Below are 121,896 nucleotides of genomic sequence, written 5' to 3'. Positions count from 1 at the left end.
GGGATCCATCCCATTAAGAGAACTGAGGTAAGTTACTGTGTGAGTTTATAGGACAAAGAAACGTGGTCTACCACCTTTGGTACAAGAAAAGGCACTCTATCACTCTAAAGATCATGTTCTCTTTCTCTCTCTCCTCTCTCTCTCTTTGTCTCTGTCTGTCTGTCTGTCTCTCTGGGGGGAGCAATGGAAAGAGCAAGGTATGGGGGGTCTTGGGAAGGAAGAAAGTTGGCTACAACATCTATGGGTCATGGGGGGGGACATAACCATCTAGGAATGGTTATGGAGGTCGCATGGGAACGAGGATAAGGAAGGTTGGGGGAGTTTGGGGGTGGGGGTGTTTAGATTCCACCACAAACCAGGCAAGGGGAACAAATCTTTGGTATCAGTTGTGATTCTCAAATCACGAAAAACTCGAAAACTCAAGTGAGGTAGCCTATATTTTTTTGGGTCTCACTACAAACGTCTTTTTTTTTTTTCACGCTTGGGGGCCAGTCGCTCGTTGACAGCTTCCTTGTCCTTAGGGTGCTCTCTTTATTTTTTTTAGCCAAGGTCAGGCCCCCCGTTTATTACCTTTCTTCTATTATTTTCTGGCGTGGCTTCTCAGCCCTTTAAATACTCCACAAAATCAGGTACGGAAATCCACTGTCTTCGCCCTCCATCGTCCGTTAGTGTCGACACATCACGACAAAGACAAGACAGGATTGGGGGGAATAGGGGGCGCTTGGAGAGAGGGGGGTGGACACTGGGCGGAGAGGGAAATATATATATATTTGCTTCCCTTATCCTTTCGCACCCTATCTTCCTCCTTTGGCAAAACACAGCTCTGCATTTGCTACTTTCCCCTCCTTCCGTCGTCTGTTTAGGTTGGTTCAACCATCTCTCCCCTTCTCACACCCTGATGGTCACACCCACTCAATAGATTGGGGCATAATTTTGGGGGTGGGTGGGTGGGTCTCTGGTTAAAGTTTCTTCTCTTTTCTTTTCAAAGTTCATCCTCCTTTCGAATCAAATAATATTATCCGATGGCGTGGCTTTCCTCCTTCTCCTCCTCGTCGTTCCAGAAGTCGCCTAACCGTGGATTCAACACTTCGCCTTCAACGTAAAGTGAACAGGGGGGGGGGAAAGACCTCCACACAGACCGTGCTATTTGTACCCGCATCAATTTGGTATTGTCCCATTAAAAAACCAAAAACAAGAAGACACACAGACACACGGACGCACAGACACACAAAGAAACCCCACGTTTACTGGGGAGGTGGCGAGGGGGAGATTCTCTTGCTCCCTGGGCTTTCTCGACGTCGTCTCCTCTTTGGCCCTTTGGGTTCAAACGTTGGGGAGGCTTGGCTCGCGAAAGCGTCCTTCGTCCTCTTTTGACCCCGCCATTGTCTCGTTTTATTTCGCCTTTGCAAGTCACTCGTGATTCGTGTTGCCGGCCCCTGTTGAGGACAACGCTCCTTCCAGAAATGAAGAAGAGAATCGTGGTGTATCTATCTTGTAATTATTATTATTTTTAAGGCAGGCTGTTAATTGGCACACATTCACCCATGCACACACTCAAATAGTCAGTTATCTTTCATACGTTGCCAGAGATCCATTTTTATTTTTTTTTTGAGCTTGTTGTAGAGTTTTTCTTTTTCCAGGAGCAGAGGGGTGGAATGGGGACAGGGGGTGGTTGAGAAGGAGGTTTGCATTTCTCGCCACCCACAATGTCGATCCGTACTTAAATATATCTCTATCTCTGTTCTGCAAGCAGATTCGCAATTGGGGCCTCCGTCCACCAATCCAGTTCTTATCATATCGGTCATTTCCCCACCTCTCTGTGTTGATAGCAGGATAAACGAGGCGGGGGCCTTGTGGGTACGCTGCGAGGAGATGGACAGAATCGGTCCAATCTGGGGCTCTCTTCTGGAATGAAACCAAGGTCAAGACAGAAGGCGAGACGGCGGTCCAGCGTCCGGAAAAAAGAACGGAAATCCTGTCATCTCCTTTCCTTTGGTTTCATTAAAGCTTTTCGTTTCTCTCTCTCTCTTTTTAAATACCCGAATTATGTACCTAAAATGTGCTTCGTGACCCGCTTATATTTTCTCTCTCTCGAGGTGACACAGTGCAACTTAGCTTTAGACCCCCCGCACGACTGATTCCGGGGGGGGGAGGAAGGGGGTATTTTTTCGTGTGAGTTGCTACTCTCCCTCTTCCTTTCCACACTTTGGCTTCGAATTCCTTTGAGAGGAACCATTGATAGAACAAGAACAACAAGTCTTCTCTTCGGCTGATTCTCCTACACTTTTTGGTTGCTCTATTTTTTTTCTTTTGGTAGACGTGAATCATGTTGTTGTGCAGTTGACCATTAGTTTTAGGGTGTATATTCATGGAGGGGTTGGTTTGGAGAGTAACGCCTTCTGTTCATGAGCTGCGTAGACGATGGGATGCAAGGAAGGGTGTTGAGCAGGTGAGTGGGGAACAAATGTGCGTGAGGACAGCATGGTAATGTTTTGGTGATGCTTGCAAAGATGGTTCTCCATGCTTTCCCCTTGTTGGTCCTACGAATGCCATACTCATTACTGGTTTTATTATTATTATTATTTTTAAAAACTTTCTCAGCCCCCTTAAGCATTTTTGGTTTGCAATCTGAGGAACACCCCATAAACGCCATTCATGCAGGCCGCCATTGATTCCACTCGCCCTTGCCTAGGATGCAACAGCTTGTCCCCAAACGAATTGCAAACCGTTCCCACGCGACACGGTCGTTTGCCTTTTCCCCGTCCCACATCCAAAAGGGCTGTTATCAGCTTCGCGACAGTGACCCTCATTTGAAATGGAGCTGTGGGGGCAGGGGCAGGGGTCTGGAAACTTGGGGGCTCAGCTGTGTCCTAGAATGCAAGACCATTGCTGGTGCCAAGGTAGCCATGACAGGAAAATAGACAGCTACCTAATACTGAGACAGACCATAGGTCCATTTCACTCAGCACTGTATACACTGACTGGCAACAGCTCTCTGGGGATTTCAGGCTGGGAATTTCCCCCAGCCATGCCTGCAGATGCCTGGTATTTATTTATTTTTTTGCATGCAAAGCTGATGCTTTACTATTGAAAGGTGAATGGTCTAGGGGTTGAAACCCAGGGACAGGGAAAGGGCAGAAGGAAGGTGTACCAGTTTGACATGGTTACTTGCCCTCCCAACAATTGCCCAGTGCTGGCCTGTGTTTAAGGCATCCAGCACACACTCAGTTGGCCAAGGCACCCACCGCCCCTCAGTGATATGGCTTTCTCCTCCCGCATAACGGGGACTTCAAAACAGACTTCCTTGAAAACGTCTGCAATTAAACCAGCCCCTTAATCCCCTTGCCCAGCCATCAGAATGGCACAACACCCTCTGGGGTGGGTGTTTGTTTGTTTGTTTGTTTGTTTGTTTGTTTATGGGGCAAGTGGCGTCTCTCACCTAAGCCAAAGATTTTGGGGGCTACTTGTGAGATGGTGCCAAGCAAGTGACCCTCTGCAAATCAGGCACCAGCTTTTAGATGGCGGGCGGAGGCAAGGGCTCTTGTGCATCTCAGACGCATGGCAGTTGTGCTTCTAAGATGCATGGATGCTCCCAGAGCTCTAGCAGCATCCCAATTGCACCTGGTGCGGATGGCTGTGCTTGAGTGGCTGGTTGCTCAAGGCGTGCGCATGGCGGTGAGGAGAAGGAAAGCCAGCATGGTGAAGGCGATGAGTTTTTTGGCTGCTGTGTGGTGTTGGACAAGAGGGGGGGAGATGTAGGGAGAGGGTGAGAAGAAGGAGGAGGAGATCATGCTTTGGAAAAAGTGCTTGTAGATGAAGAAGGAACCCCGGGGTTGGCGCCCGGGTCTTCCTGCCAACGGTTCATGCACCTCCGGCGAGCGTTCATGAAGAAGTTGCTAACGGTGTTGAGTTCCAGGCCCAGCTGCTGCGAGATGGTCATCTGCATCTCCTTAGAAGGCCGCTTGTTCTCCTTGAAGATGGCGATCAGGGTGCGGCGCTGGAGGTCCGTGAAGACGAGGCGCTGCTTCTTCGGCTGTAGGTTCCTGTCCTTCTGCTGCTCCTGCTCTTTACGTTTGCATGCTATATGTCATCGGAGGAGGAGGAAGGGGCCGGGAAGGAGGGAGGGGCAGGAAGAGGAAACAAAAGAACACAGCCATCAAACAAGATGCAGAACAATGCTTCTTCCAACTTTTCAGGGCGCCCTCCCCCATACAGAGGACAAAAAATCTGCTCTGACCTTTCCCCTGGCAAGAGAGCCCACCCCATAGATTGGTACTTCTGTGGTCTTTCATTAAGGCTACAGAGGAACCTCGGTTTCTGAACGTCTCGGAAGTCAAACACTTCGGCTTTCGGACACCGAAAACCCGGAAGCGACTGCGGTTTCCGAACGCTTTTCCGAAGCCGAACGTGACACGCGGCTCCCGTTTTGAGTTTTCCGTCAGCAAACGCTTCCGGAATCGACTGCTTCGGTTTTTGAACGTTTCGGAAGTCGGACGGCCAGTTGGTACGGGTTACATCCGAAAACCGAGGTTCCAATATATCTGTGTTCTGTATTCTTTTTTTTTAAGAATAAAAGATTCACCCAGTTTCCCCCATTTCTGCACCCTTGCCTACAGATGGTGCAAATCTTACATTTGGACAAAACCTCCTGCTTCTTTTGCAAACGGAGGACTAGGTGCCAACCTCTGAACAGTTATCAAACCCCTTGCTCAGCAGCCCATACGGTTTAACAATCCATCCCTCTTCTCAGAGATCTCTGGGAATTGGAGTTCTGCGAAGGGAATGGGGAGGGTTTCTTGATAAACTCTCAGCACCCTTAAACAAACTACCTCTCCCAGGATTCGTTGGAGGAGGAGGAGTACATGGCTGCTAAAGTGATATTATACAGTACTTTAAACAACCTTCAAGAGTTATCAATTCCAACCCCCGTGCAATGTAGGAACCACATCTAAAGATTCCCTGACAGATGGCCAACCAACCTCTGTCTTAAGACCTCCAAGGATGGAGAGTCTATCAACTTCCTAGAGAGTCCATTCCTAATGTTTAGCTGGAATATCCTTGCTCATCATTTGAACCCACTGGTTGTGGTCCCACCCCCTGGGGCAGCAGAAAACGAGCTTGCTCCATCTTCCAAATCTTCCCCTTCAGATACAGTGGTACCTCGGGTTACATACGCTTCAGGTTACAGACTCCGCTAACCCAGAAATAGTACCTCAGGTTGCTTCAGGATGAGAACAGAAATCGTGCTCTGGGGGTGCGGCGGCAGCAGGAGGCCCCATTAGCTGAAGTGGTGCTTCAGGTTAAGAACAGTTTCAGGTTAAGAACGGACCTCCGGAACGAATTAAGTACGTAACCAGAGGTACCACTGTATTGGAAGAGGGCTATCAAATCAGTCTTCTCTTCGCCAGGCTAAACATACCCACCTCCCTCAACTGTTCCTTATGACTTGGTTTCCAGACCTTTCTGGTGTGTAGTGCTGATGCGTCCTCTGTCTCCAAACATCATTAATAATTAGTATTAGTATGGATTTTAATTATTAGTATTTTTCTCTCTCTCTCTTCCTTTTTTTTTAAGGTTGGGCGACTCTCTCTCTCTCTCTCTCTCTCTCTCTCTCTCTCTCTCTCTCTCTCTCTTCTTTTTTTTTATTTTTTAAAGATTGGGCGAAGCTTTGGGTGTTTCTCAATCCAAAAACCCCCAGCAGAGGAATTAAAAAACCTACCCTATGACCATCAGATGCTTGCAAGGAAAACAAATAAAAGATATAAACCTTTTTGGCACATCAACAGGTAATATTTACTTATTATTTAAAAGTCATCTTTTTAAAAGTCATTTTTTTTATTAAAACACACACACACGAAAATTTCAGAAAGCTTAAAAAGGAAAGGGGTGAGGGGGGAAAACACACAAGATTCTCAAAATTAGAAGTTGGGTCAAAGCATTTGCGACAGGCAAACCACCCGCCACCAATTCCTTCATCCCTTCTCCCCAGCCCACAACCTCCCCCCCCCAGCAGCTTCCCATCAACTCCCAACAGACAAAATTGATTTGGTCATTGGTTTTCCATGTATGCATTGGTGTCACCAGTGTTCCCCAACCTGGGGCTGGGTGCCCCCAGGATATTCCAAGGGGGCCACAGGTGAAAATGTGTAATGGGTGAAACCAGAGGCATTTCTCCTGGGCATAGTCGGCCAACTGGTGCCTAAGAAGGACAGGGCGTTTTTTATGTATTCCACCACAGCAGCAAGGATTCCTTTAGCAAAGTATTGGAAGACACAAGATCTACCCACATTGGAAGAATGGCAGACGAAGGTGATTGACTATATGGGACTTGCGGAGATGACCGGCAGAATCCGTGACCAAGAAAAAGAGACAGTGGAAGAAGATTGGAAGAAATTTAAAGTATATCTTAAGAATTGTTGTAAAATTGATGAGTGCTAAAATGTCAAGGGAAAAGAAAATATTGAATTATAGCTGTAATTGATTAAGTATGAGAAGAAGCTAAAAAAGAAAATAAGTAATTAGACAATTGGTGTGAGGAGTTGTTGAAAAAATTTCAAAACAGGGATGCAGAAAAGGGGAGGTAAGGGGAAGTCTGAGAAGCAAGGTTTATGAAAAAGAGGTTTGAAATTATACATGTTTATGTGTTTTGTTTGTTTATGTTTTGTGTGTTGTTTTGTTTTTAAATCTGTGTTGAAAAAACCAATAAAAATTTATATAGATGATAGATAGATAGATAGATAGATAGATAGATAGATAGATAGATAGATAGATAGATATAGATATAAAAAAGAAAGAAAATGTGTAATGGGTTGGGCACAGCATGCTAGGGGGCCGCAGAAGGAAGTGAGAAATGCAGGGGGGAAGCATTTTTTTTTTAAAAAAAATCCTCATTGGCTGGTTATCCCCTTGGCCAGTCATAAGCGGGTAAGGGGATACTTCCTTGCAGATCCTTGGAGCAGTCCTGGTTTGTCGCTGGCACGAAAGGGCGATCACCGAGGCTCCCGTTTTGACCAGTAGACCCCACGATCCAGAACCACCAGTTCAGGTAAGTGCAGTTGGTTGCCAATGGGTAAGGCTGGGTGAGCCATAACTGCTTGTTGCTGCTGTCAGTACTGGGCCCGGGGGCAGCCTGGGCCTGACTCTGCAATCCACCCCAGCGCCTACTGGATCACGGCCTTCGGATGGTGCCAAGGGGCACAGGGCCCGCCGGCAGCGTCAGCCCAGCTCTACGAGGCACAGGGTGAAACCCACCCCAGTGCTCCTCCCAGTGGGGTTGTCTGCTGTCAGAGACTGGGCAGGCTGCCCACTGAACCAGCAAAAACAAATACAGTGGTGCCTCAGGTTACATACGCTTCAGGTTACATACGCTTCAGGTTACAGACTCCGCTAACCCAGAAATAGTGCTTCAGGTTAAGAACTTTGCTTCAGGATAAGAACAAAAATCGTGCTCCGGCAGCACAGCAGCAGCAGCAGCGGGAGGCCCCATTAGCTAAAGTGGTGCTTCAGGTTAAGAACAGTTTCAAGTTAAGTACAGACCTCTGGAATGAATTAAGTACTTAAACTGAGGTACCACTGCACTCCTTGTTGCCTTGGAGCTGTCCATGATGTCGCCTCAGGAGCAAGCGGCTCACTTGGAGCTCTCCGTGGTCCTGAAACACCAGACCTGCCTTGGAGCTCTCTGTGGTGCTGCCTCAGGAGCAAGCGGCTCACTTGGAGCTCTCCGTGGTCCTGAAACGCCCAACTTGTCTTGCTGCATGAGCTTCTTCATGGGACCAGAACAGGAGATGCCAGTCCTCCAAGATGTATGCTTCCTGAGATGTTTCTTACTGATCATGCCGAAGATCAGACTTAGAACATTCTGCATGCAAAGCTTGTATTCTGCCACTGAGCTATGGGTGCTGCGGGTGAACAAGGGGTACGTGGCTATGGGGGCGTGGATCCGGTGGCCTGTCGTGAGGAGGCCCTGCACTTTAAATTTTTACCACCGCCTGTGCTCAAGAGCCCTTTTCATGCTTTAGCCTTGCCTAGATGCCAGAATAAAGTCCCAGCCCAGGCAAACCATTTCAGCCTTTTCATTTTAGTATTTACTGAATTAATATACCATCCTTCGTTGAAAGATCTCAGGGCAGTTCACGGAATAAAATACATGCTAAAGCACAAGTAATACAACAAACCCACCCCCTTCCCACAGACATGTTTAAAAGGCTGTGGGAATATTGATTAGCTGGATGAAGAGTAACATTTTTGCCCGGCACCTAAAATATACCAGAAACTTGCCCAGGAAAGGGAGATTCTAGAAAAATGCAACCTGTGTTGCTGATGGAAGTAGTCCGACTCATGTAACACTTTGGTGACTAATCTACACACAATAATTGCTGTATTTTTTGCTCTATAAGACTCACTTTTTCCCTCCTAAAAAGTAAGGGGAGATGTGTGTGCGTCTTACGGAGCGAATGCAGGCTGCGCAGCTATCCCAGAAGCCAGAACAGCAAGAGGGATTGCTGCTTTCACTGCGCAGGGATCCCTCTTGCTGTTCTGGCTTCCGAGATTCAGAATATTTTTTTTTCTTGTTTTCCTCCTCCAAAAACTAGGTGCGTCTTGTGGTCTGGTGCGTCTTATAGAGCGAAAAATACGGTATGTGATGAAGGCACCAGGCGAACCTTCTGAACATGTGCAGAGTGTGTCCCCTGTTACAGCTGACGAAACCACCACCCTTCTTCGCGGGGTTACTCTCTGGACAGAGTGAATCCCAACATCTCTCATCTGAAGCACAGATACCAGTAAATCTCAGATAAATTCTTCCCTTCCTTTTGGAGGGGGGTTGGGACGGGATCTCTCCCTCCCTCCCTCCCTCCCTCCCTCCCTCCCTCCCTCCAAGAAGAGGCTTAACACTTAACATGTCCCTTTGCAATTCAATATAATTACAGCTCAGCAGAGCAGGAATCAATAGCTGCTGTAGTCGGATCTATACACAAGAGCACCACCAAAGCCTCTCTTCATATTTCTCATTCTTTGTGTATGACGGTCTAGGCAGCCTTGGTCTAGCTGTTCACAGGCTCCAGGGGGCATTTGTGTTGAAGGCCACTATGTTCCTCTGCTCAACAGACTCGCCGGGGTCTTCCCTCTTTGGCAAAAAGGTAGGATTAAATAACACGGTGAAGCTTCGCTTACAGCTCCAGCTGCAGGTGATTCTACTTAGAGTAGACTGGTTGAAAACAATGGTGACCAGGGCCAAGTCAATTCAGTGGGTCTGCTGCTGCAAATAGGACTTAGTTGGCCACAGCCTAATATCTATCTATCATCTATCTATCTATCATCTATCTATCATCTATCTATCTATCTATCATCTATCTATCTCAGAAAAACTCTTCACAAAGTTCAAGAGGTCAAGACACAAAGACTTTAGCAACTAATCCACACCTAATGACCCACCTAAGTGGTACTCAGGATATCACTCAAGAAATCACTCAAGATATCCCTCAAGTAATTAAGGAACAAAAGAAGAAAAGGCACACTAGCCTGGGAACTTCCTCTCTGCCCAGAACATTGGAGGCTATACACCACACCCCCTCAACAATATTTATAGGAACTCAAACACTGAGATCCTGCTCTGTTCCAGTAACAAGAAGCCGAAAGCACCAGCCTGAAGATGACGAGTGAGACCTCGTCGAAACGTCGCCTAGACACCCCAACTTTTACACGGGAAGACACCCGAGGACACCAAAACCTGCATCATCTATCTATCTATCTATCTATCTATCTATCTATCTATCTGTCACGGCCACCCAGGACTGGTCCCAGCTCACAAGAGACCTCACTCCGTTGCAGCTTATTTACAGGAAAAGTTTATTGAAGATTTCTGCTTCTCATACAGTTCAGCATTGTGGCCGTACGTCTGCCACGTTAGACCGCTGAAGTCCCCTCTGACTCCTCCCCTCTTCCGCACCAACTTAATAGCCTGGCTCTAGACCACCTCTTCCTCTCCTTTCTTTTCCGCAGGGTCTTCCTGCCCCCCTGGGTTCCCTCTCTCCGTGACTCGCCTGAGGCTGAATCCTCTGCCGCCTCTTCCCCCCTCTTTCTGGCTTTAGGGCCGGGCTCCTCCCCTGAGCTCTCTCCACTTCCGCGCGCCTCTACGTTTGAACTTGGCGCGCGTACGTTGCTGCTGACCTTTCTTTCGACCGCTACACCACCCCCTGCTCTGCTCTCCACCCTTTCCGGCTGAACACCCTGCTCCAACCCCCTCTCTCTGTTCTCTCCTAATCCTGCTCCCTCCGAGAGGCTGACGACTCCACCCCCTTTACTCCGTTCCGGCTGAGACGTCTCTTGCTTCCTCTGTCTTCCACTGGGCTCCTCTCCGCTTCTCCCTTCTCCTCCCCTTTGCTTGATTAAGGTAACCCCCTTTTGAGAATCCTCTGACTCGCTGCTCAGACTCGTGGATTCCCTCAGAATTCCGTCATCTTCTTCCTCATCCTTCTGCCCCTCCTCCCACTCGCTCTCCGTCTCCTCTGTCATCTCCTCCTCTCTCCCAGAAACCCTGACATCCATCCCCCCCTCGAAGCCCCCCCTTCCCCCCTCCCGCTCGCCGGGGACCGGTTGTGGAAACTGCGGCTCTTCGGGGGTAGGCTCAGGATACAGGTCGTCTACGTCAATGTTCTCCGCTGGCAGTTCTGTGTAAGCGTATTCGAAGTCGGGTTCTTCCCCCAAATGCTTCTCAGTCTCTGCTTCCATCGCTACTTCCTCCGGTGCTGCCCGCCAAGGACCTATCAGCCACCTCTTACGCCATTCCTCCTCTGGCTGCTCCTCCCACCAATAAGGGGTTTCCGTGTCCACCCCCGAGCACGATCCCCTGGGCGGGCTTGATTCTGGTGTTCTTTCCTCGGGGGAAGAGAAACCCCTGAACGTGCTATCTGACAATGTGGGTGTGAAAAGCCAGTCATCAAAGTACTCAGCTGGCATGGGTCTATGTGGGAAAAGTGCATGGAACTCTTCTTTCAAAAGGGGTTCGTCTAACTCGTAGCCTGGCACCCAACTATTAGCAGCGGCTGGTGTGCCCTCCCTGGCGAGAAAATATTCAACTCCCTCCTCCCCCCATCTCGAGTCCAGTATCTCTGTGACCTCGTTAAGAGGTCCTGGTCTTGGCGATTCCCCCCTCTCAGGCGCCCTCCTACGTGGCTCTGGGGGTGCTCCTGACTCTTGAAACCTGTGTGGGGTTTTGTAGGGAGTGAGCACCGACCTATGAAAGACCGGGTGCACCCTGGAACCTTCCGGAAGGGCTAGACGAAAAGCCACCGGATTGATCTTAGCCTCAACTTGATATGGCCCTAGCTGCCTGTGTCCTAACTTCTTCTTGGCCAATGACCTGGCCGGCATCGCGTGGGCTGCTAACCACACCCAGTCCCCAACCTGGATGTCCTCTCCCGCCCTCCTGTGCTTATCGGCCTGCACCTTATACGCCTGTTTTGCCAGCTCCAAATGTCTCCGCAGCTCCTCGTGCACCTCTTGCAACTCCGCTGCAAACTGGTCGGCATCTTGAGGCCCCCCCCCTCCTGGTGCCGCAAATCTCGGGAAGGTTCTGGGATGACGGCCATTGTTCGCGAAGAAAGGCGTCACCCCGGTGGAAGCGTGTTTCGTGTTGTTGTAGGCGAATTCAGCCATCGGCAGATAGTCCACCCACGCCGCAGGTCGCTGGTTGGCGTAGCACCGCAGGTACTGCTGCATGATCGCGTTGACCCTCTCCGCTTGACCGTTGGTTTGTGGATGCCTCGCCGATGTCAGGTTGATTTTGACGTGCAAGATGCCCAGAAGCTTTCGCCAGAAAGTGGAAACAAACTGGCGCCCCCTGTCGGACAAGACGGACTGCGGAAGTCCATGCACTCTGAAGACGTGATCGATGAAGAGCTTTGCGGTCTGTTCTGCCGTCGCCACCTTGGCACAAGGGATGAAGTGCGCCATCTTGGTGAACAAGTCCACCACCACTAACACCGCCGTCTTACCTCTGGAGCTGGGCAGGTCTGTAACAAAGTCCAACGCTACCCTCTCCCATGGTTGCTGCGGTGTCTCCAGCGGTTCTAGCAATCCCGCCTGCTTCTGGTGCACCGGTTTGGACCTCTGGCAGATATCACACCTGGCGACGTAGTCCGCCACCTCTCCTCTCATCTGGGGCCACCAAAAGTCTCTAGCCACCAACTCCATCGTCTTCTCTTTGCCGAAATGGCCTGCACTAGGGGCGTCATGCAACTGTTGCAGAACCTTGGCTCGAAGATCGTCGGTGGGCACGTAAAGGGCACCCTTACGAGTCAAAAGTCCATCTTGTAATTGAAACTCATCGGTGTGTCGCGACCCTCCGCGTAGCTCCTCCATCTTAGACTGTGCAAACTGATCCCTTTGCAACGCGCGTCGCACCGCGTCCAGGTCGACTGCGATGGTAGCGCACGTCCACGCCTGCGGTGCGAAAATGTGCTTTGCTGCGATTGGAGCTGCTTCCTCCAAGTATTGCGGCTTTCGGGACAGCGCGTCTGCAATAACATTGGAGTCTCCTGGGATGTATTCTATTTTGAAGTCGAAATCCGCAAAGAACTCCGCCCAGCGCATGTGTCGCTGGGTCTGCAACTTAGCCGTCCGCCAATACTCTAAGTTCTTGTGATCCGTGCGGACCTGCACCGTGTGCTTGGCTCCTATCAAGAAGTGTCGCCACGCTTTGAAAGCTGCATGAATGGCCAACAACTCCCTGTCCCATATGGTATAATTGCGCTCCGCCTTGCTGAGCTTCCGGGAGTAGAACGCACCCGGTCGCCAGTTGCCTTGTGAATCCTCTTGCAAAAGAACGGCCCCAACCGCTCTATCTGACGCATCGGTCTCTACCCGCATGGGTCTGCCGGGATTCACGTGGAGCAGCTGCTCTTCGGAGGCGAAAAGACCTTTAAGCGTCCGGAAGGACCGCTCCGCTTGTTCGGTCCAGACGAACTTCTTCTTCTTGGAACTGAGGGTGTCAGTGATCGCCGCCGTCGCGTTCGCAAAACCTTTAATAAACTTGCGGTAAAAATTGGCAAAGCCGATGAACCTCTGGACCTCTTTCCGATTTCGAGGGCTTTTCCAGTCCAACAGCGCTTGAACCTTAGCCCTGTCCATGGCCAGTCCCTCGTCGGACAACTTGTAGCCAAGGAAATCAACCTCTCTGACATCAAACTGGCACTTTTCCAACTTGGCGTACAGCCTGTGTTCCTTCAGCCTCTGCAGGACCTCCCTCACGTCCTTATCGTGATCCTCCGGCGATTCCGAGAAAATCAGGATATCGTCGAGAAAGCAGACACACTTCTTGTAGAGGAGACCTGCTAGCACGTGGTGCATAAATGCTTGAAAAACGTGGCTGCCATTTTGGAGGCCGAAAGGCATGACTCTGTATTCGTATGTGCCCAGAGGGGTGAACATGGCGGTCTTCCACTCATCCCCTTTCCGGATGCGGATGAGATTGTAAGCTCCACGTAGGTCCAGCTTGGTGAAAATCTTGCCCCTCCTGACGGTCGCTAAAAGGTCGTCAATCTTGGGCATGGGGAAAGCTTTGGGCTTAGTCAAGCTGTTGATGAACCTGTAATCCACTATAAGCCTTTTTTGGGGCGTGTCCTTCTTCTTCACAAAGAAAACAGGGCTGCCTCCCGCTGCTTTAGATTCCTGGATGAAACCTCGCTTGAGGTTATGGTCTATGAACTCCCGAAGCTCTTGCATTTCGTCCTCCGACATGGAGTACAGCTTGGCAGCAGGCAATTGCGCCCCTGGCACTAAATCAATCGCGCAGTCGTAAGGTCTATGAGGCGGCAACTTGTCAGCTTCCTTCTCACAGAAAACCTCCAAGAAGTCCTGGTACTTGTGAGGCACTGTTTGCACCATACCCAGATGCAATGGCTGCTCAGCTTCTCCTCCCTGATCGGTCTGAAAGCAATGCTGAGCACAATACGATGAACAAAAGTTGATCTGCCTCTGGTACCACGCAACCGCGGGACTGTGCCTCTCCAGCCAACTCATGCCTAACACGATGGGTGTGTCCGATAAGTGGGTGACATTGAAACTAATAAGCTCTCGATGGTTGCCAATCTGCATCATCATGGGAGGGGTTTGCTGCACCACTTGCCCCCCCAGCAACTTCCTGCCGTCCACCGTGACCACGTTCAGAGGCGTCGTTGCAGGCAGGAGCGCCATGTTGTGCTGCTTAACGAACTGCAGTCCCATGAAGTCGGCGTTGCTTCCCGAATCGATCGTTATTGGAACCTCGAGGAGTCTCCCATCAGGCACCTGGAGTGTTGCTGTGAGCAGAACTGCCGGTTTGGGAGGCAAAGGGTCCACGCTCTGCAGTGATGCTGGGGGCTTGTCTACAGATCCGCCTGGCTGAGCCCCAGTAGCTCTGCTTCCAGCCAGGCACTGTCGTTTCCCTGAAGCTGCTCCCCTGGTTGCACCTCTGCTGTTACAGTTGCCAGCGCCGCAGTGTGCTTCTGGAGCCTCTGGGGGCACTCTTTCGCCATGTGGTGCGCACTGTCACAGATGTAACACTTCCTGGTTCCTCTAGGAGGCTGCGCTTTGGCTGCACCAGGGACAGGGCTCTGGGATGGCTTCTGAGCCCTAGCACCACCAATCTCCATTGGCTCCTCTCTGTCCTTCCCCATTGGCGAGGGGTGCGCACGGCTGAAGTCCCTGTGCACAAAAGGGAGAGTCCTTGCTTGCGCACGCGCTTGGGGCCCGTCCTCCTCGTGCCACGGACGCCCCTCATGTCGAATTCCAAGAGCTAAAGCCCGTTGCACCACGTCTTCTAGGGTCTGGGGTCTGTCCCCCCTAGCGATCTCATCCTTGATGGGGGGGCTCAATCCCTCCCAAAAAAGATCTCTGACCGGTTTACTGTCCTTTGGCCAATCTAAGGCGGTGAGCAATGCAAAAAATTTAGAGTGGTATTGGCGCACAGTCGCTTTCCCCTGCCTCAGCCCGTGCATTTGACGGCGCGCAATGTCCACATCCACAGAGGATTGAAAACAAGAATCCATCGCTTTGATGAACGCAGTTGAATCGCGACGGGCCGGTCCATCTTCGCGCCACAAATTGCGTAGCCAAGCCCTGGCCTCCCCATGCAGGTGCGAAACAATGAACCCCACTCTCTCCTCCTCATCTTTAAAATCGTGACGGAGTAAGTGCAGTGCATATACAACGTCCGCTCTGAAATTGGGATAGTCTTGCAAGTTGCCATTAAAATGCGGAACTAGGGCACCCCCCCTTCGTCCAAGCGCAATGCCCTCCGCTCTGGATCCTGGGGCCCCCGCCTTGTCCGCGCGCTCCCACCTTGCCTGCAAATCCTGGCACGTCTTCTCCAAGTCGTCATTCTTCTTCTGCGAAGCAATGACTGCCGATGTGAGAGCGGTAACCTGATCCCGCAGTGCAACCAGCTGCTCCTCAGCGCTCATGGCTGCTCCCGTTCGTGAGCTTCGCAAAAAAAAATTTTTGCTTTCAGAGAGGGGACTTACTGTCACGGCCACCCAGGACTGGTCCCAGCTCACAAGAGACCTCACTCCGTTGCAGCTTATTTACAGGAAAAGTTTATTGAAGATTTCTGCTTCTCATACAGTTCAGCATTGTGGCCGTACGTCTGCCACGTTAGACCGCTGAAGTCCCCTCTGACTCCTCCCCTCTTCCGCACCAACTTAATAGCCTGGCTCTAGACCACCTCTTCCTCTCCTTTCTTTTCCGCAGGGTCTTCCTGCCCCCCTGGGTTCCCTCTCTCCGTGACTCGCCTGAGGCTGAATCCTCTGCCGCCTCTTCCCCCCTCTTTCTGGCTTTAGGGCCGGGCTCCTCCCCTGAGCTCTCTCCACTTCCGCGCGCCTCTACGTTTGAACTTGGCGCGCGTACGTTGCTGCTGACCTTTCTTTCGACCGCTACACCACCCCCTGCTCTGCTCTCCACCCTTTCCGGCTGAACACCCTGCTCCAACCCCCTCTCTCTGTTCTCTCCTAATCCTGCTCCCTCCGAGAGGCTGACGACTCCACCCCCTTTACTCCGTTCCGGCTGAGACGTCTCTTGCTTCCTCTGTCTTCCACTGGGCTCCTCTCCGCTTCTCCCTTCTCCTCCCCTTTGCTTGATTAAGGTAACCCCCTTTTGAGAATCCTCTGACTCGCTGCTCAGACTCGTGGATTCCCTCAGAATTCCGTCATCTTCTTCCTCATCCTTCTGCCCCTCCTCCCACTCGCTCTCCGTCTCCTCTGTCATCTCCTCCTCTCTCCCAGAAACCCTGACACTATCTATCTATCATCTATCTATCTATCTATCTATATATCGCCTAATCTCTCTCTCTCTCTCTCTCTCTCTCTCTCTCTCTCTCAATTATCTATCATCTCTGTCTGTCTGTCTGTCTATCATCTATCTATCTATCTATCAATCATCTATCTATCTATCCATCTATCTATATCAGTGTTTTTCAGCCACTGTTCCGCGGCACACTAGTGTGCCGCGAGATGTTGCCTGGTGTGCCGTGGGAAAAATTGAAAAATTCGAAGATTTAAAAATAAAGTATTTTATAATTTTTCATATTTCTGTTTACTTACTATTTCATAATAAAGTAATTATAAAATACTTTCTTTGTGTTTATTTGATTCCTATTCAAGAGAATTACTTTATATATAGTCAATATAGGCACAGAGTTAAATTTTTTAACATTTTCTAATGGTGGTGTGCCTCGTGATTTTTTTCATGAAACAAGTGTGCCTTTGCCCAAAAAAGGTTGAAAAACACTGATCTATATCATCTATCTATCTATCATCTATATCATCTATCTATCATCTATCTATCTATCTATCTATCTATCTATCTATCTATCTATCTATCCGCTCTCTCTCTCTGCTCTTGCCAACCTAGCAGTTCAAAAGCACATCAAAGTGCAAGTAGATAAATAGGTACCGCTCTGGCGGGAAGGTAAACGGCATTTCCGTGCGCTGCTCTGGTTCGCCAGAAGCGGCTTAGTCCTGCTGGCCACATGACCCGGAAGCTGTACGCCGGCTCCCTCGTCCAATAAAGCGAGATGAGCGTCGCAACCCCAGAGTCGGCCACGACTGGACCTAACGGTCAAGGGTCCCTTTACCCTTTTTACCAGGAACATGCAATTCAATCTGAGACAGATTGAATTGTATCATAGCGAGAGGCTCACACGAGCCTGCAACCAGTTCTCTGCTGTGCCTGTAAAAAGGGGGATATAACTCTGCTCCATAAAGGAACTTGATAGCGCAAGTTAGGAAGGATATTTCCACCCTGAACATTCCCACAACTGGCTGTGACTCTCCAGAGTCTCCGGGTCAGAGATGCTGGGGACTGACTCTGACACCATCTGCGTGCAGCATGCAGGCTCCACCGCGAAGCCAACCTCTCTCTACTCTTCACAAACCTGCCTTGCACAAAACAACGGTCTGCTGTCCTCCATCTCCCTCGGTTCTTTCTTCTGCAAGTGTCCGGTCAAAGAAGAGAAAGAAGAAAAGTAAAGGGGGAGTGGAGAGGAGAAGAATTGTTTCTGAAAAGAAGGGGGCATGTAATGGGGGAATGGAGGCGGGCTGCCATTGATAGGTGGCGGTTGTCTCTCCCTCTCAGCATTTCGGTGACTAAATATACCTGATGCCTCCCTGCAGGGTGAAGGTGCTGAGAGACCCAGCACCAGTTTCCCCATTGTAGCCCTAAATGCATCTGTTTATGCTCAGCTCCCTTTGCAACGCAACCTGCAATTTTCTGCCCTGCACACAGACACACACATGCATGCAATTGCATGGCTATTACTCAAGCGCCGGCAATTTAGGCAAACGACAAAAGGTTGGCGACACGAGGTGGGCTGGCTCCGCTTGTTCGTTAACAAGAGAGGGTGTTTTTTGTTCCGCGTGTTGACAGCAACAACACAGCGGTTTTTGCACAAGGGCGAAGACTCCTGCAAGCAATGGGAGTGCGTGGCGGATCAATGACCGTGAGACCGAGGCCCGATCATAGAATCGTGGAGCTGTAGACTTGGAAGAGACACACACACACCAGGGTCATTTAGACCCTGCAATACAGGAATCGCAACTAGAAAATGCTCTGACGTAAAAAGGACCCTGGACGGTTAAGTCCAGTCAAAGGCGACTATGGGGTTGCGTTTCTCATCTCGCTTTCAGGCTGAGGGAGTCGGCGTTTGTCCACAGACAGCTTTCCGGGTTGTGTGGCCAGCAGGACTAAACTGCTTCTGGTGCATGGCGGAAACCAGAGCGCACAGAAACGCTGTTTACCTTCCCGCAGCAGTGGTACCTATTTATCTACTTGCGCTGGCGTGCTTTTGAACTGCTAGGTTGGCAGGAGCTGGGGCAGAGCAACGGGAGCTCACCCCGTCATTGCGGGGATTCGAACCGCCGACGTGCCGATCAGCAAGCTTAAGAGGGATTCCTGTAAGCCCATCTAAGTTGAAAGCATTCTGAGCTGCCACAATCCTGTTGCGATGTATTCTGCTGCCACCAGGTGGAACTATGGCTTCATCTGCAAACTAGGCTCTTTCGCTTAGAGCCATTCACAAACTGACCTCTCAAAATCCACTAGCCAGAAAAAAATTGGGAAAACAGAGGAGGTGGGAGTAACAATTTCACCCGATTTCTCCAGGATTGAGGAGAAATTCTTAGACAGTTTCTCAGGGCCAGGGCTCACCATTGGGAGTGCGGGAGGTGCACAGATTATTTTTTCCTCTCACCCTAAGAATTCTTATTTTTTGCTACACGAGTGCATCACAGGAGAAATGTTGGAGGGGATGGAACAGGACGTCCCTATTTTCATGGGAGAAACGTTGGAGGGGATGGAATAGGACGCCCCTATTTTCATGGGAGAAACGTTGGAGGGGATGGAATAGGACGTCCCTCTTTTCAGGGGAGAAACGTTGGAAGGGATGGAATAGGACGTCCCTATTTTCACTGGAGAAACGTTGGAGGGGATGGAATAGGACGTCCCTCTTTTCACTGGAGAAACGTTGGAGGGGATGGAATAGGACGTCCCTATTTTCACTGGAGAAACGTTGGAGGGGATGGAATAGGACGTCCCTCTTTTCACTGGAGAAACGTTGGAAGGGATGGAATAGGACGTCCCTATTTTCAGGGGAGAAGCGTTGGAGGGGATGGAATAGGACGTCCCTATTTTCACTGGAGAAACGTTGGAAGGGATGGAATAGGACGTCCCTATTTTCACTGGAGAAACGTTGGAGGGGATGGAATAGGACGTCCCTCTTTTCACTGGAGAAACGTTGGAGGGGATGGAATAGGATGTCCCTATTTTCACTGGAGAAACGTTGGAAGGGATGGAATAGGATGTCCCTATTTTCACTGGAGAAACGTTGGAGGGGATGGAATAGGACGTCCCTATTTTCACTGGAGAAACGTTGGAGGGGATGGAATAGGACGTCCCTCTTTTCACTGGAGAAACGTTGGAGGGGATGGAATAGGACGTCCCTATTTTCACTGGAGAAACGTTGGAGGGGATGGAAAAGGACGTCCCTCTTTTCACTGGAGAAACGTTGGAAGGGATGGAATAGGACGTCCCTATTTTCAGGGGAGAAGCGTTGGAGGGGATGGAATAGGACGTCCCTATTTTCACTGGAGAAACGTTGGAAGGGATGGAATAGGACGTCCCTATTTTCACTGGAGAAACGTTGGAGGGGATGGAATAGGATGTCCTTATTTTCATGGGAGAAATGGTGGAGGGGATGGAATAGGACGTCCCTATTTTCAGGGGAGAAACGTTGGAGGGGATGGAATAGGACATCCCTATTTTCAGGGGAGAAATGTTGGAGGGGATGGAATAGGACGTCCCTATTTTCAGGGGAGAAACGTTGGAGGGGATGGAAAAGGACGTCCCTATTTTCAGGGGAGAAACGTTGGAGGGGATGGAATAGGACGTCCCTATTTTCAGGGGAGAAGCGTTGGAGGGGATGGAGTTATGCAACCCTTGAGCCAAAGAGATAGGTAACTGTTTAGAAGACATCTGAAGGCAGCCCTTAGAGGGAAGTATTAAAATGTTTGATGTTTTATTACATTTTTATGTATGTTGGAAGCCACACAGAGTGGCTGGGGCAACCCAGTCAAATGGACGGGGTATAAATAATAATAAAAATTATTATTATTATTATTATTGAATAGGACGTCCCTATTTTGATCAGAGAAGTGTTGGCGGTTATGCTACTGCAGGATAGATAGGTGATAGAATATCTGGGTTCTGTTCCAGCAACTCTACTTCCTTTTACTATCCTCTGTCAGAGACAGGGTACTGGGTTAGAGAGACCTGCAAGCCATGCTTTCAGGATTGGTTCCCTTAGAGAAGTGGGAGCCCTTTGTGATTGGTATGCAGCCGGCATGCCCTGAGCTCCCGCGCTCTCCCAAGCAGACTGTCTGCAGCGACGCAAATTAAATCTTCCTCTGAACTCTGCAAATTAGGATGTAAGACAATACAAAAGGCTCCTGCCGCGGAATCTATTTTCGCCTCTCTCTTTTTTGGGGTGGGGTGGGAGAACTTACTCATCTAAGAAAAGGGGAGGAAGGAAGGAAGGAAGGAAGGAAGGAAGGAAGGAAGGAAGGAAGGAAGGAAGGAAGGAAGGAAGGAAGGAAGGAAGGAAGGAAGGAAGGAAGGAAGGAAGGAAGGAAGGAAGGACTTCTGTAGACAAGTTTGGCATAATATTCACATGGCTGAGTATCATTCCGCACAATGCATTTTGTATGATACCCGGATTTACATATAAGCTAAACAAGGTTATATGTCACCACTCTTTTCGCGGGGCTCCGCCAAAATAAAGGAAAATAACCTGGATGTACATTTCCAAAATATAAGATAACAAACAAAATAAATAAAACCTACACATAGCGATAGTGTTTTGTAGGCTCCTGTTTGTTGTGTGCAAATGGCTTTAGATACCTGTTAGGTCCATAAATTACCCAGCACAATTCAAAGTGTTGGTGCCGACCTTGAAAGCCCTAAATGGCCTCGGTCCAGTATATCTGAAGGAGCGTCTCCACTCCCACCATCCACCCCGGACACTGGGGTCCTCCTCCCGAGGGCCTTCTGGCGGTTCCCTCCCTGCAAGAAGGGAGGTTACAGGGAACCAGGCAGAGGGCCTTCTCGGTGGTGGCACCCTCTCCCATCAGATGTCAAGGAAATAAACAACTACCTGACTTTTAGAAGACATCTGAAGGCAGCCCTGTTTAGAGAAGCTTTTAATGTTTGATGCCTTACTGTATTTTAATATTTTGTTGGGAGCTGCCCAGAGTGGCTGGGGAAACCCAGCCAGATGGGCAGGGTATAAATAATAATAAAATAATAATAATAATAATAATAATAATAATAATAATAATAATAATAATAATAATTCTATTTGCCCCATGTCTGTTTCAGTTTATTGGTTAATTTTCCCAGTAAGGCTGTTTCCCATGCTATTCGGTACCATTGTTGTTGTTGTTGTTTAGTCATTTAGTCGTGTCCGACTCTTCGTGACCCCCTGGACCAGAGCACGCCAGGCCCTCCTGTCTTCCACTGCCTCCCGCACTTTGGTCAAACTCATGCTAGTAGCTTCGAGAACGCTGTCCCACCATCTCATCCTCTGTCGCCCCCTTCTCCTTGTGCCCTCCATCTTTCCCAACATCAGGGTCTTATTCAGTACCATTGGTCCATGCTTACTCCTGACAGCTCTCTGCAGTGCCTCGTTCTTTTCTTCACTCTCGCCATTCTCCTTTCCCTCCCTCGCCTCCTTTCACTCTCAATATCTTCTTCTAAACCAGCCCCAGCTAATGCGATGGGAGCCAATTGCTCCTAATAAACTGCCACAGTAACACAACCTGGCAGGGGAGAGTCGGCGACGATGCCAGAGGGTACCTGGAGAAACCAAGTGACAGCTCAATTTGTACCTGGTGTGAGGAGGAGGAGGAGAGAGGCAAGGAGAAGGATAGATGGAGACACAGAAGAGGCTCTCTAAATGGAAAGAAGTTGGACAGAACCACTAGTCACCCATTTTCAGGGACAGTTCAAACACCCTCCTGCTATTAAAAAAAACATAGTACAGGTGACTAGGTTTTACTCACAGAATCATAGAATTGCACAGCAATAATAATAATAATTTATTATTTATACCCCACCCATCTGGCTGGGTTTCCCCAGCCACTCTGGGCAGCTCCCAACAGAATATTAAAGACACCATAAAATATCAAACATTAAAAAACTTCCCTAAACAGGGCTGCCTTCAGATGTCTTTTAAAAGTCAGGTAGTTGTTTATTTCCTTGACATTTAATGGGAAGGTGTTCCACAGGGAGGGCGCCACCACCGAGAAGGCCCTCTGCCTGGTTCCCTGTAACCTCGCTTCTTGCAGGGAACTGCCAGAAGACCCTTGGGAGATGGACCCTGGTGTCCGGGGTGGAGACGCTCCTTCAAGTATACTGGGCTGAGGTAATTTAGGGCTTTCAAGGTCAGCACCAACACTTTGAATTGTGCCCAGAAACGTCCTGGGAGCCAATGTAGGTCTTTCAGGACCGGGGTTATGTGGTCTCAGCAGCCATTCCCAGTCCCCAGTTTGGCTGCCGCATTCTGAATTAGTTGCAGTTTCTAGGTCACCTTCCAAGGTAGTCCCACGGAGAGCGCATGGCAGTAATCCAAGCGGGAGATAACCAGAGCATGCACCACTCTGGCGACGCAGTCTGTGGGCAGGTGGGGTCTCATCCTGCATACCAGATGGAGCTGGGAGACAGCGGCCCTGGACACAGAGTTGACCTGCGCCTCCATGGACATCTGTGAGTCCAAGATGACTCCCAGGCTGCGCACCTGGTCCTTTGGGGGCACAGCTACCCCATTCAGGACCAGGGAGTCCCCTCCACCCCTCCACCCCCTGTCCTCCAAAAACAGTACTTCTGTCTTGTCAGGATTCAACCTCAATCTAATCGCAACTTCTGGACCAGCTGCAAAGGGCAGCCCCACGAAAAGCACATTACAGCAGTCAAGAGCATACCAGGATTTGAATGTCGTGGGGTGCGGAGAAAGAGAGAGAGAGAGAGAGAGAGAGAGAGAGAGAGAGAGAGAGAGAGAGAGAGAGAGAGAGAGAGAGAGAGAGAAGGAACTGGGAAACTTCCTGGCATCGCCCTTTAAAAAATGACCCCCATCTGGAGCTGTTTCTGCTGGCAAAGAACCCATAAATCACAGGAAGGAGCTGATAGATTTCCAATCAAATTTCTCTTCCCACAAGCAGCCTCGCTGCAGCTGCAGGATTCCTCCTGCTCCCCCTCCAAACATCGTTTCTGCACCCCACCCCCGCCCACCAACTGCTGCCACCCCAACTTCTCTGGACACTCTGGTGGGCGGAGAAAGGGGGGATGGGGCGGCGGAGAACCCAGGATCAGCCATTGATTCCCCCGAACCTGTCGATTTTATTGAAACCCCCAGAAGTAGCTTTAAGAACAAAAGAGGTTAGGGCGAGAATGCCTTGATGACGACATGAATCGTTCTTCGTTCTCGTTGGGCTGTGCAAACTCCCCTTAAAATCTTGGTCAATTTGCACCCCTGCCATTTGGGTGTGTGTGTGTGTGTGTGCTGAACATGCTCTTTGCAATGCCTTTGTTATTGTTTGTATGGTTGTGTTTTTTGCTGAAAAAAGAGGTGCCAGAACTCACCACGAACCCTTAAAGACCTAGGTTGGCTCCCGGGGTGTTTCCGAACACAATTCAAAGGGTTGGTGCTGACCTTGAAAGCCCTAAACGGCCTCAAAGGCCCAGTATCCCTGAAGGAGCGTCTCTACCCCGGACACCGGGGACCATCTCCTGAGGACCTTCTGGCGGTTCCCTCCCTGCGAGAAGCGAGGTTACAGGGAACCAGGCAGAGGGCCTTCTCGGTGGTGGCACCCACTCATTCTACTCATTTAAAAACACCAGGCAGGGCCCACAAATAACCCAGAGATGCCTTTGAAATAAAAGCACACATTCTACTCATGTCAAAACACACTGGTTCCTGGACTGTCCGCGTCTGAGAGGTTCTAGCACAGGGGTCAGCAAACTTTTTCAGCAGGGGGCCAGTCCACTGTCCCTCAGACCTTGTGGGGGGCCGGACTATTTTTTTGGGGGGAAAATATGACTGAATTCCTATGCCCCACAAATAACCCAGAGATGCATTTTAAATAAAAGGACACATTCTACTCATGTAAAAACATGCTGATTCCCGGACCATACGTGGGCCGGATTGTGGAGGCAATTGGGCCGCACCCGGCTCCCGGGCCTTAAGTTGCCTACCATAGAACCATAGAATCATAGAGATGGAAGCGACCCCCCCTAGCCCAACCCCTCCTTGCAATGCAATAATAATAATAATAATAATAATAATAATAATAATAATAATAATAATTTCTTATTTATACCCTGCCCATCTGGCTGGGTTTCCCCAGCCACTCTGGGCGGCTTCCATAGAAACAGTAAAATATCACAGATTAAAAACTTCCCTGAACAGGGCTGCCTTAAGATGTCTTCTGAATGTCAGATAGTTATTTTTCTCTTTGACATCTGATGGGAGGGCGTTCCACAGGGCGGGCAACCCCAGAGCTGGCCACAAATGGACCTAACGCTCAGGGGTCCCTTCACCTTTACCTTTACATGAGAGAGGGGACGCGGGTGGTGCTGTGGGTTAAAGCACAGAGCCTAGGACTTGCTGATCAGAAGGTCGGCAGTTCGAATCCCCGCGATGACGGGGTGAGCTCCCATTGCTCAGTCCCTGCTCCTGCCCACCTAGTAATTCGAAAGCACACAAGCACAAGTAGATAAATAGGTACTGCTCCAGCGGGAAGGTAAACGGTGTTTCCGTGCGCTGCTCTGGTTCACCAGAAGCGGCTTAGTCTTGCTGGCTACATGACACCGGCTCCCTCGGCCAGTAAAGCGAGATGAGCGCCGCAACCCCAGAATCGTCCGCGACTGGACCTAATGGTCAGGGGTCCCTTTACCTTAACCTTACAATGCATCCAAGGAGCCTCCAGCCTTCTTGTGACCCAGTATCAACACATTCGTACATAAAAGGTGCTTTGTTCCTGCACCCCAACTCTCCTTGAGTCCCCCACTCCCAAAGCCACAGAGTAACAGAAGAAGGAAGGTCAAATTCAGACGATCACAGGCTTCCGACACTGTTCTGCCTCTTCATCACAAACAGCTTCTGACCAGAGATGGTCACAAGGAAGGAGTGCTCCCCAAGCACCACAGAGATACGCCTGAAGGGCACCTCGGGGCAGCGGGGCAGGCGGGAAGCGCAGGCCATGTTCACCCTTCTAAAGGAGAGCCTTCTTCTTCAGTGTCTCCACTCCTCCTTCTCTCTCCCCCTCCCTGAGCCCATTAGCCGTAATATCCGTTAAATATTTCGACAGCTTAACAGGGGAATTGATTGCTTGTTACTCCAAGATGGGGTTTTTTGATGGGCCTGGAGAGATGTCAGCAGCGCCACTGGGCTGCTTGCCAGCGGCACCTGAGACGGGCAGATCAGAAGAATCTCTCTCTGGGATGCTGGTCCAAGTGTCCTGCCCACGCAGGAGATTCGAAACAGATTTCCCAGGGATTTCTCTCTCCTCTCCTGCCAGGAAAGGAGCCAACCTTTGTGGGTTATTAACATCACAGTAAGGGTGATGCGGGTGGGGCTGTGGGTTAAACCACTGAGCCTAGGGCTTGCCAATCAGAAGGTTGGCGGTTCGAATCCCCGCAATGACGGGGTGAGCTCCCGCTGCCCGGTCCCTGCTCCTGCCCACCTAGCAGTTCGAAAGCACGTCAAAGTGCAAGTAGATCAATAGGTACCGCTCCGGCGGGAAGGTAAACGGCGTTTCCGTGCGCTGCTCTGGTTTGCCAGAAGCGGCTTAGTCCTGCTGGCCACATGACCCGGAAGCTGTACGCCGGCTCCCTCGGCCAGTAAAGCGAGATGAGCGGCGCAACCCCAGAGTCGGCCACGACTGACCTAATGGTCAGAACTCCCTTTACCTTTAAGGGTGATGAATGGATGTTCACAAAGGCGTAGGAAGGTCAAGTGGTACCCGGTACGGAAAATTTCTTTTCAACACACCCCACATTTATTATTATTATTATTGCCTGCAAAAATGGTTTTACATTATTTCATATTTTCTTACAAAGGAATGTGGACTCTGGGCCTCTGGTAACAAGTAGGAGACTATGGACAGATACAGTCATAGCTCCGGTTTCACATGCTTCAGGTTGCGTTTTTTTGGGTTATGGACGCGCCGAAACCAGGAAGTACCGGAACGGGTGACAGCGGCCGTGCATACGCAGAAGCGCAAAATCTAATCTACTCAGCCTAGTCTCATCTTCTTCACACAGGCCGACTTTCCAGGACCAGGGAACTCCAGCGGACGGTAGGGCAGTTCATAAATTTATTTATTCATTTTTCAAAAGCCTGCTCCAAAGGTCTTATCTTACTAAACTAGGGATTATATAGCTGTATCTGAAATTCCATGCATATCAGTTAATCTCTTGACCCTGCTCCACTGAACTGAAACAGCTATTTTCGTGGAGGAGGAACGCCCTCCCACCAGATGTCAAAGAGAACAACAACTACCAGATTTTTAGAAGACATCTGAAGGCAGCCCTGTTCAGGGAAGCTTTTAATGTTTGATGTATTACAGTATTTTAATATTTTTTTGGAAGCTGCCCAGAGTGGCTGGGGAAGCCCAGCCAGATGGGTGGGGTATAAATATTATTATTATTATTATTATTATTATTATTATTATTATTATTATTATTTGGTGGAGGGGCTTATCTCTGCCCCCTGTGGGAGTGAGTTCTGCAGATTAATGATGTACTGCATGATGAAGAATAACCCACCCGCAAGAAAGATTATACTGTAATTACCTAGGCAAATCCATGATGAGTTCAGCTGCCACAAACATTAGTTCAAAGGATTAGTTCTACGGTGAAACCAGAAAAGGAGAAGCCTTCGACTGTCATGGACGTTTAATCTGAGATTCCTGCATTTCAGCGGGTTGGGCTAGAGGACCTCTGAGGGTCCCTCCTAAGTCTTACAACCGTCATGGATGCTTAATCTGTATTAGGTCCAGCGCCGAGGGCCTTCTGGCGGTTCCCTCATTGCGAGAAGCAAAGCTACAGGGAACCAGGCAGAGGGCCTTCTCGGTGGTGGCGCCCGCCCTGTGGAACGCCCTTCCAGCAGATGTCAAAGCGATAAACAACTACCTGACATTCAGAAGACATCTGAAGGCAGCCCTGTTCAGGGAAGATTTTAACGTGTGATATTTACTGTATTTGTGGTTTTTATGGAAGCTGCCCAGAGTGGCTGGGGAGGCCCAGCCGGATGGGCGGGGTATAAATAAATTATTATTATTATTATTATTATTATTATTATTATTATTATTATTATTATCTGCGATTCCTGCATGGCAGCAGGTTGGGCTAGAGGACCTTTGAGGGTCCCTCCTAAGTCTACAGTTCCATGATTCTGCTTCTTAACGATCAAGCAGACACCAACATGCAGAATCAAATCTACCCGGGTGCAGAGCGCCTCTCCTTGCCTCCAATTACGCTGACATATTTCCAAGCCCCGGCCTTGGAATGCACTTGGTGAGGGGAGCACGAGAATAATCGTAAAAAAAAAAAAAACCACATCGATTGACGCCTCTAATGAATGGCTTTGGCTTACGGTGTTTCTAGCAAGAGAGCCAGGCCTGGCTCTCTTTATGGGGAAGCCAGCAGGAAATGTTTCCCCATCAATCTCACCATCAGAGTTGGGAGCCAGGAACCTCAGAATTTCTCCTGGCTGGCCAGCAGCTTGTTGTAACGCATCAGATATGCTTGTTAAGAGGCGTGAAAGGCAAGCGATGGAGATGGCTTTGCCAATCCTGTGTCAGGTTTATTGTTCCTGGACTGTTGGCTGACACTGACAGCTGCAATCGCCCTCTTTTCTAGCTCAGGGTGGCAACCTCACATACCCGCTGATATTTTTCCCATGAAAACAGGGACGTCCTATTACATAAAACTATAGTTTTCCCACTAGTGATGTATGGAAGTGAGAGCTGGACCATCAAGAAGGCTGATCACCGAAGAATGGATGCTTTTCTGGTGCTGGAGGAGACTCTTGAGAGTCCCATGGACTGCAAGAAGATCCAACCTCTCCATTCGGAAGGAAATCAGCCCTGAGTGCTCACTGGAAGGACAGATCCTGAAGCTGAGGCTCCAAGACTTTGGCCACCTCAGGAGAAGAGAAGACTCCCTGGAAAAGACCCTGATGTTGGGAAAGATGGGGGGCGCAAGGAGAAGAGGACGACAGAGGACGAGATGGTGGGACAGTGTTCTCGAAGCTACCAGCATGAGTTTGACCAAAGTGCGGGAGGCAGTGGAAGACAGGAGGGCCTGGCGTGCTCTGGTCCAGGGGGTCATGAAGAGGCGGACACGACTAAATGACTAAACAACAACAAAAGTGTATGTATTAGGACAATCCTTGCCGACAAAGGTCCGTATAGTTCAATCTATGGTTTCCCCAGCAGTGATGTATGGAAGTGAGAGCTGGACCATCAAGAAGGCTGATCGCCGAAGAATGGATGCTTTTGAATTCTGGTGCTGGAGGAGACTCTTGAGAGTCCCATGGACTGCAAGAAGATCAAACCTCTCCATTCTGAAGGAAATCAGCCCTGAGTGCTCACTGGAAGGACAGATCCTGAAGCTGAGGCTCCAAGACTTTGGCCACCTCAGGAGAAGAGAAGACTCCCTGGAAAAGACCTTGATGTTGGGGAAGATGGAGGGCACAAGGAGAAGGGGACGACGGAGGACGAGATGGTTGGACAGTGTTCTCAAAGCGGCCAACATGAGTTTGACCAAAGTGTGGGAGGCAGTGGAAGACAGGAGGGCCTGGCGTGCTCTGGACCAGGGGGTCACAAAGAGTCGGACACAACTAATCGACTAAACAACAACAATATGGACTGGCCACTGGTTGCCACTGGCCTGATCTGGCAGAACCCTTATTGTGTTCTTCCCGCCTACAACTCCCATCATCCCTGAGCTCTGGCCTTGCTAGCTAGGGGTGACAGGAGTTGTAGTTCAACAACACCTGGGGACCCACAGGTTGAGAAAGGCTGGTCTAGGGCGATGTTGTCCAACAACAGGTTAAAAATTGTTCAAATTTGCCTGGTGCCTCTAGGAATTTTGGACTTCAGTTCTCACCCAGCAATGAGAACCCATGGCTCAACAGAGCTGCGTGACTCTGATTCCCAACAACCCCTGGCTCTTCACACCCAGTGGTCTTGGATGATGGGAGTTGTAGTCCAAAACCGGGTTGGGGAAGTCCCAGGCAGCTCATCCCCATCAGGTCTGGACCCAGAGTTAGAGAGCTGGTCTCATCTGAAGGTCTCAAGCACATCGTCACGCGCCCAACCTCTAACATCATCCTAGGCGAGACACGTCGCGTTTTGGGCTTTATGATAGATATAATTTAAAGATCCGAGAGGTGTTAAAACCCATCAGTCACTCCCGGGCTGAGCTTAAATCTTCTTCCAGATGATCTATATCGCTTGAGGTATTAACGAGTTTTCCAATTTTCATTCAATCAGCAGAACTTGCCTGTCTCCTGGCACACAGGCCCAGGTTGGGTCATTAATAACTGCGGTGGAAATGAGTAGCCACGGCAAAGCACACTGCTAGCACACTTGCATATATATATCCCGTCCTCTTTACGATGCAATTTCCCCATACAGTACCAGGTGCGCAGCCTGGGAGTCATTTTGGACTCACAGCTGTCCATGGAGCCACAGGTCAATTCTGTGTTCCAGGGCGGCTGTCTCCCAGCTCCATCTGGTACGCAAGATGAGACCCTCCCTGCCCTCTACTCCCAACAGAATATTAAAAACATGATAGTACACCAAACATTAAAAACTTCCCTGTACAGGGCTTCTTTCATATGTCTTCTAAAAACCAGATAGTTGTTTATTTCCTTGACATCTGGCGGGAGGGCGCCACCACCGAGAAGGCCCTCTGCCAGGTTCCCTGTAACCTCACTAGGTCAGGCGGAGAGGCAGTGACTGGCCTAAAGTCACACCCATTGAGCTTCAGGGCCATGTGGAGACTTGAACCCGGGTCTCTCAGTTCCCAGTAGGTCGCTCTCTAACCCCTACACGATACTGGCACTCTGACTTTCCCGTCAGCCACTTTGGGCGGCTTCCAGTACATATAAAACAGAATAAAACTCCAAACATTAAAAACTTCTCTAAACAGGGCTGCCTTCAGATGTCTTCTAAAAGTCAGATAGTTGCTTATTTCCTTGACATCTGATGGGAGGGCGCCGCCACCGAGAAGGCCCTCTGCCTGGTTCCCTGTAACCTCACATCTCACAGGGAGGGAACCGCGAGAAGACCCTCGGGAGATGGACCCAGGTGTCTGGGGTGGACGATGGGGGTGGAGACGCTCCTTCAGGGATACTGGGCCATTTAGGGCTTTCAAGGTCAGCACCAACCCTTGGAATTGTGCTCGGAAACGTCCTGGGAGCCAATGTAGGTCTTTTAGGAGGGGTCAGAGGGAGAAGACGGGGAGGGTGAGCTGTCAGGAGCTGAAGAGGTAACATGGCTTAGAGCAGGCATAGGCAACCTCGGCCCTCCAGATGTTTTGGGGACTACAATTCCCATCATCCCTGACCACTGTTCCTGTTGGCTAGGGAACATGGGAGTTGTAGTCCCAAAACATCTAGAGGGCCAAGGTTGCCTATGCCTGGCTTAGAGAGCAGGGCAAGTCTGTGGCTCTGTCACCTTATTCCAGGATGACAAGGCACCAGTAGTGAGCACATTTTGGGTTTGATCTGTCAACCAGCTCTAAATCCATCCAACAGTTATTTCATCCAGACTACATTTTGCCAGCTTTTCCACAAGGATGTCATGGCGGGGGGGGGGGACTTTGTCAAAAGCTTTGCTGAAATCAAGATGATAATAATATAATAATAATTTATTATTTATACCCCGCCCATCTGGCTGGGTTTCCCCAGCCACTCTGGGCAGCATTAAAACACAGTAATGCATCAAACTTTAACAGCTTCCCTGAACAGGGCTGCCTTCAGATGTCTTCTAAAAGTCTGGTAGTTGTTGTTCTCTTTGACATCTGGTGGGAGGGCGTTCCACAGGGCAGGCGCCACCACCAAGAAGGCCCTCTGCCTGCTTCCCTGTAACCTCGCTTCTTCCAGCCAAGAGAGGACAAAGGAACTATCTCCTTATGGGATAGTTTCCAGGTGTATATTACTTTTGTAACTTAAGTCTGCCTTCTGTTATCCATTTGTGAACAGAATGCATGAGTAAACTCTTTTTATACTTTTATAGAAGACTGTGTCGTGTTTATAGAAGACTGTGTTGTGAGGAACCAAAGGAGAAATTTTTTATATGCTTGTTGTCTTTGTCAATGGGTGCTTTTGAATTCTGGTGCTAGTAGTAGTAGTAATAATAATAATGATAATAATAATAATAGGGACGCGGGTGGCACTGTGGGTAAAAGCCTCAGCGCCTAGGGCTTGCCGATCGAAAGGTCGGCGGTTCGAATCCCCGCAGCGGGGTGCGCTCCCGTTGCTCGGTCCCAGCGCCTGCCAACCTAGCAGTTCGAAAGCACCCTTGGGTGCAAGTAGATAAATAGGGACCGCTTACTAGCGGGAAGGTAAACGGCGTTTCCGTGTGCAGCTCTGGCTCGCCAGAGCAGCGATGTCATGCTGGCCACGTGACCCGGAAGTGTCTTCGGACAGCGCTGGCCCCTGGCCTCTTGAGTGAGATGGGCGTACAACCCCAGAGTCTGGCAAGACTGGCCCGTACAGGCAGGGGTACCTTTACCTTTTTAATAATAATAATAATTTAACTATTTATACCCTGCCCATCTGGCTGGGTTTCCCCAGCCACTCTGTGTGGCTCCCAACAGAATATTAAAAACACAATAAAACATAAAACATTAAAAACTTCCCTAAACAGGGCTGCCTTCAGATGTCTTCTAAAAGTCAGACAGTTGTTTGTTTCCTTGACATCTGGTGGGAGGGCATTCCACAGGGTGGGCGCCACCACCGAGAAGTCCCTCTGCCTGGTTCCCTGTAACTTGGCTTCTCTCAGTGAGGGAACTACCAGAAGGCCCTCAGCGCTGGACCTCAGTGTCCGGGTAGAAGATTCACTACATCTGCCACATTCCCCTTATCCACCAATCTTGAAACTCTATTGAGAAACCCGTGCTGGGTCTGCGTAATCACAGCGTCCTTTTCGAAGCGCTCACAGACTGTTTAATTCAGGACCATGAGGACTGTTGTTGTTGTTGTTTATTCGTTTAGTCATGTCCGCCTCTTCGTGACCCCCTGGACCAGAGCACGCCAGGCCCTCCTGTCTTCCACTTCCTCCCGCAGTTTGGTCAAACTCATGCTGGTCACTTTGAGAACGCTGTCCCACCATCTCGTCCTCTGTCGTCCCCTTCTCCTTCTGCCCTCCATCTTTCCCAGCATCAGGGTCTTTTCCAGGGAGTCTTCTCTTCTCATGAGGTGGCCAAAGTCTTGGAGCCTCCACTTCAGGATCTGTCCTTCCAGTGAGCACTCAGGGTTGATTTCCTTCAGAATGGAGAGGTTGGATCTTCTTGCAGTCCATGGGACTCTCAAGAGTCTCCTCCAGCACCAGAATTCAAAAGCATCCATTCTTCGGCAATCAGCCTTCTTGATGGTCCAGCTCTCACTTCCACACATCACTACTGGGGAAACCAGAGCTTGAACTATACAGACCATGAGGAGTAGGGTCTTGCAATATATTCAAGGGAATCGCAGAGTTGTAGAGCACTCGCTCTGCATGCAAACGACCCCGGGCTCAGTTCCCAGCAACATCTCCCAGTAGTGGTGGGAGAGAACCCCTGTCTGAGACCCTGGAAAACTGCTGCCGATCAGTGCGGACAGTATTGAGGTTGGTGGACCGCTGGCCTGACTCCCTACACACCATCTTGCTATGTTGCTTATGACCCTTGAATCACCGCCTTCCAGCCTAACCGTTAAAACTGCGCCAAATTATAACATATTGGATTTACTTAAAATTCAATATTCTGTCTCCCTGGTTCCTGGGGGAAATGAATAGCTCTTGGCCCAGCCTATTCCATTAGGAAGGCCTCTGTATCCTTCAACCCTCATAATTCTTCTTTTTTCCTTTCTTTCCCCAACGCTCCAAAGCAAAGGTATAATTTCTTTGTTGACCGTTTCTGCCCATTCGGTCCAGGCAGACAGGGCGGCTGGGCCTTGGCCCTCTCAGGTCTCTCCCAGCCTCGCTCTGGCACCATCGATGGGATTTTAATAGGTGTATTTTCAAATTAGTTCTGGGGCTTTCAGGACTTATCAGTTAAATGAGCTTTTTCAAATTGATTCAGAGGTCACCCAGAGAAGTTTTCAGGCTCTGTTATCTCTCCCCCAGAAGGTTCCAGGGGCAACGGGGAGAAGAAGGAAGTTGGAGGGAAGAGGTTGGGTGGTGGGGGGGGAGTGGAAGAGGTGGCTGGTGGGGGGGGAGGGAGGGAGGGAGGGAGGAAAAGAAAGAAAGAGAAAGAAAGAAAGGAAGGAAGGAAGGAAGGAAGGAAGGAAGGAAGGAAGGAAGGAAGGAAGGAAGGAAGGAAGGAAGGGGGAAAGGAAGGAAGGGAGGGAGGGAGGGGAAAAGGAAGGAAGGGGGAAGGAAGGAAAGAAGGAAGGAAGGAAGGAAGGAAGGAAGGAAGGAAGGAAGGAAGGAAGGAAGGAAGGAAGGGGAAACGAAGGGAGGGAGGGAGGGAAAAAGGAAGGAAGGGGGAAGGAAGGAAGGAAGGAAGGAAGGAAGGAAGGAAGGAAGGAAGGAAGGAAGGAAGGAAGGGGGAAAGGAAGGAAGGAAGGAAGGAAGGAAGGAAGGAAGGAAGGAAGGAAGGAAGGGGGAAAGGAAGGAAGGGAGGGAGGGAGGGGGAAAAGGAAGGAAGGGGGAAGGAAGGAAAGAAGGAAGGAAGGAAGGAAGGAAGGAAGGGGAAACGAAGGGAGGGAGGGAGGGAAAAAGGAAGGAAGGGGGAAGGAAGGAAGGAAGGAAGGAAGGAAGGAAGGAAGGAAGGAAGGAAGGGGAAAGGAAGGGAGGGAGGGAGGGAGGGAGGGAGGGAGGGAGGGAGGGAGGGGGAAAAGGAAGGAAGGGCAAAGGAAGGAAGGAAGGAAGGAAGGAAGGAAGGAAGGAAGGAAGGAAGGAAGGAAGGAAGGAAGGGGAGAAGGAATGGATGGGGAAGGGAGCGAGGGAGGGAGGGAGGGAAGAAGAGGGGAAGGAAGGAAGTAGGGAGGGAGGGAGGAAGAAGCATAGGTGCCAATTCCTCAGGGCCGAGGTCCCTCCCCCCCCAATAAAATATTTGAGGGAGCCACCGCCCCAAAGTTGATGGGCACTGCCATTCAAATGATGTACCTGAGCTACGTCTTGTTGTTGATGAAGGGAGGGGCTTGCCTGGGGGGCCCCAATATTTGATTTGAGTTGCCAACCCTGGAAGGCAGAGAGGGGAATAAAGGAAGGAAGGAGGGGAAATGAAAGGAGATGAAATAATAGGAAGGAAGGAAGGAAGGAAGGAAGGAAGGAAGGAAGGAAGGAAGGAAGGAAGGAAGGAAGGAATCATAAAATTGTAGAGTTGGAAGGGACACCTCGAGTCATCTAGTCCAGCCCCCGACAAAGCAGGAAATTAAGAGGGAGGGAGAAGAGAAATGTGAGAAAGCAAAAGGGATATGTAAGTGGAAAGAGAAAATAAATGCATTGAGAAGAAAGGCGAAGAAATTAGAGGAGGAGATAACAATCTGGAAGGGAGGTTTTCCAGTTTGGAAGCCTATGAAATGGGCTCAGTTTTGTTGCCTTCTTATATCACCCAGAATCTTGTGTTTTGGGGTGTCTATGAATTCTTATTTCTTTTTGAAAAGGAATTATTGAAGTGAACATCATTTAAGTGTGTGTGTGTGCTTATGTGTAAAAAAAACTATGTTACATTTCCCATCATTTTCAGTCCTTTACTTGTCTGGTCCCTGCTTCTTATCACCTGGGAATGTCCTGTTGATTAATTATTATTTTTTAAAATGCATATTTATACAAAAAAGGAAGCTATAGTTTTGTTCGTTCTGGTCTAGATATCCATACACACGAGGGAGAGATTGTGTATTTCTTATCAGCATCCGAATCCCAATACGGGTCATGGAGCAGCCATGAAATCAAGGGGTCTACTCTTGAGTAAGACTTGGCCTGCAATTGCTATAAATTCGGATTCCACTGGATTCCACAGCACTTAACTTCTGAGTAGGCATGGTTGAGACTGCGCAGTTAGTTGGCTATCCCCTCTTAGTGTTGGGGTTTATCTCAGTCATACTCTAGAGTAGACCCACTGAAATAAACGAATTCTGGCTAACTTCAGTCCATTGGTTTCAAAGGGTTTCCTCTGTGACATAGATCGAGTTTGTTTATTTATTTAGTAAAATGTAAAGAAATGTGAGATAGATGGAAGGAAGGAAAGAAGGAAGGAAGGAAGGAAGGAAGGAAGGAAGGAAGGAAGGAAGGAAGGAAGGAAGGAAGGAAGGAAAAGGGAGGGAGGGAGGGAGGGAGGGAGGGAGGGAGGGAGGGAGGGAGAGAGAGAGGGAGGAAGAAAGGAAAAGGAAGAAATAAAGGAAGAAGGAAGGAAGGAAGGAAGGAAGGAAGGAAGGAAGGAAGGAAGGAAGGAAGGAAGGAAGGAAAAGGAAGAAATAAAGGAAGTAAGGAAGAAATGAAGGAAGAAGGGAGGGAGGGAGGGAAGGAGGGAGGGAGGGAGGGAGGGAGGGAGGGAGGGAGGGAGGAAGGAAGGAAGGAAGGAAGGAAGGAAGGAAGGAAGGAAGGAAGGAAGGAAGGAAGGAAGGAAGGAAGGAAGGAAGGAAGGAAGGAAGGAAGGGGGAGTAGCAGAGCAAGAGAGAGAAATCTTTCTTGAAACTAAGTGGCTCAAACAGACGAGCGAAAGGCCTCTTACTTAGCTGCGAGGGAATTAAATGGAAATCCTGATATGAATTTGACAAGCCCTGTGGAACAGCAAGCAAAGATTTATCCGTTAATTATTTATCATAATTAAGTCCCGCTAATAGATTGGGAAAGCTGAGGTTCTGGGGGATATTTCTATTTATAATGAATTCGCGGGGGAGCAAATTAGCCGAGGCTTAAGATTATCCTCTCCCCCGCCCGCCCCGAACGCTGTCAAGTCAAGATTTTGAGATATTTACAGTATTTATATTTCTTGAACAGGGGTGGGGAGAGAGAGAAAAAAATCTGGTTCCCAAAAAAGATTTCGCCCGAAAGAGCTTCTCGCTCGGTTAATTTGGAACCTCCGAGCGGATCCGACGCCTGGACCTGTTTCCGTGTGAACGGAAAACGAATCCGGAGTGGCTCCTAGATTTGCATCTGGAGCGAGGTGCGTGGTGTGGGGGGACGTTTGAGAGAATCGAAACGGTGTTCAGTCACGGCTGGGGGAGTGGGACTCGTTAAAAGCAGTTCCGAGAGATTAAGCTGAAAGAATTATTATTATTATTATTATTATTATTATTATTATTATTATTATTCGCCTTCAAGATATGTTCCACAGCGAGGTACAAAATATAAATTTTTAAAAAGCTAAAATGAATAGTTACACAATTACAACATAACAGGATTTTTTATTTTTATTTTTTTGCAACACAGAGACACAGAAAATTCTCAACCTTTCTCAGTAAAAAAACCCAAACGCGCCCAGTAAATAATCTCTAGATGAATATCCCGCCGCCACCCCTCGAACCCGGATTTACCGTTTCTGCGGTTTTTTTGAGGGGGGTTTTAATATATATATATATATAATGTATTTTTGAAAGGGAAAGAAAACCCCAGACTTTCAAGGGAAACGGTAAATCCGGATTAAACAAAGTGGTTCCAATCCGGTTCGCAGCACAAAGTTATAAACGTGCTCCACCGGACACAGTGAAATTTACTTCTGAGTAAATATCTATAGTCTCGCTCTGTCATTTGAGGAGACTTTTGCCACTACAATAATTGAGATCCTATTTCCTTGTTCCAATCCAGCTGTGATTTTTTTGGTTATATATATATATATATATATATATATATATATATGGTTCTTATAATATTAAGTTTCTACTAATAAAATTAATTTATTAAAAGGAATAATACTAATTTATTAAAATTAATAATATTAATTTCTGTTGAACCCCTATGGTGTGAATTCAGTTTAGAAAGGGGTGATAGTGCCCCCGTCTATATTGAAATTTGAAATCATTTTGCCCCCCAGGCCAGTTAAAATAGATTTATTTATTTATTACAGGGTGTGTGTTACTATGCGTGTTTTTTCTTTCAGAAGGAAAAGCGGGGTGGGAGCGAAAAAATTATTAGAACCCTAAATATATATATATATATCAAAAAATTCACAGCTGGATTGGAACAAGGAAATAGGATCCCAATTATTGTAGTGGCAAAAGTCTCCTCAAATGGCAGAGCGAGACTATAGATATTTACTCAGAAGTAAAATTCACTGTGTCCGGTGCAGCTGACTCTTGGCTAAATGTCCAGGGGCATTGCGGGAATCTTTTTGCCCGACGCGGGACTCGAACCCGCGACACCTAAAGGAATGAATATCAAGCGGATGGCGCAGTCGATTGGATAGGCGTTCCAAGAAAGATTCCCTGTGTGGGAGAAGGTTGCGAAAAGAAGATCGACCGCCTCGTAAATTCCTCGCCTGACATCGAATGCTGCGTTTAATACCTCGCTCGGCTTGGCGGGGTTGAGTAATTGGGCGTCAATTCGATTTAAGGGCAGAGGCGACGCGGAGCCAGGTCGTTTTCTCACGGGGTGGGGCTTGCGCGTTCGTGCGCAAGAGGCTGGGAAGGTTAACAACGCCGGTTTCCCATCGGCTTTCAGACCTCCGCCCTGCGTTAGAACCTTCACAGCCCGGCCAACACGCGTGTTTAGCCGCACGTGTGAAAGCAGGCTGGGCGAATGGGGGCCCGTTCTCCCGTGCAGCACAACTCCGCGCCCCTTTTAGGCAGAGATCTCACCAGCGCCAGCCAGCCCCCACAAACCCCATATCTTTAAAGTATATGACTACCCCTCAAAGAAATCTGAGATCTGTGGGTTCCCCCTCAAAGAACTACAATTCCCAACACCCTTAACAATGCCATAGTTCCCAGGATCCTTTGCAGGAAGCCGCTTGCTTCAAATGTATTGGGTTACTGGGGGTTATTGTTTTAATTTGGATTATATATTGATTTGAACTGATTTTATAATGAAATGAATCATAGAATCATAGAGTTGGAAGAGAGCACAAGGGCCATCGAGTCCAACCCCCTGCCAAGCAGGAAACACCATCAGAGCACTCCTGACATATGGTTGTCAAGCCTCTGCTTAAAGACCTCCAAAGAAGGAGACTCCACCACACTCCTTGGCAGCAAATTCCACTGTCAAACAGCTCTTACTGTCAGGAAGTTCTTCCTAATGTTTAGGTGGAATCTTCTTTCTTGTAGTTTGGATCCATTGCTCCGTGTCCGCTTCTCTGGAGCAGCAGAAAACAACCTTTCTCCCTCCCTCCTCTATGTGACATCCTTTTATATATTTGAACATGGCTATCATATCACCCCTTAACCTCCTCTTCTCCAGGCTAAACATGCCCAGCTCCCTTAGCCGTTCCTCCTAAGGCATCGTTTCCAGGCCTCTGACCATTTTGGTTGCCCTCCTCTGGACACGTTCCAGTTTGTCAGTGTCCTTCTTGAACTGTGGTGCCCAGAACTGGACACAGTACTCCAGGTGAGGCCTGACCAGAGCAGAATACAGTGGCACTATTACTTCCCTTGATCTAGATGCTATACTCCTATTGATGCAGCCCAGAATTGCGTTTTAGAATGTTGTATATTTTACTGTTGTTAGCCACTCTGAGCCCGGCTTCAGCTGGGGAGGGCGGGATATAAATAAATTATTATTATTATTATTATTATTATTATTATTATTATCCAAAGGCCCAGGTTGGGGGGGGGGCTTCTGGCACTCCCTGAAGACCCCCAAGCATAGAACCTGTGACCTTTTGCATGCAAAAGAGATGATCTACCATTGAGCTATAGATGCTCTCCTTAAAAACAATTAAGCAATAAACCAGTCCTCATGAAGGAATGGCTGATTTAATAGGAAGCTAACAGGCTGTCTCACACCAAAGCAAACCGCTGTTTCATCTAGCTTGACAATGGAAGGTCTCAGGCTGCAAGATTTTCCCAGCCCTTCCTGCAAACTCCAGGAATCGCACCTGGAACCTTCGGTGTGCAAAGGAGCTTCTCAGATGCTCAGTCATAAAACGACCCCAGGGGTCATCCGTCTCAACCTGCTTTGCAATGCAGGAATCACAGCTAAAGTATGCAGGGCAGAGGGCCGCCCAACCTCTGATTAAAAACCTCCAAGGAAGGAGAGTCCACAACTTCTCCAGGTTAGGGTTGCCGTGTCTGGAATTCAAACAGTGAATTTAGCATCCGGGAGGTATCTCAGAAAACCGTCAAAACGTCCGTGTTGTTGGCAACAGAAGCAGGAACTATGAGTATCACTGTTTGCCTTTTAGGGACGAATTCCACCCCCCCCCCCCACACACACCAAAAAATCTAAACAACAATGGCCTGTTATGGGTTCGAGTTCTTCCCTCTGTTGTAAACAATATCTGCCCTTATGGGGTACCCAAGAGCCCGTATAGAGTCCTTAAGTACGTTTTCTATCCATAGGAGAAAATATAGTGATGTATGGAAGGGAGAGCTGGACCATCAAGAAGGCAAATCGCCGAAGAATGGATGCTTTTGAATTCTGGTGCTGGAGGAGACTCTTGAGAGTCCCATGGACTGCAAGAAGATCCAACCTCTCCATTCGGAAGGAAATCAGCCCTGAGTTCTCACTGGAAGGACAGATCCTGAAGCTGAGGCTCCAAGACTTTGGCCACCTCAGGAGAAGAGAAGACTCCCTGGAAAAGACCCTGATGTTGGGAAAGATGGAGGGCGCAAGGAGAAGGGGACGACGGAGGACGAGATGGTGGGACAGTGTTCTCGAAGTGGCCAACATGAGTTTGACCAAACTGCGGGAGGCAGTGGAAGACAGGAGGGCCTGGCGTGCTCTGGTCCAGGGGGTCACAAAGAGGCGGACACGACTAAACGACTAAACGACAACAACAGGAGAAAATAAGAGGCCAACCAGAGAATATTGAGAAGCAAAGCAGCTAGTAAGCCTGATCTTTATTAAACTGTTGCAACAGGGTACCCTGCTCACCCCACACAGGGAGGCAGGAGAGGAACTGAGAACATAGGTGTGCCAGCTATTATATAGACTTTTGACATTGCCTACCTGGTAGCTCAAGACCACCCCTTCATACATCATACATACATCACAGAAGGGGTGTAACCTAAGACCACAACCCCCAATTTCCGCCCTCCCTTCCCTACAAGTGGGCGGGGTTTGTGGCACCGAGGTGGGGCTCACCTGGGCAGGTGCCTCCCACCTGCTTGGGCCGGCCTTTGGCTAAGGCCAAAGAAAAGAGGCTGACCTCTTTGTCCAAGCCTCACTTGGTTTTCTTCCTTCTACAAACATCATACCTACATCATGGAAAAGGCGGTCTACAACAGAAATTTGAGTTCCTGTCTGCCAGGTTATCTGATATTGTCTTATCATCTGATTGCCTTTCCTGGTAGTCTGCCCATTCCTTTGAGATGGTGATCATCCAATTCCTGAGACAATGGGAAGGTTCCCTCACCCCCTCCCTCCTTGCAGAGAAAACATCTGGTCAGTTTGGGAGTCAAAACGGTTTCAGGGCGGTCTTCCCAAGCTGCCCCAGATATGTGGTCCACATATCTGGTACATTTATGAACATTTATTATATATATAATGGGACGCGGGTGGCCCTGTGGGTTAAACCACAGAGCCTAGGGCTTGCCGATCAGAAGGTCGGCGGTTCGAATCCCCGCAATGATGGGGTGAGCTCCCGTTGCTCGGTCCCTGCTCCTGCCAACCTAGCAGTTCGAAAGCACGTCAAAGTGCAAGTAGATAAATAGGTACCGCTCCGGCGGGAAGGTAAATGGCGTTTCCGTGTGCTGCTCTGGTTCGCCGGAAGCGGCTTAGTCCTGCTGGCCACATGACCCGGAAGCTGTACGCCGGCTCCCTCGGCCAGTAAAGCGAGATGAGCGCCGCAACCCCAGAGTCGGCCACGACTGGACCTAATGGTCAGGGCTCCCTTTACCTTTAAGGGTGATGAATGGATGTTCACAAAGGCATAGGAAGGTCAAGTGGTACCCGGTGCGGAAAATTTCTTTTCAACACACCCCACATTTATTATTAATATTATTGTCTGCAAAAATGGTTTTACATTATTGGTTCGCCAGAAGCGGCTTAGTCCTGCTGGCCACATGACCTGGAAGCAGTACGCCGGCTCCCTCGGCCAGTAAAGCGAGATGAGCGCTGCAACCCCAGAGTCGGCCACGACTGGACCTAATGGTCAGGGGTCCCTTTACCCTTTACCTATTGTACCTGCATGGTGAGGAACTCGCTCATTTAATCCAGAGCAGGCCCCTTCAGACAGACCGTTGGACCACATACGCAGCTGGAGAGATGGAACCCATAACTGGGGTTTTTTCAAAAGAAAGAAAAATGAAGAAATGTGTTCCCGAATGTATATTTGGGTCTGAAAAGACCCAGATAGGTCTTGAAGACTTATCTCTAAGCAGCTGTTTCTTTTTTTTACATTCTCCCTTTACTCCAGCCACACGCACGCCCTTCTGTGTGTACCTTGCACAGATTTTTGCAGCGAATCTCCAGGCAAGCCATTTAAACTCCCTCCCCTTGTATACATCCTAAACACCCCCCCTCTCTTCCTCGTGAGATTCTGTGTGTGGTGCACAGACATTCACAGATGCCCAGGGAGAGAGGGAATATTATGGGTTGGAGCCATCACCATTCTAGAACCATTGACCTCAATGGGCTTGGTTTAGCCACGCCGGCCAGTTTCAGGATTAATTCTGGATAAAGCCCTTCCAGAGAGTCCTTGTGTGTATATATTTTCCATTCATGGCTCAGATTTCTACTCTGTTCAGCTATACATACACAAACAAAGGCTACACACACACAAAAACCACATAGATTTGTTTGCATGAAAACCCTCCCAGTTCAGACCTCTATTTCTTTCCCTGCATTATTTTTTCCTTCCCTTTGTCCTTCCTTCCAACAGTTTTCTCCCTCTCCCTCCCTTCTCTCTCAACCCCCCCCCCCATTTTCTTCCCTCCCAGATTGGGGGTCTAGGAGATGTGTTTGTCAATATCCCTGCTTGCTGTTTTGTGCCTGATATCGATTGAGCTTCGCTGATTTTTTTTTTTAAAAAAAAAGATTTCTGGCCTATTCATTTCATCTAGCAGCATACAGGGTTGAAAATCCCCCTCTCTCTTTCTTCCCCCTTTTCCTTGATTTCGTTTTTTCTCTCCCCCACACCCCTTGGCTCCGCCGCTGTAAAGAAGTTGCAGATCCACAAACAAACAACAGGGACCCCCCAAAATAAAAAATAATGCACCTTTAAAATAAAATAATCTCCGTTGGTGGGAAAATAACCTAACAGAGGAGGCGAGTGGAACAGAAAGCTGGTATCCTGCAGTTAAAATTGCAACATTGAGGGAGATCTGAAGAGCCATTTTGAGAGGAATTGAGGGACGAGGGAAACACAGCTGGATGGAACCAGTCCTAGTTAGAGTCACAAAATATTCTTTCGCACTATAGTAGAATGCAGGAAACTGATTTTCCCTATTGAGCTATTGCTCCATCCCTTTCAAACAGAGCTATTTCCCAAACTGGGGTCTCCAACTGGTGTTCGGAATTAGCCAGGCGCCAGGCTCGTTTTCACCCGGCTATCGTCCGCGTTAAGGTGCCCAAAGGCGTGGGATGTTACATCACAGAAAGCAGTCAAGTACAACACTTCCTGTTTGCCTAGAGTGGACTTCCTGTCACACCTGGTCTGTAGCATCCTCTCCCTGCATGTTACCAGGTAGATGGCCGTGAGCCTGTGAGTGTGGGAATGTTCAGGGTGGCAGGAGAGGATATGTTGTTTATTCATACCCTTCCAAACTTGCGCTAGCAAGTTCCTTTACTTAGCAGAGTTACATTCCCCTTTTAAACGCACAGCGAATAACTGGTTGCAGGCTCGTGCGAGCCTCTCGCTATTAGGTTCCTCGTACGTTCCCTTAGAGTAAAGGTAAAGGGACCCCTGACCATTAGGTCCAGTCGTGAACGACTCTGGGGTTGCGGCGCTCATCTCACTTTACTGGCCGAGGGAGCCGGCGTACAGCTTCCGGGTCATGTGGCCAGCAGGACTAAGCCGCTTCTGGTGAACCAGAGCAGCGCACGGAAACACTGTTTACCTTCCCGCCAGAGCGGTACCTATTTATCTACTTGCACTTTGACGTGCTTTCGAACTGCTAGGTTGGCAGGAGCAGGGACTGAGCAACGGGAGCTCACTCCGTGGCGGGGATTCGAACCGCCGACCTTCTGATCAGCAAACCCACAGCACCACCCGCGTCCCTAAGTTCCCTTATATCCCTCTTAAAAGAATAAATTTATTTTAAGTTCCTTCATATCCCTCTTAAAAGAATAAACATGCCACAATCTTGTGTGAAGTATATAAAAGAAGTTTACTCACATCATCAATTCACAGTTGGATCCCTGCAGGCAGACTTAGTTACAAAGTATATACAGTGGTACCTCAGGTTAAGTACTTAATTCATTCCGGAGGTCTGTTCTTAACCTGAAACTGTTCTTAACCTGAAGCACCACTTTAGCTAATGGGGCCTCCCACTGCTGCGGCGCCGCCGGAGCACGATTTGTGTTCTCATCCTGAATCAAAGTTCTTAACCCGAGGTACTATTTCTGGGTTAGCGGAGTCTGTAACCTGAAGCGTATGTAATCTGAGGTACCACTGTACATGTAGATCTATCCCATATGGGGAGAATCCCAGTGTCTTCTGTTGGTTGAAAGAGCATTTCTAGCTAAAAGCTGCTCCAACGACAGAGGAAGTCACACACAGAGAGAGATGGCTGCGTGCCTTGTCCTTTTGTTACCTGGACAGGTAAGGCCACGCCCACCTCTAGTCACATGCAAAAGGAAGGATGCTCCAGCCAGGAGGAAACAGGAAGTTTTCGACTGGCTGGACCAAACATTCCCCAGCCTGGCCACTCTAGGAAAACAAGGAATGTTGTACTTGGCTGCTACTTATGTTATCACATCCCACAGCGAGACCCCGTAAAAGGGCTGGTCACACAGCAGTCTTCCTCTCTTGACCCTTCTCCTTTTTCTGTTTCGCCTTGTTCCATTTTGATGTTCTTTTGCTGGCTCTCAACCAACAGCACATGGGATTAAAGGGGAACTTACCAGGAACAATCCAATCTGGACAAGCAAAACTGGACTGCTTAAGTCAAGAGATTCAAACGAATCTAACAAATAGCTTCCGGCAATATACAGGGGAATGTCAAAGACGCGGGTGGCGCTGCGGTCTAAACCACAGAGCCTAGGACTTGCCGATCCGAAGGTCGCGGTTCGAATCCCCGCAATGACGGGGTGAGCTCCCGTTGCTCGGTCCCTGCTCCTGCCCACCTAGCAGTTTGAAAGCAAGTGCAAGTAGATAAATAGGTACCGCTCTGGAGGGAAGGTAAATGGCGTTTCCGTGCGCTGCTCTGGTTCGCCAGAAGCGGCTTAGTCCTGCTGGCCACATGACCCGGAAGCTGTACGCCGGCTCCCTCGGCCAGTAAAGCGAGATGAGCGCCGCAACCCCAGAGTCAGCCACGACTGGACCTAACAGTCAGGGGTCCCTTTACCCTTACCTCCTACTATCCACAAGATTCCCACAAATGGAATGTCCAGTTGCCATTTTGGGGCAAGATGGCTCTAAGGTCGACCATTCATTGCGTAGGAATAGTGAGCAGAGCCAGTGCAGGATTTACGTAGAAGCTAAACAAGCTATACCTTAGGGCCTCACTGTCTTGGGCCTCCGCAAAAAAATTAAAGGGGAAAAAAACACTTGATGTACATTTCCAAAAAATAAGATAAAAAACAAATTACTTTGATAAAATACATATTTTGTTATGTGCAAATGGCTTTAGATACCTATTAAAGGTAAAGGGACTCCTGACCATTAGGTCCAGTCGCAGCCAACTCTGGGGTTGCGGCACTCATCTCGCTTTATTGGCCAAGGGAGCCGGCGTACAGCTTCTGGGTCATGTGGCCAGCAGGACTAAGCCACTTCTGGCAAACCAGAGCAGCGCATGGAAACGCCGTTTACCTTCCTGCCGGAGCGGTACCTATTTATAAAGGGCCCCATTGCCTTCAGGAGCTGAGGGTCGCATCAAACCTACATATAAAGGGCCCCATTGCCTTCAGGAGCTGAGGGCCGCATCAAACCTAAATCTGGCCCTGGGACTAGGGCTCATTCAGTCCAACCCCCAGCCAAGCAGGAATCTTTTGCCCACCTGAGCTTTGAACCTGCAACCCTGAGATTAAGAATCTCGTGCTCTAGCAACTGAGCCAGCTGATATTTAGGACGCCCAGATGCTCAGAGTGGGGCAGACTGAAAGACCTGTACAGTACGTTTCCGAGCACAATTCAAAGTGTTGGTGCTGACCTTGAAAGCCCTAAATGGTCTCGGCCCAGTAGACCTGAAGGAGCGTCTCCACTCCCATCCTTCTGCCCGGACACCGAGGTCCAGCTGCAAGGGCCTTCTGGTGGTTCCCTCACTGCGAGAAGCGAGGTTACAGGGAAGCAGGAAGAGGGCCTTCTCGGTGGTGGCGCCCTCCCTGTGGAACGCCTCCTCATCAGATGTCAAGGAAATAAACAACTGTCTGGCTTTTAGAAGACATCTGAAGGCAGCCCTGTTTAGGGAGGCTTGCAGCCCTGAGGAGGAGCAGTAAAACACAGCAGCTCCTTTTGCCAAACCGGTCTCACTCCGGATTGGCCCCCGGCGCCACGTTGGGAAGCCCTGCGCGCGGAGAAACTGGGGGAGGAGGAGACGGGGAGTTGGTGGTTGGGGTCGAAGCTGTATCTACGGCAGGCAGGCAGGGGCGGACGGATCGATCGGGGAGAGACGGTGATGAATTAGGGATAGGAATCGATGAGGATCGGAGCGGCCAGGGACGCCCCCCACCTCCGAGAGTCCTCGCTCTGGATAATGACGCGTTTAAATGCAATCAGGGAAATGGGAGCCGGGCCGAGAGGAGAGGCTGGCCGGCCCCTCGCCGAGAGGGCTGGGCGCCAGCAAAAAAACCGGAGTGGATTGGGGGGGGGTGTTCCAATACAGAGTGAATTGGGGGGGCGCACATTCGCTCCCCGCTTCTTCCTCTCACTTTTACCATCATTTATTTTCTTTATTTTACTTCTTCTTTCTCTTCCCCTCTCTCCTCTTCCTCTCCTCTCTTCCTTTCTCTTTTGTTTCTTAACTTCCCTCCGTTCCTCTCTCCTTCCTTCCTTTTTTCCCCTTCTCCACGCCCCCCCCCCCCCGTGCCCCGTTCCTTTTAATCCCCTCCTGCCGTTCTCCCTCGGTTCGAATGCTCTTCTCCGGTCTCATTTCCCATCTCTCTCCCCCCCCCCCGATTTTTTTTTGTAATTTATTTCCCCATCCACCCCGTTTTTCCTGCTGCTGTTCCCCCCTCTCTGTGATTCCCCCCTCCCTCATACAGCGCCCTCATTTCGCTCTTTCCCTTTGCCAGCAATGCCCCCCCAATCTCTCTCTCTCCGTTCTCTCTCTTTCATTCTCTCATTCTCTCTATTCTCTTTCTTTTTTTTTCTTTCATTCTTTCCTCTTTCATTCTCTCTCTCTTTTCTCTTTCATTCTCTCCTTCTCTCTTTCTTTCTTTCTTTCATTCTCTCTATTCTCTTTCATTCTCTCTCTCACTGCATTCTCTTTCTTTCATTCTCTCTCTCATTCTCTCTCTCTTTTCTCTTTCATTCTTTCCTCTTTCATTCTCTCTCTCTCCTCTCTCTCTCACTCTCTCTCTCTTTCATTCTCTCTCTCTTTTCTCTTTCATTCTCTCATTCTCTCTCTCTTTTCTCTTTCATTCTCTCCTTCTCTCTTTCTCTCTCTCTCTCCATTCTTTTTCTTTCATTCTCTCTCGTTTCTCTTTCATTCTCTCCTTCTCTCTTTCATTCTCTCTTTCTTTTCTCTTTCATTCTCTCCCCTCTTTCATTCTTTCTCTCTCCATTCCCTCTCTTTCATTCCCTCTTTCATTTTCCCTCTTCATTCTCTCATTTCCTCTCTTCATTCTCTCTCTCTCATTCTCTACATTCTGTCTCTCGTTCTCTCTCTTATTCTCTCTCTCCCTTTCTCTCTCTCTCACGCACATTTTGTCCCTTCTTTTGCCAGCAACTTTCCCTCTCTAACCTCCCCATCTCTTTCCTTTTCACCTTCCTTCCCCAGTCTTAAACCTGAAAATGAACATCTAAGAGTCGTCAGAATTATCTGACTTCGTGGCTTCCGAAAACCTCTCCTTGTGTGCGTCCCTAAATCCTGGCGCGTGTATACCCAAAACCAACGAGTTCACTGAGACTTTACTCCCAAGTAAACGCGCCGAGGCTCGGACTCCACGAATTCCGGCTGAGCCGGTTTGTTAAATCCGGTTTTGCCCAGAAAAAACACCACTGTCTCATTCCTAAAAGGCATTTTTAAACCAATAGCCTTTCCGGGCTCTAGTAGTGGTGTTTGTGGTCAAAATGAACAAGCACATAAAAAAATCTTATTTATATCTACCCGCCGGCCCCAGAAGGTGAATAGTGGCGAGCAAACGCCAAAGTCTCTCTTAATTTAATCGTATCTTAAATAAACAGAAGCGAAGCACAGCACCCATTATTAATTGTGGCTGTTTTAACTTTTGGTTTTAATGTTTACAATCTTGCTTTTTCCCCTTCTGTTAAAATAGGGCGTCATATCGATTCCCCCACCCCAACCCCCGTTAATAAGCTGTGTCCAAGTAAAACCTACGCCGAGTAGACCCGCTGAAACCAATCCACACGATAAACTTGATAAACCCTGTTCAGGGAAGTTTTTAATGTATGATATTTTAGTGTTTCCTGGTTTCTATGGAAGCCGCCCAGAGTGGCTGGGGGGGCCCAGCCAGATGGGCGGGGTATAAATAAATTATTATTATTATTATTATTATTATTATTATTATTATTATTATTATTATTATTATTAACTGCTGTTTTCACTGGGTCTGAGTAAAATTGAGTTGGTCCCGATCCACACGTTTCTCGGTCATTTTAGCTGCGATATTCGAGTTGGGTCTTAGGCTGCTAATTTTTTTAAGGTTTCTGGCAACACCTAGCCTCAAATCAATGAACAGCCTCTGCAGATTTAATAATTGATTTTACTCGGGTTGGGGTGGGCATTTTACGTTTTGTTTCAGTTGTGGGGGAGGAAACGTGCCTGGGAACTAGGAAGGTTTCCCAATTTGCCTTAAAAACCCAATTTACGAATACCGGCCCCCGGCTCCGGCACACCCCCAAAAATTATTTCATCCGAAATGAAAATTGTTTTTTATTCGAGATGGAACTCTGCGTTCCCAAAATACCGAAGCGGCTGTCCTGACGCCTTTGGCAAGCGATTGGCTTGATAACGACGGGCCTTTACTTCCGAGTAAACGCATCTGAAACCGCCTGTTAAGAATCTCAGGGCAGGCGCAGGATTCCACCGGTTTTTTTCAGAGGGTGGCATGAAAGAAAACGCAGCTAGGATAGGTCAACACGGATTCCCTAGAAACTGAAAGAACACCCACCCCATTCTCAAATTCAGTCGTCTCCAAGATAAATGACTCTGGAATCTACTAATTTCAAATACTGTCATTTTCTTCCAGCGCCCCTGTCTTCCACACCAGATTATTCCCAACCTTCCTTTCCACACAAACACGACTGCGCTCCTGCGCTCCTTGTCTCACCGAACAACCAATTCCCTGATTTCTGTGTGCACACCGTACTGTTCGAAAAAACACATCCGTCCCCAGAATCCTGTGAGCTGTAGTTTAACACGCACACCCCCAAAATTAAAGAACTACAGTTCCCAATATTTGAGGTGTGCGCTTTAAATGTATGTAAGGGCCTTCTCCGTAGTGGCGCCCTCCCTGTGGAACGCCCTCCCACCAGATGTCAAAGAGAACAACAACTACCAGACTTTTAGAAGACATCTGAAGTCCGCCCTGTTTAAGGACGTTTTTAATGTTTGATGTATTACAGTATTTTAATATTTTTTTGGAAGCACAGAGTTGGGGAAGCCCAGCCAGATGGGCTGGGTATAAATTATTATTATTATTATTATTATTATTATTATTATTATTATTATTATTATTATTCGGGTGGACTACTACTTACTCCCAAGTAAATATGAATAGAATACACTTACTCCCAAGTAAATATGAATAGAAAGGGCTGTTAGGCGATATATATGTATTGATTACCAAACTATCTATCATCTATCTATCTATCATCTATCTATCATCTATCTATCTATCTATCTATCTATCTAAAAACACTATATTCTTGGTGCTGTTAGCTTGCTGCATGCAATAAAGATTCCCTTCCAATTCTACAGTTCTATGATACCATTAACATTGACCAAATTCAGAGCAGGCCTATTGAAATTAATGGACCTGCCCTTTAATTTCAATTTACCTGGCTCTAATCAGGACTTAGACGCAACCCCAGGTCACCAATATTCAAGGCAAGCTGCCTGTGTATAACCCTATAAATAAATAAATAATAATAATAATAATTCATTGTTGTTGTTTTTTTGCTTGTTCGAATTCCAAGACGGCGACATCCAAACGGATGCAATTCAATTTATTTAAAACATCTAAGACCGTGCCTACCAAACGCGGAGGTTCAGTTTCACTCCGCTTAGAGCGCGCCACAAGCTTCAAACGATTATTCCTTTCCCTCCCGTCCCGGATTAAAAACACCCAAATATAATATTGCTGGCCCACGATCGTCGCCAGTTTTTGTGTCTCCCTCGATTTACGTTTTCGAGAGTCAACAGCGAAACACGACGACAATGAAACACTCAGTTGCGTCGGAGAGGCTAAGACCTCGCGTTCCAGCACTTTCTTACTTAGGCGTAAGCCTCGTTGCGCACGGTAAGGCTTACTTGCGAGTAAGCAAAGCGTTGTGATCGGTCTGTTAAGCCGCCCCCTTTTTAAAAAAAGAAAAAGAAAATCAAGGCCATTGGGTTTCGAAAGGGCTTTATTTTGGTTGGATCGGGTCCTTCGTTTCCCCACTGAAAGACCCCAACGCTTAACAGACTTTTATGGGATTAAGATGCATTGCACGCCGCGCTTAGTTGCGAGAAAACTGCGCTCTGTAAAGCACTGGGGACACTGAAGCTCTGTTTTTTATTATTATTATTATTATTATTATTATTATTATTATTATTATTATTATTATTATTATTAATCTCAGAGCAAGGGACCTAAATTAGGCTGTGCACGCACCATATATTTAAATCCTGGAAACTGCAGTTTGTCAATGGTGCTGGGAATTGTAGAGGACGCTACAGTTCCCAGGATTCTGGGAGAGGCGTGTGTGTATGCTTTAAATATTATTACATTTCTCTGAGCATGACTAACATCGGGCACAACCATTGTTATTGTGAGGGGGGTCGACCGCCACCGTCCTTTTTCCTTAGACATTTCTCCTTAGACATCCGGCTCTTTAAAAACCGGAGCGCATTCCCTGGCGCCTTCTAGGCAGCGGTGCACATGAGCGTGTGCAGAGCGCATTTATCACACACACACAAACCCTCAGCTGGGACGGAGCAGGAGGGTTTCCGGAGGGCAGCGACGTGGTCCCACCCGGGCAGGAGTCATTCCCGACACGCGCTTATTCTGTTTTGCTTTTCCACTTTAAGGAATGATAAAATCTTCAGCTCAAGAGTCCGAAAACCAGAAGTTCTTCCTTCAAGGCGCAGCTGCGAAGCCCTACACGGAGTAGACCGGCTGACATGAAATGGGGCGAGCCTGATTTAGGCCTGTCTGTTTTTCAACGGGACTACTCTAGAGTTGGCTTCAACCAGTAGGACTGCTAGCTTGCTGGCACGCTCTCCAAGGTGGCTTTCATTTAAATTACTTCACAGAATGGTAAGTCGGGAGGGGTTCCCCAATGCAATGCATTTTAAAAATGCATTTACATTGCATTTATATCCCACTGTGCATGGTTTTCCTGTCCCTTCAAACACAATTCCTAAAAACAACCCTGTGAGGTAGTGACTGGCCTAAAGTCACACCCCGTGAGCTTTAGGGCGAAGCGGAGATTTGAATCCGGGTCTCTCAGGTCCCAGTAGGTCGGGCTAACCCCCTCACCATACTGGCTATCTTACTTTCCCATCTGGGCGAGTTCCAGTACATATAAAGACAGAATAAAACGTCAGACATTACAAACCTCCCCCTACAGGGCTGCCTTCAGATGTCTTCTGAAAGTCAGACAGTTGTTTATTTCCTTGACATCTGATGGGAGGGCGTTCCACAGGGAGGGCGCCACCACCGAGAAGGCCCTCTGCCTGGTTCCCTGTAACCTCACTTCTCGCAGGGAGGGAACTGCTAGAAGACCCTCGGGAGGAGGACCCCGGTGTCCGGGGTGGAGACACTCCTTCAGGGATACTGGGCCGTTTCCGGCTTTCAAGGTCAGCACCAACCCTTTGAATTGTGCTTGGAAATGTACTGGGAGCCAATGAAGGTCTTTCAGGACCAGTGTTATGTGGTCTCGGCGGCCGCTCCCAGTCCCCAGTCCAGCTGCCGCATTCTGGGTTAGTTGTAGTTTCCATGTCACCTTCAAAGGTAGCCCCACATAGAGCACATGGCAGTAGTCCAAGCGGGAGATAACCAGAGCATGCACCACTCTGGCCAGACAGTCTGTGGGCAGGGAGGGTCTCATCCTGCGTACCAGATGGATATTAAAAACACAATAAAACATCAGACATTAAAAACTTCCCTAAACAGGGCTGCCTTCAGATGTCTTCTAAAAGTCAGGTAGTTCATTCTCTGCTTGACATCGGATGGGAGGGCATTCCACAGGGCGGGTGCCACCACCGAGAAGGCCCTCTGCCTGGTTCCCTGCAACTTCACTTCTCACAGGGAGGGAACCGCCAGAAGGCCCTCGGAGCTGGACCTCAGTGTCAGGGCTGGATGATGGGGGTGGAGACGCTCCTTCAGGTCTACTGGGCCGTTTAGGGCTTTCAAGGTCAGCACCAACACTTTGAATTGTGCTCGGAAACGTCCTGGGAGCCAGTGAAGGTCTTTCAGGACCGGTTTTATATATGGCCCCAGTCCCCACAATCTGGATTAGTTGTAGCTTCCGAGTCACTTTCAAAGGGAGCCCCAGGGAGAGCGCATTGCAGTAGTCCAAGCGAGGAGATCACCAGCATTGACCTCCACGGGCCTTTCCTCCTCCTCCTCGGAGTAGGACTTGGCGTCGTCCGCCGCTCTATCTCCTCCTCCTTTTAAATTATTATTTATTTGTTGGGATGGGGAAATAAAACACCGACGGCTCAATTAGTGCGAACAACAGGGGTACTTAAGGAGCCAATTGTGACCAGTGTTTAAATCTTTATTTACCAGAGCCTTGTAAAGACAGAGGCACAATTTGCATCGCTATTAACTGCTTTTCAATAGGGCATTGACTGGAACTAAAGGACGCCACTCGCCCTTCCTAATTAAACACTGGCGGAATTACTCTAAATACGTATGAATACCGCTTCGCCCCCCATAAATAATCCGCTCAGACACTTTGGGAAAGAGGGAGGCGGCGGGGGGGAGAGAAAGGCCAGGATCCGGGAGGGGCGCACAGCGCCGATTCTGCCTCCGTGCGTCCCCCGGGGCGGAGAAGGAGCCGGGCTTCGGCGGAGAGGCTCGGGACCCCGCGGAGACCAAGGCCCGGGCGGAGGGCGAGTAGGGAACAGGGCTCCGTGTGAAACCAAGGGCCCGCGTGAAGACACACACACGCGTCCCCTAATTATAAACCTCCCCTTTTTTTATTTCCCCTTCTCTCTCTTTCCTGTTCCCTTTTTCTTCCTTCCTTTCTTTTTCGTTTTTTCCTCCCTCTTCGTTCTCTTCCCCTTTTATTCTTTTTCGTTTCCCCTTCGTCCCTCATTCTCTCTTTCCCTCGCTTCTTTCTCTTCCTTTTTTCTTGCTACTTCACCCTTCCTTCCCTCTCCTCCCTCCCTCCTTCCTCCCTTCCTTCTGTCACGCTTTTTAGTTTTCTTCCGCTTTTCCTTTATTCTTTTTAATTTCCCCTTCTTCCTTCCTTTCTCTCTCTCTCTCTCTCTCTCTCTCTCTCTCCTTTCCTTCCTCCTGTTTTCTTTCTTTCTTTCTTTCTTTCTTTCTTTCTTTCTTTCTTTCTTTCTTTCTTTCTTTCTTTCTTTCTTTCTTCTCTCTCTCTCTCTCTCTCTCTCTCTCTCTCTCTCTCTCTCTCCTTCCTTCCTTTTTTCTCTTTCTCTCTTTCTCTCTTTCTTTCCTCCCGCTTTCTCTTTCCTTCCTTCCTTCCCCTCCCTCATTCCACAGCAAGCCTGCTACATTCCTTTCCCATCTTCGCCCTTGCGCGCAGAGAGTGACGGACATATACTCGCATCTATACGCTCTATAAAATAAAAAAGGGCTTTCTGCGTCTTCCAGGCACACACCCCACGCGGCCGGCCTTCCTTCCTTCCTTCCTTCCTTCCTTCCTTCCTTCCTTCCTTCCTTCCTTCCTTCCTTCCTTCCTTCCTTCCTTTCATTGTCTCTCTTCCTTCTTCTTCCTCCCTTCCTCCATCCCTCTCCTTAACTCCTTTCGCTCCCCTGCTATTGCCCGATCCAAATACGACTACTCAGAACAGGCTTTTGACGCAGATTCAAAAGCAGCCAGGATCGAAGCTCAGTCCATCCGCTTATTCCATATCGTATGGAAGATAACCTTTGAAGGAAAAATACACTCGTATTGTTTGTACAAACGTGCATTATGTGTAGACGTGTCACACACAGACACACATAACGCAGGTCAAATATGTTTGCAACAGGAAACCCGATTTTAAGAAATCGTATTGAATTAAAGTGATTCGGTATGATTTGTAATAATTTGGAAAACTAATAAAAATAATTGGGGGGATCAAATATGTAACACACACACAATATGTCACATGCACACAAAAATAACTATTTGCAAATTAATTGGATAGCAATGCAACTATTTGTTAATAGCATAGGTTGTACCCTACCAAAAACAGCTCAGGGTAGGTCCGCTGAAATTAATGGGTTTACTTTCATTGGGTTACGCTGCGACAAACGCTGGATACATGCTGGTATACAGAACAGTAATTTTAAAAGTTGTAATAATAATAATAATAATAATAATAATAATAATAATAATAATAATAATAATAATAATAATGGGAGCCGGCACACAGCTCACGGAGCTAACTGCTGCGTAAACCCAGACGCGCAGAGAGAGCGGCTGTTCAGTCCTTTTAAAGGCATCAAACACATCACTTGGGAAGACAGGCGAACAAATGCCAGTGTATTGGAAGAAGCAAAGATCTCCAGTGTCGAAGCGATGATTCTTCAACATCAACTTCGTTGGACTGGTCATGTTGTGCGGATGCCTGAATATCGCCTTCCAAAACAACTGCTCTATTCCGAACTTAAAAATGGAAAGCGTAATGCTGGCGGTCAACAAAAGAGGTTCAAAGACTCTCTCGTCAAATCTTTAAAAATGTAGTATAAACACCGACAACTGGGAAACACTGGCCTGCTAGCGCTCCAGTTGGAGAACAGCCTTGACCAAAGGTGTCGTGGGCTTTGGAGACACTCGAACTCAGGACGCGAGGGAGAAACGTGCCAAGAGGAAGGCAGGCTTGGCAAACCCTCGCCATGATCAACTCCTGCGTGGAAACCTATGTCCCCACTGTGGAAGGACGTGTGGATCCAGAATTGGCTTCCACAGTCACTTACGGACTCATTGTTAAAACCGTGTTTATGGAAGACAATCTTACTTGGCTACGAGGGATGGAAGAAGAAAAAGAAGAAGAAGAAGAAGAAGAAGAAGAAGAAGAAGAAGAAGAAGAAGAAGAAGAAGAAGAAGAAGAAGAAGAAGAAGAAGAAGAAGAATATCATCAAACAGAATACACGGAGGTTGTGCTCCTTGAAGCGTGAGCTGTTGCCCCGGGGTGGGCACCCCTCTCCCGTGTCAATGACTTCGCACATGCCAGACCCCTCCTGCTGCCAACGGAATGAATATTTCTGCCTCTGGCTTTCTGCTCTGAGAAAGGAAGGCAGCGCCTGGTTGGAGGAGCAGGACGGGTTTCAAGCGACATGGGGATCTCCTGTTTCTATCACTCTCTGGTCAGAAACAAGGCATCTGTTAGCTTCTTCCTTCCATTATTTTCCAGCTTTTTCCTTCCTCTTCTGGGGCGTCTCCTTGTCTCAAACCACCAGTATCCTAGGTCCATCCTATCTCCATCTCTCTCCTGCCCTGAAGCGTCCTGGGGTGAAGGTCTCAACCACTCCTCATCTGGCCAGTCTCTGACAAGTAGACCTATTGAAGTCTACAACGAGTGTGGCTCCGCCCCCCCCATTACCCTTGCTTTTTTCCGGGGGTACGCGTGCTCCTAAACATTTTGTGAATCACTGTACTTTTATCCATTTATTGTATTGGTTTCCCCCGATTTGAACTATAAAATGGTGATTTTCTTGAGCCAAAATGAGAGTACCCCTAAACATTTTTTTAGGGGGTTGGGAATAATCATAAATAAAATATATTTGTGACTATCCTAGTGTGCAGCGAAATGTGCATTACAATTTTATAAACGACGTTAAAAAAACAGATCCTGCATTATGGTGACTAGGGTACGCGAGGTAACGTTAAACCTTTATTAATCTAGCCTAAATTAAGCCTTTAATTCCTAATTCGTTTCACAATTCTGAAGGGTTTGGCTAAATCCACGCCCCGCCCCCAGTAGATGGCAGTTTAAAAATACCCCTTTTTTCCTGGATGATGCCTGGTTTGTCCATATTTAAAAATGGATATAAATATCGGCATACGGTGTTTGTGAGAGAGTATTCAAAAGAATAATTTCTGTTTCTCTTCTGCTCGGCTCCGTAGCAGACAACTTGAAACCAACTGGATCTGTTTTTAATAATAATAATAATAATAATAATAATAATAATAATAATAATAATAATAATAATTTATTCCCCGCCCAACTGGCTGGGTTTCCCAGCGCTCTCTCGCTCTCTCTCTCTCTCTCTCTCTCTCTCTCACACACACACACACGCACACTTTCCATTGTTTTGTAAATCTTTAAAATTATGTGGAATTATCAGTGAGGACGGCTGGCTCGCTGAGTATAACTTCCCCACCCACACCTTGACGGGAGATGACTTTCGCGCAATGGCGACACGTGTACGCCGCCACGTGCGAAACAGCGCCGCCGGAAACACGTGTCCTTCTGAACCCCGCCAGGGCTGCTGAGAGAGGCGCCTCTGGAGATCCATGCCAGGCAAGCAGCCTCGTGGATTGGAAGAGCCACCTCGTTGGACCGCTGCCATTGGCACACGGTGGGAAGTGGACTCTGCCCAAGACGCTCATTAGGAGGAGGTGTAAATGGCTTTTGGCAAATCCCTTTGGACTTTTATTTTTTATTTTTAAAGGAGAGTGTGTGCTCTTCGGCTCCAAGCGCTGAGGGCGACAGAAACCGGTTTGGAACCGGTTTGCGGGGAGAGGGGCGGGAGGTTCCGACGGAAACTGGCTCCCTTGGAGCGCAGACTTGGTCCTCCTAAATCTCCTGCGATGAAGGACCCCTGCAAGAGTCCCTGTTCTCCAAGCTTCTCCCCTGGAGGTTGAACCAGAAGCAGCGCCACGTGCCTTTGCCCCGGGAGGGGTGGAGACCCGATCCCTCAGCCCCGCCCCCATTGCAGCCCTCAAAGAGAGGTTGCCCCACCACCGAACATCTCTGAATGACTCCCTGTTCTGCCTGGGTCTCCTTTCCCCATTAGAACTCCAGACTGGTGGCACCTCAAGATCATCTCCATGGGTAGTTCTCATAGGCCAGGGGTCTGCAACCTTTAAGACAAAAAGAGCCACTTGGACCTGTTTCCGAAGGGAAAAAAACTGGGAGCCGCAAAACTCGTCATTATAAAAATAACTTTTTTGTCCCTTTTTTATTATTTCTTTGTTTGACCCCTCAGAATTACTCCTCCTCATAGAAATAAACGTTAAATTAACAAGTTACCTTTTTGTGTGTGTGTGTTCTTCACTCCCCTTCAAAACAGTGACCAGCGTACATGCCCCTTACAATGCAGTGACCAGCGTACATGCCCCTTACAATGTAGCGGGCAGGTGGGCGGGAAGGTGACGTCGGGACGGTGCATGACTAACGCACGCACCGCCCCCATGTGGCGTCACAGCCAGTACAGCACCCGCCACAGTGAGGAGTGTCGGGGCGCACAATGCGCCTCCTCTCCTTGCTAGTATCCGCCCCGGAGCCACGGCAAAGGTGTAAAAGAGCCACATGCGGCTCCGGAGCCGCGGGTTGCAGACCCCTGTCATAGGCTTTACACCTATGGAGGACCCAGATGGCCTTTGGGATTTCTCAGGGTTCCCAACGGCCCCCACGGTGAAGGTTCAGGGTTGGGGGTTGCGGCTGGGTGGGGGGCGTCACTGGTTTCCTTCATCCCTGCTGCACAAGTAAAATCTGAAAGATCAGAACAGAGCCTCCGACATTTCTCCGACGAAAATAGGGACATCCTATTCCAGAACTGTTTTTATTTATTATTGTTATTTTATTTTATTTTATTTTATTTTATTATTTTATTTTATTTATTTTTACTATTATTATTATTATTATTATTATTATTATTATTATTATTATTATTATTATTATTAATACCCTGCCCATCTGATTGGGTTGCCCCAGCCACTCTGGGCAGCTTCCAACATATATAAAAACGTAACAAAACATAAAAAAAAATCCCTATCCAGGGCTGCGTTCAGATGTCTTCTAAAGGTCTAGTAATCAGGGGTCAGCAAACTTTTTCAGCAGGGGTCCAGCCCACTGTCCCTCAGACCTTGTGGGGACGACGACTATATTTTGGAAGGAAAAAAAGGAACAAATTCCTATGCCCCACAAATAACCCAGAGATGCATTTTAAATAAAAGGACACATTCTACTCATTTACAAAGACCAGGCAGGCCCCACAAATAACTCTGTAAATTTGGGACAGTTCCCGGGAAATGGGGACACTTGGACGGTCTGGATTGGGCCTGTATATGTCTTACTTTGAAAATCTACAGAGACATAACCATCTTGTAAACACATTGGCTGGAGAGACTGTGGGCTCCAGTGCGTCTAGGGGTCTCCGCACTAGGTGTAAGGAGATACTCTTGGTGCAAGTAAGAGATTGGAATAATGGCATTGCCATTAAATGTTCCTGTCTGCAATCCACCTTCTGACCGAAACCACACAAATCACAGTTTTCCTGTCAGAAAGCAACACATCTCAAAAGGTTGGTCTCCAAAGTCCTAGACAGGGACATACACACATGCGTCAAGATTCAGATTTCCGTAGGTGTGAGGTTTTGCTGGGAGAAGAACTCCTCTGAAATTCTTTAAGGACCTGCAACTTTGCTGGACCAGAAGAAAAGCCTGTTTTCCTCACGTCTAGCAATCAGATTTCTTCAACGCTGTTCTCAGCAATTGTTATTGGGAAGAAAACTGTCTGCGAACATGGTGCTGATATCCACCTGACCCTCTAAATTTGTCTAATAACAACCCTTCTCTGCTGTAAGCTGCTTCCTCTCGCAATAATAATATTAGGTAAAGGGACCCCTGGCCATTAGGTCCAGTCATGGCCGACTGGGGTTGCGGCGCTCATCTTGCTTTACTGGCCAAGGGAACCGGTGTACAGCTTCCGGGTCATGTGGCCAGCAGGATTAAGCCGCTTCTGGCGAACCAGAGCAGCGCATGGTAACGCTGTTTACCTTCCCGCCGGAGTGGTACCTATTTATCTACTTGCACTTTGATGTGCTTTCGAACTGCTAGGTTGGCGGGAGCAGGGACCGAGCAACGGGAGCTCACCCCGTCATTGTGGGGATTCGAACCGCCGACCTTCTGATCGGCAAACCCTAGGCTCTGTGGTTTAACCCACAGCGCCATCCGTGTCCCAGCCAATAATAATATTCATCATCATCAACAACAACAATAATATTTATACCCTGCTCTGGGTGGCCCCCAACCGAATATTAAAATCGCGATAAATGCACCCCTCAAGCTGAATATTTTCTGGAACGAGGGAACCTGTGTGACTGGATCGTTCAGATTCATGGAGAACTGCGGCAGGATGGCTTCACGCTTAGGAGAGGGTGCCTCTTGTGTCTCAGAAGGAGTCCTTGTTCTCTACTGTTATCCTGCCCAGACGAAGGAAGTCTGCAGTTTTGCACCCAACACGCTTGAGGACCAGCCACATGACCTTCCTCTGATAACAAGGCTTTCTAATGATCCTGTCCACAGGCCTGCCATCTGAATGAGGCAACTGTTATCCTCAAAAGACACCTCTGTCTCCCAACCCGTCCACATACCGTATTTTTTGCTCTATAAGACTCACTTTTCCCCTCCTAAAAAGTAAGGGGAAATGTGTCTTATGGAGTGAATGCAGGCTGCGCAGCTATCCCAGAAGCCAGAACAGCAAGAGGGATTGCTGCTTTCCCTGCGCAGCGATCCCTCTTGCTGTTCTGGCTTCTGAGATTCAGAATATTTTTTTTCTTGTTTTCCTCCTCCAAAAACTAGGTGTGTCTTGTGGTCTGGTGTGTCTTATAGAGCGAAAAATATGGTACTTCCAACTTACTATTCTTTGAAAGGGGAATCAGTGGATTCTAGAAACAGAAAAGGGGAAGAAGACCTCTATAAATATTGCATCCTACCTGTGGCATTTCAAACACCTTTTAACCAGTGGAGCAGCGATTCCCAAACTTGCGTCCCTGGCTGTTTTTTGGGGACTACAACTCCCATCATGCCCAGATAGCAAGACCAGCAGTCAGGGATGATGGGAATTGTAGTCTAAAAACAGCCAGAGACCCAGGTTTGGGAAACAGTGCAGTACCATCACATAAATTAAATTACAAGCTTCTAGCGGTCAGAGTTTTTATTATTTAACCCCCTTTTGCTTGTGATACTTCTTGAAGATGGGTAAATATATATCGCCACCTCCTAGGTAAAGGTAAAGGGACCCCTGACCATTAGGTCCAGTCATGACCGACTCTGGGGTTGCGGCGCTCATCTCGCTTTATTGGCCGAGGGAGCCGGTGTACAGCTTCCGGGTCATGTGGCCAGCAGGACTAAGCCACTTCTGGCGAACCAGAGCAGCGCACGGAAATGCCGTTTACCTTCCCGCCGGAGCGGTACCTATTTATCTACTTGAACTTTGACGTGCTTTCAAACTGCTAGGTTGGCAGGAGCAGGGACCGAGCAACGGGAGCTCACCCCGTCATCGCGGGGATTTGAACTGCCGACCTTATGATCAGCAAGCCCTAGGCTCTGTGGTTTAACCCACAGTGCCACCCGCATCCTTCATCATAATGATCATCTAATACATATTAGGTTCCACCCCTTGTGAACACAATGGGAGAGTGAGGGGAACCTGCCAAGTTCACATAAACACACAACACAGGGATTGGCAGAAAGCAGTTCTGGAACTATGGTTCAGTACATCTGCAAGAATAAAACAACAACAACACACAAAGGCTCCCTGGCCCCTTCTGAATTAAATTACTAGAGCCCCCAATTAAGCCCAAACTCAGATGTAAAAGGCGAGTCCAATTCTTTATTCTTGTTCGTGTTTAATAAATATTTGCTTTCCCCCGTCCCGCCGCCTTCAGATATCTTCTAAAAGTCAGATAGTTGTTTATTTCCTTGACATCTGACCGGAGGGCGTTCCACAGGGCGGGCGCCACCACCGAGAAGGCCCTCTGCCTGTTTCCCTGTAACCTCACTTCTCGCAGGGAGGGAACCGCCAGAAGGCCCTTGGGAGATGGACCCAGGTGTCCGGGGTGGACGATGGGGGTGGAGACACTCCTTCAGGGATACTGGGCTGAGGCCGTTTAGGGCTTTCAAGGTCAGCACCAACCCTTTGAATGGTGCTGGGAAACGTCCTGGGAGCCAATGTAGGTCCTTCAAGACCGGGGTTATATGGTCTTCACTCCCAGTCCCCAGTCTGGCTGCCGCATTCTGGATTAGTTGCAGTTTCCGGGTCACCTTCAAAGGCAGCCCCACATAGAGCGCATGGCAGTAGTCCAAGCGGGAGATAACCAGAGCATGCGCCACTCTGGAGAGACAGTCTGTGGACAGGGAGGGTCTCATCCTACATACCCGATGGAGCTGGTAGACAGCTGCCCTGGACACAGAATTGACCTGCGCCTCCATGGACGGCTGTGAGTCCACAATGACCCCAGGCTGCTTCCTGTTTCCCTCCTTTGAAATCAATGGAGCTCAGTTAGTGCTGCCCATTCATTCCAATGGCTCTTTAGTCAAGTTAGGTACCTGGGGTTGCATCCAGCATTCGCTGACATGGCTAACTGAGGTCCGCTCATTTCAATGGGTCCACTTTGAGTGGAGGTAAAGGTAAAGGGACCCCTGACCATTAGGTCCAGTCATGACCCACTCTGGGGTTGCGGCGCTCATCTCGCTTTACTGGCCAAAGGAGCCGGAGTACAGCTTCCGGGTCATGTGGCCAGCAGGACTAAGCCGCTTCTGGCGAATCAGAGCAGCGCACGGAAATGCCGTTTACCTTCCCGCCGGAGTGGTACCTATTGATCTACTTGCACTTTGACGTGCTTTCGAACTGCTAGGTTGGCAGGAGCAGGGACCGAGCAACGGGAGCTCACCCCGTCATTGCGGGGATTCGAACCACCAACCTTCTGATCGGCAAGCCCTAGGCTCTATGGTTTAACCCACAGTGCCATGCGAGAGTTAGTGGCCCATAATAACTCTTTGTATATAATTCTATTATAATGGGAGCAGGCCCATTATATCCCAGAAGGCTTCCTTTAAACTCTATGGGATTCCAAAGTGGTTTGCTTGAGCTGAATCATACTTGAACCCTCTCCCATGCATTCAAACATTTTGGAAAAAGCAACCGACTACATTAGCGCTGCAATGCATTAGCAGTAGTCTCTATAGATTTTAGCTCGGTGGAATTTTTTACATAGGTGGCATTTTTGCTGAGGTTATGATCTGTTTTTATCTTCCTGAGTTTATAATGTTTTAACAACTACCTCTTGTTGTTTTAATGGTGTTCTGGTTTATATTTCAGTATCCTATGGCTTAAAAAAAAACCCCAACAACATTGTCAGCTTTTTGGATCATCTTTCAGGTCTCAAAGGCAATATGCTAAATGCATTATTATGATTGTGTTCCCAACTAAATCATACTCTTAAAAAGTATATATGCTAAATGCATTATTATGTGTTCCCAACTAAATCATACTCTTAAATATATATATATTAAACACCTGGTGGGGTCTCAGGGCGGTTCACAGAATAAAACCAAGATATATAAAACCACAAAAAACATCACAATAATAAAAATACGTTTTCGCTATCTTAACTCCAGTGCCGTTTAATTCTTTCACTAATCCACTGCTTATATCTCAAATCCTGTCAGGAAATTCATGTCTAGGTGACAGGAGAACTCATCAGCATTCTCCAATCCTCCTCGTCATTTCAGGGCTCTGGGTTCGAGTCCCGCCTTGGGCGAAATATTCCTGCATTTGCAAGGGGGTCAGACTAGATGCCCTTCAGAGGGTGCAGTGCCTTCCAACTCTTGCCACCCTGTGATTCTGTGATAATCGCTGACAGGAGATGGTGCATTATCCAACTCCCAACAGACTGAGCGAGTGAAACCAGAAGTTGGAGTTGTAGCGCCTCCGGAACTTCTGGAGTGGCACAGTCTTTGGATTGAGGTTGAATCCTGACAAGACAGAAGTACTGTTTTGGGGGGACAGAGGGCAGGCTGGTGTGGAGGACTCCCTGGTCATGAATGGGGTAACTGTGCCCCTGAAGGACCAGGTGCGCAGCCTGGGAGTCATTCTGGACTCACAGCAGTCCATGGAGGTGCAGGTCAGTTCTGTATCCAGGGCAGCTGTCTACCAACTCCACCTGGTACACAGGATGAGACCCTACCTGCCCGCGGATTGTCTCACCAGAGTGGTGCATGCTCTAGTTATCTCCCGCTTGGACTACTGCAGTGTGCTCTATGTGGGGCTACCTTTGAAGGTGACCCGGAAACTACAATTAATCCAGAATGCAGCAGCCAGACTGGGGACTGGGGGCGGCCGCCGAGATCACATAACACCGGTCCTGAAAGACCTACATTGGCTCCCAGTACGTTTCTGAGCACAATTCAAAGTGTTGGTGCTGACCCTGAAAGTCCTAAACGGCCCAGTATATCTGAAGGAGCATCTCCACCCCCATCGTTCAGCTCGGACACTGAGGTCCAGCGCCGAGGGCCTTCTGGCGATTCCCTCCCTGCGAGAAGCAAAGCTACAGGGAACCAGGCTCATTAAACCGCAACACTCATTAAACACTCCTCGACTCATTAAACCACAACACACACACTCATTATCTGCGGAACTCACCACCATGTGATGTTGGACTAACCGGGAGAGAAGGGAAAGCAAAGTCATTGGACCTGCCCCAAGGTGAAAGACTTCTGGGAAAAGATTTATAATGAACTGGGGGGGGGGGAAATGTTGAAATATACATTTATAAAGAAACCAGAGGCCTTTCTTCTTGGAATAACAGGTTTGGAGTTGCCCAAGAAAAGATGTTAAATTATTTTTGTGTGGCACAACTGCTGCTCAGATTTTATTAGCTAAAAAGTGGAAAACCCAAGTATTACCAAAGGTGGAAGAATGGCAGATGAAGATGATAGATTTTTCGGAGCTGGCCGATTTAGCCAGAAGAGTCCGCGACCAGAAGGAGGAGGAGTATCAGGAAGAATGGACAAAATTCAACAATTATTTAGCTAAATTTGTTAAATTAAACTAATTGGAAATAGCTTGCAGGCAACAGATTGGCTTAGGGATTTATATACGTTAAGTGATGTTTAATATGTACAATTTTGAATTGAAAAGATATATGTTAATGGACTAAGTTAAGTATATAAGAATTAGGATTTGGAAAGCCGTTATAAGGATATTATGGAAATTCAACCAAGGGGAAGCAAGGAAGTCACTTAACAATGTTAATAAGTGTAATTTTAATAAGGTTATGATTTATGTTTCTTTGTGTGTGTGTGTGTTGTTCCTTTATAATTTTGTGAAAATTAATTTTAAAAATTGGGGAAAAAAGAGAAAGCAAAGTCACGGAGGAGTAAGCAAAGGCGAAAAAGATTGAACCTCCCCCGTCCATCGCAGTCTATCTTTGAACACTAGATTCCAGGGATAATAAAAAAAGAGAGACTGGGGGCTATTCGTTTCGTGTGTTTTCCAGATTGGCAACGGGCGGAGCGGGGGGTGGGTGGGTTGGACTTCGGTCTGGGTAAATAACAGGTAGCAAACCTCCCTTCTACCCACGCTATTTTAAATTAAAACAAACACCGGATTGCGCCTAGTAGGATCAAGCTCCGTGTAAACGGAGTCGCTCCGGTGTGCCGATCTTTCCCCAAAGCAGCGCGTTAGTAAGGTCTGGCTGACAATATTTTCGTACAGTCCTCATCAAAAAGCCTTGAAGGGTTGTGTTGTTTGTGTGTGTGTGTGCGTTTTTGCGCGCGATTCCATTCACACAGAGCCCTCTCCGAATCCGAATTCAGCCGGATGGGACAGGAAACAGAACCCTTCGCCCACAAAAGGGTCTGTTTACTAGGGTCTCTCCCTATCTGAGCCGCGTTGCCTCGGTTATAGATAATTGATCCTCGCCGCCATTTGTAAAAATGAAGGAGCTATACTATCGATCCGCCTGCGAGGGAGAGGGGGGGGAGGAAAGGAGGGGGTCGAGCGGCGATGGGGGGGAGAGGTCACTGAGATCAGCTGATTTTGACCTATTCAGCAACATCCAGGAGAGGTGGGATAATAAAAATGGCTCCATCTTATATGCATATGAGTTTAGGAAGGGACGGATGGAGGGAGGTCGAGGAAGGAGAGACTGAGAAAGGAGGGAGGAGAAGAGAAATCGAGGGTTGGATGGAAGGAAATAATGAAATATGGACTGGGAAAAGGAGGATTAAAAGCAGCAGAAATATGGGTAAGAGAAAGGGGGCGGGCAGGGAGGGCGGGTGGTCGGGTCCCAAGTGCTTTGAATGCTCCCCTTGCGACCGACATCTCCCTCCGGCTCAGGCCCGAGGAGAGCGTCCTTCACCCGGGGAAGAGGCTGAGCCCGCGGGACTCGCGGCCACAAGATTCTGCGGAGCACTGGAAAAGGGGGCTAGGCAAACTCGAGGGGTTAAGGAAGCAGCAGCGTTTAGAAAGCAAAGACATCACCTTGCCAACAAAGGTCCGTATAGTTCAAGCTCTGGTTTTCCCAGTAGTGATGTATGGAAGCTGGACCTTCAAGAAGGCTGATCGCCGAAGAATGGATGCTTTTGAATTCTGGTGCTGAAGGAGACTCTTGAGAGTCCCATGGACTGCAAGAAGAACAAACCTCTCCATTCTGAAGGAAATCAGGCCTGAGTGCTCACCGGAAGGACAGATCCTGAAGCTGAGGCTCCAAGACTTTGGCCACCTCATGAGAAGAGAAGACTCCCTGGAAAAGACCCTGATGTTGGGAAAGATGGAGGGCAGAAGGAGAAGGGGACGACAGAGGACGAGATGGTGGGACAGTGTTCTCGAAGCTACCAGCATGAGTTTGACCCAACTGCGGGAGGCAGTGGAAGACAGGAGGGCCTGGCGTGCTCTGGTCCAGGGGGTCACAAAGAGGGGGACACGACGAAACGACTAAACAACAATCTGGGCTCGCCACTGGCCTGATCCGGCAGAACCCTTATTGTCTTCTTCAGGCCTGTCAGTGGAAGGGGCCACCGTGTCCAAACTGGCGCACACGCGACAGTGTTCACTGGCGATGCCATGGTAGGTTTTGAGGCGTACCATCAATCAATCAATCAATCAATCAAACTATGGCTGTCCCCCTAGACCTTCCCTGGTCGGAAGAATGCACTGACCAGAGTTGGAAACAGGAAACTGGAGGAAATAATGGGTTTTTGGGGCTGACTCTGCGCCCAAACCAGCCATTTATTTCCTCTGAAGTCACGGGTGGAAATTCCACACGGGGGTGGGGTACAGAGGTAGCCCTCTAGGCAGGGGTATCCCTCAACTTTTCAAAGCCCTTAAATTCTCCCTCGCCCTTCCACGCCTATTGCTAAGCGTTCCTTAGGGCACCGATTCGGCTGCCTCTCTAACCACAGATATTAAGATCCAGATTCCGCCATCTCCATCTTCGAAGCTATCAACCTATTCCTCAATGTTTGGCTCCTTGTTTGTTTTTAAAAAATGATGGTTTCAGAATCCGCAAAGTGTTCAGCATTTAATCAATCCACGCATTTATTTTTAAAACCCTCGCCTTTTATTAGAAATCCACATTATTTTCCTTGCAGCTCCGGAAACCCTCAAAGGAGTAGCGGCTACTATTGGCTGAAATGATTTGGCTGAATTCTGCTCAGAGTAGCCGGTAGACCCATTGACTTGACTGACTTCCTCTTCTCCCTCCCTTTCAATGGGTTTGCTCTGCCCCAGGCCGCAGTTATCAAAGGGGTGTCAAAATTGTCTTTTTTAAAATTTAATTTTTCATTTTCTCATTTTTTAAGACACCCCCCAAAATCTTTACATAATCAATCTGCATTTCCCTCGACTTTGCTCCCCTCCTTTCTGCGGTTACTTGGTTTATATCAGATGGGTGGCATACAAATATATTATTATTATTATTATTATTATTATTATTAATCCAGTTTAAGCCGGTTTACTAATTTCCCCTTCGTATTCCCTTTTCATTATTTCTTACTGGACATTTTTATGTCGATCCTGCTAATGTTCTAAGTTGTCTACAACGCATCTTCAGCTAGCTAGTAAATTTTCCCCCATTCTCATATTGAAAAGTCTCTCTTCTTGGTTTCTTCCAGTAAGTTTCACAATTTCTGCATACTCCCATCAAGAAAAATTGCCTTATGGGTTGGCTCAGACTGAAATGCACGGGCGAAAAGATTTTAGGCCTATCGATTTCAAGGGTTCCTACTTTTAATGTAATTTAGTTGGAGTTGACATTCGTTGTTCGTGTCCCTTAGGGTCTACTCTGAGCAGGGCGCAACACCAGATATTATTATTTGCGTTCCTTACTATATATAATGGTGAAGGAGCCGTAAGGAATGCAAATAATAATATCTAGTGTTGTGCCCTGCTCAGAGTAGACCCTGTGGAAGTGTGTGTTTATATATAATAAATAAATATATGCTTTCGTAGATTTTCACGGGTACAGGAATGCAGGTTTTGGTGTCCTCGGGTGTCTTCCCGTGTAAAAGTTGGGGTGTCTAGGCGACGTTTCGACGAGGTCTCACTCGTCATCTTCAGGCTGGTGCTTTCGGCTTCTTGTTACTGGAACAGAGCAGGATCTCAGTGTTTGAGTTCCTATAAATACTGTTGAGGGGGTGTGGTGTATAGCCTCCAATGTTCTGGGCAGAGAGGAAGTTCCCAGGCTAGTGTGCCTTTTCTTCTTTTGTTCCTTAATTACTTGAGGGATATCTTGAGTGATTTCTTGAGTGATATCCTGAGTACCACTTAGGTGGGTCATTAGGTGTGGATTAGTTGCTAAAGTCTTTGTGTCTTGACCTCTTGAACTTTATATATAAATATATATATATATATTTATATATATATAAATATATATATATATATTAAAAATATTAAAATCGCTTAAAACGAAACGGCATTTTAAAGACACCACACACGCCCACGTTTTCCTTTACACCCATTGATCAGCGAAAATCGGCTGTGAACGAGACGCAGATGCCAAGTTGTCAAGACCGCATATAATCTGTGCGCGCGCGCACGATTGACAAGTGTGCCACCAGACAGGGTGAGCAAGGGGGATTCCGTTTCGGGATTCATTTATTAATTAATAGGGCCAGTTAAAGAATCATATCTGTTTAAAGGCGACCTTTCGGCCGGCGAGAGATGGACAGATAGAATAAACGTTCAGATGGATAAGGGGAAGGAGAGAATGAGAGAATGAGTAAGGCGGAGGAGAATTCCTTCTCTGTAGGTTAAGCGTGTTCATTCATTTGCCCATTATTAATATTAATATTAATTATGTTTTTAATATTCTGTTGGAAGCAGACCAGAGTGGCTGGGGCAATTAGTCAGATAATGCCTATTATTATTATTATTATTATTATTATTATTATTATTATTATTATTATAGGATTATTATACCCAGCCACTCTAGGCGGCTTACAGCATACATAAAAATATAGGAAAACACCAAGCATTAAAAGCTTTCCGATACAGGGCTGCCTTCAGATGTATTTATTATTATTATTATTATTATTATTATTATTATTATTATTATTATTATTATTACATGCCCTTCATCAGCAAGTCCCATTCATGTATACATATAACGGATCACAGAGTAGTGTAAATAAGCGCATTCAACTGTATTGATCCCTGAGGCAACTGCGGATTTTAGACTTTGCAAGTTCCTTGCAGTCAGAGACCCGCGCGTCCTCTCTCGCCCCCGCCTTCTCTCTTTTTCCTCCTTGAACCTTCTGGATTCTGAAACTGCCTATTCCCCCATCCGTCTGTGGGCATCGCAGGATGAGCTCCTCGTTGCAAAGCGGATCGTGCGCGCGCCTGGTACTCCATAAAGTGCTCTGTCCTGCTTAGAGTCTCACTGAGACCAGTGGACCCCATGCGTTTCAATGGGTTTTGCCTTCAACGGTTACGCACTGCTCTGTGTAAACTAATGGACACGGATAGACGTGCCTAGTTTAGGCCTTGGTTCGTTTCAATGGGTATCCTTCTGAGCAGGATTTCGCTCTCAAAGTGGCCTACGTGGTTCTCTCTCCCGCCTCATTTAATCCTCAACGACAACCCCATGAGGTAGGACAGAGGCGGCCCAGTGTCCTAAAACGTTTGCATAGATGGATGGACCGACGCGTGTCTCCCTCTGTGTGTGTGTGTCTAACCGAAGTAGAAAACGGATAATGCTTCGCTCTTGCCTTAGCTAGCACCCGGATTCTGCTCTTGCGCACGTCGGAACGCTGTGCCTGCGCGTTAAACACGTGGCTCACACCAGGCATTATATTCACCACCAATTCTGGGATAAAATATTCAGGGTTGTAGCTGAATCAGAGAAGGGGCGTTTAAATGAGCGCGCCCAAGTTGGCCGTGCCCTTTTAAATTCAGCGGGTCTATTCTGAGCAGGGATGAACAAAAGAAGTTCCCTCGCTCTCTTGCCCCGGGAGTAAGGCCCATTCAACCCAAGTGGGCTTACTCCTGAGTAGGCAGAGACCCTAGGGCGCTGCAATTGTCCCCAGATGCTCCCTGCAGCCACCGATCAGGACGATTCATAGACAGAAAGGAGAGAGGAATAGGCCCCAATGTATATTGTGCAGAAAACCGGGGGCGGGGAGCGCAAGAGTGAATAAACATCGACCGTGCCTTGCGCATCTCCCCCCACCTTTGCCCTGGAACGCCGCCGCTCCCTTTCTCGACACGCGGCAACGGGCAGGGGTGGAACGTGTGAACAGACCTTCCCTCCCAATACCCTAGCAAATTGAGGCGATAAAAATAGTTATGCCGTCAAGAGGGGATGAGGAGGGGGTGTCACCTCCGCCGGAGCTGATCCTCACACACGCCAGCCACTTTCCCTGAGGGTCGGGGCCGCGAAGCAGCGTACACGCATCCTGACCCACACACCTGTAAATCACACTTTTCTTGTAGGGGCGGGAGTTCCTGTCTCTTTCCTTTCACAAGAACACCCCTCCCGCTCCCCAATGATTTCTCCGCTTCTTCCCCTAGACACCCCCCTTTCCATTCTTTCTCTCTCACCCCCACCCGCCTATGACATTCCCCGAGGGCGTTCAGACGACCGTGTTCCCTCTCCCAGAGAGGCGCGCGTCAAAGTGGAGAGTCCAGGTTGCCAAGTGTGTGTGTGTATGTGTGCGCGCCTGTGCAATTTACAGCTGTTTGGCTCCCGCCCCGCACCCCTCTCCGGACCCCACCACGCAGTTTCTAGTCCCTAACGCGAAGCCACCTACCCGCCAGCCTCAAGGCAGACATCCTCTGGAACTCGGGTTCTTGCAACCATTTCCACATCCGTCGGAAGGTCTCCCGCCCGGACTTCAGCTTACTCCACGGCTTGGGGTTCCTCAAGAGGTCGGAGAGGGTGCCCTGCGAGCGACACAGGATCCGCTGGGCGAAGATGGCCTGCGGGATGCTGTAGCGCTTCAGCTCGGCCGTGATCCGCTGCGCCACTTCCTTGGTGTTGATTTCTTCCACCTGCCCGGAACCGCCGCCTTGCGAGCCCGACGCGGACGAGCCTTGCCTCTCCCGCTCGCCCAGCAGGGCGCCGTTGGCTTGCCCGTGGGGGTGCCCTCCGTGGGGGTGCATGCCGTTGAGGGAGGGCATCATGCCGGAGCCCGGAGCCCCCAGACCCCGCGCCAGGTGCTCCTCGCTCCTGGAGAGCATGTGAGGGTCGAAGCCGTTGGGCGAAAGTAACTTGTCTCCGGCCAGGTGGGCGCCGGGGCCGTAGGGGGCCAGCGACTGCTGCCCGTTGTGTAGGCTCAGGCCGTTGGAGAGGGGCGACAGGGCCTGCCCCATAGACGGCATGTCCTTCGGGTAGTGGCCGTACAAGTTCCCCATGGAGGCGGCCAAGCTGCGCTCCTCGCGCATGAGGGTGAAGCTGCCGCTGACGCTCCCGGAGAGCCGCTGGTGGTGCGGCGGGTGGTGCGGGTGGTGGTGCGGGTGGTGGTGAGGGTGGTGATGGTGGTGGAACTTCTCGGAGACGGTGGAGATGGGCGGCAGGTGCTGCAGGGGCGTCAGAGTCGTGTAGGTGCTCATCCCCGAGGGCGACTCGCAAGCCATGCTCATTGCCGGGTGGAGAGGGCCGCCCAAGGTGTGCTCCGGCCGGTAGTCTCCCGCCCCGTCGAGGATGGACGCCATGCTGGAGACCATGGCCGGCCGGCCGTGCGAGGAGACGAGGTTGCGGTGCGCCGACGGGGGAGGAGGCGGAGGGGGAGGCGGCGGCGGAGGAGGCGGAGGCTGCCTGGCGTGCGCCCCGGCGGGGCTCAAGAGCTCCCCGGCCTGGTGGAGGCTGCCGAGCCCGTCGAGGCTCAACTCCATCGCTCGCTCGCTCTCCCCCGGCCAGGCGATCCCTCCTCCTCCTCCCCCTCCCCCTCCCCCTCCTCCTCCTGGATCTCCGCCTCCTCCTCCCTCCTCCTCCTCCTCCCTCCTCCTGTGTCCCCCGCCGCCTTAATCCCGATCCATCTCAGGAGATCTCCATCCGGATCTCTTCTGGGCGCGCGCGCAGGCGGAGGAGCGGATGGTGTTCAGGGGCCGCGGCGGCGGGTCCCCACCCCCCCTCCTGCCCAAAGCTGCGGGGATGGGCGCTCCTTTCCTCTCGGCTCTCGGCTGTGGCTGGTCTCTCTCGCTGGCTCGCTTTTCTCCTCCTCTCGTGTCCGCCGTGGCTGCGAATCGCGCGGCTCTGCTCCTCGGCTCAGCCTCCCTCTCGCCTTGACGTCACGGCGCCCAGCTACGGTCTGTCCGCCCCCTCCCCCCGTCCACCGACACCACCCCCAAGCACACACACACACACACACACACACACACACACACACACACACACAACCTGCCCAGCGTGCTCTTAACGAGCGCCCACCTGCCAGCCTCACTGTGGCTTCTCTGGTGCCTATTATGAATGTGATTTCTGCCTCTTGTAGAAGGCATCGACCAGCGACAAGGATGTGGGGCCCCCCCTCTCCCTCCCCCTCTCCCCCCTTCCTTTCTCTCTCACACACACGACAGGGAAAGGGGAGTGCTGGGAGGTGGGCGGCGGGGGGGGGGGGAGAGGCAGCAGCAGCAGCGGGGAGTCAGGGAGAATAGCGATATAAAATCAATTGCGGCTGGAGGGTGAGCGAGAGTTTCAGCTGGGCTGTAGGGCGGGCGGTGAGGGGGGAGAGTGTGAATCTGTGGGGAAGGCGAGAAGGAAGGACGGAGGGAGGGATAGGGGTGAGATTGAGAGAGGGGGAGGGAGGAGGAGTGGGGAAGGAAGGAAGGAAGGAAGGAAGGAAGGAAGGAAGGAAGGAAGGAAGGAAGGAAGGAAGGAAGGAAGGAAGGAAGGAAGGGTTGGAGGAAAGGAAAGAAATGAATGCAACAGGAAGCAACGAGAAGAAGGAAGGAAGGAAAGGGTTGGAGGAAAGAAAGGAAGAAAGGAAGAAAAAAGGAAGGAAGGAAGGAAGGAAGGAAGGAAGGAAGGAAGGAAGGAAGGAAGGAAGGAAGGAAGGAAAGGGTGAGATTGAGGGAGGGGTGGAAAAGGAGGGAGGGAGGGAGAGCGAGGGAAGGAAGGAAGGAAGGAGCAGGGAAGGGTTCGAGGAAAGGAAAGGAATGAATGAAACAGGAAGCAATGAGAAGCAGGAAGGAAGGAAAGTGTTGGAGGAAAGAAATGAAGAAAGGAAGGAAAAAGGAAGGAAAAAAGGAAGGAAGGAAGGAAGGAAGGAAGGAAGGGTGAGATTGAGGGACGGGGTGGAAAAGGAACAAAGGAAGGAAAGAGAAAGGGGGAAGGAAGGAAGGAAGGAAGGAAGGAAGGAAGGAAGGAAGGAAGGAAGGAAGGAGCAGGGAAGGGTTGGAGGAAAGGAAAGGAAGGAAGGAAATGGAAGGAAGGAAGGAAGGAAGGAAGGAAGGAAGGAAGGAAGGAAGGAGCAGGGAAGGGTTGGAGGAAAAAAAGAAAATGAATTAAATAAGAAGCAATGAGATGAAGGAAGGAAGGAAAGAAAAAGAAAGAAAGAAAGAAAGAAAGAAAGAAAGAAAGAAAGAAAGAAAGAAAGAAAGAAAGAGGGGAGCAGTGGAAAGAGGGAGGAAAGAAACAGGAAGGAAGGAAGGAAGGAAGGAAGGAAGGAAGGAAGGAAGGAAGGAAGGAAGGAAGGAAGGAAGGAAGGAAGGAAGGAGTACTGAGGCTATGTCTTTTGGGACCGGTTAGCTGAGCTCTTGAGCAAGCGCCCCGTCCGCCTCCGCCCCCGACTGTATCAGCGAGCCATACATCACGACACTCCATCGCGCCTAATCTCTGCCTCCATCTATCACGGGCTTTTCTGCTCTATTGGTCTATCTATCCTCGCAGGGGAAAGGCTCTGAGCGCGCTCTGGCGTGTGTGTGCGCGGGCGCGCGTGTGGCAAGGGGGTCCACACCGGAGGCCAGCCTTGCCCACCCCCCTACTGCAACCGAGGCTTCTCATCTGCCTAACCTTTGTGGGGATCGCTCTACGCGCCCCACACAGTCCCAAGATGACCTCTCTCCTTCCTAGATCCCCACCGACACCACCGGCCCTTGGAGACGGCGTGGAAGCGGGGGGGGGGGCTCGCAGGAGTGGCTCCGGCGCTCCGCTGTAGCAGAGCCGCCCTCCCCGCGCTATGCCCTTATCGATCACTTCAGCTCACGGGGGGAAGGGAGAGAGAAAAGATTTCGCAGATGGTCTGTGAGAAGTATTGGGGGGAGGGGAGCGTTTCCTAGTGGTACCGGATTAAGCAGCCTGCCCCCCCCCTCCACAAAGAGTCTTCACTTTTATTGTTTGATGTATTACAGTATTTTAATATATTTTTTGGGAAGCCGCCCAGAGTGGCTGGGGAAGCCCAGCCAGATGGGAAGGGGTGTAAATAAATAAATTATTATTATTATTATTATTATTATTATTATTATTATTATTATTATTATTCATTGACGCCTCATGTCCAGCTATGCTCAGAGACAGTCTCCTTAACCTACGTGGGGAGGGCGGACCACACCGAGAACAGAAGCTTAAACTAGATAGTCCTGGGTTGAAGGATGGGTGGGTTTAGGAACGGCTCTTCGGGGTTTCAGACCAGGCGTCCCTCCCAGCCCCCTCCCCCGGAGGGAGACATAGGAAATGGAACATGGGGTCTACTGAATGCAAATAAGTTGTTGTTTAGTCGTGTCCGCCTCTTCGTGACCCCCTGGACCAGAGCACGCCAGGCCCTCCTGTCTTCCACTGCCTCCCGCAGTTTGGTCAAACTCATGCTGGTAGCTTCGAGAACACTGTCCCACCATCTCGTCCTCCGTCGTCCCCTTCTCCTTGTGCCTTCCATCTTTCCCAACATCAGGGTCTTTCCCAGGGAGTCATCTCTTCTCCTGAGGTGGCCAAAGTCTTGGAGCCTCAGCTTCAGGATCTGTCCTTCCAGTGAGCACTCAGGGCTGATTTCCTTCAGAATGGAGAGGTTGGATCTTCTTGCAGTCCATGGGACTCTCCAGAGTCTCCTCCAGCACCAGAATTCAAAAGCATCCATTCTTCGGCGATCAGCCTTCTTGATGGTCCAGCTCTCACTTCCATACATCACTACTGGGAAAACCAGAGCTTGAACTATACGGACCTTTGTTGGCATGAGAGAGAACCCCCCCCCCCAAGCTTCCACTAAACCTACGAGAAGCACTCTTTCATTGATCAAACATGTTTGGGAGGAGTTATTAAATTTATCGTCCCATCACTACTGGGAAAACCAGAGCTTGAACTATACGGACCTTTGTTGGCAAGGTGATGTCTCTGCTTTTTAAGATGCTGTCTAGGTTTGTCATTGCTAGACTCTTGCAAAGGCTCTTCCCCCCTAGAAAGTAAGGCACTAGTCCTCATGTTTCTGCTTTGACGGGAACCGAAGATACTACCTGTCCATCTAGCCCAGTGTTGTCTGCCCTGCCGCTTTCCACGGTCTCAGTTCCCAGGCCTATCAGGCTTCAGGCAAGGTTACTGAGGGGCGTGGCCTGGTGAGAAGGGGTGTGGCCAAGCGACAGCTCTGAGGGCCAAGTAGAAGTGCTTCAAGGGCTGAGTGTGGGGTGTGTCCCTGGGGAGAGGGTGTGCAGCCTGGGGGCAGCTCTGGGGCCCAGATAGATGGACCTGGAGGGCTGGTCCTCAGCTTCCTCACCCAGGTCCTTCCCCTCCCCATCCAAAAACTCTCCTTCAGCTTTGCAGCAGAAGAATAAAGGCTGTTCTCTTTGGGTTGTCTCCAACTATGTTCTACTCAAAGTAAAGGTAAAGGGACCCCTGACCATTAGGTCCAGTCGTGACTGACTCTGGGGTTGCGGCGCTCATCTCGCTTTATTGGCTGAGGGAGCCGGCGTACAGCTTCCGGGTCATGTGGCCAGCAGGACTAAGCCGCTTCTGGCGAACCAGAGTAGCGCACAGAAACGCCGTTTACCTTCCCGCCAGAGCGGTACCTATTTATCTACTTGCACTGGTGTGCTTTCGAAGTGCTAGGTTGGCAGGAGCAAGGACCGAGCAACGGGAGCTCACCCCGTCATTGCGGGGATTTGAACCACCGACCTTCTGATCAGCAAGTCCTAGGCTCTGTGGTTTCACCCACAGCGCCAAATGCCTCCCTTCTACTCAAAGTAATTAATGGAGCTACATGACCCAGGTCCGTTCTTTTGAATGGGTCCGCTCTGTGTAGAGACAACATTAATATAGTCCTAACCTGCCCTTCGTTGATACAAGCAGAGCAGGGGCTGGACACGACCTCAGAACCAATCAGATCAGTTTCCCTTTTGCTTGTTCCACCTGTGGACTTTTCAGGCTCTTTCAGGAGAGAAGCATCTCACCTGGAAAAGGACGGGTGTGTGCAGCTGTGAGTAAATGGTGTGTTAAAGCAGGGGGGGCTTCCTTTGTCCCACCCTCCCTTGACTGGACTGTCACTATTGATTAGACCTGGTTCAGCACTATGCTCTCCTTGGAGATATAAGAACTCATGTTATGATCTAGCTCTGGGAGAATCCACCAGGGAACCCTCTGGGAGCTGTCCCAGGTGCTGAAGCATCTGACCTTTGGTCTAAGATGGGGTCTTCTTCTGCTCCTTCTTTGGCGATCCCTCGTAGCTGAGTAAAATTGTCTTCCATAAACACAGTTTTAGCAGTGAGTCTGTAAGTGTCTGTGGAGGCCAAGTCTGGATCCACATATCCTTCCACAGTGGGGACATGGGTTTCCGGGTGGGAGTTGATCCCAGTGAGGGTTTGCCAAGCATGCTTTCCTCTTAGCATGTTTCTCCCTTGTGTCCTGAGTTCGAGCATCTTCAAAACCCACGACACCATTCATCAAGGCTGTTCTCCAACTGGAGTGCTTGCAGGCCAGTGTTTCCCAGTTGTTGGTGTTTATACTACTGTTTTGTTTTTTAGATTTGCCTTGAGAGAGTCTTTGAACCTCTTTTGTTGACCACCAGCATTACGCTTTCCATTTTTAAGTTCTGAATAGAGTAGTTGCTTTGGAAGGCGTTAATCAGGCATCTGCACAACATGACCGGTCCAACGAAGTTGATGTTGAAGAATCATTGCTTTGACACTGGTGATCGTTGGAAGACGGTGAGGAACCCGAAGCCCTGCAGACGTTGCTGGACTGCCGTTCTATGGCGTCTTTATTCTTTTGAGAAGGATTAAAGGGAATTTACCAGGAACACACAATTCAAACTGAGACAGAATTCGTTGTATAATAGCAAGAGGCTCACACGAGCCTGCAACCGGCTATCTGCTGTTCGTGTGAAAAGGGGAATGTAACTCTGCTACATAAAGGAACTTGCTAGCGCAAGTTAGGAAGGATATTAATAAACAATATATCCTCTCCTACCTTCATCACCTCAGACTCACCTCGAACTCCTTGGAAGGGGGAAAGCTGGGCTATAAATGCAGTAAACCACGTGTGTGTTGAATAATAAATTAAAATAGCATCTCTTTTTCTCTATGTGTGCATAACAGTGATATCTATCTATCTATATCTATATCTATATCATCTACCTATATCTGTCTATATCTATCTCTATCTATATATCTATCTATATCTATCTATCATCTATCTATATCTATCTATATCTATCTATCATTTATCTATCTATCTATCTATCTATCTATCTATCTATCTATCTATCATCTATCTATCTATATCTATCTATATCTATCTATCTATCTATCTATCTATATCTATCTAATCTATATCTATATCTATCTATCTATCTATCTATCTATCTATCTATCTATCTATCTAATCTATCATCTATATCTATCTATCTATCTATCATCTATCTATCTATCACTATCTATCATCTATCTATCTATATCTATATCTATCATCTATCTATCTACACTGGTACCTCGGGTTACATACGCTTCAGGTTACAGACTCCGCTAACCCAGAAATAGTTAAGGACTTTGCTTCAGGATGGGAACAGAATTCATGCTCCAGCGGCGCAGCGGCAGCGGGAGGCCCCATTAGCTAAAGTGGTGATTCAGGTTAAGAACAGTTTCAGGTTAAGTACAGACCTCCGGAACGAATTAAGTACTTAACCTGAGGTACCACTGTATATCTATCTATCATCTATATCTGTCATCTATCTATCTATCTATCTATCTATCTATCTATCTATCTATCTATCTATCTACTATCTATCTATCTATCTATCTATATCTATCTAATCTATATCTATATCTATATCTATCTATCTATCTATCTATCTATGTATCTATCTATCTATCATTTATCTATCTATCTATCATCTATCATCTATCATCTATCATCTATCATCTATCATCTATCATCTATCTATATCTATCTATCTATCTATCTATCTATCTATCTATCTATCTATCATCATCATCTATCTATCATCTATCTATATCTATCACTATCTATCTATCTATCTATCTATCTATCTATCTATCTATCATCTATCTCTATCTCTATCTATCTATCTATCTATCTAATCTATCATCTATCTATCTATCATCTATCTATCTATCTATCTATCTATCTCTATCATCTATCTATCATCTATCTATATCTATCTATCTATCTATCTATCTATCTCTATCTATATCTATCTATCTATCTATCTATCTATCTATCTATCTATCTATCATCTATCTATCTATCATCTATCTATATCTATCTATCATCTATCTATATCTATCTATCTATCTATCTATCATCTATCTATCTATCTATATCTATCTATCTATCATCTATCTATCTATCTATCTATCATCTATCTATCTATCATCTCTCTCTCTCTCTCTCTCTCTCTCTCTCTCTCTCTCTCATCTATCTATCTATCATCTATCATCTATCATGTATCTATCTATATCTATCTATCTATCTATCATCTATTTATCTATCATCTATCTATCTATCATCTATCTATCATCTATCTATCTATCTATCATCTATCTATCTATCATCTATCTATATCTATCTATCATCTATCTATATCTATCTATCTATCTATCTATATCTATCTATCTATCTATCTATCTATCTATCATCTATCTATCTATCTATCTATATCTATCTATCTATCTATCTATCTATCTATCTATCTATCTATCTATCTATATCTATCTATCTATCTATCTATCTATCTATCTATCTATCTATCTATCTACCTATCTATCATCTATCTATCATCTATCATCTATCTATCATCTTACTATTATCACAATCAGGAAGAAAGTATTTCGAAGCCGGGGAAATGAAATCGCCTCTGCCCTGTTTGGTTTTCCCCCAAGTGGCCTGGCTGAGGGTGCTCGCAGCGCAATCTGTCTTTCTCCCCCACTCTCTCCCGGTGACGTTGGCCGGACTTTCTTCTCCCCAACCGCTCTGTAATTAATAAAATATAATTGAGCTATGCTGGCTTGTTCTCTTTTCCACTGGGCAGTGACACCCCGTTGCTAGAGCCTAATCAATACAATGTCATTAGGCAAAAGGCCAGAAAATGTGGTAAGGCAGCGAGGGGAGGAGGAGGAGGACGAGGAGGAGGAAGAAGGAAGGAAGGAGGAAGGAAAGAAAGGCTGTTTTAAGCCACCAGGGAAGATCTTTTGTAGAAAAAGCAAGGTAAGAAGAACAATGGATGGAGCTCAGGTGCTAAATCGCATCCTCCGTAGGATTGGAAGTCTGTTTCACGTGGCAGATGAATATTACTGTATGGTCAAGTCTTTCGGCTTCCCCACAGCCAATCCATTGGGAGATGGGAGGGTGTTCCCTGAAGTCAGGGCCTTCTGTACACCAGCAATGTCCATCTTTATACAACCGAAGGCAGGACATTTAGGTTTTTGCATGATTCAGTGACCCCTCTCCCTCCACACACCCACAATATTTTATTAATTTATTTAAAGTCCTCCCCGAACCTAGAAAATTATGTCTGCTCTCTCTCTCTCTCTCTGTGTGTGTGTTTATGTAGGCTTCAAATCAGTGCCGGATTTACGTAAGCTATAGCTTAGGGCCCCACTTTTTTGGGGGCCCCCAAAATATTTAAAGGAGGGGGAAAACTAGATATACATTTCCAGATTCTAAGATAAAAAACATACCTACATACAGTTTGAGCTTAACAATTATTTTACCATTGATAAACTTCTTCTTAATTGTATTTCAGTTCAGCAATGACTTGGATAAAATACATATTTTGTGATGTGCAAATGGCTTTAGATACCTGTTAGGTCCTTCAATGACCATATAGCATATATTCAACACACAAAAACAGTGGCAATTTGTTGTTGACAAAGGACAGCTGGACATATAAAGGGCCCCATTACTTTCAGGAGCTGAGGGCCGCATCAAACCTAAATCCGGCCCTGCTTCAAATAGACCCCTTTCTCCCTGAAATCCACATTTACTGCTTAGAGGGAGTCATTTCTTCACACACAGAGGAATAGGAAGAACAAAGGAATTGCTCCGTTTGAATCGGGCCAGACCGCACCTGGAACACTGTGTCCAGTTCTGGGCACCGCAATTTAAGAAGGATGTTGAGAAGCAGGAAGGAGTGCATGTGGGGTGTGATCCATGAGAGGCAGTCAAGTACTGCATTCCTGGTAACGCTAGAGAAGGCATGCGAGGGAATGTTTGGTCCAGCCAGTCAAAACTTCCTTTTCCTCCTGGCTGGAGCATCCTTCCTTTTGCATGTGACTAGAGGTGGGCGTGACCTTACCTGCCCAGGTAACAAAAGGACGAGTCACGCAGCACACCTCCCTCTTTTTGACTTCCTTCTTCGTTTGAACAGTTTTCAGCTAGGACTGCCCTGCTAGCTCTCAGCTAGCAGAGGGACTGGGATTATTCCCCCATATGGGGTAGATCCACATGTACATATTTGTAACTAAGTCTGCCTTCAGGAATCCAACTGTGAACTGATGTGAGTAAACTTCTTCTATTGACTTTGAGTAAGATTGTGGCATCTTCGTTCTTTTAAGAGGGATTCAAGCAAACTTACCAGGAACGTACAATTCAACCTGAGACAGACTGAATTGTATAATAGTGAGCGGCTCACACGAGCCTGCAACCAGCTATCTGCTGTGCATGTAAAAAGGGGAATGTAACTCTGCTAAGTAAAGGAACTTGCTGGGGCAAGTTAGGAAGGATATTAATAAACTATATATCCTCTCCTGCCGCCCTGAACATTCCCACAGTGCAGAGGAGGGCAACTGAGGCGATCAAGGGTCTGGAAACCAAGCCTGATGAGGAACGGTCGAAGGAGCTGGGTATTTTTAGCCAGGAAAAGAGGAGACTGAGAGGAGATATAATAGCTGTCTCCAGCTATCTGCCACATGGAAGATGGAGCAAGCTTGTTTTCTGCTGCTCCGGATGGTAGGACTCGAACCCATGGCTTCAAGTTACAAGAAAAGAGATTCTAACTAAACATTCAGGGGGAAACTTTCTGACAGTAAGAGCTGTTTGACAGTGGAACTGACTCCCACGAGAGGTGGTGGACTCTTCTTCCTTGGAGGTTTTTAAGCAGAGGCCGGACGGCCACCTGTCATGGATGCTTTAGCTGAGATTCCTGCATTGTGGGGGCCTGGACTACATGAGCCCTGGGGGTCTCTTTCCACTCTAAGATTCTATGATTGTAGCAAGCCAAGTCCAAATCAAAGGAGACCCTGCTGTAGTCTATGTTTCTCTTACGCACAGCAACCCAGGCCTTGTGGGCGGGGAGGCAGGTTTGCAGTGATTTTTAGGAAGTCATTAGTTTGCACCAGTGAGAGGCAGTGAGAGATTTCACTTTCTTATGCTCCATGATCATTGCAGATGGTGACAGCAGCCATAAAATCATAAGACACCTGCTTCTTGGGAGAAAAGCAATGACAAACCTAGGCAGCATCTTTAAAAGCAGAGACATCACCTTGCCAACAAAGGTCCATATAGTCAAAGCTCTGGTTTTCCCAGTAGTGATGTATGGAAGTGAGAGCTGGACCATAAAGAAGGCTGATCACAGAAGAATGGATGCTTTTGGATTATGGTGCTGGAGGAGACTCTTGAGAGTCCCATGGACTGCAAGAAGATCCAACCTCTCCGTTCTGGAGGAAATCAGCCCTGAGTGCTCACTGGAAGGGCAGATCCTGAAGCTGAGGCTCCAAGACTTTGGCCACCTCAGGAGAAGAGAAGACTCCCTGGAAAAGACCCTGATGTTGGGGAAGATGGAGGGCGCAAGGAGAAGGGGACGACAGAGGACAAGATGGTGGGACAGTGTTCTCGAAGAGACCAGCATGAGTTTGACCAAACTGCGGGAGGCAGTGGAAGACAGGAGGGCCAGGCGTGCTCTGGTCCAGGGGGTCACCAAGAGTCGGACATGACTAAATGACTAAACAACAAAAAGTTTGCACCAGGCGTCCTATTGGGAAGACCTAGTTTTCTGAGCACATATTCTGGAAGTTGGGCAATAGGGGCAGTACTGTACAGGATTCCTTTTGGTGTACTGACCGCCTCGATGCACCAAGGATTCCCTGCTCGAGCTGCTTCAGGTCATGGTGGATGTTCTCCTGGAGACACCTAGCTTGGTTCTCTAGGGGATTTTTACATCCATGCTGGCACGATCTTACAAGGGGCCGCTCGGGACTTTGTGGAAAGCATGGCCTCCATGGGGCTGTCCCTGAATAAGTTTGGCCCAACTCATAGCCGCAGACATGTCTTAGACCTGGTGTTCACCTCTATGGATGTTGGTGATCTGACATTAAGTGAAACAAAAGAATTGCCCTGGTCAGATCACTTCCTGGTGCAACTGGACTTCTCTGTGAACCTTCCCCTCTGCAGGGAGGTGAGACCAATTCGGATGGTCCGCCCCCACCATTTAATGGATCCAAATGGTTTTCAGAGAGTGGTAGGGGATGTTTTATCCCATGCTGATGGCCTTTCAGGTGATTCCCTGGTGACCCACTGGAATATGGAGTTAACCAGGGCTATTGACTGTCTGGCTCTGAAGCGCTCTCTCCGATTGCTTGGAGTCCGGACAGCCCGGCGACCATGGCTGCATGATTGCTACCAGTCCAGAGATTGTTGTTGTTGTTGTTTAGTCACTTAGTTGTGTCCGACTCTTCGTGACCCCCTGGACCAGAGCACGCCAGGCCCTCCTGTCTTCCACTGCCTCCCGCAGTTTGGTCAAACTCATGCTGGTAGCTTCGAGAACACTGTCCCACCATCTCGTCCTCTGTCGTCCCCTTCTCCTTGCACCCTCCATCTTTCCCAGCATCAGGGTCTTTTCCAGGGAGTCTTCTCTTCTCCTGAGGTAGCCAAAGTCTTGGAGCCTCAGCTTTAGGATCTGCCCTTCCAGTGAGCACTCAGGGCTGATTTCCTTCTGAATGGAGAGGTTTGATCTTCTTGCAGTCCATGGGACTCTTAAGAGTCTCCTCCAGCACCAGAATTCAAAAGCATCCATTCTTCGGCGATCAGCCTTCTTGATGGTTCCACCTGGAGGGGGAACCGGCAAGCCACTCCAGTATCCCTGCCAAGAAAACTCCATGGACAAAGACAACAGCCCAGAGATGGAAAGAAGAAAAAGTCCCAATCAGAGAAGAATGGCAGATCAAGTTGATGGATTGTGCTGAAACGGCAAAAATGACCAGAAGAATCAGAAATCAGGAAGGCCAAATTTTTATTAGGAATGGGGGAAATTTATAACATCTTAAAAACCATTGTAAAACAGTTAAAAGCGTTAGTGGAATAACAGTTGTAGTTTAATGGTGAATTTTGGACATAATAATATGGATTATTATAAAAGATGCAGGAGGAAATGATTAGCAATAGGATCCACAAAGGGAAGGGCGAAAGTCCAGGAGAATCCTGTGGAATCTTGCTTCTATATTGTATGTTGATATGTTATTGTAAAAATTTAATTTGAAAAACCCAAATAAATAAATGTACCAAAAAAAGCTCCAACGTTAATCCTACTCCAGGCCGACCCGAATGGACAAGACTAACTGCCAATGAATTTCAGTGTGTCTGCTTTTCGTATAATGTAAATACAACCCAAAACCTATAACACCATTGAAGAAGCTGTGGTTCTTCAGATATTGTAGCCCCAGTAATCCCAGAAGCGAGCGGAGCCAATAGTCAGGGATTATGGGAGTTGGAGTCCAGCAACATCTATTGGGTTCTAGCAGGCATAGGCAAACTCACCCCTCCAGATGTTTTGGGACTACAACTCCCATGATCCCTAGCTAGCAGGGCCAGTGGGCAGGGATGATGGGAATTGTAGTCCCAAAACATCTGGAGGGCCGAGTTTACCTATGCCTGGGTTATAGGTCGTCTAACTCCCCACATTCCCTGATCTAAGTAGCAGCATTCACTGTTGCATGCAAGAGGTGGAAAGAAGAATGACTCAGTTTTGAAGAAGCATTGGCCTCTCAAGAGAGGGGAAAGTCTCTTAACAGAATAGGGATGAGGAAACCACTGGTTCTCCAGATGTTGTTGGAGTCTCCTGGTAGATAGGATAGCCGATAGCGAGGGATGTTGTGAGTTGTACTTCAATTACATCTGGAGGGCCAAAGGTTCCTCACACCGTTTTAGACCCAAGGTAAGGGACGCGGGTGGCGCTGCGGGTTAAACCACAGAGCCTTGGACTTGCCGATCAGAAGGTCGGCGGTTCGAATCCCCGCAATGACGGGGTGAGCTCCCGTTGCTCGGTCCCTGCTCCTGCCCACCTAGCAGTTCGAAAGCACCTCAAAGTGCAAGTAGATAAATAGGTACCACTCCTGCGGGAAGGTAAACGGTGTTTCCGTGCGCTGCTCTGGTTCGCCAGAAGCGGCTTAGTCCTGCTGGCCACATGACCCGGAAGCTGTACGCTGGCTCCCTCGGCCAGTAAAGCGAGATGAGCGCCACAACCCCAGAGTCAGCCATCACTGGACCTAATGGTCAGGGGTCCCTTTACCTTTACCTTTAAGGTTATTCATGACCTGGGACAGCTCCCAGGAGATGCTGTTGTGGCTCCTCCTGGGGATGTTGAGAATTGGAGCCCAGCAGCATCGAGAACAGCGGTTCTCAACCTGTGGGTCCCCAGATGTTGTTGGACTACAACTCCCATCATCCCTAGCTAGCAAGGCCAGAGCTCAGGGATGATGGGAGTTGTAGTCCAACAACATCTGGGGACCCACAGGTTGAAAACCACTGCTATATAGGATAGTTCCACATGAATATACTTTGTAACTAAGTCTGCCTTCAGGGATCCAACTGTGAACTGATGATGTGAGTAAACTTCTTTTATATACTTTACACAAGATTGTGGCATGTTTATTCTTTTAAGAGGGATATAAGGGAACTTAGTAAAGGTAAAGGGACCCTTGACCATTAGGTCCAGTCGTGGCTGACTCTGGGGTTGCGGCGCTCATCTTGCTTTACTGGCCAGGGGAGCTTCTGGCGAACCAGAGCAGTGCACGGAAACGCCGTTTACCTCCCCGCTGGAGCGGTACCTATTTATCTACTTGGACTTTGTGCTTTCGAACTGCTAGGTTGGCAGGAGCAGGGACCGAGCAACGGGAGCTCACCCCATCATTGCGGGGATTCGAACCGCCGACCTTCTGATCGGCAAGCCCTAGGCTCTGTGGTTTAACCCACAACGCCAGCCGCGTCCCTAACAACCCCTTAGCAGAGCATATTACAGCTAAGGAAGGAAGGAGAAAAGAAACTGAAAGAAAAGTGAGGAGGATGGAAAGAAAGAAAAGAGATAAACAAAGGAAAGAAGGGAGGAGGTGGGGTGTCAAAAAAAGGACACCAGGGCTTTTAAATTTTATTTCATTTGTGTGTGTTGTTCTTTTGGCGGCGGCAGCTCCTCCTTCCTTCTTCCCCGCAGATCTATCATAAACACTTCAGCCCTCGACACATAAAGATTTGTTTTCTCTGCTGGGGCAATCGATAGATATACCCTGGGAAAAATATTTCCTGGCGCCTCGGCTCGCCCGCAGTTGTCCAGAGGCGACCGCAAGCCAGCTTTCCCTGGGTGGGTGGGGCGGTGGGAGAGGCGCACTGGTTGGCTGGGGGATAATAAAGGAAAGATTTACATTTTGGGGAGGGGTCGGCGGTGGAACAGAAAGCGCACTTTGGGCATTAAATTTGCGGGGTGGGGGCGAGGGACTTTCCCCATGCGCCTTTCCCCCGGGATGGGGGGCGCGCGCGCGCGCGCGCTGCAGGCGTAAAGAAGAAGGGAAAAAAAGGTCTCTGCCCTCGCGGCGCTTACAGTCCTCATCGATCTCAGTGCGGAATATTTTCTCCCCAAGAAACGACTCGGCTTTCAGGGAATCGAGGAATGAGCTGCGAGAGCGAAGGGGGTAATATGTTCAGCTTCCAAGGATCCACAATATATGGAAAACACGCGCAAAAAACCGTTATCGTTTTTTTGTATGGACCTCGGGGCAGAGATCCTGCGTCTTCCTTTCCTTCGTCTGAAGCGTCCCAGGCGGGCCACGTCACAGCCATGAACCATCAGCATTATATTTTATAATAATTCAGTGTATTGTTCAGGGCCTCCCAAGCTATTATTATTATAACATGTTGATGGTTCTTTACTGTTACGCTGTCTGCCTAGCACACTTTTTGACACACACACACACACACACACACACACACACACACAGGGAGAGGGAGAGGGGGAGAGAGAGAGAGAGAGATGGAGAGAGATCTGCCCCAAGTCATTGCAATCGCGATAATATTTCTATATGTTCAGACTCCTGATGCCCGGAACATTTTGTCAGATAATAATAATATAATAATAATAATTTATTATTTATACCCCGCCCATCTGGCTGAGTTTCCCCAGCCACTCTGGGCGGCTCCCAATCAGTATTAAAAACAGTACAGCATTACATATTAAAAACTTCCCTGAACAGGGCTGCCTTAAGATGTCTTCTGAATGTCAGGTAATTCTTTATCTCTTTGACATCTGATGGGAGGGCGTTCCACAGGGCGGGCGCCACTACCGAGAAGGCCCTCTGTCTGGTTCCCTGTAGCCTCACTTCTCGCAATGAGGGAACCGCCAGAAGGCCCTCGGAGCTGGACCTCAGTGTCCGGGCAGAACGATGGGGGTGGAGACGCTCCTTCAGGTATACAGGACCGAGGCCGTTTAGGGCTTTAAAGGTCAGCACCAACACTTAAGCGGCATATAAATGAATTAATTCAAAGTCTTAATTTAATTTACCTAGGTCTTCCTTTCTTGGGCTGCACGGGGGGCGGGTTGGCAGTCGACAACCAACCACCTCTAGAAAAATCCCTAAAAGAACTGAGTTCGGATTCCTTCTCATCTCTCCAGAAATATAGTGGAATTGCGTTCCACCAAACCCGACCTATGGAAAGCGATGGAACTAAGCTAGGCTGGGGGGCAGTGGCGGGGGGAGGCAGTTCCCCCCCTCCAAATCAAGTAAATAGAGAAAAAATACTTAACTGACTAGCTGTGTCGCAGATAACTTGGTTCTCTCCCCCTCCAAAAAAAAAATTAAGCCTGACCCCTCAAATAAATAATGGTTACGCCCATCAGGGCGTGTTATCAGTTTGTTACTGTTTCCACTTTTAAACTTGCTTTTATCTCGTGAACCGCCCTGAGATCTTTTGCCAAAGGGCGGTGTATATAAACCTAATTAATAAATAAAAATAAACACTCAAAACCGCTGGGTTTAAAGGAGGTATCTCTGCCCCGTGGCGCCTACAATCAACATTCGGATCATCACGACGAAAATTCTCCCTCCGAGGACACGACTTTCCAGATTATTTTTGTTTATTTCTTTGGGTGGGTTTTTGGGGGTTTTTGTTTGCTTGTTTTTGTTTTGCCAAACGTGGATATTTTCATATATTGGCGGCGTGGGCCTGGCAAGCCAAGTGGTTAGAGCAGAGCATCTCTGCCGTTGCTGACGCAAGGTCCCAGCTTCAGCTCCTGCCATCTTCAGGTAGGACTGGGAGTGCCCTACCTGGACAGCCGCTTCCGGTCAGTGCAGGCTCTACTGAGAGAGATAGACCGACGCTCAAGACTCCGTAGAAACCTGCTTCCTGCGTCCTGTTTCTCTGCCCTTTTTGAACAGAACAATGAGGACTGGCGCCTTGCACTGTTTTTAGAGGAAGTGCCGCAGCTCAATGATAGAGCGCCTCCTTTGCGCACAGCGTTCCAGGTTCGGTTCCCGGCATTCCTCGGGGGAAACCCCTTCCTGGAACCCTGGAGGGTCGCTGCTGCCAGTCCGTGTCGGCAACGCTGGGTGGACCTTCGGTATAAGGCAACTAGCTGTCTTGGAAAGCAAGTTGCCAAACGCGCTCTCATCGGTGCTGACTTTGTTGGTGCTGACTTTGAAAGCCCTAAAAGGCCCAGTATACCTGAAGGAGCATCTCCACCCCCATCGTTCTGCCCGGACACCTGGGTCCATCTCCCGAGGACCTTCTGGCGGTTCCCTCCCTGCGAGAAGTGAAGCTACAGGGAACCAAGCAGAGGGCCTTCTCGGTGGTGGCACCCGCCCTGTGGAACGCCCTCCCACCAGATGTCAAAGAGAACAACAACTACCAGACCTTTAGAAGACATCTGAAGGCAGCCCTGTTTAGGGAAGCTTTTAATGTTTGATGCATTACTGTATTTTAATATTTTGTTGGAAGCCGCCCAGAGTGGCTGGGGAAGCCCAGCCAGATGGGGGCGGGGTATAAATAATAAAATATTATTATTATTAGCATGCTGGCGGATCCAGCTCGGGAAGAGGCAGGCGGAAGGAGAGTGCCCAGGGGTCTCTTAAATCCCATTCAGATGAAGGCCTAAGGAACTCCCCCGACACACACACACACACACACACACACGCCTTGAGGGGATTGCCATTTGCGTCTCTAACTTTCTCCGCCTTCTTCTCCCAAACGTTGGGATCTGGGCTCCCTTGGCCAAAAAAGTGTGTGAGTGTGAAAGGGGGAAAAAGGGAAGTGAGAGAGAAAGGGAGAGAGAGAGAAGATTTAACTTTAAATTAATTCAACTTGCTGCATTATAACATGGCACGTGTGAATAGTATGGCACGTATCAGTGTGTGTGCGTGTATCTTACAAAAATATCTAGCATGGACGAGCAATGTTTTTTTCTTACCTGATTCTGCACCCAGCTTAGCGATCATGCTCGTTTTACAAACACCTTGCTTCTCATAAGGAATGTTAACTAGGACGACGCATTTGGGGGCCCAATTTCTGAAGGGATCCAAGAAGCGGGGGATCCTGCGGCCCGTCCAATTGACCCTCGTTTGCCTTCTCTCCTCCAAACCTTTCCTGGACCGTCCCCCCTCCTTCCCCCCCGCCCCACCCCCAAAGAAAGGAAAACCCATCGCATAATAAAACTCATTTTTTTAGTTCAGACTCCCAGCGTTTCTAGGGCTTAAACAGGAGGCTGGGAGAAAAGGGCTGCGCCCGGCTAAGTCCCACTCAGAGTAGACCCATTGAAAATCAATGGGCTTCAAAGGCAGGCGCGCCCATTGATTTTAATGAGTCTTTGGACACATGAAGAAAGAAAGAAAGAAAAAAGCGAACGGGCAGTATCCAAGAGATTTATATTGGAGTGATTTATTTTTTTTAAAAAAAGGATCGCAGAGTTTTTATTTGTTTATATTTGAAGGAACACATTAGTAATGGTAATAGCAATAAAACAACAAAAATAATAATTCATATTTGGAGAACAGGCATTTCAAATTCCTCGGATTCTTCTACAATCCGCTTGGTTTGTTTTCCAAATGTGAAAAACACATTTGCTTAGGACTGGTCGCAATGGGGTAGTCCTACTCCGAGTAGATTGATTTGGATTCAGCGAGACTGACTTTTTAAAATAATAATAATAATAATAATAATAATAATAATAATAATAATAATAATAATAAACTTTTTGCAAAGGAGAACCGTACAGATCTGCTAGCCTCCCACCCGGCAAGGCTGCAATCCGAGAAGCGCTTCAGCCGGAGCAAAACGCGCGGAGCGCAGCGAGGCTTACTTCAGGGGAAACTACGCTTAGGGAATCGGTTTCCGGGGCTGCTGCCTCCCCGCTTTTTACACTCAGCGACTAGGGACGGAATCTTACGCATCTCTACTCAAAAGAAAGCCTCGCTGTGTTCACTGGAGCGCAGTGCCAAAAACCGCCGGGTAGGTCCTTTTAAAAAAATAAAAATAAAAAGGGAATCCTACTTAGAGTAAGTCCATTGAAATCGACGGAGCTAAGCAAGCAATTTCTTTTTATTTAATGGGTCCGCTCTGAATACGGCTAAACGCGAGATACGTCTGAATAAACCTGACCACGGATCTGCTTTTGGAAGTTGCGCACGGCGCAATAGTTTAATACTCAAAAGTCATTTCGCACCCAGATAAATAAGCTATAATCCTTAAAAAAACCAAAAGCCTTTTACTTTGGAGTAAAGCCCAATTCAACATAGTGGGACTTCTGGCGACTCCAAAACACCCTACATCCTTTTAAACTTAAACAAACCTTGAAGGGTGGTGTCAAAGAGTTTATCGTTACCATCACCATTAATAGGAAAAACAGGTTGCGTGCGTCCAGTTACCTTCTGAGTAGACCCACTGGAATTAATGAACCTTAGTGGGGAAGGGTCATGCTCTTTGATTCCAGCGGGTCTTCTCTGAGTAGGAGTAATGTTGGGTACAAATTCATATTCTTTCGTCATCTCCATCTGAACACAGTGTAAGGACTTTGGCGCAGTGAGTGCAAGTGGCGGCGATAGGATCACTCGCAGTCGGGCAGCGCCTTTTATCGGGACCCCCTCACCCGCCACAGAAATGTGGCAAGCTTTCAGCTTCTGCAGAGCTCTTCTTCAGGCTCAGCGTTGCGCCAAGAGGGCGTTGCGCTGCGGCCTTGAGCGCAGACTGCGTTGCCTCTCCACCCCTAAGCTGGTCTCAATAGCTGCAACAATCAGTCTGATTATTATTTGTGCTTCTTCCCTCTGTATTCTTTTAAAGATTATTTTTCTTCTCCCTTCCTCCCTGCTCGCCTGAGGAAGAACTCTGTAGAACCCGAAAGCCCTCCGCTCTTCTTGTGACGTTTTCGTGGGTCGCGATAAATTTTAAACTCTTCCGCGCCGCGCCTGATTTTCTGTCGCGCATCCGAAAATACCGAGAAACTTAAAGTCCAGGAAGGTCTAGCTAAGAAGTTTTGCGATCACCACGGAGGGAAGGGCGCGCTGGGGTGGGGGGTGAAGTGGGAAATTCGGCAAGATTTTGGAAGGAAAGGGAGAGCCGTTCCTAACAAGCCCTGCTTTGTAAAAGAAAGAAAGAAAGAAAGAAAGAAAGAAAGAAAGAAAGAAAGAAAGAAAGAAAGAAAGAAAGAAAGAAAGAAAGAAAGAAAGAAAGAAAGAAAGAAAGAAAGAAAGAAAGAAAGAGAAAATAAAAGAAAGAAAGTTTGGGTGCCTGTGTTGAGATTTGTGCTTGCAAGTCGTGCCGAGACCAGACGCCTTGAAATTAAAGGTCAAGCCTCATTTAAGCCCATTAATGTAAATGGGCCTACTCCGAGTAGGGCTTTGTTAGCCATAACCCACTCTATGTATCTACGAGCACAGGGTATATATATCTATATTCCCAGATATATGACACTGCAGGAAAGTTTTGCCATTGGGCGCCCAGTTTCCTTAAACTGTAACCTCCTCGCGTGCAGAGACCCTTCCCTCTTTCTCCAACGCTTCCCCAGGCCCTTACAAATAAAGCCAACCCTGTACATGCAGAAATAGATCTAAGGTGCATATTAAATCTATATAATTTAGAATACAGTACAGTAAAGGCCGGGACACGATCCAGCAGCTCCTTTGCTCCTAGGCGCGCTTCCCTCGTTCCCACTGAGTCTCGCCAGGCTCGCTTCTGGTGGGAAAGTTAACCGTGTCTACTCTGAAGCAAACCCAGTTGAATCAACGGGCCTTACTCCCAGGTACGGGGGAGGCGAGAGAGTTAGGACTGCAGCCTTCGAGCCCCATTTAAAGCAGAAATCTTCTGCTTAAATCTGAACAGGATCCTTCCCAAAATCACCAGCCAGGTACCGGCTTATTCCATCTTAAAAGGGAACAGAACGGCAACTTCCCTTCTCTCGGGTATACAAATTGAGAAGGGGGTTACGTTCGGCTGGAATCTGTTACGTGCAAAATTATATTGTAATTCTCAAGTAGTCCGGGGGTGGGGTGGGAGAAATGTCAGTTCAGCCTACACTCGAGTAGGACCCTGACAGGGACCTTCCAGTTTTCAAACGTGGGGAAAAAAACATTTCAATGTGCTCCAATTCTCCTCACATGTTAAAAGGGCATCTTATAGCAACCCTATGTGGATTTAAGATTTTATATCTTCTTGGGAAGAAGATGGTCCAAAGTTTGCAATCCTTATCTCCCCACACCCCCTTGAACCTGGGAGTAAGCTCCCTTGAATTAGTTGGGTTTACTTCTGAGTAGACCGGGTTAGACTTGCGCTGTGTACCCGGACGTCTTCCAGCAAACCTCAAGGAGACTGCAGCGCTTGGAAAGGCTACGCTCCATTTTCGTGCCAGTGGCAATCGCAGACTCGGGGCCCTGACGCTCAAACAAAAAGTTTAAAGTAATCTAATTAAATAATATTTTTTAAAAAAAATTGCAAAAGAAATCAAGAAACCCCGTGCATTAATGTCGGGTATTTTTTAATTGTCCAACGCGGGGATTTGGGGGCGATCGTTGCTGCTGCAAAATTTCCATATTTCCATATATTACCATTATATTACCATTATTGCCCAGATTTCCATATAATACACACCAAGGCGGGGAGGATGTCTCGGAAGTGATTCTGTCGTGAGTGGACGACTCGGAAATGTGTGTTAAACTCTAGCCATGCGAGTAATTTTTTTTTATTTTTAACGACACACACAGTCTCAGAATCCGGGCGCCTTGCAAGACACCGACGACTTATACTTCCAAGTAAATTCGCCTTTGATTAATACGGGAATGAGTATAGAACTTTAATCACACACACCAATAACCGTCTCCAGCTTTCTGGTGTGGGCGGGAGAATTGCAAACATTTGGGGGTAGACTTTGAGGGGGTTCCATCCCCTTAAATTAGATATCTGCATAGATATATAGAGTCACACACACACATAGAGTCGCCTATGGAGATACTTGTTTTTCTGACTTCGTGTGTGTGTGTGTGAGAGAGTAACCCTGATTTTCTCTCCCCTTTCAGCTTTTCAGCCCTCGGAGATCTTAAATCTTCCCAGGCCTTTGCAACAGAGCAAGTTGATTCTACTCAGGAGTAAAGCCCATTGTTTCCAGTGGGCTTTCCTTGCTCCCTGGTGATTGTGTTCTTCGCAAGGATCTCCTACTTGGTGAAGGATTGAGAAAGGCGAGTCGGCCTAAGGTTTAGGAAGGAAGCGGCGGCAGCGGGGTGCGCGGAGGAAAAAAGATCCCTCCTGCCCTGGGAATCTGCGATCTGGCCTTGACTGATCCTGCGGGGCCAATTCCGTCGCTCCGTTTTAAAACCACAGTCCTTGGAATGAGGATCCAGCGATGTTGGGGGTTGTTTTTGCGGGTGGGGGCGGGGACTAGTCAATAAAATAAAATAATAAAAAATAAAATAAAATAAAATAAACCGTACTGTCCTGGCCCCTGGATAACTCTTTCCTATAGTCTTGCTTCGCTCTGGGAAAACTCTGAGTCTTGCGAGCGGCGATTTTTTTACGGATAAATGATCCGTTTTATATAAATGCAGATGTGTATAGATCAAAGGGTACCCTCTCGGAACATATTTTCCCCGCTTCAGGGACAACAACAATTCGTCTTTTTATTATTCATTATGATCCAGGGGTTGCAAATGGGACGGTTCAAGTTGCCATCCCATCACAGACATATACACACGCTTGCTCGTGAATAAGCCCCCGTCCAACTTACTTCTGTGACTAGACGGGTCTAAATTTGCACGGTTTGTCGAGGGTTCCGGCTAACAGACCCATTGAAAGCAACGGGATATGCATAAGACTATTTTAATATACTCCTCTATTTTCGCAGGGCGACAAGAAGTCTCGAAGCGACTTGTCCAACGTTGGGAAAGCCAAGATAATATATTTAAAAAAATGTCCAAAGCAATCAGACCAGGAGAAGTTCTAAAAGTGTTTTAGTCCCCGCCCTCGCGCCCCCCCCGCAACAAATCAATAGGTAGAAAAATATCCTTCTACAACCAACTAAAAAAAAAAATGAACCACAAAAAAGCCAGGCCAAAAATCAGGCATACTCTAGAGTACGACTTGAGACAGTACAGCAAAAATTATGAGCGTATTTGAATACAGCCCATCATTTAGTTGCTCGCGGCCCATAATAATACCAGCGGCTTGTTGTTGAGCAACAGAATAGAGTAGACCCATTGGAATTGATGGGCGTGCCTGACTTAGGCCCATTAACTTTATTTTATTATTTAGTTGGAATAATATGATGATGATGTCACGCCCCAAAATTACTTCTCCTTCTGTCTCTTTCTCTCTGATTGGCTTTTTCCTTTCAGATCCCCTCTCCGGACCAAACTTAATTTTTTAAAAGGGGAAATTTGGTAACAAGGAGCCGGGGCGCGTATGTGTGTATATATTGTATATTTTGCCTTCTTTTTCAATTTCCGGGGAAGGGTGATTTCCTAAGGCCAACCCTTCCGAGGCGCGCAGACGGCTTCTTAAGCAACCCTTAACCCCATCTGTTTTAGCTGTCTCCCCCAAATTTATTTTTAAAAGTGCGACATGTATCTTTGCCACCAGAAAGCAGATTTTAAAAGCGGGCTGCAAATCCCTCTGCGCGGCTTCGCCAACAGCACAGAGGAAAACCGGATTGAAACCGGATTGGACTGACTTCAGAGTAAACGCGCCTTGAATCGGATCACACACACACGTTCCTTCCCTCTGGAGTAGTAGACCTGCCGTAGCTGCCTCCTCTTTCATTCTCTCTAAACGCCCCTTTTCTGTAACCTCCCTCCAGCTAAATCGGGCTGTAACCCCCCTAAAACCCCATTTATCTAGGAGGTAAGTCCCCATTCAACCCAACACGGTTTTACTCCTGTGCAAACTTAAGAAAGAGCTGGCTGAGAGTTGGGTGTGCTGTCAATCATTACCTCGCCAAAGGCGCCCTTACATCATTCTCCTTTTGTACTTTGCGCAGGTAGAAACCAAAGTCCAAACAAACCTTTCGGGCTTGGCGATCTTGCAGATTATTACACACACACACACACACACACACACACACACACACACACACCCGCCTCCCAGCTCCACAAATTCCACTCTTCCAAACCTCGTGCACGCGCACACGCGCGTGCGCGCACAAACTTCAGGGCAAGGCAGGCTAGATTTCTGACAATCACTTTATTCAACGTTCTGGGCTAGCGAAGGAAAACTTGAGGTTTGGGGCGAGAAGAGGTTTAAGAGAGCCTCTGGGGGCAGGAACTTGATAGCCTCAGGAATTAGCTGTCGTTTCCTCCCCCCCCGCCGCCCCCTTGTGCAGTGCAAGTAATCTAAAAACAGCAACCACCACCCCAAAAATACACGACCCATCGATCGCTTCCCTACAATCTGGAAAGGGCTGCTGGCGCACGCAGTAGCAACCCTCCAAGACGCCACACACACACATAACACACCCCACCATTCCTTAAAATTATCCATCTGCAAACAGAAAAAAGAAAAACGGGATTTCTGCAACCTCACTATCAATTTTACCGCGGCATTGATTTTATTTCTTCCTCTCCCACCTCACCAGTCTGCTTTCCCCGGAAACATTTGAACCACAATTTATTTATTTTTTTTGAACCGCGATATTAGCCATTATTTTCCCCACTTGGCTGTTCAGTGCGGATAGAGGGTTTAAGTTTAGAGGACCCATAAAGTTAAAAGGGAACGCTTTCTTTCTTTCTTTCTTTCTTTCTTTCTTTCTTTCTTTCTTTCTTTCTTTCTTTCTTTCTCTTTCTTTCTCTCTCTCTCTCTCTCACCTACAATTACACAAACAAAAAATAATTTCCGCCCAATTCCACCAGAGAATTAGGGCCCTGCTGTTCCTCCGGTTTAAGAGTCTCAATCTGGCTCTGTGATTTAACTGTTAGTATTTAATAATAATAATAATAATAATAATAATAATAATAATAATAATAATAAACCACGCGCGCGCACTCTTAGCGAAACTGACAAGGCCTTGCAAATTTCACTGGGGGCGGGGGGGCTGCATCGCTTCGCTCTTTTTTTTAAAGAGAGAGAGAGAGAGAGAGAGAGAGAGAGAGAGAGAGAGAGAGAGAGAGAGAGAGAGGAGGGGAAAAAAACCTCTCCCCCCTCTCTGCGTGAAGCAGACGAGGGACTGGTAAATTTCCTTCCGAACAGGCAAGATCCTGCGCCAAATTGATCGGAATGGGAGTTTAATCGATCGGGCTCCGCATCGATCCGCATCGATCCCCTTCCCGTCGCTTAGCAAGCCTGGCGAGAGCGCGCTCGCGCGCGCACCCAGCCCCACTGCAGCAAAAACCAAGGAAAGAATCAATCGGTGGGGTTTATTACGTGTGTTTGTGTGTGTGTGTGGCTTAACTTCCATGGGGAAGAAGCAAGTTCCTTGGTTCTTTTAAAAAAACTTTTTTAAATTATTATTTTAACGACAGGAAGACCCCTAATATGGGGTTGTGTTCGCGCGTCCTGCCTTCTTAAATTGGGTAGTTGACCAGGCAGTAACATCCTTGTTGGTTTCGATGGGAATATTCGGGAGGAAATCGGCCTGTTGGTTTCAACCTTGTGTTTGCAGATAAAAAAAAAATATTTGCATTAAAAAAAAAAGAATAAGAGAGAAAGAAAGGTGGGGGAGGAGAAAGCAATATCCTTTCAACAGTGCCCTGGTTTCAGTTTTGCTTCTCAGACAGGTATCACAAACGACGCTTTTTGAAGCAGAGCGCGCGCGCACCTCGATTTATCCACGCGCCCACGCGTAAAAAAAGTGCACACTCGAAGTTTCTCTCCGACACAGCGTCCCTGAACTTGCAAACCGCCTCCTTCCTTTCCTCTCTTCCTCTTCTGCCTGCCTCTCTCTAACGGATGATGCCCAAACGCGCATCTTTTGGCTGTGTGTGTGAAACAAGCGGTTTCTGTTGCCTACGCTACTCTTGTTTTGCGTGTAGGGGAATGGAGAACGGCAGGAGGAATGTTAAAGAACGTGGGCTTTATACTAATAGAGGTTGCTTCTTGCTGCATTATGGAGAGCAACAATAACTGGGGTCGCGTAAGTCCTGCTCAGAGTAGACCCATTGGGATGAGCAGACTTCTCTAAGGGTCTCAGTTTCAATGGGTTTGGTCTGATGGGTGGCCCCTAAAATTTTGTCCTACTCAGAGTAGACCCACTGATTCATTCATTCCCTTTTTTCCCATATCAATTTTATTAGTTTTGCAATAATACTTTCCATTGGCATATCTCCTCTTATATCACACATTTTGGCTTTTCAGGGCCCTGACTTCCTTCAAACCTTCCTTATGATTTTTTTATCTTTCATTTCAAATTTCTGCATTTTCACTGTTCAACCATTGCTTTAAAATCAAAAACATCGTACATTCCTATTCTTATCTGCAGTGGTTTTTGCACTTTTCCTTACAAAGCTGCTTGCAATCCTACCAACATTTTGGATTGAATACAATTGTCTTTCAAATAATTTACAAATTTGGTCCAGTCCTTGATGAACTTTTGGTCCCCATGTTCTCAGATTCTTCCCATCATTTTGGCCAGTTCCGCACACTCCATTAGCTTCAATTGCCATTCTTTATCGGTAGTTCCTCTTGTTTCCACTAGGGTCATTCATTCCAATGCCCCTTCTCTGAGTAAGGCTGCTTTGGGTACAACTTCTTCTTAATTCTAATTAATTAATTCATATCAACACAATGAATAATACAGTGGTACCTCAGGTTGCATACGCTTCAGGTTACAGACTCCACTAACCCAGAACTAGTGCTTCAGGTTAAGAACTTTGCTTCAGTATGAGAACAGAAATCGTGCTCCAGCGGCACAGCAGCAGTGGAGGCCCCATTAGCTAAAGTGGTGCTTCAGGTTAAGAACAGTTTCAGGTTAAGAACGGACCTCCGGAATGAATTAAGTACTTAACCCGAGGTACCACTGTAACTTCAATTATAATAAAGTTGATTGTCAGAATATTCAGAACATAACAAAAAGCACTTATTCACATAGCATTATGGAACAGCTGGTTGCAGGCTTACTTAAGCCTCGTACTGTATTAGATTTCTGGTAAGTTCCCTTAAAAAAAAAAGGTAAAGGACCCCTGACAGTTAAGTCCAGTCGTGTACGACTCTGGGGTTGCGGCGCTCATCTCGCTTTACAGACCGAGGGAGCTGACGTTTGCCCACAGACAGTTTTTCCTGGTCCTGTGGCCAGCATGATTAAGCCGCTTCTGGCGAAACCAGGGCAGCGTACGGAAACGCCGTTTACCTTCCCGCCGGAGTGGTACCTATTTATCTACTTGTACTTCGACGTGCTTTTGAACTGCTAGGTGGGCAGGAGCAGGGACAGAGCAAAAGGAGCTCACCCCGTTGCGGGGATTTGAACTGCCGACCTTCTGATTGGCAAGTCCAGAGGCTCTGTGGTTTAGACCACAGCGATACCCCCGTCCCAAGTGCTACCCCTGTCCCAAGTTCCCTTATATCCCTCTTAAAAGAATAAACACGCCACAGTCTTGTGTAAAGTATATAAAAGAAGTTTACTCACATCATCAGTTCACAGTTGGATCCCTGAAGGCAGACTTAGATACAAAGTATATACATGTGGATCTATCCCATATGGAGATAGTCCAAGTGTCCTCTGTTGGCTTGAATCTCTAGCTAAAAAGCTGTTGTTCCAACGGCGGAGGAAGTCAAAGAAAGAGAGAGAGAGAGAGAGAGAGAGAGAGAGAGAGAGAGAGAGAGAGAGAGAGTTGCGTGCCTTGTCCTATTCTTACCTGGACAGGTAAGATCACACCCACCTCTAGTCCCATGCAAAGGAAGGATGTCCCAACCAGGAGGAAACAGGAAGTTGTCGACTGGCTGGACCAAACATCCCCCTGCATGGCCACTCTAGGAAAACAAGGAATGTCGTACTTGACTGCTACTTATGTATCACATCCCACAAGTCCAACCCCGCTGGAATGCAAGCGTCTCAGCTAAAGCATCCATGACAGATGACAGTCCAACCTCTGCTGAAAAACCTTCAAGGAAGGAGAGTCCATCAGCTCTTGAGGAAGTCCGTTCCATTGTTGAGCAGCTCTTAGCATCAGAAAGTTCTTCCTTTCTTGCAACTTGCAAGCTGTTGGTTCAGACCCTACCCTCTGTTTCAGGAGGAAACAAGCTCACTCCATCTTCCATGGGACAGCTCTTGAGATATTTGAAGACGGCTATCCTAGGCTAGTGGAAGTGAGAGTTGGACCATCAAGAAGGCTGATGGCCAAAGAATGGATGCTTTTGAATTCTGGTGCTGGAGGAGACTCTTGAGAGTCCCATGGACTGCAAGAAGATCCAACCTCTCCATTCTGAAGGAAATCAGCCCTGAGTGCTCACTGGAAGGACAGATCCTGAAGCTGAGGCTCCAAGACTTTGGCCACCTCAGGAGAAGAGAAGACTCCCTGGAAAAGACCCTGATGTTAGGAAAGATGGAGGGCGCAAGGAGAAGGGGACGACAGAGGACGAGATGGTGGGACAGGGTTCTCGAAGCTACCAGCATGAGTTTGACCAAACTGCAGGAGGCAGCGGAAGACAGGAGGGCCTGGCGTGCTCTGGTCCAGGGGGTCACGAAGAGGCGGACATGACTAAACAACAACAACAACATCCTATGCTATCCTATCTCCTCCCGCTCTCATCCAGGCTAAACATACCTGGATCCTAGTCCTGGTGGCTCCATGTACTTGACAAAATTGATGACCGTTACAATACCGTGCAGGAGCAAATTTGAGCAGCTTGCAACTGCTCCCTGGACAGAGATTCCATGTACACACACACCCTCAATTTAAAGCACATTTAAAGCACAAACATAACACACCTAGAAAGAGTATCCCAAGAACCTCAATTTACCCCTCAAAGAGCTACAATTCCTGAAATCTACTACATACGACAGTTCCCATAATTCTTTGCTTTACATTCTTGGGCTGCATGCAAGTAAAGTCTATGATCATTCATCAACTGGTTACGTGAACATCAGACTGTGAGTTCCACAAGCCCATGCTTTCGAAAATCACAACTACCTCCCTTCCTTCATTCCTTCCTTCTTCCTTCACTTCTTCCTTCCTTCCTTTATTTCTTCCTTTTCCTTCCTTCCTTCCTTCCTTCCTTCCTTCCTTCCTTCCTTCCTTCCTTCCTTCCTTCCTTCCTTCCTTCCTTCCTTCCTTCCTTTTTCTCCCTCTTTCTTTCTTTCTTTCTTTCTTTCTTTCTTTCTTTCTTTCTTTCTTTCTTTCTTTCTCCCTCTCTCCTTCCTTCCTTCCTTCCTTCCTTCCTTCCTTCCTTCCTTCCTTCCTTCCTTCCTTCCTTTTCTCCCCCTTCCTTCCTTTTCCTTCCTGCCTTCCTGTCTTCTTTCTTTCTTTCTTTCTTTCTTTCTTTCTTTCTTTCTTTCTTTCTTTCTTTCTTTCTTTCTTTCATAAATCCTTTCGGTCGTCTTTTCCTTAGTATCGAAAACTAATTAAATAATCTGTTAGCTAACACGTTAAATTGAGATCCACTGCTAGCTTTAATGATGTCAACAGTGGAATTGACAGAGAGATGGAGACCAGCCTGTCAATATCATCCATCTCTGGTTGTGCCTGGGGAGGGGGAGGGAAAGGGAGGGTCTCTCATCATGCTAGACCTCAGGGACTTCCAACAACCCTGAATGTCAGAAGGAAGCAGGACAGGCCTTGCTCACACAACACAGAGTCAAACGACGGGCATTTGTTCCCACAAAATGTTGGGCGGGTAAGTTGTTGCTGTTTAGTCATTTAGTCGTGTCCGCCTCTTCGTGACCCCCTGGACCAGAGCACGCCAGGCACTCCTGTCTCCCACTGCCTCCCGCAGTTTGGTCAAACTCATGCTGGTCACTTTGAGAACACTGTCCCACCATCTCGTCCTCTGTCGTCCCCTTCTCCTTGTGCCCTCCATCTTTCCCCACATCAGGGTCTTTTCCAGGGAGTCTTCTCTTCTTATGAGGTGGCCAAAGTCTTGGAGCCTCAGCTTCAGGATCTGTCCTTCCAGTGAGCACTCAGGGCTGATTTCCTTAAGAATGGATCAGTTTGTTCTTCTTGCAGTCCATGGGACTCTCAAGAGTCTCCTCCAGCACCATAATTCAAAAGCAACAATTCTTCGGCGATCTCCCTTCTCGGCGGGTAAGACCAGGGTTCAAATCCTCATTCAGACATGAAGTTCATTAGGTGGGATCTTGGGGGTCAATCGCTGCCTCTCAGCCTAACCTGCCTTACAGGGTTGTTGTGAAGGTAGAATTAGGGGTGAGGGTATATAACCATGTAGACCACCTTGAGTTTTGGAGGATAAGTCTAGCTTCCTTCCTGTTCTCCCAGCGGCCAACCAGATGTCCAAATGGGAAACCATGAATGGAACTAAAATATTGATTTATTGCATTTATAAAACAGGTCCTAAAGAATCTACGTCGGCTCCCAGTACATTTCCAGGCACAATTCAAAATATTGGTACTGACCTTCAAAGCCCTAAACGGCCCAGTAGACCTGAAGGAGCGTCTCCACCCCCATCGTTCAGCCCGGACACTGAGGTCCAGCCCTGAGGGCCTTCTAGCAGTTCCCTCCCTGTGAGAAGTGAGGTTGCAGGGAACCAGGCAGAGGGCCTTCTCGGTGGTGGCACCCACCCTGTGGAACACCCTTCCATCAGATGACAAGGAAATAAACAACGATCTGACTTTTAGAAGACATCTGAGAGCAGCCCTGTACAGGGAAGTTTTTAATGTCTGATGTTTTATTGTGTTTTTAATATTCTGTTGGGAGTCACCCAGAATTGCTGGGGCAGCCAGCCAACCACCGAATGTTGTGGTTTTTAATGTCTGATGTTTTATTGTGTTTATCCACTATGGAACCATTGGCATCTAGTTAGTGATGCTCATATAACGGGTCTACTCGTACGATTAATGTTGGCTACAACGCCCAGCTCAGTTGAGCTAGCCACGGGTTTTTCCTGGGCCACCTGCAAGATATGGAAGAGAACATCTATTGCTTTCAGAGAAAGGTTACCTTTGAGATCCGTCTGTGGAGAAGGGAGGGAGGGAGGGCGAGAGAAATCAATGCACGCTATAGTGTGAGATTGAGAACGACAACATCCATCTATCACTTAGAGCTTCGATGGGATTAGAATAGTCTTGTCAACAACCGATGGCTTAAAGAGACCATTTCAACAGCTTCTCCCTCTTCTGCATTTGAGAGCTCACACACAAACAAACCTATTCCCTTTTCTCGATTCATCATCACTGCCACAATAACAGCCTGGGCACCCTAATGGCCAGAAGCAGAACGGGGAGCAATTATTTGCTGTGATTCTGCACGGTGCAGGATGTCACAAAATCATAAGAATGTCAGAAATGTCTGCTGGATCAGGGCCTAAGCAGCGTTAGAAACTGAAACATGCAAGTTAGGAGCTAAAAGGCACCTTAAACCTAGGTTACGGGCGTAACAAAAGAATGCCTAGATACTTTTTAAATATAATAATAAGGATACAAAGCTGAAAATGAATGAACATGCAGCTGAGATATTATGTTCCTTTTTCACATCGTCTAGTCCAGGGGTCAGCAAAGTTTTTCAGCAGGGGGCCGGTCCCTCAGACCTTGTGGGGGGCCGGACAATATTTTGGAAAAGAAAAAAATGAACAAATTCCTGTGCCCCACAAATAACCCAGAGATGCATTTTAAATAAAAGGACACATTCTACTCATGTAAAAACACGCTGATTCCCAGACCATCCGCGGGCTGGATTGAGAAGGTGATTGGGCCGGATCTGGCCCCCGGGCCTTAGTTTGCCTACCCATGGCCTTAAGTGTAGGACTCTGTGTAGAACTCCATACTCTTCAACATTTCACTGATAGAAATAGGGACATTCTTCTTCTTCTTCCTCTTCCTCCTCCTCCTCCTCCTCCTCCTCTTCTTCTTCTTCTTCTTCTTCTTCTTCTTCTTCTTCTTCTTCTTCTTCCTCCTCCTCCTCCTCCTCCTCCTCCTCCTCCTCCCCGCTCATCTGACTAGATTGCCCCAGCCACTCTGGGCAACTTCCAACATATATAAAAACATAACATGAAACATTAAAAAAAACTTCCCTATACAGGGCTGTCTTCAGATGTCTTCTAAAGGTTGGCTTGAGGGTCAGATAACTCCATCCCCTCCAACGTTTCTCCCCTGAAAACAGAGGTGTCCTATTCCATCCCTTCCAACGTTTCTCCCCTGAAAATAGAGGTGTCCTATTCCATCCCCTCCAACGTTTCTCCCCTGAAAATAGGGACGTCCTATTCCATCCCCTCCAACGTTTCTCCCCTGAAAATAGGGACGTCCTATTCCATCCCCTCCAATGTTTCTCCCCAGAAAATAGGGACGTCCTATTCCATCCCCTCCAACATTTCTCCTGTGAAAATAGGGACGTCCTATTCCACCCCCTCCAACATTTCTCCTGTGAAAACAGGGATGTCCTATTCCACAACCACCAACATTTCTCCCTTGGAAATAGGGACGTCCTAAGGAAAAGTGGGACATTCCTGGATCAAATCAGAAACCGGGGCAGCTTCTGTAAATCCGGGTCTGTCCCTGGAAAACAGAGACACTGGGAGTGTCTGGGACACTCTCCCAAATCAGGGCAAATGGAGATGGTTGTTAGTTTGTTCCTTTTTTTGGCTGGGGAGGAGAGAGAACATTTGCCTTGCGGTCCGACTGCAGAAGCCGTTGTTTGTTTTGAAAAAGCCACAATCTGGGCAGAGTTATGGCATTAAGCATATTACAAAATAAACCTCTGGGAGGATGGAAAAGCAAGACGGAGATGGACAGAGGAGTGGGGGGGGGGGAGGGGAACCGAGGAAGGAGCAGGCAAGCAATTGAGTGCCTTTATCAATATTTCTCCCGAAAATGTATAATGCATTTTCTTTTCTGAAAAATTAATAACCTTGCTTTGTCTCTATCGACGTTTTCCTCCGGCTCGCGGTGGACGTCCAGTGGAAATCGAGCAGGGAGGGAGAACGAGCTGGCTGACCCCCAGAAAGTCCAGTTTAGGTAGCCTTTCAGGGCTGGCAGCAGAAAATGGACCTCATTTCCAGACATCAAATCTCATTTGGGTGTCTGGGAGCTGAAGTCTTGCAGTGAACCCTGCTGTTCTCACCAGTTGCGAGTTTGGCATTGCAGCTGGCATTCATCCTACCCAGAGTAGGCCCATCAAAACCAAAGGAAGTGGCTTACTTCCTTTAGTTGGTACTATATCACTTTTTCTCCAGTTTTGGGCAATTAATATTCTTGCTGCCGTGGTTGCGTATAAGAACATTTTCGTATTTTCATTTAAGATATCTGATTCTTGTTGTTTAGTCGTTTAGTCGTGTCCGACTCTTCATGACCCCCTGGACCAGAGCACGCCAGGCACTCCTGTCTTCCACTGCCTCCTGCAGTTTGGTCAAACTCATGCTGGTAGCTTCGAGAACACTGTCCCACCACCTCGTCCTCTGTCGTCCCCTTCTTCCTATAAGATAGATTCTAAGTGTATTTTCCCCTTCATGGATCCCTGCCTTGCTGTGGCGAAGGGGCTTGAAGAACTCAGAGAAGCTATGAACTACGCCGAGCAGGGCACCCAAGATGAACAGGTCATACTGGAGAGTTTTGACCAAACGTGATCCACCTGGAGGAGGAACCGGCAAGCCACTCCAGTATCCCTGCCAAGAAAACTCCATGGACAAAGACAACAGGCATATAAAAGTTATGACGCTGGAAGATGAGCCCCTCAGGTCGGAAGGTGTCCAACATGCTACTGGGGATGGTTGGATAGTGTTTTCGAGGTTACCAGCATGAGTTTGACCAAACTGCGGGAGGCAGTGGAGGACAGAGGTGCCTGGCGTTCTCTGGTCCATGGGATCACGAAGAGTCGGACACGACTAAACAACAACAAAGTGTATTTTACCTTTTTAAAGATGTCTGCCTTCTGGGATCATATTGTGAACAGAACGTGAATAAACTCTTTTATACTTTTATAAAGACTGTGTCGTGTCTTGTATTTTAAGAGGGAACAAAGGGGAAATTACCAGAGTAATTATTATAGAGGTTCTAGCGAACCTGTGCAGACGTTACCGTTGCGAACAAAAAGGGGACTGTTTATAAACTCTGCTGATATTTTGGGAACTTGTTAGCACAAATTGGATTAGGATACAATCTCACAATATATCCTCTCCTGCACCCCAGAACATTCCCACACAACTCAACACCAGGAATAGCTTTCTGAGGGTAAGAGCTGTTTGATAGTGGAACCCTTGGAAGGTGATGGACTCTCCATCCTCAGAGGTTTTTAAGCAGAGGTTCGATGGCCATCAGTCAGGAACATCATCCCGGTTTCTAGGAATTGCTGATCTCCAACTCTCAGACTTCCCACAGGGATCTGGTCAACCACTGTGAGGACAGAATGATGGATCATGTACATCTTTGGCCTGATCCAGCCATCTTCTTTGTCCATCTAGCTGATTACTTGTCTGCTACGTATTCTGTCTGCACCGTCAGAACTGATATTGGTAATATTGGTAAATAACAGTCATATTTACACGAATTGCTCCATCCAATTCATGCACGTGGCAAAGATGGTGGGACGTGATCCACAAGAGGCAGTCAAGTACAACATTCCTTCAGGTACCCAAATACAGACGGTCTTTTACCCTCGCCAGATTTAACGTTCTCCCTTCTGCCTTACTTCAGGGCAGATTTGAGGGTAAACCACACACAGCACGGGTCTGTCCTTGTGGCTCGTTGGAAGTTGAAACTGCTTCACATGTACTATTACGTTGTCGTCTTTATGAGGATATACGTTTGACTTTTATTACACCTGTTTTGCAAAAGTCCAGGAAAGAATCGGAATACCATAGTTTAAAACTACTGCCAGAGGACAAGAATCCCAAGACTACATTAAATGTAGCTAAATTCTGTGCATCTGCAATCAATCGCAGGAAGCAAGTGGTATCCCATAATGTTCAAACCCCTAAATGTTAATTACAGGGGACGCGCTAACAATTAATTTTAATTTTTATATTTAAAGCCTTGTTATATTCATATTGTCCCTTGTATTTCTGATATTTTTTTATGATCTGTGATATTGTGTGTGTTGATGCTGGTCTGTGACCGTATTAATAAATTCATTCATTCAACATTCCCTGTAACGCTAGAGAAGACATGTGAGGGAATGTTTGGTCCAGCCGGTTGAAACTTCCTGTTCCTCCTGGCTGGAGCATCCTTCCTTTTGCATGTGACAGAAGGTGGGCGTGACCTCACCTGTCCAGGTAACAAAAGGACGAGTCATGCAGCACACCCCTCTCTTTTTGACTTCTTTGTTTGATCAGCTTTTAGCTAGGACTGCTCTGCTAGCAGAAGTACTGGGATTATTCCCCCATATGGAGTAGATCCACATGTACATATTTGTAACTAAGTCTGCCTTCGGGAATCCAACTGTGATCTGATGTGAGTAAACTTAGTCTATTGACTTTGAACAAGATTGTGGCATCTTTATACTTTTAAGAGGGATTCAAGGGAATTTACCAGGAACATACAATTCAATCGGAGACAGACTTAATTGTAAAATAGTGAGAGGCTCACACGAGCCTGCAACCAGCTATCTGCTGTGCATGTAAGAAGGGGGAATGTAACTCTGCTATGTAAAGGAACTTGCTAGCGCAAGTTAGGAAGGATAAACAAGATATCCTTGAGAGCCAGTGTGGTATAGTGGTTAAGAGCGGTAGACTCGTAATCTGGTGAACCGGGTTCACGTCTCCGCTCCTCCACATGCAGCTGCTGGGTGACCTTGGGCCAGTCCCACTTCTCCGAAGTCTCTCAGCCCCACTCACCTCGCAGAGTGTTTGTTGTGGGGGAGGAAGGGAAAGGAGAATGTGAGCCGCTTTGAGACTCCTTCGGGTAGTGATAAAGCAGGATATCAAATCCAAACTCCTCTTCTGCCCCCTGAACATTCCTACAAAGATTCCCTGCCACCCTACTCTAACCACTGCACAACACAGCCATCCTTCTGTGGTGCAAGCTCCTAGTTCTCACCACTGATTTGTACACGAGGAATATTCCTCCAAATGGATGCAGATCAAGAGTTCTGCCCATCAGTCCATTACTCGGCCATGAGTAATGTTCGTACCAGGTACCGCTCGGGCCAGCTTTGCCAAGAGAATGTCTCAAGAAGACCATTAACTGCTCTCTTTCCCCCCTCTTGGCTGTTTGTTTTCACTTAGGGCTAACATCATTGACGTTGAGCTAACATCTGCTCAATATTTGACGGGCAATCCACTGACCCTGTCAGCCGCATCTCAGCCAGACATCCCTGTGTTCTTAAACCTCAGCATAAATCTTCGGTCTGATCCCGAGACTCTGCCATCAAACTCCTCCTAATGAGGCTGGTCGTGGGCTGCCAAGATTCATGGGGGGGGGGGAGAGAGACGAGGCAGGGCCCCGACTGCTGGCTGGTTTGGAGAGTCAGTTCTGGGCCCGGCGAAGTTGCCAGCGTGGTGTAGTGGTTAAGAGTGGTAGTCTCGTAATCTGGGGAACCGGGTTCGAGTCTCCGCTCCTCCACATGCAACTGCTGGGTGACCTTGGGCCAGTCACACTTCTCTGAAGTCTCTCAGCCCCACTCACCTCACAGAGTGTTTGTTGTGGGGGAGGAAGGGAAAGGAGAATGTGAGCCACTTTGAGACTCCTTAAAGGGAGTGAAAGGCGGGATATCAAATCCAAACTCTTCTTCTTCTCCTGGCAGTTTTAGGAAGGCCTTGAAGAGGCGTTGGACAAGGAGGCCACCCTGCACATACCTTTCAACTTTTCTCTGATGGCATTGGGATGGGTGGCGCTGTGGTCTAAACCAGTGTTCCCCAACGCCCGGGCCGCGAACCGGTACCAGTCCGTGGATCAATCGGCACCGGCCCGCCCGAGGAACTTCAAATCATTTCACTGTGACGGGCGGCCGAGGCGCAGAGCATTGCGCTCTCCCAAGCCCGCCCATTGTGTGACAATAGCGAATGAAAGTTCGCTATTGTTACACTGATGCTCCTCCTGGCCAATCAGGGAGCGGTCCTCCCACTTCCTGATTGGCCGAAAGGCAAACCTCACGCCATTGGCCGAGGAGGAAGCGGGCCACGGAAAAATTATCAAACATTTAAATGGCGTTTCCATGTGCTGCTCTGGTTCGCCAGAAGCGGCTTAGTCCTGCTGGCCACATGACCCGGAAGCTGTACGCTGGCTCCCTCGGCCAATAAAGTGAGATGAGCTCCGCAACCCCAGAGTCGGCCACGACTGGACCTAATGGTCAGGGGTTCCTTTAACTTTATTCTCTGTTGGCTGAAAGCTGAGAGCAGCTCTAGCTAAAAAGCTGCTCCAACCACGAAGGAAGTCACAGAGAGAGAGATGGCTGTGTGCCTTTTCCTTTTGTTACCTGCACAGGTAAGATGCCAGGAGGAAGAGAAAAGAAAGAGGGAGGGAATTATAGATGGAAGGGGGAGGGGAGGGAAGGAAGGAAGGAAGGAAGGAAGGAAGGAAGGAAGGAAGGAAGGAAGGAAATTATAGATTGAAGGGACTGGAGTGAGGAAGAAAGGTGAAGGATGGATGAAAGGGAAGGGAAGTAAAGAACAGGTGAAGGACACAAGAAAAAATAAAAAAGAAGAGAAGGAAAATGGATCAAAAAAGGAGGAAGGAAGGAAGGAAGGAAGGAAGGAAGGAAGGAAGGAAGGAAGGAAGGAAGGAAGGAGAAAGCAGAAAACAACAAAAAGAGAGGAAAGAAGAAGAAAAAGAAAGAAAGAAAGAAAGAAAGAAAGAAAGAAAGAAAGAAAGAAAGAAAGAAAGAAAGAAAGAAAGAAAGAAAGAGAAAAAGGAAGAGGACTTTCTTTCTCCTCAATCTAGCCTAGTGGTCACTTCTCTTTCCCGAACCTCAAGCATAGAAACAGGCTTATCTCCCACGTTTCCTGGGGAACTTGCCGCTCTCTCTCCTGGAAGGTTCTCAGGCCAGCCAAGGAGCAGAAGGCAGCGACACCCACACCCACCCTATGCGAATCCTTGCCCCAAAGCAAGCCTGCTGCCAGCGGCAGCTTGGCACAGAAGACCCCTCGCCCAACCTCGCCCAAGTGGCTTCGGTGCTCCCCCCTCCCTAGGGATAAGGGCGAAGAAGTCAATATAGTTTTCGAGAAGTGCGTGCGCCCCCCCCCGCCCCCACTCTCTCCCCTCCCCTCCCCCCCACTTTTCAGAGAGGAGAAGAGGAAGAAAGGTTAAATGTGAGCTGCTATCGATTTCTCCCTTCTCTCTCTCCCATTCCCTTCAACCCCTGGAGCCAGCCTGGAGGACAGATTGCGGCCCAAACTGACCAACTGACCACAGAGGGGGGACATCAGAGACCGATGCTGAGATGCTGAGCCAATGGCTACCCACACGGAGGCCCGTTGCCTGGCAACCTGGCTTTGTGGGGAAGTTGGGGGGGGGGCTGGTTAAAAAAGAGAGAGAGAAAGAGAGAGAGAGAAAGATGGATTTTTTTCCGAATGCGGCAGCCGTGCCGGATCAATTCTGCAACACAGGCTACAGTGACCAAACAGAGTCGTTTTTTGCTCGGAGCACCTATCGATCTCACCCAGCTATGGGCATTGAATGGGGTTTAATAAGCCCCGAGTAAGCAGGAACAAGCGTCTAAGTGATAGCCAAACATCAACTCCTTTTGTCTCTCCTTTTCCCTTTCCTCCTTCTTTCCTTCTCCTTTCCTCCCTCTCTTTTTTAATTGCTGAAGGATCTGCAACGAAAGAGGAAACGATAAAAAGACAAGGAGAGGAGGGGATATAACGAAGCAGTCACAAATCACATTGCCATCATACATGGGGTTTTGTATTTAAAAAGAAAACAGCCCCAAACGAGCCTAGGCAAGCCGGTAATGCCCAGCGGGTGCGCAGCTTGTGGGATCTATCGGTTCATTAAATGATGGAGCCCAGAGGACTCTGAAGAGGAGTTTGCTTGCTGTATCTCTGAATGAGTTGCTGGTCTGGCGTTGCACTGCGGGATGTAAGCAGTTAAGTACAACACTTCCTGTTTCCCCAGAGTGGACACACAGCAGGGATGTTGCTCCAGCCAGGAGGACCTCCTGTCACACCTGGTCTGTAGCATTCTCCCTCTGTGTGCGACCAGGTAGATGGGCGTGACCCTAGGTAAAGGTAAAGGGACCCCTGACCGTTAGGTCCAGTCGTGGCCGACTCTGGGGTTGCGGCACTCATCTCACTTTATTGGCCGAGGGAGCCGGCGTACAGCTTCCGGGTCATGTGGCCAGCAGGACTAAGCCCCTTCTGGCGAACCAGAGCAGCGCACGGAAACGCCATTTACCTTCCTGCCAGAGCAGTACCTATTTATCTACTTGCACTTTTGACATGCTTTGGAACTGCTAGGTGAGCAGGAGCAGGGACCGAGCAACGGGAGCTCACCCCATTGCGGGGATTCGAACCGCCGACCTTCTGATTGGCGCGACCCTAGCAGACCCTATAAAGGGGCTAGTCATGCAGCCGTCTTCCTCTTGAAGCTCTTCCTCTCCCTCACATCTATTCCTGAAGCCTTTGCTGTCTGCTGGCTCGCATGAGCTCAATCCCCACATGGGATGAAACCACAATCTCTTCTGAGTCATCTTCCCTTACTCTTTTCCTACTTTCTTCTGATACTGATGTATTTTGCTGTCTGCTGGCTCTCAGCCAGCAGCACATGGGCTAAAATTCCCATATGGGATGAACCCACACCCTCTTCTGAAACTACGAGCTAAAGCCTGCCTTCAGCGAACCTACTGTGAACTGAATGTAAGTAAACTTTTAAAAGAAGACTGTTGTGTCTTTATTCTTTTTAGGAGGGAGAAAATTGGAATCTGGCAGGATCAGGTAAAGGTAAAGGGCCCCTGGATGTTTTGTTGTTGTTGTTGTTGTTGTTGTTTAGTCGCTTAGTCGTGTCTGACTCTTCGTGACTCCATGGACCAGAGCAGGCCAGGCCCTCCTGTCTTCCACTGCCTCCCGCAGTTTGGCCAAACTCATGTTGGACGCTTCAAGAACACTGTCCCACCATCCCGTCCTCTGTCGTCCCCTTCTCCTTGCACCCTCCATCTTTCCCAACATCAGGGTCTTTTCCAGGGAGTCTTCTCTTCTCATGAGGTGGCCAAAGTCTTGGAGCCTCAGCTTCAGGATCTGTCCTTCCAGTGAGCACTCAGGGCTGATTTCCTTCCGAATGGAGAGGTCTGATCCATGGGACTCTCAAGAGTCTCCTCCAGCACCAGAATTCAAAAGCATCCATTCTTCGGCGATCAGCCTTCTTTATGGTCCACCTCTCGCTTCCATACATCACTACTGGGAAAACCACCGCTTTAACTATATGGACCTTTGTTGGCAAGGTGATGTCTCTGCTTTTTAGGATGCTGTCCAGGTTTGTCATTGCTTGGTTAAGTCCAGTCAAAGGCGACTATGGGGTTGCGGCGCTCATCTCGCTTTCAGGCTGAGGGAGCCGCGTTTGTCCACAGACAGCTTTCCTCGTCAAGTGACCAGCTGGACTAAACCACTTCTGGTGCATGATGGAAACCAGAGCACACGGAAACACCGTTTACCTTCCCTCCAGAGTGATACCTATTTATCTACTTGCACTGGTGTGCTTTCGAACTGCTAGGTTGGCAGGAGCTGGGACCGAGCAATGGGAGCTCATTCTATCGTGGGGATTCAAACCGCCGACCTTCTGATCGGCAAGCCCAAGAGGCTCAGTGGTTTAGACCACAACACCACCCATCCCTTCACAAACTGTGACACAACATTGCAAGGCCCCACTCAGAATACGTCCCATCTCAAGCACAACTCTTAATTTCACAAACACAAATTAGGAGGAGGTGTTGTTGTTGTTTAGTTGTTTAGTCGTGTCCGACTCTTCGTGACCCCATAGACCAGAGCACGCCAGGCCCTTCTGTCTTCAAAATTAGGAGGTAGTTGCCAGGAATAACACGAGTGAGCTTTTTGGAAGGGAATTAAAAATACAAGCTTCCATCTCTGGAAGATACCGGTTGAATTTCTTCGTCGTTCTCCCTGCTTTTCAAAGTCATATCAGAAAGCTTTTCTGTTTAATCTTTATCACATAGGAGGCTGCGAGATTGAGGCAAGATGCGTTGGGGGTGGGGGCCATGCAAGAATAACAATCAAATCAATATCAGGGTATGATTTTACTCTCCGCAGGGGCCTAGGCACCAATATTCTGTCTCTCCTCCCCCCCCCCACTTCTATTAAAGAGACAGCATCAATTTTAAGCCTGAAATCTGTTAATTACCACCATTAAATGGCTGAAATCCCCTTTGCTTTGTGGGTAACACAATTCATTATGAAAGAGGAGATTGTGTTCCTTTAAAAAAACGACAGGGGTCATTGTTTTTATTTTAAAATACAAATCCACTCTCTCCCCCCCCCCCATACAACATATTATTTCTGCTAGTTTTCATCTAAGTTGTGAGACGATGTGTGGTGATGTAAGCAGGGTAACCTATTAGACACAGGTTGGATGGCCATCAGTCAGCGATTCTTAGCTGATTTTCCTGCATTTCATGTTGCTGGAGTAGAATAATGATCATAATTAATAATAATGTTATTATATATACCCTGCCCGTCCGGCTGGGTTTCCCCAGCCACTCTGGGCGGCTCCCAACAGAATTAAAAGCACAATGGAACATCAAACATTAAAAACTTCCCTGAACAGGGCTGCCTTCAGATGTCTTCTAAAAGTCAGATACGGTAGATGTTTATTTCCTTGACATCTGAAGGGAGGGCGCCACCACTGAGAAGGCCCTCTGCCTGGTTCCCTGTAACTTCGCTTCTTGCAGTGAGGGAACTGCCAGAAGGCCCTTGGGAGATGGACCCCAGTGTCCAGGGTGGAGACGCTCCTTCAGGTCTACTGGGCCGTTTAGGGCTTTCAAGGTCAGCACCAACCCTTTGAATTGTGCTCGGAAACGTCCTGGGAGCCAATGTAGGTCTTTCAGGACTGGTGTTATATGGTCTCCACTCCCAGTCCTCAGTCTGGCTGCCGCATTCTGGATTAGTTGCAGTTTCCGGGTCACCTTCAAAGGTAGCCCCACGGAGAGCGCATTGCAGTAGTCCAAGCGGGAGATAACCAGAGCATGCGCCACTCTGGCAAGACAGTCCGCGGGCTGGGAGGGTCTCATCCTGCGTCCCAGATGGGGCTGCCCTGGACACAGAACTGACCTGCACCTCTATGGACAGCAGTGAGTCCAAAATGCCTCCCAGGCTGCGCACCTGGTCCTTCGGGGGCACAGTCACCCCATTCAGGACCAGCGATAACACCCACCATATTAATCTCTCTCTTCTCTCTCTTTCAGCTCCTGCCCCCTTTTCAGGAACGGCCGCTGCTGCTTTCCCACCCCCCACCCTCCAAAAAACTCCACCCATGACCCCCACCCTCAGCCGTCGGTTGCATGAGTTTGGGATTTCGACGCAGGGAACGGCCAAATCAATTAATCAATCATAATCGAGATTCCAAGGTGTAGTCATAATTAATTTTCAAGACCTGATTGATCATGTCATGTTTCCTACCACCACCCCTCCCCCCCCCCCCGTGTATTTGCAGGAGCTGGGATGATGAAGTGCTGTTTTCGACGGGAGCCATTTCCGCTTGCTGAACCTTCCCTTGGGTACCCCCTCCCCCCGGTTCTTTTGCAGGAGAGGAGGTGGGGAAGGGGACAAAAACCACCAACCTGGTGAAAAGTTAAAATTTTACAAAGCATATCAGTACAAAGCTGACATCTTCAGCTTTGCAACATGTGCAGAGAACGACCGAGATGTAATACACCCAATTTATTCTGCTATCAACATTACTGTATGCTTGTGAAACACGGAGCACTTATAAACGCCATTTCCAACTCCTTGAAAGATTCCATCAACTTGGACTACTGCCATGCGCTCTACGTGGGGCTACCTTTGAAGGTGACCCGGAAACTGCAACTGAGGAACGGTTAAGGGAGCTGGGCATGTTTAGCCTGGAGAAGAGGAGGTTAAGGGGTGATATGATAGCCATTTTCAAATATATAAAAGGATGTCACATAGAGGAGGGAGAAAGGTTGTTTTCTGCTGCTCCAGAGAAGCGGACACGGAGCAATGGATCCAAACTACAAGAAAGAAGATTCCACCTAAACATTAGGAAGAACTTCCTGACAGTGAGAGCTGTTCGACAGTGGAATTTGCTGCCCAGGAGTGTGGTGGAGTCTCCTTCTTTGGAGGTCTTGAAGCAGAGGCTGGACAACCATATGTCAGGAGTGCTCTGATGGTGTTTCCTGCTTGGCAGGGGGTTGGACTCAATGGCCCTTGGGGTCTCTTCCAACTCTATGATTCTAATCCAGAATGCGGCAGCTAGACTGGGACTGGGAGTGGAGACCACATAACACCGGTCCTGAAAGACCTACACTGGCTCCCAGGACGTTTCCGAGCACAATTCAAAGTGTTGGTGCTGACCTTTAAAGCCCTAAACGGCCTTGGTCCAGTATATCTGAAGGAGCGTCTCCACCCCCATCGTTCAGCCCGGACACTGAGGTCCATCTCCGAGGGCCTTCTGGCGGTTCCCTCACTGCGAGAAGTGAGGTTACAGGGAACCAGACAGAGGGCCTTCTCGGTGGTGGTGTGAAGAAAATAAGCAGCTATCCTATCTTTAAAAGACATCTGAAGGCAGCCCTGTTTAAGGAAGTTTTTAATGTTTAATGCTGTACTGTTTTTAACATTTGATTGGGAGCTGCCCAGAGTGGCTGGGGAAACCCAGCCAGATGGGTGGGGTATAAATAATAAATTATTATTATTATCATCAACGGTGTCTCTGAAAATTTTTACACATCACTTGGGAAGACAGGCGAACTAATGCCAGTCGCTTTCCTGAGAGAAGTGAGGTTACAGGGAACCAGGCAGAGGGCCTTCTTGGTGGTGGCGCCCTCCCATCAGATTTCAAGGAAATAAACAACTACCTGTTCCCTCTTCCATGTGGCAGCCCTATAGATATCTGAAGATGGCTCTCGTCTCTCCTCTCAGTCTCGTCTTTCCCAGGCTAAATGCACCCAGCTCCTTCGACCGTTCCTCATCAGGCTTAGTTTCCAGACCCTTGATCATCTTGGTCGTCCCTCCTCTGCCCATCTTCCAGCTTGTCAACATCCTTCTTAAATGGTGGCGCCCAATTTACAATGTTGATGGCCAGCTTCCTGTCATTTAGGTATTGATGACATTTGACGCTCAAAACCTACATTGGCCCCCAGGCCTTCTGCGGTTCCCTCCCTGTGAGAAGTTAGGTTGGAGGGAACCAGGCAGAGGGCCTTCTCGGTAGTGGCGCCTGCCCTGTGGAACACCCTCCCATCAGATGTCAAGGAAATAAACAACTATCTGACTTTTAGAATACATCTGAGGGCAGCCATGTTTAAGAAAGCTTTTAATATCTGATGTTTTATTGTGTTTTTAATATTCTGTTGGGAGCTGCCCAGAGTGGCTGGGGAAACCCAGCCAGATGGGTGGGGTATAAATAATAAATTGTTCCAGTTACAGATAGGTAGCCGTGTTGGTCTGCCATAGTCAAAACAAAAAAAATTCCTTCCAGTAGCACCTTAAAGACCAACTAAGTTAGTTCTTGGTATGAGCTTTCGTGTGCATGCACACTTCTTCAGATACTTAACAACATTTATAACAACAATTTATTACTTCTTCAGATAATAAATTGTTGTTATTGTTAAGCTTAGTATTGCATGCACAGACTGGCAGCATCTCTCCCGGGTTTCAGGCTGTTCTCCTCAAAGATGGCAGGAATCGAACCTTTCCCTCAGGCTCAGTCCGGGTGACGCCTTTAGCGCTTCTTCATTTTTCATTTATGCTGCGGCGGAAAAAGAAATATATTTTCTTCAATTATTAATCAGCGATGTGTGAGAGAGCCGTGCGGAGGGGAGATTAACTCTGTGACCTTTTTCTACCAGCCTCCCCTGGCTGGGAATCTCTCCCACCCTCTCTTTTCCATGACACCACACAAACACACCCACAATGGCCAATTGGCATCCCAAAATACAAGCACCGCCACAGAAGAGATCGCAACGCTCACTTTCCAGGAGTTTTTCCTCGTCAAACACTGCAAAGAACTCATTCCAAAGTCTTTCTTTGGTGATGATGATTTACCGTATTTTTCGCTCGATAAGACGCACCAGACCACAAGGCGCACCTAGTTTTTGGAGGAGGAAAACAAGAAAGAATATATTCTGAATCTCAGAAGCCAGAAGAGCAAGAGGGATCGCTGTGCAGTGAAAGCAGCAATCCCTCTTGCTGTTCTGGCTTCTGGGATAGCTGCGCAGCCTGCATTCGCTCCATAAGACGCACACACATTTCCCCTTACTTTTTAGGAAGGAAAAAGTGAGTCTTATAGAGCAAAAAATACGGTATTTCCCAGTGTCGAATTACCAGATACAGTAGACAACGGCCTCTGGGCCCCATACATTTTAGGACCCCCAAACAGAGGATCAAAACAATATTGATTTGATCTTGAAATAAAATTACAAGCCAACTTTCTCAATCCAACATTATCCCACTAGATAATAACATTGTCGCATACTGTTTTATTATCATAATACAGCCATACTTGGAATCCCAAACACCTTGGAACTAGGACGTTTTGGCTCGCGAACGCCGCAAATCTGGAAGCAAGTGTTCCGGTTTAAGAACGTTTTTTGGAACCCGAACGTCCGACAGGACTTTCGCAGCTTCTGATTGGCCGCAGCAGCTTCCTGCAGCCAATCAGAAGCCACGCTTTGGTTTCTGAACGTTTTGGAAGTCAAACAGACTTCCGGAACAGATTCTGTTTGACTTCCAAGCTACTGCTGTAATAGCTTTGCAAAAGGGCATTGGAAGATGGGTAGCTTTAAATTTTTTGTATCACTTCCTGCCTCCCAGATATGATGTTAATTTGTTTGATAACATTAATAATTTTGAATGTTTGTTTTGTGTAATATTTTTGTGCGTGTATTATTAAGTTAAGGGACGGGGTGGCGCTGTGGGTTAAAGCCTCAGTGCCTAGGGCTTGCCGATCGAGAGGTCGGCGGTTCGAATCCCCGCGGCGGGGTGCGCTCCCGCTGCTCGGTCCCAGCGCCTGCCAACCTAGCAGTTCGAAAGCACCCCCGGGTGCAAGTAGATAAATAGGGACCGCTTTCTAGCGGGAAGGTAAACGGCGTTTCCGTGTGCAGCTCTGGCTCGCCAGAGCAGTGATGTCACGCTGGCCACGTGACCCGGAAGTGTCTCCGGACAGCGCTGGCCCCTGGCCTCTTGAGTGAGATGGGCGCACAACCCCAGAGTCTGGCAAGACTGGCCCGTATGGGCAGGGGTACCTTTACCTTTATTATTAAGTTGCCATCCTTCTCTGGTTACGACCTAGCTCGTTTTCCATTCTGGGACTCACAAAAACATATGCCACAGCAGCGACAGACACAAATAACCTTTTTTGACACCTGGGAATTTCAGTCTTAATTATCCCCAAAAGGAAGGACTCTGGGTTTGTTTGTTTTTTGGAAAGTACTTTTAAACACTCCCAATTAATTGTGGGCCATTTCCCAATACCCTCTTGCCCTTTTACAAGTCCACTTGGCTATTGCATTTTTGGACCAGTCAAACTATTTTTCCAGTCTTCAAGGGCAGCCCCACATAACGTTACTGATGGCGACTAGCCATGATGGCTATATTTTGCCTCCAATGTCAGAAGTGTTATGACCTCTGAATATCGGCTGCTGGGAGAAGCACTGTTGCACTCAGGTCTTGCTAGCGTAAGATTACCAGACGTCCCCGGATTTACAAACCAGTCCTCATACACGGGTGGCGCTGTGGGTTAAACCACAGAGCCTAGGACTTGCCGATCAGAAGGTTGGCGGTTCGAATCCCTGCAATGACGGGGTGAGCTCCCATTGCTCGGTCCCTGCTCCTGCCAACCTAGCAGTTCGAAAGCACGTCAAAGTGCAAGTAGATAAGTAGGTACCACTCCGGCGGGAAGGTAAACGGCGTTTCCGTGCGCTGCTCTGGTTCGCCAGAAGCGAATTAGTCCTGCTGGCCACATGACCCGGAAGCTGTACGCCGGCTCCCTCGGCCAGTAAAGCGAGATGAGCGCCGCAACTCCAGAGTCGGCCACGACTGGACCTAATGGTCAGGGGTCCCTTTACCTTTACCTCATACAAAAGCCATTGAAGTTGAAAAGTGTCCCCGGATTCATTGAAAAAAAATCTGGTAACCTTATGCTAGGGGGCTCCCCAGAAAATGCATCAAGTTGTCCACGGCAAAAACAGAAAATGCATTGAGTTGTCCCATGGCGAGAACAGTCTGCAGGATGGGCCCCCTATGGCCGGATCCAGCTGTGCTTTTCTGATGTTCTTCTGTTCTTTAAACACCCACCCACATACACACACCATGTTTCCTGTCCTTCCCTGCTGGCCCGGCGACGCAAGACTGCAGCAGCAGATCACGTTGGCAAAAAAAAAACGATCGAGGAGAAATGGTTGATCAATAAGCGTATTGAGCACCTCTTCAAGCTACACTGCTTTTTGCGGATTCAGAACAGGGCTCGCCTTGCAGACTCAAAGATGCCCCCCCTAAGGCCCAATCAAAAGCCAGCGACAACGGGGACTGCACAGAGCACAGCAGGGGCCCCTCTTGTCTGGAAGGAGAGCCCAGCTCAACATCCCAGATAGGACCTGGCACCGGAAGGACAGATCCTGAAGCTGAGGCTCCAAGACTTTGGCCACCTCAGGAGAAGAGAAGACTCCCTGGAAAAGACCCTGATGTTGGGAAAGATGGAGGGCACAAGGAGAAGGGGATGACAGAGGACGAGATGGTGGGACAGTGTTCTCGAAGCTACCAGCATGAGTTTGACTAAACTGCGGGAGGCAGTGGAAGACAGGAGTGCCTGGCGTGCTCTGGTCCAGGGGGTCACGAAGAGGCAGACACGACTAAATGACTAAACAACAACAACAAAGTGGACCAGCTTTCTCCTCGAAGTCTCCTACCAAGTCGTATCAGGAGCATCCCCAGCGATACACAGAGATGTCAGGGTATACCACGATGACATGGCCCATAATAATAATAATAATAATAATAATAATTTATAATTCATACCCCACCCATCTGGCTGGGTTTCCCCAGCCACTCTGGGCAGCTCCCAACAGAATATTAAAAACACAATAAAACATCAAATGTTTAAAAGCTTCCCTAAACAGGGCTGCCTTCAGATGTCTTTTAAAAGTCAGGTAGTTCTTTCTCTCCTTGACATCTGATGGGCAGCTGCCACCACTGAGAAGGCCCTCTGCCTGGTTCCCTGCATCCTTGCTTCTCACATGGAGGGAACCGCCAGAAGGCCCTTGGAGCTGAACCTCAGTGTCCAGGATGGACAATGGGGGTGGAGATGCTCCTTCAGCTATACTGGGCCAAGGCTGTTTAGGGCTTTCAGGGTCAGCACCGACACTTTGAATTGTGCTCGGAAACATCCTGGGAGCCAACGTAGGTCTTTCAGGACCGGGGTTATATGGTCTTGGTGGCCGCTCCCAGTTACCAGTCTAGCTGCCGCATTCTGGATTAGTTGTAGTTTCCGGGTCACCTTCAAAGTTAGTCCCACGGGGAGCACATGGCGGTAGTTCATGCAGGAGGCAGTGGAAGACAGGAGGGCCTGGTGTCCTGTGGTCCAAGGGGTCACCAAGAGTCGGACACGACTAAATGACTCAACAACAACAAAGGGGAAATTACCAAGGAAACTTATTTTAGAGGCTTTAGCGAGCCTGAACAAACACATCCGCTGTGCAAATTTAAAAAGGGGAATGTTACTCTGCTAAATTGTAAAACTTGTTAACACAAGTAGGAAAGGATATAATCAAATAATGTATCCTCTCCTGCACCCTGAACATTCCCACATAGGCTGTATCAACAGAAGTCTAGTGTCCAAATCAAGGGAAGGCATGTTGTTGTTGTTGAGTTGTTTAGTCATATCCGCCTCTTCATGACCCCCTGGACAAGAGCACGCCAGGCCCTCCTGCAGTTTGGCCGCAGTTTGGCCAAACTCATGCTGGTAGCTTTGAGAACACTGTCCCACCATCTCGTCCTCTGTCGTCCCCTTCTCTTTGTGCCCTCCATCTTTCCCAGCATCAGGGTCTTTGCCAGGGAGTCTTCTCTTCTCATGAGGTGGCCAAAGTCTTGGAGCCTCAGCTTCAGGATCTGTCCTTCCAGTGAGCACTCAGGGCTGATTTCCTTCCGAATGTAGAGGTTGGATCTTCTTGCAGTCCATGGGACTCTCAAGAGTCTCCTCCAGCACCAGAATTCAAAAGCATCCATTCTTCGGCCATCAGCCTTCTTTGTGGTCCAGCTCTCACTTCCGTACATCACTACTGGGAAAACCAGAGCTTGAACTATACGGACCTTTGCTGGCAAGGTGATGTCTCTGCTTTTTAAGATGCTGTCTAGGTTTGTCATGGGAAATCGTAGTGTTGCTCTATTTTGCCTTGGTCAAACCACAACTGGAAAACTGGGTCCAGTTCTGGACACCACGATTTGAGGAGGATATCGACAAACTGGAACATGCACAGAAGAGGACAACCAAGAGGATCAAGGGTCTGGCAACCAGGCCTTATGAGGAACGGTTGAAGGAGCTGGGTATGTTGTGAGGAGATTTCACCCCTCCCATATCCAAGAATCTCCTGAGATCTCTGCTGATTCTCCAGAGAGGAGGAGCAGTGTTCTGCTCTCTACTTATTCTACTCCAACACCAAGTCAGTCAGTCAGTGTGTTGGAGAGAGAGAGACTGAGTGTTAGAGATCGTGTGTACAGATAAGGTTGCTGCTAAGAGCAGCTGCAGACACTCAGTGCAGCATTCATTTATGCTTAGACCTCATTAAGCTCTGTATATAGTTGTAGATAGAATAAAAGAAGTTATTCTACAGAGCTGCTCTCCGAGTCGTTTATATACTCTGCTAGACTCTGCTGTGCGACGACTGTCTTCTTGTGGAAGCGAATCCAGTGCTCACAACTTTAAGCTGTGAGTCCACAACACTTTGACCTGTTCCTGTGCAGAAGCTGGTCTCTGGAAGTGCTACCCAGCTCGCCTAGCCCAGTCGGGGCTGAAGTGCATGAGTCCAGTTGGTGGTACCGGCTCAAGGGCGATGCTGACATGTTGGTGCCAGATGGAGAGGCCTGGGTCAGGGCCCACACACGTCCTTCAAACCTGCCGTTCTAGAAGAATAGGATAATGATGGCACCGAAAAACAAAGGTTGCAAAGAGGAGGGGGGGGGAGGAACCACAAGGTTTAAAGGGCTTTCTGGCGGATTCATTCACCGAGACTGAATAAAGGAGACTGCTTTGAAGTGTGCCAATAACTGTAATTGGCCGTCCCCCGTTCGAACAGCTTGTGTGTGGGGCAGGGGGAGGGAAGAAGGGGGCTGAGAGTGGAAAGGGGGGAAGGAGCCTCTGATAGCCACCTGAGTTATATTTAGGACGACAAGAATAAAGGCAGCCACAGGCTCTAAGTAGCCAGTAAGTGTGAAATTGATCCAGCAATTATTGTAAATATAGAGTGGGATATTTTTTTTTTGAGGTTTTACAGGGAATCTAAGTGCTGTCAACGACCAGGCGGTTTTAAGGAGTTTGGGGGTGGGAAAGGTGGGGGGGGAATTCAAACCCCATATCTGCACAGGGTCCCTTTTGACAGAGGTGTGTGCCCCCACCAGCACAACAAAATTGGTGAATGGCTCAAAATTGTACAGATATATTGCAGGGGAACCGAAAGAACAAGGCAAAACCATTTTCCCCTGATGTGAGCCGGGTGGATAGGACCGTCAGCAAGAGAGTCGCGCCCCATAGCAGGCAGTCTCGAGTCGGCGATGGAAAATTCCCTTTCATAATTAATAAATGAAGAATATTGCTATTCATTAACGCGGCTGCAAAGGAAGTATTGATCTCTGTCCGGCTGCTATTCTGTGAGTGTTTGTGTGTGTGTGTGTGTGTGTGTGTATGTGTGTGTGTGTGTGCATACGTACACAGAAAGGGGCACGGACGTGACATTTTAATGCACCTCGCCACACACACACACACACACACACACACACACACACATGCACACACCGCCCCCCAAAATGGGCTCTCCAAGGAAAACTCTAAAAAGGCCAAAAGAATGCAACAAAATTGGTAAAAGAATTCACGGAGGGGGGCTTGGAGCCAAGGGAAAGGTGCAATTTAAAGCAGGGAGGGCGGT

General features: G+C 48.2%; 1 protein-coding gene and 1 long non-coding RNA gene across 2 annotated transcripts; both read right to left on the bottom strand.

Moving 5' to 3' along the window:
- Positions 1-954: 954 nt before the first annotated feature.
- On the bottom strand, positions 955-71,406 carry ONECUT3 (one cut homeobox 3). The gene is made up of 2 exons (XM_081895693.1): positions 70,260-71,406; positions 955-4,080 (listed from the first exon to the last, which is right to left on the bottom strand). Exons 1-2 carry the CDS (start codon positions 71,341-71,343, stop codon positions 3,788-3,790), a joined length of 1,377 nt encoding a protein of 458 aa, XP_081751819.1. The 5' UTR covers positions 71,344-71,406; the 3' UTR covers positions 955-3,787.
- LOC309361046 lies at positions 46,818-47,100 on the bottom strand. Its single transcript, XR_014164331.1, has 2 exons — positions 47,006-47,100; positions 46,818-46,910 (listed from the first exon to the last, which is right to left on the bottom strand). It is a non-coding gene; the product is annotated as an uncharacterized lncRNA (long non-coding RNA).
- Positions 71,407-121,896: the final 50,490 nt, after the last annotated feature.

Source organism: Podarcis melisellensis, assembly GCF_964234715.1.
Source record: "Podarcis melisellensis genome assembly, chromosome: 18".
Classification (NCBI taxonomy): domain Eukaryota; kingdom Metazoa; phylum Chordata; class Lepidosauria; order Squamata; family Lacertidae; genus Podarcis; species Podarcis melisellensis.
Note: the sequence above shows the minus strand (reverse complement) of the source record. Positions and strands in the feature narration are given on the sequence as shown.

Bases quoted from the DNA above. Each gene is read 5' to 3' on its own strand.
- ONECUT3 (XM_081895693.1), bottom strand. From the start codon at position 71,343: ATGGAGTTGAGCCTCGACGGGCTCGGCAGCCTCCACCAGGCCGGGGAG. The intron at 4,081-70,259 runs GTAGGTGGCTTC...GATGACATATAG, and splicing joins GTCTGCCTTGAGGCTGGCGG to CATGCAAACGTAAAGAGCAG.